Source organism: Capricornis sumatraensis, chromosome 2 (genome assembly GCF_032405125.1).
Source record: "Capricornis sumatraensis isolate serow.1 chromosome 2, serow.2, whole genome shotgun sequence".
NCBI classification, from domain to species: domain Eukaryota; kingdom Metazoa; phylum Chordata; class Mammalia; order Artiodactyla; family Bovidae; genus Capricornis; species Capricornis sumatraensis.
Window position 1 is genome coordinate 155,457,959 of NC_091070.1, and position 144,179 is coordinate 155,602,137.

At 36.0% G+C, this 144,179-nt stretch overlaps 1 protein-coding gene and 1 pseudogene across 3 annotated transcripts; both read right to left on the minus strand.

The window, feature by feature from the left end:
- Positions 1–6,204: 6,204 nt before the first annotated feature.
- On the minus strand, positions 6,205–99,230 carry PKN2 (protein kinase N2). 3 transcript variants are annotated; one of them, XM_068965054.1, is made up of 21 exons: positions 99,000–99,230; positions 79,021–79,175; positions 70,701–70,818; positions 70,216–70,361; positions 69,917–70,130; positions 50,332–50,469; positions 49,202–49,311; positions 38,263–38,406; positions 37,863–37,938; positions 37,105–37,279; positions 36,759–36,879; positions 34,572–34,702; positions 34,415–34,490; positions 34,245–34,336; positions 23,927–24,103; positions 18,151–18,213; positions 16,826–16,902; positions 13,860–14,002; positions 9,817–9,924; positions 9,267–9,347; positions 6,205–9,180 (listed from the first exon to the last, which is right to left on the minus strand). In XM_068965054.1, exons 2-21 carry the CDS (start codon positions 79,108–79,110, stop codon positions 8,977–8,979), a joined length of 2,484 nt encoding a protein of 827 aa, XP_068821155.1. In that variant the 5' UTR covers positions 79,111–79,175; positions 99,000–99,230; the 3' UTR covers positions 6,205–8,976. The 3 variants fall into 3 exon arrangements, with proteins under 3 accessions (XP_068821155.1, XP_068821154.1, XP_068821156.1); XM_068965053.1 differs by having other exon boundaries at positions 50,284–50,469; positions 99,000–99,229; XM_068965055.1 differs by lacking the exon at positions 38,263–38,406 and having other exon boundaries at positions 50,284–50,469.
- LOC138073564 (cardiolipin synthase (CMP-forming) pseudogene) lies at positions 54,945–55,464 on the minus strand (annotated as a pseudogene).
- Positions 99,231–144,179: the final 44,949 nt, after the last annotated feature.

Genomic DNA, 144,179 nt, shown 5'->3' on the forward strand with positions numbered 1-144,179 from the left:
TGGGGAGTATATAATTTATTATTACTGAACCGATCAAATCACCATCCTAACTGAAGATCCACACTTCTACCTATCAGTACTATTGTTGTTCGGTTGCTAAGTGATGTCTGACTCTTTGTGACCCCATGGACTGCAGCAGGCCAGGCGTCCCTGTCCTTCACAATCTCCCAGACTTTGCTCAAATATCGACAGCAGATAAGACGGCTGGATGGCATCACCGATTCGATGGGCAAGAGTTTGAGCAAGCTCCGGGAGTTGGTGATGGACAGGGAAGCCTGGTGTACTGCAGTCCATGGGGTCGCAGAGTCGGACACGACTGAGCGGCTGAAGAGTCAGTGATGCTACCCAACTCTCATTCTCTGCTGCCCTTTTCCTTTTGTCTTCAATCTTTCCCAGCATCCGGGTCTTTTCCAATGAGTCAGTTCTTCGCATCATCATGTGTATTCCACCCCTATCATATTCTTTCATTTCATCAGATAATCCTATCTTTATTTTTGTTCAACAATTACTTGCTTAAAAAAGAAAAGAAAAGCAATGTTTGTTTTTTTAAATCACATTTATGTTTTGTTTGGCTTAATTTTTAACTTTTAAAAACTTATATGACACTGTACATAATCTTTATTAGGTTCTTTCACAGATTTTGCTCTTTTGTACTGTTCACTATAGGAGCAGTTGATCATCATTGCTCTATATTTCACGGTTTAACTATAGTTTATTAAACCATTTTCTTCCATTGATAACTATTTGGGCTGTTTCCAGTTTTGCTTACACAGAGTGCTGGGAACAGTGCTGTGTGTGTGTAAAAGTTTCCTTAGGGTACAGTGCACTGAGCGCTCGGTCATGTCCAACTCTTTGCAATCCCACTGACTAGAGCCAACCAGGCTCCTCTGTCTATGGAATTTCTCCAGCAAAGAATACCAGAGAGGGTAGCCATTTCCTACTTCAGGGCATCTTCCCAACACAGGGATTGAACCCGTCTCTTACATCTCCTGCACTGACAGGCAGATTCTTTACCACTCGCTCCACTTGGGAAGGCTATAGTACTCAAGTGGAATTGCTGGGTACCAAAGTATGTAAATGTTCAACTTTACAAGATAATACCAAATTGTGTTCCCAGAGAGGCTATTTCATTATACTCCTCACCACAATTTACACAAGATTTCACTGTTCCACTCCATCTCTACCACTTGATATGAGCTGAACGTAAAATTTTTGCCACTTGAATGTGTGCAGTTGCTCAGTGGTACAGAGTCAGCCTGCCAGTGCAGGAACCACAGGAGATGTGGGTTCAACTCCTGAGTTGGGAAGATCTTCTGGAGGAGGAAATGGCAACTCCGGTATTCTTGCCTGCATAATCCCATGGACAGAGGAGTCTGGTGGGCTACAGTCCACAGGGTCACAAGAGTTGAAAATGACTGAGCAACTCAGCACAGCACACAATTTTATCTCAGTATGGTCTTGATTTTATAGTTTCCAAGAACAGTTGAGATTGCACACATATACTGTTCACGTGAAATATCTGTTCATATCTTTTGAACTTTGTCATTGTCTTCCTTATTGAATTTCAGGAACTTTTAATGTAAATTAGCTATCATTCTGTTACATGATGGAAATAATCTTCGTTTGTGACTTGCCTTTTTTCTTTATGATGTCTTCTCATAAGCAGTACTTTTGAGTTTTACAGTGGTTGAATTATGAATTTTCCTTACATTTTAGTGCTTTCTTCTCCTATGTATAGTAAAAAGACACTGATTCATGTCTTACTTTCAACATTTTTGTAATTCATTTGAAATTTTAGGATGGTGTAACACAGAAAATCGGTTTCCTTTAAACCCTTTCCATATGGATAAGCAATTTTCCTGGCTCTACCTATGGAACATTATTTTTCTCCACTGAATTGTCACATTGCTCTTTTTAAAGATGTTGACTGGTTGGCTTTGTCTTCGTTGCTCTGCGGGCTTCCTCGGCTGTGGCGGGTAGGGGTGCTCTAGTTGTGGTGTGCAGGCCTCTCCCTGTGGTGGCTTCTCCTGTTGCGGTGCACGCGCTTGGTTTTCTCTGGGATCTTCCTAGACCAGGGACTGAACCTGTGTCCCCGGCACTGGCAGGCGGATTCTTATCTACTCTGCCACCAGGGAAGTCCCCAGGTTGCTTCTTTTGTATATCAAGTTTTACATATATGTGTGGGTCTGTTCCTTGGCCTTATTGTTTAATTTGTAATATGTACCAATTCTACAAATAATCGCTATACTTTGTAAATTCTTCATATGTGGTAGGGTAAATTCCTTCTCTTGTTCTTCAGAAATTTTTTAAACTATTCTTTACTATTATTGACTTTTTATTCTATATAAATTTCCATGGACTATACAGTCCATGGAATTCTCCTGGCCAGAATATTGGAGTGGGTAGCCTTTCCCTTCTCCAGGGCATCTTCCCAACCCAGGAATCGAACTGGGGTCTCCTGCATTGCAGGCGGATTCTTTAAGAGCTGAGCTACCAGGGAAGCCCCATGTAAATTTTAGAATGAACCTGTAAAGTTCTACCAAAAAAAATGTTGAAACTCTGATGGGAGTTGCATTAAACCTACAGAGCAATTTGAGGAAGACTTGGCAGCACATGATAAGATGAGATAGTTTTACATTTACTTAGGTCTTCTTTAATGTCTTCCCATGAAGAATTTAAAAAAAACAAGAACAACTGATTTTGCACATCTTTTGTTAAATTTATTTTTAGGTAACTTAAATTTCGTTGCTATTGTAAGGTTGGTTTTTAAAAATATTTTGTATTCTAATTACTTGATAATGATCCAAAGACATGCCACCGGCTTTCTGTATCTTCATCTTATAACCAGAATCTTAGATCAACTATGATTGTTAGCTAATTGTAGTCTTTGAGTTTTCTAGGTTGATAATCATATCACCTGCAAATAATAACCATTTTACATCCTCCTTTGAATGCTTATATTATTGAGAATAGCAGAGTTCAATGTTGAAAAGTAGTAATGACAGGCATCCTAGCCCTAGTCCCTAATTTTAAAGAGAATGTTTCCTCATATGGGATGATGCCACTGAGTTTTCTTACTTGCGTTTTTTGTCTTGCTATATATATCACTTATCAGTTTAACCAACTCTGCCAAGCCCTATTAAAGCATGAATGTGATCAGCTGTTTCTAAATCTGTTACCTTTTCTTCTATAACCTGTTACTATGGTAAATGACAATTATAGATTTTCTAATACTAAGTCATCCTTAATTTGCTAATGGAATAGTGTGTTTTGTATATATCACTGAATCTGATTTGGTAATATTTTTTAGTATTTTTATAACATTATTTATGAGATAAAATTTATATATATTTAATCTTTTTGTTCTCACTAGTTAGAAAATATAATTGGTATAATTTTATAATTTTCTGCAATTTTTGTAAATGCTCCATTCTATAAATGTAAATGTATTTGAAAAGAATGTAGATTCTCTTAATTGTTGGATGCAAAAATCTATGTATGTCCACTGGACCAAGCTTATTGTTTTCAACATTTTATATCTTTGCTAATTAAAAAGTCTGTTGTCCAAGAATGTGAGTTGAACTCTTCCACCCTAATGAATATTTGTTATTTTTAAGTAGCTATTAAAGTTTGTATTTAGAGACTACTTTATTAGATACATATGTGCTTTGAATTACTGTACCTTTTTGGTGAATTTAATCTTTTATCATTGTGTGGAAACTCTCTACTCTTGGTGACAAAAACGTCTTTTTTTCAAGATGCATCGAAAATCAGTTTTGTTCGATCTTAAGTAAAGTCAGCACAGCTTCAGTTTGACTAGTTTTTGCATTATATATATTTCCTCCTCCTTTTACACTCAACTTCTCTATGTATGTATATTTTAGATTGAGCTTTTTGTAAACATTATAAAGTCAATTTCCTTTTTTACTTTAACTAGTCAGTCAGCTTTCTCTATTTACATTGCTATACATTTAGACTTCCACCATCTTATCTTTGATTTGGAATTTATATATACTATATTCTTTCAGTGAATATCCTTGACATTTGATGATTACACATTTAACTAAAGTTAATACCTCGACACCCCAACAACACAACAGAATACTTTAGCTCTGACCTTCTCTCCATTTTTTTACATTTGCTATCCAGGTTTCTGTTGACTTAACCTAGGGAAAAAAAGGCTTCTATGTGTGGACTTGGTTTATTTAGATTTCCTTGTTTACCATTTTATTTGCTTACAAGCCTTTTTTTGTATCTTAGATCATCATTTTGGGATCATTTTCTTTCTTCTTGAAGCACTTCCTTTTGAGTATGACTCTCGATCCAAACCCTCTTTTAAAAAATATTTATAATTGCTCTGATTCTTAAAAAAATAATTTTACTTTCTACACAATTCCAGGTTGACATTTCATTTTTCAATGCTCTGAAAATAATATTCCACTCCTTTTACTGTTGCTATTGAAAAGTTAACTCTTTGTCTTTCCTTCATAGATAATTAGTCCTTTCTCCCTATTTTCAAAATGTTGTCTTTGCGGTCTGCAGTTTCACTACAATGATGGAATTGTCCAGGCAAGAGTACTGGAGTGGGCAGCCATTTCCTTCTCCAGAGGATCTTCCTGACCCAGGGATGGAACCCGGGTCTCCTGTTACCGCAGGCAGACTCTTTACTGTCTGAGCCATCAGGGAAGCCCTTATTCTATTAGTCCTTTCCCCTGCCTATTTTCAAGATGTTGTCTTTGTGGTTTGCAGCTTCACAACAGTGATTCTATGTATAAATTTGTGTTTCTGCATGGAGAATATGGTACTTCTTAAATATTGTTCATCTCTGGGAAATTCACAGCCATTATCTCTTTACATACTGCCTCTCTTCCATTCCTTCTGATTGAGTCTCCCTTTCATCTTCCATACCTCTTAAAACTCCTTTCATATTTTTCATTTTCTCATTGCTTTATTTGACTTACTAAGTTCTTTTCTCACCTTTCTCATCTGCTGTAATGCTTCCACTGAGTTTCAAACTTGGTAAATTATATATATATATATTTTAAAAATTTCCAAAATGTTAATTTCTTTCAAATATCATTTTACATATTTATGCTGGTAAATTTTAGGCATATAACATTTTTATATAGTTATATTCTGTATCTAAGGATCCTAATATTTGCAATCTTTTGAAGGGGATATCTGTATTTGGTTTTTTTATTGGCTTCATTAAAGATAACTTCCTGTCACTCATCTATTTGGTGATCTGTGATAGTGTACTGCTTGATTTTAATTTGTGAAAATCCTATATATTTCCATCCCAGAGAAGTTTTCTTTCAGAAAATATTTGATTCTACTAGTAGACAGACAGTGATACGTAAAATAGAACTTGAGCTCCTCTAGAGAATTTTAGCACAGAATGTAAGTTCTATTGCAATTCCAAAGTTTGTTATCCCCATAACAGTGGTGCTACAGAAATCCGTCCTTGACAACTCTATTTCTTCTCGGTGCCTGCATTTCCAAAGTCAGCTACCCTCCCCATCCTGGCTCTTATCCTCTCCAACTTCCAACTTCTCTGGACTAATCTCCCCATCTCTGAGTATTCTCACTCTTGTGCTTGGCTACTCCCTAACTCTTAGATGCTGAAGCCCTCATGTGTCCAGATTCATGCTCAAAAGTTTGTTTGACTATTTTGGAGTGAGGAATTGCCAGAGACCACTTTTATCTTTAATGAGACTAGCAATGACTCAAATGTGTCCTTTTGGATGTCTGAGAGCTTCTACTTAGTCATGATACTAGAAGTAGAAATCATGCAAGATCTTTGACACTTAAAAGATACTTTAAAAACTTACCTCTATTTATATATGTATATATTTATATACATGTTTATAAATACACATAGTTATATTTGTATATACATATGAAGCTTATATCAGAGAAACACTAGATATCAAAAAATAGCTAGAAGGTAAATAAGAATTCTGAATTAAAAATATGATCCATGGGTTGGCATTTGTTCTTTTGGGTTTCTCATACTCACCCCTCAGTGCTTTGGAAAGATTAGCAGCACTTGTGAAACTTCTGTTAGACTTCAATCTATAATGCAGCTTTCACTTAGTCAACATATAATGGTGGTTTACATTATGACCTTAATTTGTGTCACAGAGATAGCATGGATCTTTTTTACATTTCTAAAATATTCCATTCATAATTTTTAATAAGATGACTACAAAATGGCTAGTAATGTTTTTGTTTACCTATTTTCAAAAAGTCATGTCCTAAAATTAAATAAATTAATCTCAAACAAAAGTACATATAATACATTTTAGCATTAATGTATACCATTCTTCATTTATGAAGACTTTGGTGCTTTCTTTTTTGTACTTTTCTATCCTTAGTGTCTAGCACACAGAAGGCACTGCATAAGTAACCACTGAATGAAAGATGCTACTAAACTTACAGGAAAAAAATGCAAAATTTTCCCAGTATTACCAGTGAAGTAGAAAATTGAGTTTGATTCTTAATGATTTTGCCCTTCCCCAGGACTAAAAGAACCTGCAAGAAGATTAACTAAAGCTAACTTGTCTTCAAGATCTTGAATATAGTAAAGCGAATACATATTTTGACCAATAGTAAGTTTCCAAAAGGAAATAATACTTAAAAACAAAGTTACAAATTACAATCTATTTAAACTTTAATTTGTGCATTTGTGGTAATTTACGACTGCAAAACACTTTTTCTTAAAATGACATAAAGGCACATTTCATTTGAATGCATAGTGTACCATTCTAAAATATCCTAATTTCCTTACAAAGTGCTTGAGCAGTCACTTACACATACAGTAATAACAAAATATATTTACACTCTATAGAGTTTAAAAATTTTAAATCTGACTAAAATATATATATTTTTAAAACTACAGAAAAAAATTAGTGCTTTCTTCAGCTTAATTGTGTGAATATACCCTGCCCTCTAATTTTTTTAGTGATTGACGTTAATTAAAAAAAAAATTCTGTACACTGTGTAGTTACAAAATGCTATGTCAGTTTTTAATGCTAAAAACCTATTTTAGACATTGCTTTCTATGCATATTTGAGAACCAGAAAAGGTGAGCAGACTGTACCTCAAAAGTATTTAGTGTTTTTTTAATGTTGTATTAACACTGTTTAAATTAAAAGCAGACAGTTTAACTAAGATCCTCTATTGTCCTTTACCGAGGAAGTGAACTGGCATTTTAAAATAATTTTAAAACAACATATTGCTCCCTTTTCCTATAAGATTTTCCCCCAAGGGATCATGGTTTATAATCAATTTATAAGGAAATAGAAATTATCTCTGAACAATCAAGGTGGAATATTCATATATGTTTTAAGCTCAAAAAACCTCTATAAATCAACAGGATTTCATTTTCTCATAGGATTTAAACTTCAGCATTTTTTAAGACATAAGACAATAGTGATTAAATGGTTAACTCATTATTGGTTAGTTAACAACTTGCTATTCCTGAGGTATGACGACCCTAACATGCTAAGCATGGAATCAAAGATGTTACTATTGAACTAAGGAAAAACAATAAAGTCATGGACCAGGAGGGAAAATAACTGAAACAAAAACAAACAAAAAAAAAACCCAAAACTCCAGGCAAGTAGAAAAGTCATGGCTTGCAAAAAGACTTTCCTATAAGGGCATTAAAAAGCCACAAATGGATCCTTGTACAAAGTATTTGATCAAATTATTTTTGAGACTTTTGAGGTACAGCTTTAGTGTTATAATAATTTTTATAAAATATAGACTGTTTTATCAAAAATATTTATACATTCTGTTATAATATATTGCTTCTGCCCTCAGTAACTGCCAATATAAAATCTGGATCCAGTGGCCTAAAATGTACAAATGCACTTAATGTAAATGCTGGAGTCTGAGGTGTCTGCTTGGCCACTGTACAAAAGTGATGAAGTGGTGGAATTAAATAATAAACCTACAACATAGAATACATTACAACTTGCACATATACATGTTCACAGCATGTATACAAGGATAATCCATATGTTTTAACAAAGATATAGTTCCCTTCTACAGTAGACACAAGAACAAGATGAACTAGGTTGATAAATGTACAATGCGTATCAAAAAAAAGGAGCCATCAGTTCACTGATTCTGGAAGAAAGCACGACTGAATGTACTAAGCATCTAGACTTTGGGAATGCATACAGGTAAAAGCAGTATCTTGGTTCAGGATGATCATTAAGTCCTCATTCTTAAAATTCTAAGTAAATGCAGATGTTTACTTGTTCCTGTTTGTTTCAGCATGGTTGATTTAATAAGATCGTTTGGCAAGTAGCTCAGTCAGAAAGCTATGAGGATCTGTTACATGGTTGGTAAAGATAAGGCAATAAAAATTTTCTAATAAATATAGAAAATGTATAATACAAGACATCAATTCATTTCATTTTAAAAAGCCCCAAAATGTGCACAAACTATTACTACATTTTTTTGGATATTACAGTAATTTCTTTAAAAAAATAAGAGCATTTGCCTTATTCAAACAGAATCATACTACGTGTGAATAGTAATAACATCCTAAGCCCTCTTTTCCTGTTTTTGTAAAACACACCTAAGGAAAATTAACTAATTAACTTTCCTTCCATTTAAGGCAGGCATACGGCAAAGCTAGGGACTGTAGAAGAGTGTTTTTTTTCCCCTCTGATTTAAAAAAATAAGACTATTTATCCAAAAGTATTCATTTGTGATAGATTTTCATGGCCAATGTTCATTCAGCTTAAACTCCATGAAACTGTTTCCAGTGTTCAGAATTTTGTTTAAAATACACTGAAAAGCCACTTTTCAAGAAGGTATTAGAATAGTACTTTTAAACACATCTTCATATGTTTAAAAAAACTCAGAAGCTTTTGTTGGCACAGAGAGCAAATGAAGGGCTGCTATTTTTCAGAGGTCTTCTTGTGAGTCAGTCTGCTTGGTTTCACAGTGTGTAGGAACTTAACACCAATCAGCAATATAGTCAAAATCTCTGAACATTTCTTGCTCCTCTTCTGAAAGTATCCTTGGTTCTCGAGGTGGAGTCAGAATAGGTGCTTCTGAGGTAAATTCATCATCAAAATTACTAACATCTTCTCGTCCTCTAATTGTAGGTACAAATGGTGGCTTAACTTTTTTGTCCATCAGAGCGCTCCAATCAATTAGCTGGATTACAAAATATAAAATGACCAGTTTAGTTTCCTACTTCTAACTGCTCGAGTATCAGAAAATTTGTAAACTTTCACACTTACTCGGAAAAATGGGTGTTTTTTCACATCCTCTGCATCTTTTTCACCAGCTCCAAGGCGTCGCTCAGGATTTCTTCTTAATAACTAACACAATACAAAGGAAGAAAGTAAAAATAAAACCAGAGAGTCACTGAGAAGGATTCTTGTAACTTGCAACCTTTTAGAGTTTCTTTTGGTATGTGTTTGTCTAAACCACGAACATCTATGACTGAAAAACAATTTCTAAAATGCTACTGGGACATATTCTTAGTATCAGTCAGTTCAGTCGCTCAGTCGTGTCTGACTCTTTGAAACCCCGTGGACTTCCCTGTCCATTATCACCAGGCTTCGCTGTCTATTACCAACTCTCTGAACTTGCTCAAACTCATGTCCATTGAGTTGGTGATGCCATCCAACCTCTTATCCTCTGTTGTCCCCTTCTCCTCCTGCCTTCAACCTTTCCCAGGATTAGGGTCTTTTCCAATGAGCCAGTTCTTTGCATCAGGTGGCCAAAGTATTTGAGTATCATATTTATTTTATAAATAAAACATATATGTTAAAACAAAATTCTTACCCTTCTCATTATTGAAATGGCTTCTGTAGATAAGAACCTTGGATACCTTACTTCATCATTTACAATACTGTCAAAGACCTCCTCTTCATCATCACCAGGAAAGGGAGACTAGAAGAAATATCTCTGAGTTAGTCAAAATGAGTTTCAATACAGTAAAATCTTACCTATTCAAAGTTCTGAAACACAACAAAGAACACTGTAGTGAGGAAACTAAGAAAAAGAAAAAGGAAAAACAAAATCAAACAAAAACCTTCCACCAAAACAAATAAGGACTACAAGAAGCTACAACAGACACACAATAGATATGCATCTATTATCCAGAGGACACACCATATATGCTTACTGAAATCTTGTGGAAAGACAGAAGGAAATGCACAAGGTGAAGTGTTACTACAGAGGGAAGCACAGTTTGTGGAGATATATCAGACATGAATGTGTTCTGAATTCCACAGTCAATAGCAAATTAATAATGGTAAAACACAGTCAGAGACAATTTGATTGTACTAAGAAGCAACTGTAAACAAAATTAAACTGAAAGCCAAAAAACACATTATTTCCGGGCATACTCAATGCTCTATACACAACAGGTCTCGAGGCAGTTCAGCAGAAGAATGGTAAGATGGTTGCGCACAGTGACAGTAATTATGCTGAGTAATAAAAAAAGTAGTTAAATGAACATTCAGTGTAACAATTTGATGTACATGGGGATAAACTCTCAACTACACTGAAAATATGGCTATGAAATATGACTTATTACCTCAGAATTTCAGACACCTTAGATTTGGCTGCTTACTTCCTGTTGGTTGTTAAAGAACAAGAGCCAAGCAGAAAGCAGTATCAACAAGAGAGGGACCTCTGACCTGAGGAACCTATGAAAATCATTTCAGAACCGAATATACTAAAGCTGAACTGCTAATATTATTGTTTGTATCTAAGAAAATTTCAAACTTTTCAGTTACCAAAATTTCAGTTTTGGCCTGATAAAACTCAGGCTTGTTGTATCAAAATCAGGCTTGATCATTTATTCACTCAAAATACATACACTGAATACCTGTTATATGGGACAATATAATTTCAGGGATTGAGACAATAAGTCAGGGGAAAATCCTATTTCACAAGGATTTTCAATGAGAATTTCATATGGTAATACGAAGCAATTTTGACTCCTATCTGATAAGTCAATTTTGTATTTGAAAACTCACTCCACAGGTCTTTGAATAGTGAAAATATATTTACATACTTGTTAAGCTGTTAAAAGTTTTTTTTCTGCAAATCGATTATAAGCTAACAGTACTAACAGTGGAAGGTTAACAAATCTATTTTAAGCACATATTAAAAGAATTCAATAGTCTGTTCAGATGTCAAGGATCTAAGTCTAGTATCTAAGGTTATTTTAAACTTCTCTGATACCTTCACTCTTTGCACACAGAAAGGGGACCTGATGTTAGCTTATTCCTAGGGTTGATTCAAGTCCTAACAACTCATACAAATTTGAAAATATGATATATCCAGTAAGTTTTCAATCATTTGTATTAATAGAGGAATTAGATATAAACTTTAGCCAAACCTCACTTTTATAAATTTAAGAAAAGGTAATGATAAGATTTCACCAGTGCTATAAAATTACAAAATATATGTACCAGTGAGTTTTAAGTTTCTTTTCCCAATTCTCCTTTTATGGAGGTGCTAAAAAGAAATTAAATTGCAAAAGGCAATTGTGAAGAAATAGCCAGATTCACTGTCTTTTATCTCTTGGTAAGAGCTTAACCAATGAGAAGTTCCTTTAAACAATATGAAACAGGAACTTCCTCACTGTTCACTGCCAAATCTCCCAGATACTTTAGAATCGAGGGGAGTAAAATAACTGGCTCTTAATTCTATAGTATTTGATAATAGACTCTCGTTTTTTGCATGTCATCGCCAATATGAAGAGTAAATTTTAAGCAAGCATCTAATTTTTGGTAACAAATCTCATACATAATTGAACACTAAATTTTAAAAAAAAAGCAACAAAAATGTTACTTAAAAAAATGTTTAAGTATATCAGAGCTTATAGAAACAACTATTATGGTACTTCTGGCACTTGTAGAAAGTAAAGAAAACTGCAATTAAAGTGTAAAATATATTTTTCTGTCTTAAAGCACTGTATGCTTTTCTCTTTTCTAAACAGAGGTGAAATAAATTTGTGTGGATACCCTATCTTGGAGGCAGCAAAGTACAATGGTTTAGAGATTAAGTTAAAATCCAAGCTTCACTATATGAGAGCTGTAAAACTTCAAAGTTACTAACTTCTTTGTGTCTCTAATTATGCATCTGGAAATAAACATAAGACTACTATTGAGCTCATTAAAAGCTGATGAAAAATTAAGTGAGCTAATACTTATAAAGCACATAGAACAGTGCCGGCACATAGTATATATTTTAATTCACTATTTCTTTTCAATCTTTTCCAAGTTTCCATTCCAATTTACATATCAAAGGGCACTGTCAGTGGATGAACTAAAATCATTTATTTACTTGTTTGGGATAAGTGCCACTAAATGACAATCACAGAGCAAAACTAGAAATTTCTGACATTCAACAATTTAGCCTGGAGAAGGCAATAGCAACCCACTCCAGTACTCTTGCCTGGAAAATCCCATGTTCAGAGGAGCCTGGTAGGCTGCAGCCCAAGGGGTCACGAAGAGTCAGACACGACTGACTTTTCACTTTTCACTTTCACGCACTGGAGAAGGAAATGGCAACCCACTCCAGTGTTCTCGCCTGGAGAATCCCAGGGATGGGGGAGCCTGATGGGCTGCCATCTGTGGGGTGACACAGAGTCGGACCCGACTGAAGTGACTTAGCAGCACCAGCAGCAGCAAGAAGTCTGACTAATACAGATTTATTCTATCCATCCACTTCTGTATCAATGAGATATAGTTGAAGGTCAAGTGCAAATGTTGTATACTCAGAATTTTGTTTTCTTTTTCTTTAGAATATATTCTGTGCCTAGTATGTCTGACCTGATTTTCCCAGTAAAGTATTATTTTTGGTTTATCAAAAAAAAAAATTTAGCTATTCATTCATTCAGCTACTAGTTTTTTCATGCCTAGAATGTACAAGGTTGGTCACTGGCATTGGAAAAACTGTATAACAAGGAACCAATTCCCTATGAAAATTTTTCTTTCATCTCAAGACCATCAAGCCCATCTAAGTAGTTTTCAATTACTTGTCTAAATATTTACTCTTTCTTAACTCCACCCTAATTAATAATTTTCAACAATTTATGACAAAATAGATTAATCTCTTCTTACTGTTTTATTAATTAGCTATAATTCACTGTTTTCTAAGTGGTAACAATTTCTGTGTAAAACTAAGTTATCCCCAGAAATTTATTTTAAATTAATATAAAGAAAATAGGAGGAAAAAAAATGTTAATCTTTTTAATTCTGCTATATTGCTTCTGAAGATAGCATTTACTTCTGACCAATGTACAGCTGACTTTTCCTATAGATAAAGAGCACATTCCTCTTATCAGTCTTCCTGCTTTCTATCTCCCATACAAAGATCAGCTATGTATGACTGCGTTTAAAAGTCATAAAATATAACCACGCCAGTGTGCTAGATCACTTCAGTTGCGTCCTATGCTCTGTGACCCCATGGACTGGAGCCCACCAGGCTCCTTTGTCCATGGAATTCTCCAGGCAAGAATACTGGAGTAGGTTACTTTGCCCTCCTCCAGGGGATCTTCCCGATCCAGGGAATGAACCTGATTTCTTACGTCTACCTGCACAAGCAGGCAGGTTCTTTACCACTAGCGCCACCTGGGAAGCCCATAGCAACACTAAAATAAACTATTTTCAGAACACTGGTATACATTCCACAAATATAAAAACCTAAAAAGACAGTGAAGGTAATATAGGATCGTAAGCATTACTAATGCATGTAAGTAATTATAAAGCGTAAGCTCTATTTATGCAGGAAACATACTAAGTGGTTTTATAAATGACATGCTTTGTTCTCTCAATCATCTTTCCCTTTATCTATCTTATACTACATACCTCACCAACGAGCATTTCATATATAAGGACACCAAGGCCCCACCAATCTACAGCCCTTGTATAGGATGTTTCTGTTAAAACTTCTGGGGCAAGAAATTCAGGAGTGCCACAAAATGTGCTTGTTCTGTCTCCATATCCCATTCCTGAAAAAGATAAAATGCAAATATTTGTTAGCAAAGAAAAAATCTAGCGTAAGAGTCAGAAGATATCATTAGGAAGCAAAATTAAAGGTGTACATTTGTGCATGGTGATCAAACTCAAAATACATCAGAGATTCTTTTTTTTATATTTATTTATTTATTTATTTTTTACTTCACCAGATCCTAGCTGAAGCACACAGAATCTTTAGTTGCAGCATGCAGGATCTTTAGGCTGTGGAACGTGGGCTCTAGTTCCCTGATCCGGAATCAAATCCAGATCCTCAGAGTCCTGATCACTGGACCACCAGGGTAGCCCATGAAAAAGACTTTAAAGAAAATGCTAAGAATTAATATGGAGTAAACTGCAACTCTATTATTTAATTAATGGATACAAATAAATAAAATTTCCATGTTTCATTTTACTACTTATTTTTTCTTTCTTGTCATTACTTTATAAGTGCTAACAAGTTAAAAAGAAAATAAAAAACTTATTCTAAACTTTAATTTCTACCCTGTCAATTAAAATTTTAAAATATGCTTACTTGCTTTATTATAAAAATAGCATTAAGTATAGTCTGAAAATTACCAAAGCAAACCCTTGGATAATTAAGAGTTGAATGAGTGTATCATATTATATAGAGATACAATATTAACATTTTAGCTAACTGGTTTTCTAAATACATTCTTCATATTTAGTCGCTAAATCGTGTCTGGTTCTTGCAGCCCCGTGGACTGTAGCCTGCCAGGCTCTTCTGTCCATGGGACTCTCCAGGCAAGAATACTAGAGTGGGATGCCATTTCCGTCTCCAGGGTATCTTCCTGACCCAGGAATCGAACCCAGGTCTCCTGCGTTGCAAGCAGATTCTTTACTGACTGAGCTACAAGGGAAGCCCAAATATGTTCCTCAAAATATAGTAATAAATTAGTCAAATAAAATTCTACTTATTGAAGAAAATGTCTGAACATATTCTAAAGTGTTAAAAGCTCATTCATCTTATGATGATCACATCATCTTAGAAAGCTTACTTGGTACTTGGGATAGGAGGAGATGAGTCTCAGGTAACTTATATGTGCAAGTGATACTTGAGAAGCATAAAGGGTGAGCAGATGTTAGTCAGCAAATAGAGTTGAGATAAGTGACAGTGGGGGAGAGACAAAGACTATAAGCAGTTTGGTTTTGCTGGAACAGAAGGTACTAAGAAGCAAGCTGAGAGAGATCCGGCTGGAGGAGGAGGCAGGCAGATCAGGTGAGGCAACATATATCACGTCTTTGCCACTGAAGGTTTTCAGTAGGGACGTACCATGCTCAGCTTTAAATTTATATGGGCCTCTTTTGTATTTTAGCAATTATATGGCAAGTTGAGATTTGAGGAAGAAAAAGAACAGAGACAGAAAAGTTAAGAGGCTATTAAAGTAGCTTTGTTAAAACAAGATGATTGGAAATAAGAGGGGAGATGAAAAACTTAAATATTGTTTGAAAAAAAAACAAACATTAAGGAGGTAGATGTCAATGCAATTTGGTAATTAACTGGATGTGGAAAGTAATGAAGAGGAGACAGTCCAGAACAATTTCACGTTTTCAGACTGGGAGACTGACAGGATTATGGTGCCATCAACTGCCAATGAGGCTGAGGACAAGAAACTATTTTTGTTTAGATAGTGATTCAGGTACCTACTGACTGTTCAAGTAAAACTGTCTAGTAAATAGTTGACTAGATATGTTTGGAAAGGAAATGATAGATTTGGGAATCATTAGTATATAATTGCTAGCTAAAAACTACCCTAAGAATAGCAATGGGCTAAGGCCAGACTCCAAGGAACAAAACCATTTCAGTCAACAGTATCCGATACATGTCCAATACAGAGAGAGCCAATAAAAGAAAAAAACTCACTGGATTCAATAATTAGGAGGTCAGTGGGTAAATAATGGACAAAGCTTTACAAAATTCATTCATTCTTTTATTTATCCAACTATTTATTAATTAAATACTCACTGAATAATTAAGATGTGTCAAGCACTACAGCACTATGGTGGAAAGAAAGCTGAATAAGAAACAAGAAGTACCAGGGTAGAGAGGGAGACAATGTTTCCTACAATACAATGTATTAAATGTACCTATTTACTATATTAGGCACGGTGCCACAAACTGTGGCACTATCTCTAGTTGCCATAATGCTCCTAAACAAGAAGAATTACATTTATTTTATAGCTGAGAAAACAGACTCCATGAGGTTAGAAGTAACTTGTCCAAAGACACAGAGCAAATAAGTGGCAGAATCAGGATCCAAGGGTGGTGCCTAAGCCCATGCTTTTTACACTTTCTTATGCTACATATGATTCAAATTTTTCCAGTTTAGATGTTTATTTACTTCTGTGTACACACACACACATATATATACAAAAAAGATTCTTGAGGCATATGCATTTTTTTCCTATTTAAAATGTTAAAAGATTTAAGAGGCAGGAGAGGTTTTTAGGCATATGTAATTTAAATTTACTCTGCACAATAATAGCAAAGCAAAAAATCTGGTGATTAACCAATGCTTTCTTAGAGTAGTGACAAAATTATTAACCATACAAAGAGACTCTTATTTTCCATACCGTGATTTCTGAAAACCTAATCTTATTTATGTTCACAGAATAAATTCTTAATAATTGTTATAGATTAGGTTATATGAACAATCTGTAATATCTCAATAAAGCATAAAGTTTAATTTTTAATAAATTAAAAAATACATTTTGCTTTCCATAGACAAACTTGAAAACTTCCAAAGCACAAAGCAATAGTAATTTATTAGAAAAGGCACTTTAAAATATCCAATTACCTTCTTTGCAAAGACCAAAATCAGCAATTTTCACAAAGCCCTCTGTATCTAGCAATAAGTTATCCAATTTCAAATCTCTGTTCAGGATAAAAAAAAAAAAGCAAAATAAAAAAAATCAATAAAATTGGTAGATAATAAAGTAGAAACATCATTTTAATATGAGTTATACTTTCTCTTTACTAAAAAATGAGTTTTTTCATATTATGGTTTGAGATTTACTATAAATACTATATTTTTTTGGCAAGATTGTTACTTTATAAAATATAATTTCTGAATATTCCCCCACTATGTAGAAAAGTAAGAATGTATCTAAGAGAAATGTTTTATCTATTTAAACATATATTTTAAAGCTTAGGAAGAGTTCATGTATCTTTCATGATACCTATACTTTCATATTATTCAAGCTTAATAAATAAATAAGTTAATGGCCATGCCATGTGGCATGAAAGATCTCAGTTCCTGTACGAGGGACTGAACTTGGTCTACAGTAGTTAAAGCACTGAATCCAAACCACTAGATCACCAGGGAACTCTCGGACTTGTTTGAATTCCCTACATACCATCCATAAGAAAGAATTGTCAAATGAATAGCATAAAATAAGGTATAAGCAAGCAGGTTTAACATTCCAAGAGAATAATTCAAAATAAAGAGGAAGGTATTAAATCATACTAAATGATTAAAAATTAACTTGAAAATATTTTATTCTTTGAGTAAAATAAGGTCATGAGGAAACCATTACCTTGAAAACATTGTTAGAAGTTTGAATAAACTCACCTTTATAGTCTTTTAATTCTGACTGGCCTTCCTACAATTTTTCTGATCTAGAGCAATGCTATTCAAAGTGTTACCCACAGACGAGCTGCTGGACTATGAAGTATTTCTAACTGGTCTACAATTTGGTAAGGAGTTTGTGCCAGTACATACATCAGCTAATCAGCTGTGTCCTCAAGTACACAGCAAAATGGCACAAGCTATTTATCATGAACAAATTTTCAGTAGTAGTAGTCTACATAAATTTTCTATAGATGATCAACTGAATATAAATATTCACCAGGATGAATATTGTTGGTAAATTGTGTTATCATAGGCCAGCTTACAATTTGACTGTTCTAATTAGGTAATGGTCAGAACACCAGTAACAAAGAAGTTCATTATATAATTACTGTGTTAACTATGTCTTTCAAAATTGGGTTTTAACTTTTTTAGTGGTCACTTACCATATTAAAGAGAAAATTATGAAGATGGTTAAACACAAACTATTCTTAATCATCTTTAATTCTACTTCATATCAATAAGCAATTAGAAGGTATCAAAATTTTACTTACCTATAAACAATTTTGTGTTCATGTAAATACTGCAACCCAAGAACTACACATGCAGCATAAAATCTGTTTCAAGAATTAAATCAAAGAATTTAAATAAATTACACTGTTTTTGAATCCCAGAGTTTACACTTTTATGCTTCAAAGCAGAACTCTAGTTAATTCATTTCACAAATATTTATTTAGTCCTTACTATGTGCCAGACATGTAAGATATGTGCTAAGTGTTTTAAAAATAAGAAAAAAAAAGACAGTCTCTAAAATGGAAGCCATTAACTTCGTCTGAGTGGGAGTCACTTAAGTCCTCACAGCAGATATCTGATCTGGTTCTCTGGAAACAATTACAATATGCATTATAAAGGCAAAAGGATGTTATAAAAGGTAGAACTTTTGTGGGAGAAATACAGGGCATTTCCCTAAGAGGGAAAGGAATAGCGGTGTACAAGGCATAGCATGTTTGACAACCAGTAACAAGTTTGTGGCTGAAGTAAATGCTGAGGGAAGAAGCAGTGGAAGATGAGGCTGGGAAGACAGCCTGAGATTTAGTTGCAAAAGACCCTGATTGTCATATTGTGCACAAAGGCATACCTTGTTTCACTGTATTTTCACTTTTATTGTTTGACAGATAACTCTGGTTTTTTTTTAAACAAATTGAAGGTTTGTGGCAACCCTGAATGGAAACACAATGGGTGCCATTTTTCCAACAGCATTTGCTCATGGCAAGTCTCTGTGTCACACTTTAGTAATTCTCTCAATATTTCAAACTTTTTCATCACCATTATGTTTGTTACAGTGATCTGTGATCTCTGACATTACTATCACAAAAGCTCAGATGATAGTTATCATTTTTTAGCAAAGTACTTCTTAATTGAAGTATGTACATTTTTTAAAAGACAATGCCATCATACACTTAATAGACTACAGTATAGTGTAAATGCAACTTTTAAATGCACTGGGAAACCAGAAAATTCACATGACTCACTTTATTATGATATTTGTTTTATTGCAATGGTCTGGAATTGAACTTGCAATATCTCGGAGGTATGCCTGTACTGAAAATTCCTCTTTTAGCAATACTGAATCAAACCATTTTAAAGAGAGCGGAATGATCAGATTTATGTTAGAGAGAAATTTCCTGATAGTAGTGTGAAGGCTGGAGTGCAAGTAGGTAGATATTCAGAGGGATAAGGAACAGAAGGCAATGGCACCCCACTCCAGTACTCTTGCCTGGAAAATCCCATGGATGGAGGAGCCTGGTAGGCTACAGTCCATGGGGTCGCTAAGAGTCGGACACGACTGAGCGACTTCACTTTCACGTTTCACTTTAATGCATTGGAGAAGGAAATGGCAACCCACTCCAGTGTTCTTGCCTGGAGAATCCCAGGGACAGAGGAGCCTGGTGGGCTGCTGTCTATGGGGTGGCAGAGTCGGACACGACTGAAGCGACTTAGCAGCAGCAGCAGCAAGGCTAAAATGATTGTACCGATGAAAGACCATTAGAACCTCTAATGTAGTGACCACAAAGAGAATAAGAGATGGATTTAAGAGAAACTTTAAAATGAGCACAACAGGACTTGGTGTCTCATTAGCTATTAATATAAAGGATGAGGGAGAAGGAAAAGCTGAAAATGATTCTCAAGGTTTCCTTTTTATTATAATGAAGAGGTGAAGAAATACAGAAGTAGCCCAAGTTTTGTGGGGAAAGTGAGTTTGTGTTTGGATATTGACCTCAAATTGCCTTGGGACAGGGGAAGACGTCTGGAAATTGGCTAAATAGGTTTCGATCTTAGGAAAACTTCATCCAAGCTAGAATACCAACTTTTGAGAGACTGGACCATCTTTGTCTTTTTCAGAGTTCAGCCTAAATGCTGAGCAAATGCTTGATACACAAGCAAATGCTTGATACACAATAGCCTTAACGAATGAGGAGGTAGGTCAATAACAAATGAATGAATTAAAAACTGCAGGGCTGTCTTCAGTGTAGAATGGCCTACAAGGAGACACTTAAGAGAATTTTAATTTTACAAGTAATACAAGGATATTTCTTCGATAAAAAACACGTAACTCCCGTACCCCAAAGCACAATTTTTCTTTCATACATCTCCATCTCATCCTAACACCACTACTATCCACTGCTCTTATTAGTTTGGTGATTGTTCTTCAAACTTTTAGAATGCATTTGTATGTACATATAGATAATACAGATATCTTTTGTGTTTACTTATTTTTATAAAGATGGAGCCATAATTTTGAGAATTTTAAAATTCAACTATTAATAAATATTTTATTATATATTAGACCTTAAATAATTATCAGAAGTAAAGTCCATTAAAAAAAATCTGATTCTAAACTTGTTTAAGGTGTTTTTTTTTTTTTAAAAAGCAAATTTATTTTGGTGGCAAAACAAAATTGTGAAAATTATAAAAATACCTTGATTTCTCTTTTATTTGTAAAAAGATCGTCCCAACAGTTAGAAATGGACATGGAACAACAGACTGGTTCCAAACAGGAAAAGGAGTACGTCAAAGTTGTATATTGTCACCCTGCTTATTTAACTTCTATGCAGAGTACATCATGAGAAACGCTGGGCTGGAAGAAGCAGAAGCTGGAATCAAGATTGCCGGGAGAAATATCAATAACCTCAGATATGCAGATGACACCACCCTTATGGCAGAAAGTGAAGAGGAATTAAAAAGCCTCTTGATGAAAGTGAAAGAGGAGAGTGAAAATGATGGCTTAAAGCTCAACATTCAGAAAACGAAGATCATGGCATCTGGTCCCATCGCTTCATGGGAAACAGATGGGAAAACAGTGTCAGACTTTATTTTTTGGGGCTCCAAAATGACTGCAGATGGTGACTGCAGCCATGAAATTAAAAGACACTTACTCCTTGGAAGAAAAGTTATGACCAACCTAGATAGCATATTCAAAAGCAGAGACATTACTTTGCTGACTAAGGTCCGTCTAGTCAAGGCTATGGTTTTCCCAGTGGTCATGTATGGATGTGAGAGTTGGACTGTGAAGAAGACTGAGCACCGAAGAATTGATGCTTTTGAACTGTGGTGTTGGAGAAGACTCTTGAGAGTCCCTTGGACTGCAAGGAGATCCAACCAGTCCATTCTGAAGGAGATCAGCCCTAGGATTTCTTTGGAAGGAATGATGCTAAAGCTGAAACTCCAGTACTTTAGCCACCTCATGCAAAGAGTTGACTCACTGGAAAAGACTCTGATGCTGGGAGGGATTGGGGGCAGGAGGAGAAGGGGATGACAGAGGATGAGATGGCTGGATGGCATCACTGACTCGATGGACCTGAGTCTGAGTGAACTCCGGGAGTTGGTGATGGACAGGGGGGCCTGGTGTGCTGCGATTCATGGGGTCGCAAAGATTTGGACACGACTGAGCAACTAAACTGAACTGAACTGAATGATACTTAGTAAATAACTAAGTACAGGGAGTATTTTCAAATTAAACCTTTAAGATAAATATTTCACAGAAACAGAAAATGAAGCTCTCATAGAGTAACTTATTTAAAATCACATTCTAGAACACAGCAAGGCTAGGACTAATTTTGATTCCATTGCCTCAAGCAATAAGAATATGTTTGCCTAACATATGTGAGCCACCCCTCCCCTCGAGGTGTTCCACTAGTACACAGAATAGACATAAGTCATCATTGTGCCCCTTTAGTGAGGGGAAACAGACAATAAAAATGTAAAAAAAAAATAAGACAATTTTAGATATAAATAAAGTGGTATGGAGAACATAAAATATAAAACAGAATAGAATGGCCTGATTTAGATATTAGTGATACAGTGATATTTTAGATAACGTACTCAAGAAAGGACCTTCAAAGAAATGACATTGCAGGTGAGATCTGAATGATTAGAGGGAGGTATTGCAGATATAAAGTATTGCAATGTAGCATTTTATTCTTGTATTTCACTGGGGTTAATTATTTCATTGGTACTATGTAATTTGTACTCTCAGAAAGAATAAAAAGTACGTTAATGCAGAATAGGAATTTATATTTATCTCAAAAAAAAGCATAACAAAACAAAAACAAAATTTCCACAGCAGTTAGTACAGGGCTAGGCATAGTAGAGATGGCCTGCTTTTAATTTTTAAATATGCAGGTAACAAATTTTTAATAGCTATCTATTATATTGTGGCTTTTGCCTCCTTTATTGAAAGTTTCACCATCCACCAGAACTAATGCCCTATTTCTTTATTTGAAATTTGAAAATATGACAGTACTATCTGTTCTGTTATACCTCTAATGGTTATGGTAAGAATCAAATAAAGGGAGGAAAGTAAAAATGTCACACTAATGTCAGTTGTCAGAATACAGACAAGAGATAAAAATTTTATAATAAACCCAATAAAGGTTTACTGAGCTTCCCTGTGGTAAAGAATCCTCCTGCCAACTCAGGAGATGCAGGTTCAATCCCTGGGTCAGGAAAATACCTTGGAGAAGGAAACAACAACCCACTCCAGTATTCTTGCCTGGGAAATCACATGGACAGAGGAGCTTGGCAGGTTACAGTCCATTTGGTCACAAAAGAGTCGGTCTCAACTTAGCGATTAAACAACAACAACAAAGATTTACTAATCACTGGTTTATGATTTTTATATTTTGGAGGCAGAATTTACATGTTGCAGGTAAGGAAAAAAGAGAATCAAGAATGACTCCTTGTACTTTGGTCTGAACAACTGGTGCATGGTACTACCATTTAGTAAGAGAAAAGACTAGAAGAGCAACAGGCTGGGGAGTGGTGGGTGAAGTGTGGGGAAATGGGGAACACCAGAAGTTCATTTTGAGATACCTGAAATACTTGTCAGCTACATAAAGGGAAAAGTCAAGTTGGCTGCTGAATGCTATTAGAGTTGTAAGTTTAGGAACGATATAAGGGCTGGAGACATAAATTTGGTAAACACCTGCACATAGAGTGTAGCTATTAAGAGTAAATTTTCCTAGGGTCAAATCCCTAGTTCCACACTTAAGAGCTATAAAACTGAGATAACAACAGGGGGAGAATATATACACATTATGTTTAGTCACAAGTGTTTGTTATTATTTATTCTTTTGCATCTGAATAAGCAAAACTTCCATATAATATCACACTCAAAAACTACAAAAAGGATTATGATGATAAATTAAAATAATTAACACAGTACCTGACATCCAGTAAGTATTCAGTGAAATATAAATTTTAAGCAGTACACTCAGTTATTTATTATCATAAATCTGGATTCTATGCCCTTCATTGGAGGTGCCATGCATATCAATTTCTTTTATATTTTTTCAGAGATATTTTAAGCATATGCATTAAGTATTTTAATACTTAAGGCATACTATTTTAAACTACCCCTTAAAATGCAAATATAAATATTTCATACAAATATATGAGAAGAACTCTTCTACATTTTTTTTTTACTTAATAATATACTTTGAGTATAGTTAATATTTGAAGCCATGGTCCCAGATGGCATTAATTAGGGTAAAATATACTAGAAAAAAAAGAAATTCTACTAAAACAAACCTAAATGGTATATCTAACTTATCAAGTGTGACTTAGGGTAATACATGAAATTTTCAACATGAACAACAGAGAAAAATAGATACATTTATATATGACAAAAAGGCAAGTAAAGAGTTCTAAGACTCCTTCCTCTATTTTCCATTTGAGGGAAAAAAATAAATCTAAAATTCAGAGAGTTTTCTTCCTTCCCAGAAAGCAATAAGTCATGAAGAAACTCAGAGAAATGTCTAAAATACTCACACAGCTCTTGGTTCAGAAAAGACATCAGTGTGAATGTGCATCATTAGGTCCCCACCGGCAGCATATTCCATTACAAAGCAAACATGCTCTTTGGTTTGGAAACATGCAAAAAGGTTCACCAAAAAGGGATGCCTTACACTGTTCACAGTTTCAAAAATTCTTTTTTCACACATCAGGCTGTAAGAGAAAACATTAAAATATCACTGGTATTTTTTTTTAAGTTCTAGTTGCAAATAACATTATTTAAAAATTACTAAACTCTTAAAATAAGCAAAGCTCTTAATCATTATGACTTTAAAACCATAAACTATGTCATTTTGCTATAAATGCTTTGAAAATTTGGGCTATGTGATATATAAATAACTTTAATAGAAATATATTAATGAAAACCAAATATGATTACCATGAGATAAATTTCACTATTGATAGTATCAGAAAGCAATGGCACCCCACTCCAGTACTCTTGCCTGGAAAATCCCATGGACGGAGGAGCCCGGTGGGCTGCAGCCCATGGGGTCGCTAGGAGTCGGACACAACTGAGCGACTTCACTTTCATTTTTCACTCTCATGCACTGGAGAAGGAAATGGCAACCCACCCCAGTGTTCTTGCCTGGAGAATCCCAGGGATGGAGGAGCCTGGTGGGCTGCCATCTATGGGGTCGCACAGAGTCGGACACGACTGAAGCGACTTAGCAGCAGCAGTAGTACCAGAGTAGCGCACATAAGACTAATGGTAATCATAAAAAAGTCTTAATTGGAAGTGAATTGTGAAAAATTTTCAGGAATTGATCAGAGTAAGATTTAGCAACCTAAAGCATTATATTAAAATATAAACTCTGTGATCAAGGTGATTTCAAGGACAGTGTATATTTATAATTCATAAGCTATGGTATCCAAATATTCTATCATATAAAGCTGAGAGGTAAAAATACATTGCATAATATTTTAATTTAGAAGGCTACCTGGAAAATAAAGGAATTTCATGGAGAATTCTATAACATGCTTCAGGGAAGCTCTTGGAGAATGATACAATTTGTCTATAAAATCTATATAGCTATCACAGGTTTTCCCTGTAAGAATTCTTATAAGCTGTTTAAAAGAACAGCGGTCAAACTTACTGACTCTGAAACATTAATTTTGCCTAAATGGCAAGAAATACCAACCTTCTGTCCCCTGAAACTATTTAGTAAATCAGCCAAACTTAAAACTCAAAGCAGACATATCAACACTGCTACATTTAAAGTGGATAACTTCTTTGATTTCTCTCATTAGTGTTTTATAATTTTCTATATATAGGTCTTTAGTTTCTTTAGGTAGATATATTCCTAAGTATTTTATTCTTTTTGTTGCAATGGTGAATGGAATTGTTTCCTTAATTTCTTTGTCTACTTTCTCATTATTAGTGTATAGGAATGCAAGGGATTTTTGTGTGTTAATTTTATATCCTGCAAATTTACTATATTCATTGATTAGCTCTAGTAATTTTCTGGTAGAGTCTTTAGGGTGTTCTATGTAGAGGATCATGTCATCTGCAAACAGTGAGAGTTTTACTTCTTTTCCAATTTGGATTCCATTTCTTTTTCTGCTCTGACTGCTGTGGCCGAAACTTCCAGAACTATGTTGAATAGTAGCGGTGAAAGTGGGCACCCTTGTCTTGTTCCTGACTTTAGGGGAAATGCTTTCAATTTTTCACCACTGAGGATAATGTTTGCTGTGGGTTTGTCATATATAGCTCTTATTATGTTGAGGTATGTTCCTTCTCTTCCTGCTTTCTGGAGAGTTTTTATCATAAATGGACGTTGAATTATAAAACACTGATGAAAGAAATCAAAGAGGACACTAATAGATGGAGAAATATACCATGTTTATGGACTGGAAGAATCAATATAGTGAAAATGAGTATACTACCCAAAGCAATCTACAGATTCAATGCAATCCCTATCAAGCTACCAGCGGTATTCTTCACAGAGCTAGAACAAATAATTTCACAATTTGTGTGGAAATACAAAAAACCTCGAATAGCCAAAGCAATCTTGAGAAAGAAGAATGGAACTGGAGGAATCAACCTGCCTGACTTCAGGCTCTACTACAAAGCCACAGTCATCAAGACAGTATGGTACTGGCACAAAGACAGAAATATAGATCAATGGAACAAAATAGAAAGCCCAGAGATAAATCCACACACCTATGGACCCCTTATCTTTGACAAAGGAGGCAAGAATATACAATGGATTAAAGACAATCTCTTTAACAAGTGGTGCTGGGAAAACTGGTCAACCACTTGTAAAAGAATGAAACTAGATCACTTTCTAACACCGCACACAAAAATAAACTCAAAATGGATTAAAGATCTAAACGTAAGACCAGAAACTATAACCTAAAGGAGAACATAGGCAAAACACTCTCCGACATAAATCACAGCAGGATCCTCTATGATCCACCTCCCAGAATACTGGAAATAAAAGCAAAAATAAACAAATGGGATCTAATTAAAATTAAAAGCTTCTGTACAACAAAGGAAACTATAAGCAAGGTGAAAAGACAGCCTTCGGAATGGGAAAAAATAATAGCAAACTAAGCAACTGACAAACAACTAATCTCAAAAATATACAAGCAACTCCTGCAGCTCAATTCCAGAAAAATAAACGACCCAATCAAAAAATGGGCCAAAGAATTAAATAGACATTTCTCCAAAGAAGACATACAGATGGCTAACAAACACATGAAAAGATGCTCAACATCACTCATTATCAGAGAAATGCAAATCAAAACCGCAATGAGGTACCATTTCACCCCAGTCAGAATGGCTGCGATCCAAAGTCTACAAGCAATAAGTGCTGTAGAGGGTGTGGAAAAAAGGGAACCCTCTTACACTGTTGGTGGGAATGCAAACTAGTACAGCCACTATGGAGAGCAGTGTGGAGATTCCTTAAAAACCTGGAAATAGAACTGCCTTATGACCCAGCAATCCCACTGCTGGGATTTTTTGAAAGAGACACATGTACCCCAATGTTCATCGCAGCACTGTTTATAATAGCCAGGACATGGAAACAACCTAGATATCCATCAGCAGATGAATGGATAAGAAAACTGTGGTACATATACACAATGGAGTATTAATTAGCCATTAAAAAGAATACATTTGAATCAGTTCTAATGAGGTGGATGAAACTGGAGCCGATTATACAGAGTGAAGTAAGCCAGAAAGAAAAACACCAATACAGTATACTAACACATACATATGGAATTTAGAAAGATGGTAATGATAACCCTGTATGCGAGACAGCCAAAGAAACACAGATGTATAGAACGGACTTTTGGACTGTTGGAGAGGGCGAGGGTGGGATGATTTGGGAGAATGGCATTGAAACATGCATACTATCATGTAAGGAATGAATCGTCAGTCTATGTTTGATACAGGATACAGGATGCTTGGGGCTGGTGCACAGGGATGATCCAGGGAGATGATATGGGGTGGGAGGTCGGAGGGGGGTTCAGGATTGGGAACTCAAGTACACCCGTGGCTGATTCATGTCAATGTATGGCAAAACCAATACAGTATTGTAAAGCAAAATAAAGTAAAAATAAAAATAAAATAAAAGGAAAAAACAAAAGAAAACAAAACAAATAGTTAATTGAAGAATTGAAAAAAAATAAATAAAGTGGATAACCAACAAGGAACTCTATTCAATACTATGTAACAGCCTAAATGGGAAAAGAATTTGAAAAACAGACACATGTATACATACAACAAAGAAAAAAAAACTCAAAGCAGAAGAAAACCAGGTCAAATATTATTCAAATATAATTTTGAATTAACGTTTCAAGGACTGATCAAAATAAATATACAAATTTAATTTTACATTTATGTTTCTAACACAAAATAGGCATTTTTTTGGTTTGCTTTTGAGACCAGAATAAAAAACTGCTATTAAAGTTTGTTTAAAAGCATTAATAATGCTTTTATTTTTAAAATTAAAGAATTGTTTAGATTTTGTGTTGTTGTGTGTATGTGGTTGTTGATTTCAAAATACCAAACCAAAATTCTAATGTTAGAAGGAGGTAGACTCATTCTCCTTTCTTTGGGATCTCTTAAGAATTAATTTTAAAAAGGTTAATTTAAAAATTAAAGCATTTGTCTGGATATCCAGATATATTGCTATGATTCAAGAAAATTAAAGAGAATTTTAAAACATTTAAAAGTATAACTGTTGTGTAGAAGGAACATGGAATTTTCACTGCTGTTAATATAGTTGTATTCTGAATGATGAACTAAAACACCTCTTCAGTTTTAAATACAGTAAATATAGCTCCTATGAAATAGTGTTTATAGCACATCTAATATGGTCACATTCTAGATGAGCTCTTACCCTCTATTTCATACAGTTTGTTTATAATTTTATATATACTCAGAAAACCCCATTGTAATTGCTTCTAGAGTGTTCAGCTCATGTCTACATACATTTGCAAGGTTTCTAAATGCTACTACAAATTAAGTCACTATTAGAAATAAATTCACAGATGATTAAAAAAAATTAATAGCTTTGACTTTATCACCATTTAAATGTATTGGGTAATAATGTACAATTGGGTAAGATCTGCAAATTAGATTCTAAGACAAGTGATTTACTAGGTCTATCTAAATTGTGGCTAATGAGGATAAAATACACACATGAAATAACAAACTGACAAGATGTTTTGCTGTCAAGCAGATGACAAACATGGCCTCTTCACTGTGTATCACTCATGCATGAATTACTAATTCACCATCGGCGAATTACTGATTCTCAACTGGATGGGTAACTAAAGGTTAGACCTGTGTTCAACATATAAATGGTCTAAAGAACTGATGAGAGTGCTCCTTAAAATGGTTTTAATCCCATTCATAGAATTCTTTGATGAGGACTGACAGTATTGATTAGGATTGGATATATATCTTAGGTAAAAGAGGAAAGCTTTTACAGACCCAAACAAGAATAATAATTTTAAGCATATTACAGCACACCAAAAAGCTGCTCCATAAGTCTTAAACTTTCCCCAATTTAATCTAAATTGTATGTTCTCCTTAAAAGTCCATGAAAACCTTGAAACTTTATTCATTTTGTCCAAAACATTTTCCGCTAAATTGTCCTTTCTCCTTTCCATGTTCCCAAATATCTTCCATCTGCCAAAGACCAGCACAATCCAATCTTCTTTACAAGGCCTTACCTTAATCCACCAGTGCACTGTCACTTTGATATTTCCCCTTTTATGAGCTGTGACTGTGTATGTTATCTTTAACTCAAACATATCTAATTTCTTTTATTTGCATAACTAATATATTTATGGTTTATCTCCCATTTTTTGGCATACTTCCTTTAGTACATTATTAGATATGTTAGAAAGTTAAAAACTGTATAATAGTTATTTTGGTCAGTGGAAAATTACATCACTAATAAGGCTAATCTTAGGATTAAAGCATATATATGATATATATAAAAAGTCTGGCTAGCTATGTTTTTGTTCTGCAACTGCAAAAATGGACTTCCAAGTCTATTCTGTTGCTTGGAAATTTGAACTGGTACAGAAACTAAGCTGAATGAGGAGGCATAATTGTAACATACATTTAACATTCTTACTTAGGTGTAGGGAAGATGGCACTCAGAAAGTTCAACTATTGGTAGGTGGAAAACGTGATCTTCGTACATGAATTGCATTACTTTGAAGTTAGTGCATAATTTGTGTACAGGCAGTAAAAAATGTTCAAACTTCCAGTTATAAGATAAGTACTAGAGATATAATGTACAATAAATAAAATTAACATTGCTATATGTTATATATGAAAGTTAAGAGAATAATTCATAAGAGTTCTCATAACAAGGAAAAATATATATTTTTCTATTTTTTGAATTTTGTATATATATGATGCTCACTTAACTTACTGTGATAATCATTTCATGATGTACGTAAATCAAATGTTACTGTACACCTTAAACTTATACAGTACTGCAGGTTAATTCTGTCTCAATAAAAGTAGCAAAAAACAAAAACAAACTAAAAAACAAAAAATAAGTTGGTTTGGAATTTTCTATAAGGAAAATAATAAGATTCATACTAGAAAAATAAAATTTAGAAAATAAAACTGATATTAAGAACCATCAAGTACTCCAGAATATCTATTAAAAAACTGCACTCATATGCAATAACATTGAATTCTATGGATCTATTAAAAGAATGAACTGAAAAGTGGATATAGTGGATTTCTGCTTAGTTATTTACTATTCAGATTTTCAAGTTACATTATTTTTAAAAACATGCTGCTCTATTTTCTTATTTTCTAAATTAAGATTTTTCTTGCCTTCCTATAATTGTTTTCTTTTTGTTGCTTTCCTCAAATTCCTCTAAGAGTGAGTTTTACTTCTCATTCTAAATTTTACATTTCCCTGTTTCTACTGGAGATTATTTTACTTCCATGTTACCAAATAAGTGAATTTATAACTGAAGTAAAATGAAGATCACTCATCAAACTTTCACTAAGGCTAGATTAATTCTGAATAAGGTCCGGGAGTAGGTGATGGACGGGAAAGGCTTGTATGCTGCAGTCCATGGGGTTGCAAAGAGACAGACACGCCTGAGGGACTGAACTGAGATTAATTTTGTTGTTCAATCGCTCAGGTGCGTCAGACTATTTGTGACCCCATGGAACAGCAGCACACCAGGCTTCCCTGTCCTTCACCATCTCCCAGAGCTTGCTCAAACTCATGTCCATTAAGTCGGTGATGTCATCCAACCATCTCATTCTCTGTTGTCCCCTTCTCCTACCTTCAATCTTTCCCAGCATCACAGCCTTTCCTAACGAGTTGGTTCTTCACTTCAGGTGATGAAAGTATTGGAGTGTCAGCATCAGTCCTTCCAAGGAATATTCAGGATTGATTTCCTTTAGGATTGACTGGTTTGATCGCCTTGCAGTCCAAGGGACTCTCAAGAGTCTTCTCCAACACAACAGTTAAGCATCAATTCTCTGGCACTCAGCCTTCTGAGTGGTCCAATTCTCACATCTGTACATGACTATTGGAAAAACCGTATCTTTGACTACACAGACCTTTGTTGGCAAAGGGATATCTCTGCTTTTTAATACACTGTCGAGGTTTGTCATAGCTTTTCTTCCAAGGGGCAAGTGTCTTTTAATTTCATGGCTGCAGTCACCATCTGCAGTAATAGGAGCCCAAGAAAATAAAGTCTCTCTCTGTTTCCACTGTTTCCCCATCTATCTGCCATGACGTGACAAATGCCATTTGGGACCAGATGCCATGACCTTCATTTTTTCAAAGTTGAGTTTTAAGCCAGTTTTTTCACTCTCCTCTTTCACATTTACCAAGAGGCTCTTTAGTTCCTCTTATCTGAGGTTATTACTATTTCTTTCAGCAATCCTGACTCCAGCTTGTGCTTCATCCAGCCCAGCATTTCACATGATGCATTCAACATATAAGTTAAATAAGCAGGGTGACAATATACAGCCTCAACATACTCCTTTCCCAATGTGGAACCAGTCCGTTGTTCCATGTCCAGATCTAACTGTTGCTTCTTGATCTGCATACAGGTTTCTCAGCAGGCAGGTAGGTGGTCTGGTATTCCCATCTCTTGAAGAATTCCCCACAGTTTGTTGGGATCCACACAGTCAAAGGCTTTAGCGTAGTCAATGAAACAGGAGTACATTTTTATCTGGAATTCCCTTGCTTTTTTCTATAATCCAATGAAAAGTAAAGTGAAAGTTGCTCAGTCATGTCCAACTCTGCGACCCCATGGACCATCGAATTCTCCAGGCCAGAAACCTGTAGTGTGTAGCGTTTCCCTTCTCCAGGGGATCTTCCCAACCCAGAGATCGAACCCAGGTCTCCTGCACTGCAGGCGGATTCTTTGCCAGCTGAGCCACAAGGGAAGCCAAAGAACGCTGGAGTGGGTAGCCTACCCCTTCTCCAGAGGCTCTTCCTGACCCAGGAATCAAACCAGGGTCTCCTGCATTGCAGGTGGATTCTTTATATGAGGGAAGCCCTAGCTTGCTATGATCCGAAGGATGTTGGTAATTTGATCTCTGTTCCTCTGCCATTCCTAAATCCAGCTTGATGATCTGCCAGTTCTCGGTTTCAATACTGTTGAAGCCTAGCTTGGAGAATTCTGTGCATTACTTTGCTAGCATGTGACATGAGTGCAATTGTGTACTAATATGAACATTCTTTGGCACTGTCCTTCTTTGGGACTGGAATGAAAACTGACCTATTCCAGTCCTGTGGCCACTGTTGAGTATTTTAAATTTGATGGCATATTAAGTATAGCACTTTAACAGCATCATCTTTTAGGATTTGAAATAGCTCAACTGGAACTCCATCACCTCCACTGGTTTTGTTCATAGTGATGTTTCCTAGGGTACACTTGACTTCACACTCCAGGATGTCTGGCTCTAGGTGAGTGAGCCTACTACTGTGGTTATCTGGGTCATTATGATATTTTTTGTATAGTTCTTCTGTGTATTCTTGCCACCTCTTAAAGTAGGGGTAATGTCCTCAGTTCAGTTCAGTTGCTCAGTCGTGTCCGACTCTTTGTGACCCCATGAATCGCAGCATGCCAGGCCTCCCTGTCCATCACCAACTCCTGGAGTCCACCCAAACCCATGTCCATTGAATCTGGCTAAAGCTTCATCCTCTGATCCAGACATTCTTCTTTAATAGTAATATTAATATTATTCTATCTATATTTAATTGGAAAGTTTTTTTTCCTACAGAGATGTGGCTCGAAGCAGTAACAATGTGACAGAAAGTTATATAAACCACTGAGTAATTACCACTTTTATATTACTAACTATTATTTTAGGCTATAAATGAATTTACCATTATGGATCTGGAATAAAGCAAATATTCTTCCAGAAAAGAAAAACACCTGACTGTACTATTATTGTAATTTAAAACAGACTGACAGTGTAATTAAAGGTTTGCTTTAACTACTGATGTAACTGCTAGTATATACTATGGTGTTCAGAATATTTTATAAATATTATGCAAAATCCTGAGTTGTTTTAGATCAAGGAAGAGTTTATTTTGATATAATTGAGGAGTATGATAAACAGATAAAAAATAAATAGGCAAATCCAAAAGGAAAAGATTTACATAAAGGAAATGCTCATCTTTTAAGATTGATCCTAATTCTAAGAACTTCCTATACAATGGAAATATATTAAAAATAGCAATTTGATATATTATACGGCAATAATCCAATTCAGTAAGGCAAGTATTACCAAAAAATGTATTTTAAAAATATGTGGGTTAACTGAGGCTCAAAGATGTTCAGTGAACTGCCCTGGGATTAAATCATTAATTAAGAAGGAACAATCAGGACTAGAGAATCTTCTCACTCGTAATCCCAGGCTGTTTTCATTATTTAGGGCTGTCTTTTATCAACTGATGCTTCCTAGTTCTTCTAAATATCAAATAAATGTCTCTTTCTGTAATAAAATGCATTTTATTATACAACAATTTCCATGTTGAACCACTCCATTAATTTGAGATAGTCTTTATATTCTCTAACCTAATTACAATATTGTCCCCAAAGTCCTTACATTTTAATAATCGTATATAAAGATGAATCCATACCAATTTACACACAGAAAGGAAAGATGCTGTGGTCAAAAGCTACCATTTTAAGAGAAATAGAGCAAAAAATAGATATAGGTGTATTTTAAAAAGCAGAAGGAATTAACCACTTAACTGAAAATTACTTGTAAATGACATCTTATTACTTCTGTAGTATGAAATGCAAAATAGCCTCACGCAACCACAGATGTGTAATAGTTCCTAATTCATACAAACATTTTAACATTTCCAAGTATAAAAACTTAATATTAGAATTAGTTTAAAGATTTCATCAACTTTTTTTGGTATTCACCAAGCAGTAAAATGTCATAAGAATGGGAAGAGGGAATTAGCTAGAAAGAAAAACAATATTTAATCAATACCCACCTCATGCATTAATTTAGTTTCTTTACTTATTACAGCTGACCCCTGAACAACATGGGGGTTAATCGTGCATAATTTACATTCAGCCCTCTGTATCTGTAGTTCTTCCATATCTATGAATTCACCAACAACAAACTATGTAATATTATAGCATTTACTAAATGAAAAATATCCATATTAAGTGAACCCAAGTAGTTGAAGACCATGTTATTCAACAATCAACTGTATTATTAAAAGAGATAATTTTATCATTTCCATATATACTGAATACATCAATTTTCTTAAGTTATAACTTTAGAAAAGTGTAACAGTTTCATTTTTAAAAAACTAACCTGTCTACTTCATCTCGTGCCACAATGTCTCCTTTCTTTAAGGCTTTTATTGCAAACATTTCATTGGTGTGTTTATATTCAGCCAAAAGCACCTAAAATTAGATTAAAATAATTATTTCTCATTTGAATGATTACTCATGCCTACAAAGAAAGAAAATTTAAAAGATTACCTTTCCAAAATGTCCTCTACCCAAGACAGCACAACACCTGAAGTCTTGTAGATTGAATTGAAACATCTGTTGAGATCTGAAAACAGTAATGCCAATTAAAAATAAGGCAAAAGTATGGGACCAAACATGTAAGTAAAGCTGTGGATATATTCTTTACCTTCTGTCCTCAAGTTCATGAATACCACTATACTCTAGGCCTGACTGAGGGATTTCAGGCTCATATTCAGATTGAGATTTTGGAAGTATTCTATTTCTGTCATTCTCAGTATCAAAAACAGTTTCTGAATCCTGTAAAATATTAAACGCTCATTAAATCAGAAACATTCAGAAAACAACTTATTAGGTAAGAATAGAGAAAAAATGTTGTCAATATAAATATGAATGAGAAAATAAAATTCAGATATTATTAGATATTCATTTTTATGATCATTAATTATATATTACTCTCATCTTAAAAATGTAAAAAAAGAATAATAAAAACACTAATTTGAAAAGATACAGGAGCTCCAAATGTACACAGTAGCACTATCTACAATAGCTAGTTTCATGGAAGCAACCAACCAAAGTGTCCACCAACGGACCATTGGTTTAAGAAGATGCGGTACAGACAGATGGCCAATGGGCACATGAAAGGGTATCCTCTTACACTGTTGGTAGGAATGTAAATTGGTGCAGCCACTATAGAAAACAGTACAGAGGTTCCTCAAAAAACTAAAAATACAGTTGCCCTATAATCCAGCAATCCCACTCCTGGGCATATACTGAGACAAATTTCTAATTCAAAAAGATACACACACCCCTATGTTCTTGCAGCACTATTTACAGTAGCGAAGGCATGGAAACAACCTAAATGTCCACTGATAGATGAATGGATAAAGAACATTTGGGGTGTGTGTGTGTGTGTGTGTGTGTATACATACACAGGCACACAATGGAATTCCTCAGCCATTAAAAAAGAATGAAATAATGCCGTCTGCACTAACACAGATGGACCTAGAGATTATCATGCCAAAGGAATTAAGTCAGAAAGAGAAAGACAAGTACCACATGATATCATTTATATGTGGAATCTACAATATGACACAAATGAACACATCTACAAAACAAAGCACTCAAGAAATATAGAGAACAGATTTCTGGTTGTCAAGGGTGACGGGGTTTGGGGGAGGAAAGGATTGGGAATGTGGGATTAGCAGACACAAACTACTATATACAGGATGGATAAACAGCAAGGTCCTACTATAAAGCATAAGAAATTATATTCAATATCCTGTGATAACTGTAATGGAAAAAAATATATGTATAACTGAGTCACTCTGCTCTACAGAAGAAATTAACCACAACACTGTATATCAACTATACTTCAATAAAATTGTTTTAAAATGTGGTATATGGATATACAATGGAAAATTAATCTCTGCCCACAAAAAGAATGAAATAATGCCCTCTACAGCAATATGGATAGACCTAGAGAATATTACCCTTAGGGAAGTAAGTTAGACAGAGGAAGAAATGGTATATACCACATATGTGAAATCTAAAAAATCATATAAATGAACATATTTACAAAACAGAAATAGACTCATAGATTTAGAAAACAAAGTTGTGGTTACCAGGGGGAGAAGGAATAGGAGAGGGACAAACTAAGGGTATAGGACTACTAGATACAAACATCTATAAATAAAATAGATAATAGGATATATTATATGGCACAGGGAATTATAATCATTATCTTCTAAAGAGCTATAATGAAATAGAATCTGAAAAAAATTCTGAATCACTATGCTGTATACTTGAAACAGTGTTGTAAATCAATCATATTTCAATTAAAAAATGAATACATTACTTTAATTTTATATGCATTTTCAGGTATCATGTTAACCTAGTTAGAAGATGCACAGTGTCAGGAAATACTTCATCTAATACCAGCCATACTCCCAGGCTCCTAGAATAAGCAACCTATTCCATCTCTAGTGGCTCATGGGCATCCAGAGGTTTTTATGTTTCACTCACAAGAAACAACTTAAAAGTGCATCTCATTCATTATGATGCTATAGTGTTAGTTGCTCAGTTGTGTCTGACTCTGCAACCCCATGTAGTCCGGCAGGCTCCTCTGTTCATGAGGATTCTCCAGGCAAGAATACTGCAGTGGGTTGCCATGTCCTCCTCCAGGGGATCTTCCTTACCCAGGGATCCAATCCCAGTCTCCGACATTGCAGGCAGATTCTTTTCCATCTGAGCCACAAGGGAAGCCCAATGATGCTACAGCTGATAAATTACCATGATGCTGTAACTGGTAATTTATTTGGTGGAAAGGAATTATACAAGGTTTAAAATGCCTTACCTGTCCTGGTGTATCCAAATCTCTTGCAGATTCATCTATTTCACCAAGGGAAGAATCACGTGGTGGGGCTCGAGGAGGCTCAGGTTCAAGATCAAAGTCCAACTTGGTTACTGTGGAATCACTTATAAAAGATAAAGCAATTCACCAAAAGCAGTAATTAAAAGTATACATTTTAAATAGCTTTAAAATTAAAGCAAACAATTTTTTTGTTTTTAAAAGTAAGTAGAGCACTAACTTCAAAATACTATTTGGAAAAAATGAGACTTCTAATAGATTCACTGTAATCAATATGTATGAGTGTCACAATAATTATTTTATAAAAGCTTAAAAATGTTAAAACACATACCTAGCTGGAGATGCTAATTCAGGGTTGCGTACATCAACCACTGGCACCGTAGCAGGCACAGGGGCTTGAGGGCTGAAGGTGCCAGAATGATTTACTGTAGGAATAGCTCTTCTCACAAGTCTTCCCCAAGTGGCGATATTAATATTCATTTGAGGAGCTCTGAGAAAGGTTTTGCCTGTGGATATTGTAAATAAAGAAAACCGAACAAGTAATTTTTAAATATATTACCAAAAGCCATAACTGAAAAATTCATATTCATTGGTTTATAATTTATGAAGAACAAACAGTATTTGTCATTTAAAAAAACAGTTCTTAACTATTTGTTATTAAAGGCTAGTGCAAAAAAGCAAAATCAGTTTAAAAATAGATAGGTAGGAATTGCTCATTTAAGTCTAGTAATGATAAGCAGTTAAGGTTGAAAAAAAAAGAATTCTTATCTTTTAGAGATACTAACTATAATATTTATGGATGAATCAATATGATGTCTGGGTTCACTTCAAATAAGCTGAGGAAGTTGTGAGTGATGGAACATGGATGAAACAAAATTGGACATGAGTTGACTGTTGTTGAAGCTGAGTGATGTTACATTGAACTAGTCTCTATACATATGTATATGTTTAAAATTTTCCCTAATAAAATTAAGTAAATAATTGAACAAATAAGCAAACCAAAGATGGGTATCACTTTTTAAATAGTATGTACATTTTAAAATATTTAAGATAACACCGAAACTCTTTGTACCTGACTTGAGTAATTACCTTGTTGTTTGGAAAAAATTTTCTTTTGTCTTTGGAGTTTTGGTCTTCTTTCAATAACTGGATTAAAAAAGGTAACCTGCAGTGAAGAAAATTTAAGTTGACATGAATACAGCATTAGATTCATGGTTCACGAGATTCAGTCAACTTCTAAAGTTTTAAAAACTTAAGAGAATCTGAGATATAATTTGGTTCCATCCCCTCATTTTCTAGATGAGATAACAGACCTAGAAAAGAAAAATGATTTGTCTTAGAGTAATATACTATTTAGTGGCAGAGTTGAGCCAAGAATTCAAGTTATCTGTCATTCAGCCTAAATACTCTTCTCACTTCTACATCATGTTGCTTACATATTTAATTTCAATTGCAGTTATGCATATTTAAAATAAAATACATTTATTACCTCTGCAAATAAAGTACCCTGTGGTTCCAAATAGAGACACATGCCATGCCGTTGGTTGTCTAAAAAATCTTCTAACCTCAGAAATTTTACAGCACACAGAGATCGCCAATCACGCCAATAAACTGAAATTTCCAGTTCACGTGACTAGAATAATTAAATAAAAAATAAAGAAAACAGGGAAGACATCATTGGACACACATGTGAATAAAATATTACAAAAAGTACAAAATACAAACACAATAAACAAAGATAACATATACAACAGTCACACTATTTTAAAGAGTGCTTTTATAAATGTTTCTCTCTTATGTATTACTTTAACAAACATATATTTTACTAAAAGGAAGAAATTCATATTCTGACACTCCTCAGTTAAGGTATTCCTTTGAGATAAAGAATACATAACTGGGAACTAACAATACAGATGAATGACCACAGAAACTCTTCCCCATCTCACAGCTTCAGTTATCTTTTGGATTTTCCTCTTCCAACTGGCATCATTTGTTGTGCTACTGTATGACCTCAGTGTTCATCTCAAAGAACCCATTTCAAACCTTTTTATTTCTTTCTTATTTATTTGGCTATGCGGCATGTAGGACTTTCCCCGGCCAGGGACTGAACCTGTGGCCCCTGCGTTGGGAGTGTGGAGTCTTAACCATTAGACTACCAGGGAAGTCCAAACCTTATTATCTGAATGCTAAATCAGGAAAACATCTGTAAACAGCATTTATTCTCTATTTTCAGTGTGCCACACACTATGCCAAACACTTTTAAGAATGTTAGGTCATTTAATCTTCTAAAGAATAATACTGAGTAACAGGACCAGTGATTACAGGGGTCTGCATAGGTCAGCAGAAAGATGTTCATTTATTACAATATCAGACAAAGCAAAACAAAAAAGCCGCACAAAACCAGGGACAAGTATATTATATCTACATGAGGGAAAACTCTATAGTCATTAAAAATAATGCTTATGTGGAGAAATATATTTAAGGTTTTAACAATCAATTATTAAATATACTTGTAGAACACAGTTCATAATTTGGAGGCGAAAGCCATAAATAGACCTATACATACAAGTCATAATCTACATAGATTTAAATTATAAAGCATGACTTCTCCATTATTTTGTTTTTCAGAATTTTGTGGATCATCCATAGAAAGAGATAAATATTTTTTTCCTTTAGGCTCAACAAAGTAATACACTATTTCTTTCATATAAAAACTTGCAATTTTTGAACTTATGCATCTTATTATCTAAACTCCTAGTATGCATAATAAAATCATTTGACTTACAGAAAATACTTACAGAAAACAACACATGAAAAAAATTAGTCAAGACACAATGTGCTGGAAGGTCTCACAGACAACCAGGAAAAATGACGAGGAAAAGACACCTTGGTGCTAAGCACATGAGCGGAGGACCTCCTACCTCACTGCTTCTTTCTGATATTACTAATGGAGAGAATATTTGTCATGAAAGGGGAAGTATAATTATTTCAAGATCAACAATGGCATTTAGAAGTGGTAAGTATTAATGCTATAATATTCTACTCAAGTTAGAATTTTAAGTATTTTGAAAGCAGTTATCTTTGGAACTATAAACTGCATAACTGAACCAAAGGTTGGTAATTTAGACTACGCTATTTTAGACTAGAAATGGAGAAGTCTACTTTCTGTATTCTCCAACAGTGTCAGGGAGGAAAACTTGTTTTGAATCAGGCAAATGAAAGTAGTATTGATGCTGGGAATGGAATTAGTAATACTTAAAAGTTGTTATACTTTTCACACTGTGACTAACACTTTCACTTTCATAATAACATAAACCCTAAGTTACTGATTTAATTTAATTATTTGGAAGAATGAGGACAGGAGCATGGATAGTTTAATAGTATGTATTGGCAATTTCTGATAATGCAAAAACAATAAATAGGAATCCCTTGAAAAGTTCTCTACTAATCTTGTCCTCATTCCTACATCTCAGCCTCTCACTCCCACCAGTATCTATAATCTTTCCACAGCCTCAGCTGTTTGCATCCTTCTCTCTGACCATCACCTCCTAACATTCTAGTAGCTCAGTCTTTCTAGCCCCTCAACATCCACTGATCCTTCAACCTGTTACTTCTAATCCACTATTTCTACCATCTTTCTACTGGCCCCCACTCCATCAACGTTCTCCTCTTCTTTTTCCATTGATCAGTGAACATTCTCTAGTACTCTGCTCTTAACAACTGCTGCTGCTGCTGCTGCCGCTGCTATGTTACTTCAGTCATGCCCGACTCTGTGCGACCCCATAGATGGCAGCCCACCAGGCTCCCCCGTCCCTGGGATTCTCCAGGCAAGAACACTGGAGTGGGTTGCCACTGCCTTCTCCAGAACTGGTTCCTGTTAAAATTTTTCCAAGCTTCAATTCATCCTGTTTCTAATATTGATATAGATGGTTCCCCATTACATTAGCAAAGTTAATCAAAAGGAAATGTGAATGGAAGAGTTTACATATAAGGATTCTTGCTTTTTATTTCAATCTCTCATGGAAGGATTAAACTTTTTACTAGAGGAAGGCTGAGGGGATTCAGAAAAAGTGTGAAATTAGACAGCTATTGTGTTTCTAATAAACATTAATAAAGACAAAATTTTATAAGAAAATATAAAAAGGGTAACCTGATAAGAACAGAAAGAACTCAGAACTGATAGTACACTTTAGAATCCTAGTTTATACCTTGGGCTAGTTATTTAACCTCTAGGACACAAAATATCCTTATTAATCTGCAAAATGAGGAGGCTGGCTTACATCAGTAATTTTCAAAACTTTTTTTAAAACTGTCAAATTTCAAATGACATCTTACCCCGAATCTCAAAACAAAATCAAAACACACACAGAAAAATAGTTTGTGTTGCATCTGAAATGATTCTGCAAGAGCCCCGAGCTCCCAGGAACATAATTTTAACTTTTCTAGATCATTCTAAATCTAGATAATTTCTAGAGTATCTCAAAACTCTAAAAAGACCTATCTGGGAGTTCTCTGTGGCCTAGAAGTTTAAATTCTGGGCTTTCACTGCCATGGCCTGGATTCAGTTCCTTGTTGGGAAACAGATTTCACAAGTTACATGGCATGACCAAAAATACAACATAAATTAAAAAATAAATGAAAAGACCTATGAATTTTTGTATTTTGGAAAAGAAAGAAACAGTACAGACAACTTAGTTCTAGAATATCATAGCAAAGAAGCTTCTTCACATTAGGCAAAATGCTGAGCATGAACATGTCAGTTTAAAATAATATCTTCTATAAATGTTTCTATAAACATTTTCTATAACTATTCTAAAAATATAAGGGATAAAATAAAAACTTAAAAAGCACATGAAAGGTAAAATATACTACATAAACAGAAGTATTTATCATGATTGGCAATGTGGCCTTCCCAAAGAGGAGCTTCTAATCCAGTCAGGGATAGACATGCACAGAGGAACCCAGAAGGTCAAACTGGCCTAAGGGATGAATAGCTTTACTCAGCTATGTAGTGTCTTCAAAGTTTCAAGGGAGAATCACTCCAAAGTGGGAGGAAAGTCTCATGTCATGAAGAAGAAAAACAATTTCAGATGAAGATTACAGTGCAAGTAAAACATTACCAAACAACAGTTATCAAACTTTGTAGTTTTCTAAGTGGATAGGTTGGGTAATAGTAAATTATTCACTCTTTACCAGGTTTTCATCATCTTCTGCTGTTTCTTCATTTTTGCCACTGTTAACTTTCTATCTCATACAAATTATCAAGGAAGAAAGAGCATTCTGAAGGACACTCATGGTCTACTATCAGCTCTGAAATTTATCGATATATAATCACTCTGGAAGATCAAACCAGTCAATCCTAAAGGAAAACAGCCCTGAAAAGTAATGTCTCTGCTTTTCAATATGCTATCTAGGTTGGTCATAACTTTTCTTCCAAGGAGTAAGTGTCTTTTAATTTCATGGCTGCAGTCACCATCTGCAGGGATTACTAAGCAGCTAATTTAGAGCATGTAACAATGCTAGTTCTATAAAATATCAGAGTTGGAAAAAGAGAAAATACAGAATTTTAAAAAAACTTGGAAGTGGGATCTTTTTCTGATAAATGTTCCCTTAAGTCTGTCTTATAACTTACTAATTCAACATTATTGTGAGAGTCTTGCAAAACTAAAAATAGAGCTACCATATGATCTTGCAATATCATTCCTGGGCATAGACCACAAAAAAAAACATGGTCCAAAAGAATACATGCATCCCAGTGTTTATCACAATTCTGTTTACAACTGTCAAGATATGGAAACAACCTAAATATCCATCAACAGAATAATGGACAAGGAAGAGGTGATACATATATACAACAGAATATTACTCAGCCATTAAAAAGAATGAAATGATACCATTTGCATAATATGGATGGACCTAGAGATTATCATACTGAGTGAAGTAAGTCAGGCAGAGAAAGAGAAATATTATATGATATTGCTTATATGCAGTATCAGAAAAAAAGAGATACAAATGAACTTATGTACAAAACAGAAACAGACTCACATAGAGAACAAACTTATGGTTACCCAGGAGGATGGGTGGTTGGGGAAAGATAAGGAGTTTGGGATTGACATCTAACACTGCTATATTTAAAATGGGTAACCAACAAAGGTCTACTGTATAGCACAGGAAATTCTGCTAAATATTTTATGACAATCTAATTGGGAAAAGGATTTGAAAAAGAATAGATACATGTACATATACAACTTAACCACTTTGTTGTACGCTTGAAATAGTCCTAGGTGTTCACTGGTAGGACTGATGCTAAAGCTGAAACTCCAATACTTTGGCCACCTGATGCAAAGAGCTGACTCATTTGAAAAGACCTTGATGCTGGGAAAGATTGAGGGCAGGAGGAGAAGGGGAAGACAGAGGATGAGATGGTTGGATGGCATCACCAACTCAATGGATTTGAGGTCCTGAACTGCCAGAGTTGGTGATGGACAGGGAGGCCTGGCATGCTGTGGTTCATGGGGTCACAAGGAGTCGGACACAACTGAGCGACTGAACTGAACTGAAACTACTAAAACATTGTTAATCAATTACACTCTGATATAAAATGAGAAGTTAAAAAACCTCACTGAGAGAGAACTTACTGTAGCAGCTTAGTTTATTTTTTAACAGTACTATTCTTCATACTGAAATAAGATCTACTATCACTGATTTTGCTTTATCTTTTACACTCACAAAGCATACAGTCAAGGATGTTCAAGGATGAAAAGAACACGTACTACAACCTACCACTTGCCCCTCTTAAAGCACTTGGCAAACACTGCTACTTGATCAGCATAAACAACAACTCATCCAATAAACCTTAACAGTGAGCTTGAGGAAGTTACTACCAATCCATTTAGTCAATACACACAAAGGGAAATCTCACTGCTATCCCTACTTTAATTTTTGTTTTATGTGTTCCTCCTTATAATTTAAGAATAATAATAACAATAATTTTATTTATTTTTGGCTGTGCTGGGTTTTCGTTGCTCCATAGGCTTTTCTGTTTAGGTTGGTGCAAAAGTAACTGCAGTTTCACATTGTTGAACTTTGCCATTTGATACTGGAATACATTCTTAAATAAATGTGGTGACTCCTGCTCTTTTAATTTCATGATGTATAAATTTAATTTCATGATGTATAAATTTCATGTAGCCATGAAATTAAAAGACACTTGCTCCTGAAAGGTTGTTGTTCAATCATGACGCTGGGATTCTTGGCCCCCGGAGGAGAAGAATTCAATCCGGGGCCAGAGACGAGGCTTGATCACTCAGAGCTTTTGTGTAATAAAGTTTTATTAAAGTATAAAGGAGATAGAGAAAGCTTCTGACATAGGCATCAGAAGGGGGCAGAAAGAATAACCCCTTGTTAGTGGTAGCAATGAAGTTATATACTCTCCAATGAATCCAAAGAATGTCTGGAGGTTGTAAAGACCTCTTCAGACCTACTCCCATAATTTACATTTTAAGATAACAGAATTAGCCAGAAGGTTTAATCCAGAGACCGTCCTCAGGGAGAATACATTGTTGTTATATAATCCTTGTAAAGAGCAGGTCTACTCCCATAATTTACAGAATTAGCCAGAAGGTTTAATCCAGAGACTGTCCTCAGGCAGAATACATTGTTGTTATATAATCCTAAGAAATGTATCGAAGGAAAAAAGTTTGTCCTTTCTTCCTCCTTGAGAATTCCAGACCCTTCTCTCCTTGGGGACCCCTAGACTTCTTATTAACCTGCCTAGGAAGTGACTCTCTCATTCCTTGGAAGAAAAGCAATCACAAACATAGACAAAGATTAAAAAACAGAGACATTACTTTGCCTACAAAGGTCCATATAGTCAGAGCTATGGTTTTTCCAGTAGCCATGTACAGATGTTAAGCGTTGGACCATAAAGAAAGCTGAGCATCAAAGAACTGATGCCTTCAACCTGTGGTGTAGGGGGAGACTCTTGATAGTCTCTCGGACAGCAAGGACACCAAACCAGTCAGTCCTAAAGGAAATCAACCCTGAATATTCATTGCAAGCAATGATGCTGAAGCTAAAGCTCCAATACTTTGGCCACCTGATGTGAAGAACTGACTCATTGGAAAAGACCTGGATGTTGGGAAAGATTGAAGGCAGGAGGAGAAGAGGACAACAGATGATGAGATGGTTGGATGGCATCACTGACTCATGGACATGAGTTTGAGCAAACTACAGGAGATGGTGAGGTCACGGAAGCCTGGTGTGCTGCAGTCCATGGGGTAGCAAAGAGTTGGACATGACAACCTCAGTGAATGAACAACGTTATACATCACTTTAATGTGCATTTCTTACTTTATGTTTTTTGCTGATGACTTAATAACAGGTTTATTTTATATTTATTTTAGACTATAGAAATGATGATAGACAAAAAGCAAATTCAAGTGACATTTTTTATTTGAATGACTTTTTTTATTTGAGTTCATTAAGCAGCAGAGATAACTTGGAACATCAACAATGCATTTGGCCAAGGAATTGCTAATAAACAGACAGTGCAGTGGTGGTGGAAGTTTTGCAAAGGAGACGAGAACAGAGTGGCTGGCAATTGGAGGTTGACAACGACCAACTGAGAGCTATCATCAAAGCCAGTCCCCTCGCAACTATGTGAGAAGTTGCCAAAGAACTCAACGTCAACCATCCTATAGTCATTTGGCATTTGAAGCAAATCAGAAAGGAGAAAAAGCTCGATAAGTGGGTGCCTCATGAGCTGACTGCAAATCAAAAAAGCCTGTTGTTTTAAGCATGTCTTCTCTTACTGTACACAAGAACAACAAACCATTTATCAATTAGATTGTGACATTCGGCAAAAAATGGATTGTATGACAACCAGCAATGACCAGTTTAGCAGATGGACTGAGAAAAAGCTCCAAAACACTTTCAAAAGCCACACTTGCACCAAAAAAAGGTCATGGTTTCTGGTGGTCTGCTTCCAGTTTGAGCCACTACAGCTTTTGGAATCTCAGAAACCATTACATCTGAGAAGTATGCTCAGCAAATCGATTAGATGTACCAAAACTGCAATGCCTGCAGTCAGCACTGGTCAACAAAAAGGGCCCAATTCTTCACAGCAATGCCTGACTGCATAGTCGCATAACCAACGCTTCAAAAGTTGAACAAATTGGGCTACGAAGTTTTGCCTCATCCACTATATTCATCTGACCTCTCACCAACCAACTACCATTTCTTCAAGCATCTCAACAACTTTATGCAGGACAAACACACAACCAGCAGGAGGCAGAAAATGCTTTCAAAGTTTATTGAATCCTGAAGCATGGATTTTTATGGTACAAGAATAAACAATCTTATTTCTCATTGGCAAAAATGTGCTGATTGCAATGGTTCCTATTTTGATAACTAAAAATGGGTTTGAACCTGATCGTAGTGATTTAAAATTCATGGTCTGAAACTGCAATTACTTTTGTACCAACCTAATAGTTGCAGCAAGTGGGGGCTACTCTCCAATTGCAGTGCATTGGATTCTCATTGTTGTGGCTTCTTGTTGCAGGCATGGGCTCTAGGGCACATGGGCTTTCAGTAGTTGTAACACATGGGCTCAGTAGTTGTGGCTCCCAGAGCACAGGCTGAATAGGCTTAGTTGCTCTGAGGCATGTGGGATCTTCCCGGATCAGGGATTGAACCTATGTCTCCTGCATTGGCAGGTGGATTCTTTACCACTGAGTCACAAGGAAAGCCCCTCCTTTTCACTTGAAAGTCAGTTACCAAATCTTAAATTGATTTTAAATCCCATTTTCTTTGAAGTGTTTCATTTGTAACAGGAATTTCATCATCTCACCAACCTAGCAACTCTTCACTAGATACTGGATAAGCTTTCATAAGGTTATGATCTGATTCTACCAAGAGTTTTCTACTTCTCCTTGGCAAATCTTCCTGCTTTTCCTATGCTAGGGATACTGCTTAAGATTTGATTGTTAGAGCTTTTTTTTTCTTCCTTTATAAACTTTTTCCCATTATGGGCTAGTAACTTTTTTATTAGCTTCTATATTTATATTGGGAAAGGAGTACATCAAAGTTGTCTACTGTCACCCTGTCAGGTTCCTTGGTCCATGGGCAAGAATACTGGAGTGGTTTGCTATTTCCTTCTCCAGAAGATCTTCTTGACTCAGGGATCGAACCCAGGTCTCCTACACTGCAGGCAGATTCTTTACCAACTGAGCTACCAGGGAAGCTCCAAAAAATACTGGAGTGGGTTGCTGTGCCCTCCTCTAGGGGATCTTCCCAATCCAGGGACTGAACCCAGGTCTCCCTCACTGCAGGTTGATTCTTTACAGTCTGAGCCACCAGGGAAGCCCCTGCTTATTTAACTTACATACAAGGAACATCATGTGAAATCCTGGGCTAGATGAATCACAAGCTGGAATCAAGATTGCCAGGAGACACACCAACAATCTCATTTATGCAGATGATACCACCTTAATGGCAAAAAGCGAAGAGGAACTAAAGAGCCTCTTGATAAAGGTGAAAAAGGAGAGTGAAAATGCTGGCTTAAAACTCAACATTTAAAAAACGAAGATCATGGCCTCTGATCCCATCACTTATGGCAAACAGATGGGGAAACAATGGAAATAGTGACAGACTTTATTTTCTTGAGCTCCAAAATCACTGCAGATGGTGACTATAAGCCATGAAATTAAAAGACACTTGCTCCTTGGAAGAAAAGCAATGACAAACAGACAGCGTATTAAAAAGAAAAGACACCACTTTGCCAACAAAGCTCCATATAGTCAAGGATATGGTTTTTCCAATAGTCATGCAGATGTGAGAGTTGGACCATAAAGAAGGCTGAGTGCCAAAAAACTGATGCATTTAACTGTGATGCTAGAGAAGACTCTTGAGAGGCCCTTGGACTGCAAGGAGATCAAACCACTCAATCCTAAATGAAATCAGTCCTGAATATTCACTGGAAGGACTGATGCTGAAGCTGAAGCTCTAACACTTTGGCCACCTGATGCAAAGAGCTGACTCTGTCCAGAGCATCAGAAGAGACCCTGATGCTGGGAAAGATTGAGGGAAAGAGGAGAAAGGAATGACAGGATGAGATGGTTGGATGACATCACTGACTCAATGGATGTAAGTCTGAACAAACTCCAGGAGACAGTGAAGGACAGAGAAATCCAGCATGCTGCAGCCCATGGGATTGCAGAGTCGGACACTATCTAGCGACTGAACAACAATGATATTTGTATTATTTATATCTGATCATCCAAATCCGATGTCAATTTTCCTATCAAAAGCTCTTTAGTGGTGGTAGTTTACTCACTAAGTCACATCCCACCCTTGCAACCCCATGGACTGTAGCCTGCCAGGCTTCTCTGTCCATGGGCTTTCTCAGGCAAAAATACTGGAGTGGGTTACCATTTCCCTGTCCAGGGGAATCTCCCCGACACAGAGATCAAACCTGTGTCTCCTGCACTGCAGGCAGATTCTCTGACTGCTAGCCACCAGGAAAGCCCTTCAGTGAGGTGAATAGTATTAAAGACAAGGAAACCGATATATAGAAAAAGTTAAGCATTTTGTCCAAATACATTTAAAAAGTGGGTGACATAGTATTTGAACCAAGAAAAGCAATGGTGAGGGCCTGATTAAGATGCTGCCTCTGAGATAGAAAAGAAATAAACTGGAAAAAATATTTAAAAAGTAGGGGCCAGAGCAGTAAGTGCCACCTCATATCATCCTTAAGCACTATAAATCTGCTTTCACTAATGCATGTAATTTTTTAAAGACGTATGTACCATTAACCTGAATACTAAATGATAAAAACATCTTTCTTATCTTTTGGATAAAATTATGATTAAATTTTAATATTTTCTTCCCACACACCAATGGATAAATCAAAATGTAAGTAAAATTATCACCATGGATTTAACTCTACTCTGGTCCAAGTTTACTTCTGCTGGGTTCTGCAGCTACAGATTACCTTCTAGCCACTCACAGTATCTATGAAATCCACTGAGATACATAGAGGAATGTCTGTCTGAGCACAACAGTTCACTTCAAATCCAGCTTTGATAATATAACCCACAAGTGGTGAGTCAGAAAATTCTCCTTAGTGGTTAGAGAGCACATTATTAAAATTCAAAAAATTGTTTAATATTAGATCTCACCTGGTTGTTGATCTTTCAGGTTAGTACAAAGTATATATTTTCAAATCACTGCACAAATGAAAGCTCCTGCAGCAATCTGATAAGGTAGATTTATATATACCTCATCAGATGAGAAATGTCAAAAATACCTAGGTTCTTCTTGGATTCTGTTAAGAATAAAATTTATCAAACTCTTCTAAAACATAAAATATGCATGAAAAATGAATTATAAATATAATGAAAATTCAGGTAAAAAGTTTCTCATCTTACCCTGTCTAGTTCCAGTGTAAACTTCTGGTCCCACGACTGATTGGAAATGGGTTTCCAGCTAGTCTGACCAACCACAGTATTGTCCAGCTTCAAAACGGCACAGACATCATCTGTAATTACAATTTAAAATTTGATTAAGAATTTTAAAACTTTTAAATAGAAATAACACTGTTTAATGTCAACAAAAGTCTTATGATACTTTGAAAATAAGTTCTTCTTACTCACTACTGAAGTTTTTAAATCTTAAACAGCTAGCTGTATATAAACACACACACACACACCTACTAGACCCTTCCAAGTTATCTTTTGTGTTTTATAAAAATATAAATAGTAATTGCTATTTCGTTTACATCAGAAAATTACTGAAAGGACTGACAGGTGGCCAGTAGTCGTTTGCCACATGTACGTGTGGGTGTATTTTTATATATCATTATCAATCACCCAGTTTTTCTCCCTCTACATTTGCTATTTATTAAGGTTGTTACCCTAAACGATTTTTATTTTTACATTTTCCCTAAAGTCTCTCTCCATATACAGGAAAGCAGATATACTGTACTAGGCTGAATTGTTACATGCCTTTCCCACCAGTTATATATTTATATCATAGTTATGACTACTTTAGAGTATCTCCAAAGTACTTCATAAACCTCTTGTATTTTATTCTTACCACCTTTGCCCACTCCCCCATTTCAGTTTACTTCTCAGACACTAGGCTATAATTCTAATTTAACATGGTTATTTATCAAAATTTCTTCATTACTTTAGACGTGTCACTATTCCATTTAAAGAATTAAGATGTGACACAAGGAGTTTGTCATAAAGAGTGGTGTTCAGTATTTCATTATTCCAAAGAAATTAATGCTCTATGTCATTCAGTTTCCCAACATTTTTAGTATGGTAAATTTTGTAGCCTTTTAAGTTCTCCTGTCATTACAGTTTTTGATCTTTTAAATTATGGAAATCTTAACTTTAAAGTTTGTGGTCCAACTTTCACTCTTCTCACTCTTCTGTCCCCACCACTCAGCCCTCTGTATTGGACTTTGTTATTTGATTGTTGAAAGAAAAAAATCTGATTACTGAACTGGATAAGTCATCAGTTTTTAGGAGATTTCGACTACTTCCGCTTTTACTTTTACTTGTTCTGCTCATGAAGGATGATCTGGTCTCACTTGGACTCCAACCAGGTAGTGCAACGGATGCTGCTTTCGACCGTCCGGGGACGTTCTCCAGGATATCTTGGCAGCCCATAAGACGAACTTCCAAAGTACCTACAGCATATGTAAGTATCAAGTAAGAAAACATCAATTCTCCACACACAGAATTATGTCCTTGTTAACTATTAAGAAATAGGGAGGGAAATGTTTGCTAAAATAACAAAATCTCTTCTCCCAGAGATCCTTTGAGGTAACTATCCCCTTTCTTGCTTTATTTAGAAAACTTATTTAAAACTCTCACTTAAGACAACTATAAAAAAAATTTATAAAAAGAAAAGCGCTTCCCAAAAGCTGTCTACGGGGCACAGAACAAAACTAGTTACATCATCTTCTAGTGTATATGAATAGTCACTTCCGTAATTACATGGAAGAATTACAGAATTATGTGGATAAAACAAGTGGGAGGGAAATATAAAGCTAAATAATATGCCTATTAAAACAGACATACAGAAATTAGAAACAAGGAAATCTGACTATGTGAATAACAGTTGTTTTTAATAGTTGCACAGTTAATATAGAAAATGACTATAGGTTTTTTTTCAGGAGGTTGAATAGATGGATTTCTGTTCTATTTGAGATGTAAAATAACATTATCTTTTCACTTTAACAGTTTAGTCAAATAATAATGGGCTATAATTATCCAAGCATAAAATAATTGTAGTTTCTGTAGGCAAATACATATGAAAGGTATTCAAATGAAACTGAGGACCTCTGAGCTTAGCCATCTGGAGATATGGCTTTGTCATCATTTGGGCTACAGTTAGTGTACTAAAATTTTTAAATGGTTCTTCAGTATTAAAATTTTAGATACCGCATATAGTAAGCACTTTAGGAAGAGTATTTCCTGGGAAAAGCTGTCCCATTAAACTTAAATAATTAAAACTTAATTTTATTTAAAGTTTTTAATTATTTAAAAGTAACCAAAGGACTTTCAGCAAAGTAAAGAAAGTCTGTATTTACTCTCAACTCAAACAACTAAAAAAAAAAAAAAAAAGAGTACAAAAAAAAAGTGTTAAAGGCTAATGGACATCAGTACAGAAAGGAGGAACTCAGGTGGAGCCAAAGTGGACTACCTGAATTAAGGAGACAGAAACGAGTATTGAGACTGCACTGAGAGGGCTAGACTTCATAGCCAGCATAAAGGAAAAAATACAGCTATCCAGAGACAGAAATCCTGAGATGTACAGAAGGTTCCTCAGACTACGTGTTCAGTCTTGATTCAGGAACAGAGAATAATTACCCTTAGACTAGACAATGCTGCGGTCCCAAATTACCCAGGGACTTCCCTGGCGGTCCAGTCATTAAGAGTCCAGCTGCCAAAGCAAGGGACAGGAGTTTCATCACTGGCCTGGGAAGATTCTGCATGCCGCAGGGTAACTAAGTCCTCGAGCCACAACTACTGAAGTCCGTGGGCTCTAGAACCTGTGCTCTGTAACAAGCGAAGCCACATAAACAGAAGCCTAGGCACCACAACAAAGAGTAGCTCCCGCTCGCCATGACTAGAGAAGGCCTGTGTGCAGCAACGAAGACCCAGCACCACCAGAAATAATTCAAAAAAATAAAAATTTAAAAAAGCATTACCCAAAAGATCAAACTGTTTCCAAGTAATTTAATTGTGACCTGGAATAAAGCTCAAAAATATATGTAATATTTGTAGGAATACAAAAATACCCAGCACCTAACAAGCTAAAATTCAAAATGTCTGGCATTCATTCAGAGATTACCAGGTATATTTGTTTTCTATTGTTGTATTACCAATTATCACAAACACAGTACCTTAAAACAACACCCATTTATTACCCAACAGTTCTACAGGCCTGAGTTTGAGTGGGAGGGTCTGCATTCTTTGCTAAAGATTTCATAAGGCTGAAATCATTGTGTCTGCCAGGCTGGGCTCATAACCTGGAAGTTCTGAAGAACCTGCTTCTAAACTCATTCAGGTTATTGGTAGAATTTAGTTTCCTGAAGCCATAAGAATAGGGATCCTATTTCCTTGCTACTGACAGCCAGGGTCTATTTTCAAGTTCTAGAGGTGACCTGCATCCCTTGTCATGTGACCCCACCCCATCTCTAAGTCAGCAAGGGCACATAAAATCCTTTTTATGATTCATATCTCTCTCATTTTCCCTCCTTCCAATGGCCAGGGAGGGCTTCCCTCATAGCTCAGTTGGTAAAGAATCCTCCTGCAATGCAAGAGACTCTGGTTCAATTCCTGGGTGGGGAAGGTCCACTGGAGAAGGGATATACTACCCACTCCAGTATTCATGGGCTTCCCTTGTAGCTCAGCTGGTAAAGAATCTGCCCACAATGTGGGAGACCTGGGTTCAATCCCTGCATTTGGAAGATCCCCTGGAGAAGGGAAAGGCTACCTACTCCAGTATTCTGGCCTGGAGAATTCCATGGACTATACAGTCCATGGGGTCACAAAGAATCAGACACAACTGAGCAGCTTTTTCTTATTCTTTCTTATTTTTACTTTATTTTACTTTACAATACTGTATTGGTTTTGCCATACATTGACTTGAATCCACCACAGGTGTATACAAGCTCCCAATCCTGAATCCCCCTCCCACCTCCCACCCCATATCATCTCTCTGGATCATCCCCATGCACCAGCCCCAAGCATCCTGCATCCTGTATCGAACATAGACTGGCACTTCGTTTCTTACATGATAGTATACATGTTTCAATGCCATTCTCCCAAATCATCCCACCCTCTCCTTCTCCCTCAGAGTCCAAAAGTCCGTTCTATACATCTGTGTCTCTTTTGCTGTCTCGCATACAGGGTCATCATTACCATCTTTCTAAATTCCGTATATGTGTATCAGTATACTGTATTGGTGTTTTTCTTTCTGGCTTACTTCAATCTGTATAATCAGCTCCAGTTTCATCCATCTCATCAGAACTGATTCAAATGTATTCTTTTTAATGGCTGAGTAATACTCCATTGTGTATACGTACCACAGCTTTCTTATCCATTCATCTGCTGATGGACATCTAGGTTGTTTCCATGTCCTGGCTATTATAAACAGTGCTGCAATGAACATTGGGGTACATGTGTCTCTTTCAATTCTGGTTTCCTTGGTGTATATGCCCAGCAGTGGGATTGCTGGGTCATAAAGCAGCTCTATTTGCAAATTTTTAAGGAATCTCCACAGTTTTCCATAGTGGCTGTACTAGTTTGCATTCCCACCAACAGTGTAAGAGGGTTCCCTTTTCTCCACATCCTCTCCTGCATTTATTGCTTGTAGACTTTTGGATCGCAGCCATTCTGACTGGTGTGAAATGGTACCTCATTGTGGTCTTGATTTGCATCTCTCTGATAATGAGTGATGTTGAGCATCTTTTCATGTGTTTGTTAGCCATCCATATGTCTTCTTTGGAGAAATGCCTATTTAGTTCTTTGGCCCATTTTTTGATTGGGTCGTTTATTTTTCTGGAATTGAGCTGCATAACTTGCTTGTATATTTTTGAGATTAATTGTTTGTCAGTTGCTTCATTTGCTATTGTTTTCTCCCATTCAGAAGGCTGTCTTTTCACCTTACCTATAGTTTCCTTTGTTGTGCAGAAGCTTTTAATTTTATTTAGATGCCATCTGCTTATTTTTGCTTTTATTTCCAGTATTCTGGGAGGTGGATCATAGAGGATCCTGCTGTGATTTATGTCAGAGAGTGTTTTGCCTATGTTCTCCTCTAGGTGTTTTATAGTTTCTGGTCTTACGTTTAGATCTTTAATCCATTTTGAGTTTATTTTTGTGTGCGGTGTTAGAAAGTGATCTTGTTTCATTCTTTTACAAGTGGTTGACCAGTTTTCCCAGCACCACTTGTTAAAGAGATTGTCTTTAATCCATTGTATATTCTTGCCTCCTTTGTCAAAGATAAGGGGTCCATAGGTGTGTGGATTTATCTCTGGGCTTTCTATTTTGTTCCAGTGATCTGTATTTCTGTCTTTGTGCCAGTACCATACTGTCTTGATGACTGTGGCTTTGTAGTAGAGCCGGAAGTCAGGCAGGTTGATTCCTCCAGTTCCATTCTTCTTTCTCAAGATTGCTTTGGCTATTCGAGGTTTTTTGTATTTCCATACAAACTGTGAAATTATTTGTTCTAGTTCTGTGAAAAATACCACGAATAGCTTGATAGGGATTGCATTGAATCTGTAGATTGCTTTGGGTAGTATACTCATTTTCACTATATTGATTCTTCCAATCCATGAACACGGTAATTTTTCCATCTATTAGTGTCCTCTTTGATTTCTTTCATCAGTGTTTTATAGTTTTTGATATATAGGTCTTTAGTTTCTTTCGGTAGGTAAATTCCTAAGTATTTTATTCTTTTCATTGCAATGGTGAATGGAATTGTTTCCTTAATTTCTTTTTCTACTTTCTCGTTATTAGTGTATAGGAATGCAAGGGATTTCTGTGTGTTGATTTTATATCCTGCAACTTTCATTGATTAGCTCTAGTAATTTTCTGGTGGAGTCTTAAGGATTTTCTATGTAGAGGATCATGTCATCTGCAAACAGTGAGAGTTTTACTTCTTCTGTGGATCAAGAGCACTTCCCAAAGCTGATTTCTGACTGGCCCAGTTTCGAGCAATAAATCCATCCAACAAATCAGTTAGCCCAGCTAAAGCAAAAACTCCTAATGCAATATTAAAATCTTCTTCAATAATCAAATAGCCCAAAACTGGGGCCAAGCCAATCCTCGTCACTGACAACATATTTGGGATTGTCCATGGGTTTTCATACAGGTTGGAGGCGCTCATCAGGCCCCACTGGCCACGTCGGGCCTCAACAGCAGCCTCCTCTGGTCGTGGGCCCGGGGGCTGCCTTCTCCATGCCTGAGCAGTGGGCTCGTGGGCTAGCCCCAGGCAGCTGCAAGCGAAGCGCAGCTGGGCACAGCCACCAGCGCTCAGCCAGGAAACCCAGGCAGCCAGACTTGGGCGGCAGCAGAGCCCCGCGGGTGCGCCCCTTTCCAGGCCGCGCTCCCGGTGCCCAGGCGGCGATGCGCAGGGCCCCCCAAGAAGCGCGCGCCATCCGCGAAGCCAGCATGACCCTGCTGGCGCTCGAGGGGGGACGCAATCTACGAGAGCTCAGCAATCTAGGGCACTGGCGAACCGCTTCCTCATCAACTCCCCGCAATATTGGAGAAGATCGACGGCCTCCATCCTGGTTCTCAAACCCCAACACACTATCTTATTGAGCAGCTTTAATAATAATAATTGGCCAGCGAAATTCTTCTGCTTTTTGGGGGGCTCATGTGACTGTATTAAGCTGATCCAGATAACTGTCCTTTACATTAACTCAAATGAGTAGTAACCTTAATCACATATGTAAAACTCTCCTTTGCCATATCACAGAAGTGATGCCCCATCATATTCACATGGGAGAGATTCTGGAAGTCATTCTTAATATTCTGCCTATCATACCAGGAAAGCAAATAAACAGAAAAGTAGGACTCATTTAAAAAATAAAAATGATATAAATATTATGATTAGCAGACATTATCTATAAATATATTGTTTAAAATGTTGAAGAGAGACATCAAAGAAATAAAAAAAAAATTGTAGAGATGAAAACTACACTGTCTGAGATTAAGAAAAAAAAAACTGGATGGGATTGGTGGCACATTCACATCACAAAAGAAAAGGCTAGTGAAGTTGAAGCTAGAGCAATATAAATGATCAAGAATAGAAGATAGAAAGGAAAGACTTGCAGGACAAAAAACAAATTAAAACTCCCAAAACAACACATATGTGAGCTGTGAGTTTAACTTCTAGTGTCCTAATACATGAGTACTTAAAGACCTTCATGAAAAGTAGAGAGGATAGAGAACAGAAAATACATTTGAAAAAATAATGACTAAAAATTTTCCAAATATGGTTAAAACTATGTGCTTGAAACTTTCCAAGAAGTTCAAAAGAAGTTCAAAAGAAGTAAGCAAAAGAAAAATAAGTAAATTACACCAAAGCATAACATAATTAAATTTCTCAAAACAAATGATAAAAAAGAAAGTTTTAAAAGCCACCAGAGAAAAAAGACATGTACATACAAAGATCAGGACAGAAGCAGATGTCTCATTAGAAACAATGAGAGCAAGACAGAGAAGCAATAGTACCGAGGAAACAAACCATGAACCTAGAATTCTAAATTTACTGAAAGTATCTTTCAAAAATGAAGCTTTTTCAAATATAAAAGTGGATAAAGAACCCAGTATCAGAAGACGACCATGTGATCCAGCTACACCATTCCTAGGTATTATCCAAGTGAAGTGAAATGCACGTTTACACAAAAATTATACAAGGATGTTATTAGCAGTTATATTTGAAAAAAGTACAAAATGGAAACAACCCAAATATCAACTACAGGTGAATGGATAAAAAAGTTATGGTATAGTCACACAATTAAATACTACCAACAATAAACAGAAAGGAACTACTGATACATGCAATTCTTCTGAATTATTCAGAGTGAAAATGGCCAGATTTCCCCCCCGAAAGTATACACTGTATGATTCAATTAATATAGAATTCTACAAAATGCAAACTAATATCTAGTGACAGAAACAGGCCAGTGATTTGCCTGGGGACAGGTATGGGGAAAGAAAGCATGAAAAGAGCAAGAAGGAGGGGTTTCACAGAGGCACATGAGGATACTTTTGGAGATATGTATATAATTTTCTTAACTGTGGTAATGGTTTCATAACTTTAAATATATAACAAAACTTCTCAAATTATACACTTCAAATATATGTAATAAAACTGTTCTATAGACTGGATATTGATAATGGCAGCTCAGGTATATTTATTTACTAAAAATTGTAAAATTATATTTAAAACCAGAAAATTTTGTGTATTACTTCAAATACATCCCAATAAAGATGGCTAAGCATGAGGGAAAACTTCAAACTTATTTTTGGTTTGGCTATGGAAATCTTATCTCACTGTAAAGTATGAAGGCTCACTGTAAGTTTAATGAATATCATTTCAATTCTGCTTCAAAAGAAACAACTTGTGTCTGTGTGTTTTATTTGCTTTTTTTGTTATTGTTAAGGTGGTAAACTTAGTTCACTTCCACTGTAAATGTTTGGATATAAAAGTCATCCTGGGAAAACTGAAAACATCTGGTTACTACTTCAAATCCTGGTAAATAATTAAATATTTTAGTAATCTTATTGTATTAGGAGATGACAATGTTCAACACCTGCTTTCATTTAGGGAAAAACCTGGAGACATTTAAGATCTTTATTAAGTATATAGAAGTTTCTCTCTTTCATGAGGTGACACAATTGCATCTGCATATAACCATATAAGAAATAGCTTGAAATTAAATTTTTTACTTTTATAACCCATAATATGAAATTTTAAAAACAAGCAAAGCCAAGAAGTAAATGTTCATAAGCAATAGCTATGAATTTCATTAAAATAAGTAAATATTTTTTAATTTCTCTTAGTTTCTGGAAAAATTATTTTATGTCAATTTTACTAATTCAATATTTCAACTTGGTACAATTGAGTAACTTTTTTCAAATTCTGAGGAAATCTTTTATAAAAACTTGAAACTAGTCTTGAAATTTTGGACTAAAAAATTCAATCATACTTTGTATCAAAGTAATTTGTAAAGTTCAGTACTATTAAGCATAGCACTGCAAAAGAAACAACTGTAAATGAGACAAACCATGAATAACAGCATGCAGTAAAAAGTCAGGGCAAAAAATACTCCAACTACTTATCTAGACTAATCCATTATCATGTCTAATCCTTTATTAATACCACTACTATTTCTCTTTCTAGTTAATTCCAAATTTAAAGTCCAGTAGAAAATTAAAGGAATTTTTTTAAAAAAGAACAAAATATCTTAAGATACTTCCTTTTAGGCTCAATTTACATCACTAAAAGTAAAGTAAGTGAATGAAGAACATGGAGAGACCTAAAAAAAGGTTAAAGAGTGAGGAAGAGGTGCCATCTAGACTAGAAAAGGAAAATAATTTCCAGTCACATCAGCTGATTTTCTAAAATGTAGCTTTATTACTTTTCTAAAAAGACTTTAGCAACTATATTTTAATCAGTGAATCTTTCTTAAGTTTTGAATATTATGTTCAGTCCTGAGCCATTAGGTGGGGAAACTTAGATAAGTACAGTCCCTGCCTTATTATCAAATAATATTTACCAAGTATCTACTGAATGTATTACTTTGCCAACTAAGGTCCGTCTAGTCAAGGCTATGGTTTTTCCAGTAGTCATGTATGGATGTGAGAGTTGGACTGTGAAGAAAGCTGAGCACTGAAGAATTGATGCTTTTGAACTGTGGTGTTGGAGAAGACTCTTGAGAGTCCCTTGGACTGCAAGGAGATCCAACCAGTCCATTCTGAGGGAGATCAGCTCTGGGGTTTCTTTGGAAGGAATGATGCTAAAGCTGAAACTCCAGTACTTTGGCCACCTCATGAGAACAGTTGACTCACTGGAAAAGACTGATCTTGGGAGGGATTGGGGGCAGGAGGAGAAGGGGACGACAGAGGATGAGATGGCTGGATGGCATCACCGACTGGATGGACATGAGTTTGCATGAACTCCAGGAGTTGGTGATGGACAGGGAGGCCTGGCATGCTGCAATTCACAGGGTCGCAAAGAGTCGGACACACTGAGCGAGTGAACTGAACTGAACTGAATGTATAAAGTACTCTGTGATGGGGATTAAGAGTATATGTAGGTAGATGACAAAGTCTTTGTTCTTCACAGGTCTATATTCCAGTTTTGATTTTTTAAAAAGAAGACATATATAAGTCAAAGACATTTAATAGGCACCGTGCACAAATCAGATTGTGACAGAAGATGCGTGATATGAGTTATAGAGGATGTGGTTGGAAAGATAAATGCTTTATTTACTTATAAAATTTTTTATTGGAGTATAGTCGATTTACAATGTTCTGCTAGCTTCAGGTGTTCAGCAAAGTCAATCATTGTACATATACAAATATTCACTCTTTTGTAGATTCTTTTCCAATATAGGCCATTACAGAGTATTGAGTAGAGTTCCCTGTGTTATATACAATAGGGCCTTATTAGTTACCTACTTTATATATAGTAGTGTATATATGTCAATCTCAATCTCCCAATATCCCTAGCCCCACCTTACTCCCTGGTAACCATAAGTTTGTTTTCTACACCAGTAACTCTATTTCTGTTTTGGGTAAGTTCATTTCCACATATGCAATGTCATATATTTGCTTTTCTCACTCAGTATGATAGTCTATGGCCTTCCCAGGTGGCGCAGTAGTAAAGAATCTTTCTGCGAATGCAGGAGACCCTAGAGATGCAGGTTCAATCCCTGGGTTGGAAGATTCCCTGGAGTGGGAAATGGCAACCCACTCCAGCATTCTTGCCTGGAAAATTCCATGGACAGAGGAGCCTGGCAGGCTACAGCTGCTGGACATAACTGAGCACATATGCATGCACATGACAATCTCTAGGTCAATCCATGTCACTGCAGATGGGATTATTTTGTTCTTTTATATGGCTGACTAACATTGAATTGTTTATATGTAACACTTTTTTTTTTTACTTTTTTCAAACTTAAATTATTTAATTGGAGGCTAACTACTTTATGGTATTGTAATGGTTTTTGCCATACTTTGACATGAATCAGCCATGGGTGTACATGTGTTCCCCATCCTGAACCCCCATCCCACCTCCCTCCCCATTCCGTCCCTCAGAGTCATCCCAGTGCACCAGCCCTGAACACCCTGTCTCATGCATTGAACCTGAACTGGTGATCTATTTCACATATGGTAATATATATGTTTCAATGCTATTCTCTCAAATCATTCTACCCTCACCTTCTCCCAGAGTCCAAAAGTCTGTTCTTTTGTTTATATGTAACACATCTTTATTCATTCCTCTGTTGATGGATATTTAGCTTGTTTCCATGTCTTCGTTATTGTAAGCTGTGCTGCAATAAACACTGGGGTGCATGAATCTTTTCAAATTATGTTTTTTTTCCAGATATATGCCCAGGAGTAGGATTGCTGGATCATATGGTATCTACAGTAAAGTTTTTTAAGGAACCTCCATACTGTTCTCCACAGTGGCTATACCAGTTTACATTCCCAAGACAGTGTAGAGGGTTCCCTTTCTCCACACTCTCTCCAGCATTTACTGTTTGCAGATTTTTTGATGATGGGCATTCTTACCAGTGCAAAGTGATACCTTGTAAGATAAATGCTTTAAACAATAAATACTTTAAACATTTAAAATACAATAGAAAGTTTGGGCCAGAGGCTTCCAAGCTTTTCTGTTTCATAGTGGCCTAGTATCTCAACTTTTTCATTGTGCTAGTAGTCTAAATGATACACCGAACAGTTCTGTTTCATAGGATATTATAACAAATTAATAACTATTAACAAAACAATATACTGAAAAGTAATCATATTTCATTCTTAAATAACCATGATCACTTCCTAATGAGATGTGTGTACCTACTGGGCACTGTACAATTTATCAAACTTTGGAATTAGATTGAAAAGTGCCACCATTATTTTCTATTCCATATTGATTTTCCTATAGTATTTATTAATATAGCAGTGAAGGAAAATTCACTTGGCATCCCAGGGTACCTTGTGAATTCACTTGATATCCCAGGGTACCACAAATTTAGGAACTCAATTTGGTAACTGACGTTTCAGAGTGATCTTAATAGTAGTAACAGCACTGTCCAACTATAAATTTGTCCTTCAAGATTTAATGTAGAAGTCTGCCATAATATAAAACTGATTTTGATACCCAAAGCTACTAGAATGTGACAGTATGCTGCACAATTCTGAAGAACACTTTCATATCCTCAAAATATTTAATGACATTATTTTTAAGGTAAAGTCCCTGCTGACATTCATATTGATAGATTAAGGATTCTTGGGGATGGGGAAGGCCTGTGTATCAAAAATGTCACATTCACATGGGCCATAAAAATCTTTGTAGGTAACGGTAAGAAAATGGTAGGGTAGCAAACTTTAAAGGTAATTTCTTTACAGAAACACAGGAAAACAAACAAAATCAGGAAAACTGGTTAGAATAAACATTACCAGAAATCTGGGAAACAGTCAACGGTTTACTGCAACCAAGCAAATGCTTGATCAAAAAATGCAATGAACACTTGGTAGGAAAGCTTTGGGGCATTTTAATTTATCTCTGCTTCATCTCTCCTCTCCCCAACCCCAATGGCTTGGTGATAGCCCTGATGATGGTGTCTGTGCTCAGTAACTTCAAATCATGTCCAATTCTTTGCTACCCTATGGATTGTAGCCTGTCAGGCTTCTCTGTCCATGTGATTTTCCAGGTAAGAATGCTGGAGTTGGTTGCCTTGCCCTCCCTCCTCCAGGGGATCTTCCTGACCCAGGGATCAAAACCATGGCTCCAGTGTCTTCTGCCCTACTGGCAGATTCTTTACAACTGAGCCACCAGGGAAGCCCAGTAGTCCTGAATATAGCAGGCTCTATTTCTGATATAGGTTCTTGGTGCCAGAGGGAGCAGAGAAGACTTCATTCTCAAAGAACTCTGGATGCCTGCTTTGACCTCTCTGAAGGCTCCCTGGAGGACTAACGGAAAAGGTTTACCTTTGTCTTTCACCTAACTAAGAAATCTTTCAAGACAGAGAAACAGCTAAGTACAAGGCATTGAAAGGCAAATGAAGCCTGGAGCAAAGGATATCAGTTGTCTATATTACTTAAGAGACATCCTATAGTCTTAGTGGGGCGGGAGATATGAAGTAAGCTGTTTTAGGGAATAAAAGCTCTGCAATGCTTCTATCTTACTGGAAAACCAGAAGACTAGCTGCAAAAGCAGACATCCTCAGAAGAGATCTAAGAAGGCACTAAGCTTTCACATCCGGCTGATATTCAAGCTCTGTACAAGAAAAGGCAGAATTATAAAATGTCTGGGTGAATGCTAAAATAATGCCTTGGCACACAAACAAAGAATTCAGGTGCAAACATAAGGCAAATTTTTCTTTCTACCTGCAGGCATTAAAAAAAAAATGTCTGTCAAAACTATAGTTGACTAGTAACTTAATGGAGACTTCAGTGACCACACAGAAGTCACTAAACAACTACATCCTGTGTCAAACAGCAAAAATAAGAAATTACAGAAAATGTGACTATATTCCAGTTACAAATAATAATATTCACCATATCCAGCTTTCAATAAAAAATTATGAAGCAAGCACATAAAAAAGAGAGTATGGCCAATTCAAAAGAAAAGTAGAAATTCACAGAAACTATCCTTGCTGCTGCTGCTGCTAAGTCGCTTGAGTCATGTCCCAATCTGTGTGACCGATAGACTACAGCCCACCAGGCTCCCGTGTCCCTGGGATTCTCCAGGCAAGAACACTGGAGTGGGTTGCCATTTCCTTCTCCTTCTCTAAGGAAGTCAAAACACTGGATTTACTACACAAAGCCTATACCAACTGTCTTACAAATGGTCAAAGTTTACATGTGGTCAAAGACCTAAAAGAAACCAAAAGGGAAAAAGGAGAATGGTATTTCAACAAATAGGGAATATTAATAAAGACATAGAATTTATAAATAACCAAATAGAAATCTTGGAGCTGAAAAGTACACTAACTGAAATCTTTAAAGTTTCCTAGAGTTGTTCAACACCATATTTGAGCAGGCTGAAAAATCAGAAAACTTAAAGATATCTGAATTGAAAGTGCAGTCTTAGGAAAAGAAAGGGAAAAACAAAAATGAAGGAAATTCAGTGTTGGGGAATGAAGGATGTTATTGTGAAGAGAAAAACTGGAAAAATTAGACTCTAGCACATGTTTACTACAATAAATGCTAAAGAAAGGACTACAGGCTAAAGGAAAATTTTAACAGAAAATTTCAAATATAACAAGAGCAGAAAGAATAATGAGTCACTAGATACAAAGGACAATTTTTTTTTTTTTCCAAAAAAAAAAAAAACTTTGTTGACCCTTGAACAATGTGGGAGTTAGGGGCACTGACCATTTGCACAGTCAAAAATGTGCATGTAACTTCATAGTAGGTTTTCCATATCTCTAATCCCATATGCACTAATTCAATCAAACATGGATCACCTATACCTTTAAAGTTTTTTGCTCTTTAAAAACAAAACTAGAAGATATACACTGGAAATGAACAACATGGCTTTGAACTGAGCAAGTCCACTTACATGTGAATTTTTTTCACTAAATACTCTGATCTACAGTTGGTTGAGTCTGAAGACATGTGGGGGTTGACTGAAGTTATACACAGATTTGTGACTGCAGAGGCCTGGCATCCCTAGCCTGTGTTATTCAAGGGTCAGCAACTAATTTGGAAGAGAGTATATACTATGATCACAGATGTATTAAGTTCAATATGCATATGTGAATCTCTAAAGTAAGCAATAAACACGAACACATGCACAGGCATCCCAAATTTGATGAATGACATGAATTTACACATCAAGGAGCTCAAAGAATCCAAGTAGAATAAACTCAAAAGAAATCACCATTTTGAGATGCATTATAATCAAACTGTGAAAAACCAGAGACAAAAAGGGGAATCTTGAAGGCAGCAGAGAGAAGCAAATCATTAGTTACCAAAAATCCTCAGTAAGATTAAAAGTCGATTCTTTATCAGACAGCATAAAAGCCAGGAGGGGCTGGGATGATATTTTTAGAATGCTGAAAGAAAAAGCCTGTCAACCAAGAATGCTATATATGCAAAACTAACCTTCAAAAAATGAAGAAAATAAAAGATTCTAGAATAAGCAACAGTTTGGGAGCTTATCACTAGCAGATATAGAAGCAATACTAAAAGGAATCATCCAGATTGAAATGAAAGAGAACACTAGACAGTAACTTGAAATCATAGGAAAAAAAAAGCAGCATCAGTAAAACTAACTACATAGGTAAATTAAAAAGCCAGTATCACTATTAATATATTTTCAGTTTGTAACTCCGTGTTTACTTTATGACTTAAAAGACATGGATAAAACAATAATTGTAGTACAATATATAATACAATCTAATCAAATGGGCACACAGTGCATAAAGACATAATCTATGTTAACAAAAATATAATGATGAGGATGCACAGACGTATAGCAGCAGAGTTTTTGTGATCTACTGTTATAAATTTAGGATGTTAACTGTAATCATTAGAGTAACCAGTAACAATAATTTTAAAATATACAGAAAAGAAGTCAAGGAAAGAATAAAATAAAGGTAAACTGGAAAAATTCAATCAAACATAAAAGAAAAGAATTCAGAAAAAAAGATTAAGACTTACAGAAAACAGATAGCAAAATGGTAGAAGTAAGCCTTTTTGTTCCATAATAATGAATCTGGCTGGTTTATTTTCCTGGTTCTGAAGAGGGAGCTTCTAAACCCTTGTCAGTTCCCTAGTAACAGCAGTATCTTTGTTATTCATGCTGGACTCCTCAGACCACATGTGAGTTTATGCTCACAAAATGACTCACAGTAGGCCTGTACACAGTTCCAGAATAGGGGCTGGCTATAACACAAAGACCAACCATACAGTTAGAGGGCTCATGTTTTGACCCACCTATCAGTCAGAACTATGGTCTTTCGGAAAAGGTCAGGGCCTAGAGACTTATTTCAATCAAGTGGTCAATGATTCAATCATTCGCTCCTATGTATTAAGTTGGTCAAGAAGTTCCTTTGGTTTTTTATAAGTAAAAATAAAAGACACATTTTTCATTTTGACCAAGAACTTCACTCAACAATATATTCACTATTTTGTTTTACCACCTTGTGCCAATTTTCAGTCAACTTCACAATTCCATCTTTCCAAAATTTTTTTATCTTTTTGAGCAAAGAACTGTTCCAGATGTCTTTTACAGTCTTCTAGAGAATCGAAATTTTTTTCCATTAAGAGAATTTTGTAAAGACTGAAATAAATGGACATGTGAAGGTACAATGTCTGGGGAATAAGGCAGATGAATCAGAACTTCCCAGTCAAGCTGTAACAGTTTTTGCCTGGTCATCAAAGACACATGTGGTCTCAGGCTATCCTGATTGAAGATAATGCATTTTCTGTTGACTAATTCTGGATGCTCGTCATTGAGTGCCACCTTCAGTTGGTCTAACTGAGAGCAGTACTTGATGGAATTAAACGTTTGGTTTTCTGGAAAGAGTTCAGTCCTACCATTTATACAATATTATCTTCTTATAAGGAAGACTGGCCTCTGGTGTGGTTAGTGGTGGTTCATTTCACTTGTTCCAAGATATCTTCTATTCATATTATTGTACAGTATCCACTTTTCATTGCCCATCACAATTTGTTTTAAAAACAAAACATTTTTGTTACATTTAAGTAGAGAATCGCATGCAGAAATATAGTCCAGAAAGCTTAATTTACGTGGAACCCAAACATCAAAGTGATTAACATAACTAAACTGGTGGAAATTATTTTCAATGCTTGATTTGGATATTTTGAGTATGTCGGCTGCCTCCTGCATAGTATACTATTGACTGATCTCAAACAATGTCTTGATTTGATTGCTATTAACTTCAACTGGTCTATCCCACCATGAAGCATCATCCAGTGAGAAATCTCCAGCACAAAATTTATCAAACCACTTCTGACACATTCGATCAGTCACAGCACCTTCTTCACACACTGCACATATTTTTTTCTTTTTTTGGTTTCAGTTGTTATTTTTACCTTTCTTGAAATAATAAAGCATAACATGCTGAAATGCTACTTCTTTCCTGCCCCCTTCAATATTAAAATGGCTACACAAAAATTCATTAATTTTGACAAGTTTTTAAAAAATGCATGCTGATATTACAGCTGTCACAATACAATCCAACAAAATTTTTTCCAATGAAGTTAAAGACAATTAAGTGCTACCAGAGCCATGCCCTGGGATTTCTTTGGAAGGAATGATGCTGAAGCTGAAACTCCAGTACTTTGGCCACCTCATGCGAAGAGTTGACTCATTGGAAAAGACTCTGATGCTGGGAGGGATTGGGGGCAGGAGGAGAAGGGGACGACCGAGGATGAGATGGCTGGATGGCATCACGGACTCGATGGACGTGAGTCTGAGTGAACTCCGGGAGTTGGTGATGGACAGGGAGGCCTGGCGTGCTGCAATTCATGGCACTGCAAAGAGTCAGACACGACTGAGCGACTGAACTGAACTGAACTGAACTGAACTGAACTGAACTGAACTGAACTGAGAGCCATCTTCGGAGAAGGCAATGGCACCTCACTCCAGTACTCTTGCCTGTAAAATCCCATGGACAGAAGAGCCTGGTGGGCTGCAGTCCATGGGGTTGTGAAGTGTCGAACACGACTGAGTGACTTCACTTTCACTTTTCTGCACTGGAGAAGGAAATCGCAACCCATTCCAGTTTTCTTGCCTGGAGAATCCCAGGGACGGGGAAGCCTGGTAGGCTGCCCTCTATGAGGTCACAGAGCCAGACACGACTGAAGCGACTTAGCAGTAGCAGCAGCAGCAGAGCCATCTTATGGAAAAAAACGAACAAACCTTTTGGCCAAGCCACTAATAAAGCCACAATAAAAATTCTGAATACTCATAGCTAGAGTGAGATTACTGGCTAAAAACAGAAATTGATGTTCTGAGAAGGTGATGCATGCTGACAACAGGCAAACAGCTAGATCTCTCCTTAAGTGTCCCTTCTTTGGTTTTAATTTGTAGCCTTTATAATAAAACTTTACTTATAAATACAGAGCTTTCCTAAGTTCTGTGACTTGTTCTGAGGTGGTGGTAGGAACCCCTGAATTTGTAGCCAGCTGGTCAGAAGTGTGAGTGGTTGGGGAAACCCCAAGCTTACAGCTTGTGTCTGAAATGAAGGCAGTCTTGTGGGGGACTGTGCCATAAACCTATGAAATCTGACCTTACTCTGCGTAGTCAGCATCAGAATTGCACTGCACCTTATCAGTAATTATCTTAAACATATATGGATTGAACTGTTCAAAATAAAGGCAGAGACTGACAGAATGGATTAAAAGAAACTCAAACCGTGACCCAATTATATGCTGTCTAAAAAAGACTCATTTTAGAGTCAAAGACATATATCAATTGAAAGAGAAAGAACAGAAAAAGATACTCAGTGTAAATAGTAACCAAAAGAGAGTCAGAATGGCTACAGTAACATCAGAGAGACTACTTTAAATCCAAAATTGTTGCAGTAGAAAAAGGTTATTATATTTTGATAAAATAGTCAATCCATTTAGAAGATATAAAAATTATAAACATACATGCACTGAACAACAGAGCCTGAAAACATATGAAGCAAAAATTTATATAACTGAAAGGAAATACAAGCAAATCTACAAAAATAGTTGGAGACTTTGCTACCACTACCACACTGTCAAAAATGAAGCTAAGATGGCAGTAACTTAAATTAAAAAAAAAAAGGAAAAATCCAGTAAATTCCCCCCAAAGGAACCTTCAAGTTGAGAACTTTCAGAGATGTGACATGCGTTCATGTCCAATCATGCTCATATACGTTAGTTCATGCGTTTGGGGTATACTGTCACGTGTATGCATCCTCTACAAGTGACTGTGACTTTTCTGTATCTGTACTGTACAGAGTGGCTTCCCAGGTGGCACTAGTGGTAAAGAATCGGCCTGCCAATGTAGGAAACATACGAGATGTGGGTTCGATCCCTGGGTTGGGAAGATTCCCTGGAGGAGGGAATGGCAAACCACTGCAGTATTCTTGCCTGGAGAATCTCATGGACAGAGGAGCCTGGTGGGCTACAGTCCACAGGGTCACAACGAGTTGGCCATGACTGAAGTGACTTAGCATGCACACACTATACAGAGTACAGTAGCACAGTATCATTATTTTAAGCTACATCTGCAAGAGGATGACTTCACTGAACTTGTTGTTCCATATGAGGAGCTAACTAATGAAGACCTACTGGAATTGGAGGCCCAGAGAAAGGACAAACAGAGACAAGAGGAAGAAGAAGTAACTGAAGAACTGAAGAGGCTCATGCTGCAGGAAATGGCAAGGGGATTTTCTTTATGTGAGGAAGCACTATTAGTTTTTGAGGCCAGGACGTGAACACCGAACAGTACACAAAAGGTTCCAACAACCATTCAGAAAGCAATCCCGTGCTATGGTGTCATCTATGATGAGAAAAGAAAAGAGCTACTAACCAGACACTGGCATGGCCAGAGGAGCCTGACAGGCTACAGCTGATGGGGCCGCAAAGATCTGGACATGACTGAGAGGCTGAGCATAAACAAACATCACTGAATCATTTTTTCAAGGAGCTAAATAGAACTGAATCCAGCAAAGAACGAGAACCTGTGCCATCAACATGAGGCGTGAGTGAAACAGCAGCTTGCCTTCCATCTCCTATTGCTGACAATCCTTCAACTCTACCATCCCCCACCTTCTTTCCCTCCTCCACTCAGTAACTTCTCTTGCCTGTTCACTTGATTCCAGTCCCTGTATGCCAGCTATTGTACTGTACGGCCATACTTCTCAAGGTACTAATAAGATTAAAAGTGTTTTGTTTTTTATGTATTATTTGTGTGAAAAACATTATAAACCTATTACAGTACAGCATTATACAACTGACTGTGTTTGGTAACCTAGGCTAACTTTGTTAGACTTATGAACAACTGGACTTAGGAACATGTTTGTATCTAGACTTACTGTAACAAGTGTTGTTGAAGAGAATGCAGAGAAATGGGAACCCTCATGCTTTGCTGTTGGAAATGTAAAATGATGAAGCCCCTATGGAAAATAGTTTGATGGTCCCTCAAAAATATAAACAGAAGATTACCATATGACCTGGTAATTATACATCTAGGTATATTCTAAAAATAACTGAAAATAGGTGTTCAAACAAAAATTCACAGAAACACTATTCACAGTAGTCAAAAGGTGGAAATAACCCAAATGTCCATCAATTAATGAACAGATAAATAAAACCAGACATTTACCTGTACAACAGAATACTTAGCTATAAAAAGGAATGTAGTATTGATACATGTTATAACAAGAATGAACCTTGAAAACAGTACAGAAAAATGAAAGAAATCAGACAAAGAAAGCCACAAATTATAAAATTCTATTTATAGGAAACATTTATAATAGACAAGTTTATAGAAACAGAAAGTCAACTTTGACTGCTAGAGGTTGAGGGGAAAGGGGGAATTGGGCATGACTACTTAATGGGTCCTGGGTTTCCCTTCAGAGTGATGAAAATATCCCAGAACTAGAAACCAGTTAGAGTTGTACAATTAGTGTGGATATACTAAATGCCTATGAATTCTGATTATTTTAAAATATAATTAAATATTATTAACCATTATCTGGTTATTATTAAAATGTTATTAACCATTATTTAAAAATGGTTAAAATAATAAATTCTGTTCTATCTTACCACAATACTTAAAAACTGTATAAACACATTTTTATTCATTATTATTAAATCAGAACCAAATATAGATTAAAAATCCATGAAAAAATCAGGAAGATATACGCTACATACCTGTTAGTGCTGCTGGTTTGGACAGGGTACTATATTGGTTTTGGGTAGAAATCATACTTTGACGTGGACTTAGTGTTGGTGATGCAACAAGTGAAAGCTCCTCAATAATAATACTGCTTTTGGGATGATTCTTGGGAAGTTCATTTAATCTTTGCTCTAATGAATACTTCAAAAGGTCCAACTTCTGACTTGATTCATTAAATCTTGCTTGAGCCTTACATAGGGAAAAGATAACATTATCATTTAAATAATTATATTCTTTGAATATTTATTAAGCTAAAATTTTTATTTAAAATTACCTCTGAAAGTGCTTTTCTGTCTGTCACTTTTCCTGAGCCAAGTAATTTCATTACATTCTTTGCACCTTCTGCTACTGCAAACTCTATCCTAAAATGATGCCTTAATTCTTCCATTCGAAGTTCAAGAGGACTTATGACAGGTTTGGCTAGAGGAGGGAAAAAAAAAACTTAATTGAACCATTTATTTGATTTTCTAATACATAGTGACTAAAACTCAAGAAAAAGTAAGTAATTCTTATGTTAAAAGAAAAGTTAGTACTTAAAAATCAATAACAATGAAGTAAATAAACACTTAACAGACACAGTGTTAAAATACAGAATCTTTCATTTTAGCCACCCAAACTCAAAGATAAAAACTCAAGATAAAAAACAGTATGCCTCTTTCCTCCTTAATTCTGAACCACCACTTCTTTCCTACATAAAATTAATTTAGTACTATATATGCCCATAATAGTAAGAAATGACAATTTTATCTGTTCCATCACCATTATCAAAAGCCAATTCATTGGTCTGGACTGCTTGAAGAATCTGCATTCGTATCACTTCTATTTTTGTCTTGCTGTCTTGGAGCAGTTGCTGAGCTGTGCCATGAAGTTTTCGATCCTATGAAAAGTAAGTTTGAAAAGGTAAGCAGATACACAGACAAATAAAACATTTTTATAACTTCTAAGTAACATCAAATGATATCAGCAAGTGAAAAACAAAGGTCAAAAGAATATATTTCTGAGCACTATAAAATATATACGTGTAGATACATTTAATTTCAAAACCTATCAAACTGATCAGATGGAAAATAAGAAAAACAATTCCATTAGTTAAAAGCTAGGGAGTTAGTTTTACTGAATAAACTTCTGTTATATGTTTTAAGTCTTCAAGAAAGGGCCTGAATTAAGTGAAATAATGTCCCTTCTTCTCATTCTAGTTCTGGTAACACTGAAACACAAAAAAATTACCATTTTAGGAATTGTGGTATGCAAAATAACAATCCACATAAAGATGTCCATGGGGCAATCTGCCAAACACTGTGAATTTGTTACCTTACATGTCAAAGGGGAATTAAGATAGCAGATGGAACTGAGGCTGTCAATCACCCAATCTTAAAATACAGAGTCATGTGGGTCCAATGTAATCATAAGGGTCCTTAAATGTAGAAAAGAAGGCAGAAGAGGAGGTCATGTGAGAAGAACGGGAGCCACTGTTTTTGGCTTCAAAGACAGAGGAATAGGGCCATGAGCCAAGGAACATGGCAGCCTCCAGAAGCTAAAAAGGGCAAGGAAACAAATTTTCTCCTACATACTCCAGAATGTGAAATTCATTTCCAATTTCTCAATTATAAAACTGTAATATAATAAACTTGAGTTGTTTTAAGCCAATGAATTTGTTAACTGATTACAGCAGCCACAGTAACCAATATACTGCTACTGCTGCTGCTAAGTCGCTTCAGTTGTGTCCGACTCTGTGCGACTCCATAAGCCCACCAGGCTCCCCCGTCCCTGGGATTCTCCAGGCAAGAAAACTGGAGTGGGTTGCTATTTCCTTCTCCAAGGCATAAAAGTGAAAAGTGAAAGGGAAGTCACTTAGTCGTGTCCGACTCTTAGCGACCCCATGGACTACAGCCTACCAGGCTCCTCCATCCATGGGATTTTCCAGGCAAGAGTACTGGAGTGGGGTGCCATTGCCTTCTTTGGTAACCAATATAGGGTTCTGTTTTTTTTTTAAAAAAGTCATGAGACAAGTAACAGAAGTTAATGCCATCTCCTAGTTAATTATATTAGCTGTCAAAGTCTAATGCACTTCAATCTACAAAAAAAAAAAGGGAATGATAAATACAATTAAGAATCAAGTTAGAAAGCACTTAATCATAGGAAAGACCAATTTTTTCATACTGTTTACACATCTCTACTTTTAACACTAAGGCAGTCTGTTACTAATTTGAAAATACTAGAAGCTAAGAGACAGGCATCAGATGTGCAGCATCATTTCAATAAATCAAACACATACAATATATCACGACACTGAAGAAAGGGGAGGATGGAGATATTTATGATGGGAGAGACAATATATAAAAGGAAAAAAAAGTGAAGTGAAAAATATAACACGTTAAACACCAAACTAGGTTAACATGCATTGAAGGCAAAAGCAATCAGCAAATATATGAATTTTTCTTTCATTTCTCTCCTATTCCTACAGTTAATAATTTAGGAACGAGCATCTGGTCAGATTTTGTTGTTTATTAAATAAAATATTCAGATTTCACGTTAAGGAGTTGGGCTTAAATAGTTTATTAAGTCCTTTAAATATTCATTTACATGAAGTGTATGTGTATATCTGTGCATGCAGGCACATGCACACACACTATATTTTTTTAAAACTATGCTTTACCATTAAGGACACTAGTTTGAATCTAACTGCTTGTCTATGACTCATTATATATGCTTTTATGAATATACATATTAATCTTCCAAGTTTAAAATGAAAAAAACTTTAAAATTTCCTCCTGTTATCCAGCATTAGGAAAATCAGACTAAAGATTTGAAATAACTTTTCTATTTGAGACGAGATTAAAATAATAGAAATATTAATACTTCTCTTCTAATTTAATGGGATATATAGGTTTCCTAAAGAAATCACATAAATAGGAATACCATTCTCTATAATAGAGAGCTTCTGTAAGCATTAGATAAAACTAAAATTATATTGCCTAGCATGATTGCCATTAAAAAGTTCCCTTTTAGAGGAATAAAAACAATGATTAATTATTTTAATGAAGTTCTAATGTAAAAGTATAAATATTAAGTAAAATGTTTTTAAAATACTATGCTTTTCAAATAAGCTATTCCTCTTATTACTTTTATCACTGTGTAGACAGTACTTCTGTCATTTACTTCTTTAGAAATACCTTTAACTATTTTAATTTAACATGCAAAGACAAATATTTATATTTCATTTTAAAAGGTAAATGATGTTTCCACATGGACTTCTGAAAGATCTGCACAGATGCTAAAGTGTGAAAAAAGTTTTTAAAACTAACATTGGATGCTGCCTATCACAGGCAATTGACAGTTACTGAATGTCAGTCTAATGCTTTCCAGCATTCAATGAATTTTTACTATCAGTTTTATTTTCTCAGGCATTCAATGGGCTTTTTTATTGAGCACCTAATACATTCAAGGCAAGAGAAAAGCTAGATCCGAAGTATAAGACTTGGCTTATACATTACAAAAATATTGATTTTTATCCTAAGATTATGAGAAAAGTTTTACATAAATAGGTTGAACCATAAAAACATGCCAATATTTGACTGATTTTAACTAAACAAACAGCAATTTCATTTGGTTCAACCTAACAGACCAGGTGGTGCTAGTTGTAAGAATCTGCCTGCCAATGCAGAAAATGCAAGAGATGTGAGTTTGATTCCTGGGTCAGGAAGATCCCCTTGAGGAAGAAATGAAATGGCAACCCATTCCAGTATTCTTGCCTGGAAAATCTCATGAAGAGAGGAGCCTGGTGGGCTACAGTCCATGGGGCTGGGAAGAATCAGACGTGACTGAGAACACAGCCTAACAGACTAGATAAAATAGTTGACTACAAGTAATTAGCATTCTATACTCTACAAAGGACTCTCAAGAGTCTTCTCCAACACCACAGTTCAAAAGCATCAATTCTTTGGCGCTCAGCTTTCTTTATAGTCCAACTCTCATTGGACCCCTGGAAAAACCACAGCCTTGAACAGACGAACCTTTGTTGACAAAAGTAATGTCTCTGCTTTTTAATATGCTGTCTAGGTTGGTCATAACTTTCCTTCCAAGGAGTAAGCATCTTTTTACTTCACCATCTGCAATCACCATCTGCAGCAATTTTGGAGCCCCCCAAAATAAGGTCTGTCACTGTTTCCACTGTTTCCCCATCTATTTGCCATGAAGTGATGGGACCAGATGCCATGATCTTAGTTTTCTGAATGTTCAGCTTTAAGCCAACTTTTCACTCTCCTCTTTCACTTTCATCAAGAGGCTCTTTACTTCTTCTATGGGCTTCCCTGGTAGCTCAGATGGTAAAGCGTCTGCCTACAATGTGGGAGACCCAGGTTTGATCCCTGGGTCGGGAAGATCCCCTGGAGAATGAAATGACAACCCACTCCAACACTCTTGCCTGGAAAATCCCATGGACTGAGGAGCCTGGTAGCCTACAGTCCATGGGGTCACAAAAAGTTGGACACGACTAAGCGACTTCACGTCACTTCACTTTGCTTTCTGCCGTAAGGGTGGGGTCATCTGCATATCTGAGGTTATTGATACTTCTCCCGGCAATCTTGATTCCAGCTTGTGCTTCATCCAGCACAGCATCTCTCATGATGTACTCTGCATATAAGTTAAATAAGCAGGGTGACAATATACAGCCTCGACGTACTCCTTTTTCTATTTGGAACCAGTCTGTTGCTCCATGTCCAGTTCTAACTAAGGCCTCCTGACCTGCATACAGACTGCTCAAGAGGCAGGTTAGGTGGTCTTATTCCCATCTCTATAAGAATTTCCCCCAGTTTGTGGTGATCCACAGAGTCAAAGGCTTTGGCATAGTCAATAAAGCAGAAATAGATGTTTTTCTGGAACTCTCTTGCTTTTTCGATGATCCAGTGGATGTTGGCAATTTGATCTCTGATTTCTCTGCCTTTTCTAAACCCAGCTTGAACATCTGTAATTCATGGTTCACGTACTGTTGAAGCCTGGCTTAGAGAATTTTGAGCATTACTTTACTAGCGTGTGAGATGAGTGGAATTGTGTGGTTGTTTGAACCTTCTTTGGCATTGCCCTTCTTTGGGACTGGAATGAAAACTGACCTTTTCCAGTCCTGTGGCCACTGCTGAGTGTTCCAAATTTGCTGGCATATTGAGTGCAGCACTTTCACAGCATCATCTTTCAGGATTTGAAACAGCTCAAATGGAATTCCATCACCTCCACTAGCTTTGTTTGTAGTGATGCTTCCTAAGGCCCATTTGACTTTGCATTCCAGGATGTCTGGCTCTAGGTGAGTGATCATACCATCATGATTATCTGGGTCATGAAGATCTTTTCTGTACAGTTCTTCTGTGTATTCTTGCCACTTCTTCTTAATATCTTCTGCTTCTGTTAGGTCCATACGATTTTGGTCCTTATTGAGCCCATCTTTGCATGAAATGTTCCCTTGGTATATATAAGATTGGAATATGTGAACTTTAAATTTATTTTTTACTGAAAGATAATTGCTTTACAGAATTTTGTTGGTTTCTGCCAAGCAACATGAATCTGCCATAGGTATACACATGTCCCCTCCCTCTTGACCCTCTCTCCCCATCCCTCCCCTCTAGGTTATTACAGAGCCCCTGTTTGAGTTCCCTGAGTCATACAAATTCCCACTGGCTATCTGTTTTAAAAGACTGGGAAAGGAAGGCCTTTAGATAGATGGTCAGGTACTTTCAATGATGAAAGGGAATGAAAAAACATGGAAGCATTTTTTTTCAAAAGTGGTAGACGCTAGAAATAATCCAATATATTAATGAACACCTTGGTCTGTCATCTGAATATAAGAACAGGGAACATTTCTTCAACATGTCTTATCAAGCCCTCAGAAATCATTCTGAAAATCAATGTACTACTTAAGAGCCATGAATTTGCATTCTAATGTTGAAAACAGATAAAGAAATTGTGTAAACTATCACTTCAGGTAGAGGTGATGCAGTGAAAAGGGATAAAGAGAGGCAGGGCGTGCTATTTTACATAGGATAGTAATGAAGAACTTTTTGAAGTGGTACATATGAACAGAGATTGTAATGAAGTGAGAAACCCATGAAAGTATTTAGGAGAAGAGCTATCTAGGCAGAGACAGTAAATGCAAAGGCTCTGAGCTAAGTGTGCTTGGTATGTCCAAAAGATAGTAAAGAAGGCAATATGGCTAGAGTGTAATGAGAGAGAATGAGAGAGTTTTAGAAGCTAAGGTAGGAAGGTAGCCAGGGGTAAATCATGTATGAACTTGCAGAATCACAGTAAGGACTCTTTTCAAAGATTTTGTTCTAAAATTACTAGAAAGTCCCTGCAGGGTTTTTAATAAGCATGTGAAAATATCTGACTTATCTTTCAAAAGGACAACTCAGGCTCTAACATGTACAGGGGTAAAAACTGTATCACAGAATCAAAGAACCAAAACTCTGAAGAGGACTATCTACTGGCTAATTGAATTAATCATACCTATCCCCAAATCTGCTCCTCATTGGAAACACCTATCCTTGTGAAGGATACTACCATTCATCAGTCTATTCACACAACCAATCTAAGAATTATCTTTGATTCTTCCTTCTTCCTCATATCCAGACAGCACGTATTTATCATACCACAACTGCTTGACTCTGTCTTCTTTTTTTTTTTACTGGTGCTATAAGAGGCTTTAAGCCATGTTTAACCTGAACTACTACAAAAGCTTCCTTAAACTTGCTGTCTGTAGACTTGAGCCTCTCATTAATTTTTCAAATCTGAGGAAGATGGATGTGAACTATCTAAATTTTAAATCTGAACATGTATTTTTCTTTGCTTAAAGTCTTTCAACAGCTCCACACATCTTTAAGATAGAATTTCCACTGCTTAATTTTGTACAAAGTTTTTATAATCTGGTTTGTCTTTAGGCTAGCTACACCTTTCACTATACCTCATTGCTTAAAGTTCTTTCAGTAGGGGAAAAGGAAAAAAGAAAAAATCTTATTGTGCCTTTCTGGAGATTCAGATATTTCTCCATTAGGTCATGGCTTTTCATTGAAAATAAGTTCTTGAACTGATGAATATTACTATTAGAACCAAATCTAGACAAGAATAACTCACAGACCTATCTCAGATAGGCTGTTGATATGCTCTGGATATTGAACTAGACCCCTTCTCAAATTAATGAATCTAATTAAAAATAAAAGGCTACTGGAAATTATCCATTTGTTTTATCAGGCTACTCACAGGCCTGTTTATTTTTCAACCTGTGGTTATTATAAGTTATGTTTTCCTTTCAATACATCCATAAATCTATTAAATTTGGGGAAGGGAGAGTGTTGCTTACAGACCACTTTGAGAATACGGCGAAATCTCTGGCACTCTTACTCATCCTACGTATCAGAATATTGGGGATTCTCCGGTGGCTCAGTGGTAAAGAATCTGCCTGCCAATGCAGGAGGTGCAGATTCAATCCCTGGGTCAGGATGATCCCCTGAAGAAGGCAATGGAAACCCACTGCAGTATCTTTGCCTGGAAAATCCCATGGAGAGAGGAGCCTGGCAGGCTACAGTTTTCTTTTAACTTCAAGGATTCATCAATCTCTCAATCTAATCCATCAACCCTTTACTCCAGAATGTTTTCATTTCAAAACTCTCAGCATAATATGGTACATCACAGTTTCAAGAACACCATATTTGCCTTTTAAAAAAGAAGCCCAAAATAACATTTGATAAAAGTGGGAAAAAAACAAAAACTCAAACTGATGATCAATACTAAAAATAATAACAGAGAAAAACCAACTCTACTACCCCATAATAAAAGTTCAAAGTTAGTGAAGTAGTATACTATTAAGTATTAGATCATGTAAATAATACATCAAGTAGGAACAATACATTTCTCTAAAAATAATTTTAAAATTAGTTTTAAATATGGCATATAATGAAACTAATTTTCACAATAAGCTTAAAAAAATCTTATTTATAACATAAGCACATACAAGTAGGTAGGGTACATATCTCCAAGCAAAGACTCCCACTATCCCCTTCTCTTCCCCCAATTTTAAATTCCTGCTAAACTTAAAAGCAAAAAATTCCTACTCACTTTTATTCTGAAATTATGAAATCTCTATTAAAATATGGAAGAAACTAATTCACAGAGACAAAAACCTTTAAAATAAATAAATTGAAAGTAAAAGGGTGGATTTTATAATAAATCCACCTTTCTAAAACTTTCTGAAAATGATAAAACTATAGAATCTGAGACTGGAAAGGACCTTCATGTTAAACTGGTTTGGTTGTTCCTAACATTTTCTCTTTCACATTATATCTCAGAAAAAGGACACATTCCCATTAGTAACAAGTGCTCCCTATACACTGGTTTTCAATTAGGAGTAACATGCCCATACCAGATGCCCTAAGCACCCAAAGATGAGTCCAATCATTAACAATTCAATGTCTTCTCTTTTCATTTGTTCTTTCTTAAAGCTCTGTATGTAGTGATGGAAAACTCATTATAGCTTAAATCTTTTTAAATAAATTTTTTGTTTCATTAACAGAACAACTATAAATTTACAGAAAAGTTGCAGTTTTCTATGGACAGTTCCTCTGCACCCTCTACTCAGATAATTCCACTTAAAAAAATTGTACTAATTGATTTTGGTAGAAATAAGCAATTAAGAAAGTATTACTTTAGAAATCTTTAGTTTCCAACTTGTTTTATGTCAATACTTATAAATTTGGAGGTTAAAGAGATTTCAGAAATCCTAATACAGTGTTTAAGCAGTAAAATCACGAAAAGCATAAAAATGCAAAAAATGTAGTACTAAAAACCATGAAGAGGATACTTGTTTACAGTATAAGAGCTTAAACAAGAAGAGTATCATCTTGCTCACATCGACTGTGAACATTCACATCAGATAAATTTTTTATACCTCTGTACCCTGTCCACAAATGACTGTGAAAGTGCCACAAATTCTGATTCTGGGTTTCAAATAAATTTTATCAGGTAGGCTAATTCACACATGGGGAAATCTGTGAATAACGAGAATCAACAGTATACACCTACATTTCTTTACTGTACTTACCTTTGAGGATCCATTCGAATACATCTGTATCATGTTCTCTGCACCTTGTTTTACTTTAAGTTCTATATCCAATTGTTTCTGTAAGGCCATCAACCTATTATTGCTGGTGGAACAACGAGAGTCACTACTGGGAGTATCTGGAGTCCGTGGGCAATCTGTAAGTCAAACAGCATGTTAAAAATTATTTACTAGGATGAATTGCTGCTTAAAATTGCAAGTTAATATTTTCAAAGAATAAAGAATTATAAAGTTTGAGATAAGCTTAGAGTCATTTAAATAGAATCTCCTTATGCTTACAGATAATATGAGAATTTATTATATAGTCTTCCCTGGTGGCTCAGAGGGTAAAGCGTCTGCCTGCAACGCAGGAGACCTGGGTTCCATCCCTCGGTCAGGAAGATCCCCTGGAGAAGGAAATGGCAACCCACTCCAGTACTCTTGCCTGGAAAATCCCATGGACAGAGAAGCCTGGTAGACTACAGTCCATGGGATCGCAAAGATTCAGACAGACTGAGCGACTTCACTTTCACTTTCATGCTAACAGATAATATGAGAATTTAAGTCAGGAAAATATTCAAGTGGAGTTGTAGGACCACCTGCCAAGGATACTATAGAAGTGACTATCCGGAGTCTGAGTTTAATCACTGTTCAAAGTTTTACTAGCACAATTACTTTATAATTAAATCAAATCATTTTGACTAATCTGTTGGTTAGAAAATAAAGCATTCTCAAACAAACTCTAAAATAATTACTTATAAACAGGACTAAGGGTACTTCAAATATCATACTAGCATTAATTAAGTAATAATCTAAGTGTATGCATAAAGCCTTCACATTTTATTTTCTACTAGGATGGCAGGGGGTGTAGGAAGACCAAAAATTCAAGTCCACTGCTTTTCATAAAGCATACCATGGTACTTTTATTTGGAAACAAAAACTTCAAATACAACATTCTAATTATTCTTGGTTATCCATTATTGCTGAAACACACCTAATAATTTGACCACATATCTAAAATTCCTCATATTGAAGTTCACGATTTTGTGTTTTATCCACACAAAGTTAATGAACTTACAAAAATACAGATATGTTATATACTGATAAAAATAATACCATTTTATAATTTATATAGCTACTTTACAAGGTGTAACGATCTAAAGACTTTCTGGACTCTCTAGGCTTCATAACAGCCCTGTAACAAGTATTATACCTATATTACAGAAAAAAAACTATAGCACAGGGAAGTTAAGAAACTTGCCCAAGGTCATACAGCTAGTAAGTCAGTTCTGTTCCAAAGTCTAGCTTAGTAACTGCTGTGCTATGCTACCTTTTAGCCATTTATAAGTCTTGTAAACAGGTATCCTAAACCCTGTGTGTATACTTACACATTTAACAGTATAATTTATACACACAAATATGTGTATATATGCACACTAATTCTTTAAGAAAAACAACCATTTGCGACAGATATTAGGCACACTTTACACGTCAGGAAACAGGTAAAGTTAGAGTTATTAGAAAGTGAAAGTTAGAAAGTTAAGTCGCTCAGTCGTGTCCAACTCTTTGCGATCCCGGGGACTGTAGCCCACCAGGCTCCTCCATCCATGGGATTCTCCAGGCAAGAATACTGGAGTGGGTTGCCATTTCCTTCTCCAGGGGATCTTCCCGACCCAGGGATTAAACCCCTTCCACATTAGAGGCAGACGCTTTAACCTCTGAGCCACAAGGATGAAATTCATGAATGGTTTTTATTGTTACTCAACTCTCATATTACAAATGAGCTGCTCCAAAAGTTGATTTTTTTAATAAGTGACATACACTTAAAACTACTATAAAAGGTAGATAATTTTTCAGGCACACAAAAGAACTATTAAACATATTTCTATGGACAGAATGTTTGTTCACCCCCAAAATTCAAATGTTGAATCTCTAGTGTGAGAAAACTTGGAGGTGAACCTTTCAGGAGTAATGAGGTCATAATGGCAGTCTTCCTTAGTTATGTGAGGATATGGTGAAAAGATGTCTACAAATGAGGAAGAGGGCCATCATTATAACTCTACGTTGGCACCTTAATCTTGGAATTCTCAGCCTCCAGAACTATGAGAAACAAATTTCTAGTTTATGGTATTCTGTTTTAATACCACAGTCTACGGTATTTGTTTTAAATTCTTTAAACAAAAAGAATTTAAAACAAAATTTTGTTTAAATTCTTTTTTTTATTGCTAAGAAGTAATTCCTTTAATTATTATTACATTTTTATTTACTATGTATCTTGGCTTCATTGGGTGTTTGTTGCTGCACAAGGGCTTCTCTAGCTGCAGTGTGTGGGCTCAGGAGTTGCAGCACACAGGCTTGGCTGCGATATGTGTAATCTTAGTTCCCTGGCCAGGGATCAAACCCAGGCCCCCTTCATTTGTAGTGTGGAGTGTTATCCACTAGACCACTGGGGAAGTCCCTACGGTATTACATACCCACACACACACACTTCAGGGGTTGTGCCTAGGTCTGAATCTGTTTTGGCCCTGAGATTTAGTACAAACCATGAGATATGGGATAAAGTCCCTAATAGCTCTGTGCCTCGTATTTCTCATCTGCTAAATAGTGAAAATGACCTCTACCCCACAGAATTATTGTGACTAAATGTTATGTGTAAAGAGCTTAGAAAAGGGCAGGGTGCATAATAAATCCAATAAACATTAACTAGAACTAGTCAGTGTACAAGTGTTTGCTGAATACATAAATCAAATGAAGGTTACAGTAATGACTAAAAAGTATATTCAGATTTGTGAACAATTATGTTTTTTCCTCTATTTCCCCTGTTTTTAAAACATAAATGATATAAGACTCTTGGAAAAAACTTAAAATTATACAAAATCTGGTACATAAAGTTAATTTCTAGTAAGCACATTTTTTAAAAGAACTGGAATGCAATCAGAGTTAAAAGGTCCTCTAGAGACACGTATGGAAATGTATTGCTTATAAAATATTTGATGGTGTTTAGTCTACAGTGAGAAAGAGAAATGATTCTTGCCTGAACATTTAAAAAACTATGAAAGAAGCTGTCCTTTCACAATCTTTTCAAAGGGTAGAGAATTAGAAACAATGGGTAAAGGTAGTGGTAGGAAAACTTTTAACACAGGAAAAGAGAAATTCCTTAAAAATTTGAGTTATCTAAAAATTAAATGGTTTACCTTTAAAATGTAATAAAATCCCTTGTCTCCATAAGCATTTATATAGAAACTAGATTATAAACTATTAAAGATACTAAATAAGAAATTCTTGCACATTAAAGCACGTTGTCCAGGACACTGAAATACCCATTCACTCAGTCGGTGAATTTGTAGTAATACTATAAAGTCTAATACTGTTTCCACGGAAAACTACATCTTGAGTTTTAAAAGAATTTTAAGAACATAAGAAATAACACACTGGTGGAGTTCCCTGACAGTTCAGTGGTTAAGAATCCGCTTATCAATCAATGCAAAGGACATAGGTTCAATCCCTGATCCGGGAAGATTCTACATGCCACAGGGAAAATAAGCCCTGTGTGCCGCAACTACCTGAACCTGTGCTCCACAAGAAGACCATACACCAAGTCAAAGAGTGGCTAGCCCTCACTTGCTGCAGCTACAGAAAGCCCGCACCCAACAACAAAGACCCGGCACAGCCAATCAATAAATAAAATTTAAAAAAAGAAAGAAAGAACACAATGGTTAAGAGTCTGGGCTCTTGAGGTCAGAATGTCTGAGTTAAAATCCTGTGACTGTTACTTATTGGTGTGATCTTAATCAGATACTTAATATCTGTTATAATTACCTAACCACAAATTGGGTGTTATTGTGAAGATAAATCCTGAATAGTGCTTAGGCTAAACTGTAGGGCTCAATAAAATTACATGTCAGGGCTCAGTTAAGCAGCCGAAATTTCTGCCATCTAATCTCCAAAGGAACTCACAAATTTTGTAATATAACCTCATTTTACAAATAAAAAAGCATACTCAGAGAGGCTAAGTAATTTTGAAAAGTCACAAGTATATGCCAAGTCAGAAATTCAACTTTAGAAATGTCTTGTCTTATAAAGCCCACTTTTTACTCATTTAGAGGTTAGGAAAACACTGTGCTATATTCTTTAGATCTCAGCTGTTTTCTCTTTCAACCTGCTACTTTCTCTAGTTTATTTCCAATTTTTTTTAAACTTTTATACAATCTTTAAAGGTTACTTTCCATTTATAGTTATTACAAAATATACAATACTAGCGTTGTATTGTACATCCTTGAGTTTAGCTTACCCTCAACAGTTTGTACCTCACTCTCCCACACCTATACTGCCCTCCCCCTACTTTTCTCTCCTCACTGGTAACCACTAGGCTGTTCTCTGTTATCAACAACTTTGCTTATTTTATGTTATATTCATTTGTCTTACTTTTTAAATTCCACAGATAAGCAGTATCATATAGTATTTATCTTTCTGATTTATTTCACTTAGCACAATGTCCTCCAAATCCATCCATGTGACTACAATGGCAAAACTCTGTTCTTTTTTATGGCTGAGTAGTATTCCATTATATATATACACACACATATACACACCACAGCTTCTTTATCCATTCATCAGTGAATGGACACTTAGGTCGTTTCCATACTTTGGCTGTTATAAACAATGCTGCTATGAACATTGGGGTGCATGCAGTTTTTTGAATTGGTGGTTTGGGTTTTTTTTTTTGGATATATACCCAGGAGTGGAATTACTGAGTCATATTATTTCTGAGAAATCTCCATACTTTTTCCACAGTGGTTCCACCAATTTACACTCCCATCAACAGTGTACAAGGATTCCCTTTTCTCCGTCTCCTTGCAGACATTTGTTTTTTTATATGCTTTTTGATGATAGCCATTCTGAGAGATGTGAGGTGATACCTCTTTGTGGTTCTGATTTGCATCCCCCTAATGATTAGCAATAATGAGGATCTTTTCATGTGCCTGTTGGCCATCTGCATTTCTTCTTTGGCAAAGTGTCTATTCATTTCTTAGGGCTATTTTAAAAATTTAAAAAAGCATTGAGTTGTATGAGCTGTTTACATATGTTGGATATTAATCCTTTATTAGTTGTATCATTTGAAAACATTTTCTCCCATTCAATACATTGTCTTTTTGTTTTGTCAATGGTTTCCTCTGCTATGCAAAAGCTTTTTAGTTAGATCTCATCGTTTATTTTTGCTGTTATTTCCTTTACTTTAGAAGAGGGTTCCAAAAAAGAATCACCGTGATTTATGTCAGAGTGTTCTGCCTGTTTTCTTGTTGGAAGTTTAACATTTTTGGGTTTAAATAGGCCTTTAATCCATTCGGAATTTATTTTTGTACATGATGACAGACAATGTTCTAATTTCGTTCTTTTATATGCAGCTGTCCAGTTTCTCCAGCACCACTTGCTGAAAAGAATGTCTTTTCTCCATTGTATATTCTTGCCTCCTTTGTCATAGATTAATTGACCATAAGAATATGGGTTTATTTCTGGGCTTTCTATCCTATTCCCTTGATTTTGTGCCAGTACCATACTGCTTTGATAACTGTAGCTTTGCAGTATAGTCTGAAGTCAAGGAGCTTGATTCCTACAGCTCTGTTCTTTGTCAGATTGTTGTGGCTATTCAGGGACTTTTGTGTTTCTATGTAAATTCTAAAATTGTTTTAGTTCTGTGAGAAATGTTATTGGTTATTTTCATAGAGATTGCACTGCATCTGTAGATTACCTTGGGTAATATGGTCATTTTAATAATAGTGACTCTTCCAATTCAAGAACAGGGTGTATCTTTCCATCTGTGTCATCTTCAATTTCTTTCATCAGAATCTTATAGTTTTTGGAATACAGGTCTTTTGCGTCCTTAGTTATTTTATTCTTTTTGACACAATGGTAAATGGGATTGTTTCCTTATCTTTCTGATTGTTCACTGTGAATGTATAGAAATGCAATAGATCTCTGTATATTAACTGTGTATCCTGCAAATTTGCAGAATTCATCAAAGAGCATCTTTAGGTGGCATCTTTAGGATTTCCTATGTATAGCACAATGTCATCTGGAAACCGTGAGTTTTACTTCTTCCTTTCCAATTTGTACTTTTTTTTTTTTCTCCCTCTGATTGCTCTGGCTGCTGCTACTGCTGCTGGTAAGTCGCTTCAGTCGTGTCCAACTCTGTACTAAATGATGTTAAATAAAAGCAGTGAGAATCTTATTTCTGATCTTGGAGGAAATGCTTTCTACTTTTCACCACTGAGTATGAGGTTAGCTCTGGGACTGCCATATATAGCCTTTGCTATGTTTAAGTATGTTCTCTCTATCCTCATTTTCTTGAGAATTTTTATCATAAAAGGATGTTGAATTTTAATAAAAGTTTTTTCTGTATCCATTGAGATGATCAGTTTTTTCCTCAATTTGTTAATGTTGTGCATCACACTGATTGACTTGTGTATAGTGAAAAACCCTTGCATCCCTGGGCTAAATCCCACTTAATCATTGTGTATGATTCTTTCAATGTACTGCTGGATATGGTTTGCTAGTATTTTATCGAGGATTTTAGTGTCTATGTTCATCAGTGATATTGGCCTGTAATTGTCTTTTTGTGTGTGTGATATCTTTGGAGAACATTCTAGGAAATTATAATTCCAAAAAAATAACTCTAGAAGAGATAACAATTAGTTATAAAAAGTCACAGTGCTACAAAACACCTCAAATAAATTAGCAAGGAGATATTTGAAGTCTTTAAGTACCTGACAAGGTAGGTTGACTAACTTAATACTCCACGTGTAATCTCCTTCTTTCATGCTTATACTAAGAGGAAGCTTAAGGGGAAAATAAAAACAAAACAGCAAGATTTCTCAGACTTACTTGCACTTGGGGCCTAGGGAGGGAGGCAGTGGATTCACGGTGCATGTGACAGAAATCCAGGACAGATATAAGTGGACATTTGTACCTCTGTGCTTCTGAGAATGGTCTTGCTTTTCTGAACAAAAGGACCTATTGGGTGCTCATCATCCTAGTGAAGTAAAGCTTGGATTTTAATAAGAGTTCAAGAAAAGGCCTAAGGACTCTTACAAAGTAGTCAGTTAGATCAGGGAAAACATGATTAAAGACAGGAACCTCAAAAGTTGTCATCCATAACAGCTGAATTTGTTGATTTGCCTTTGGCATGGGGTGACTGGGGGGAAGGGAAATGGATATTCTTTAAAAAAAAAAAAAATTCCTATTGCTCTCATACAGGTTTGACGCAGGAAACCATACTATCTATGTGATCCTGCCAAAACTAAGCATGAATTTTAATTGGCCTCAGATTAACAATGCTTTCAGGCACGTTATAGAAACAAATCCAAATCCTTCTTGAAAGAAGGCATTTTAAATCCAGGCACTAAAATAATTCCCATAGATAAAGTTCCAGTGAAAACGTACAATAATTAGAAATCACAAAGTACAGGCAGAAAAAGAAACTCACCATAAGTGAGAAAAAAAACTAGGAGTAGCATAGCAAAGATTTCATTTGTTGTCATTATGTTGCACAAAATGTGAAAAAGTATATTTTATAGGTAAAGTTAAACTAAAAAGGTATCAAAAGAATGACTAAAGCAAGAGACTGTCAAAGATTAACAAAACTAAGCATGAATTGTAGTAGTAAAGAAATATACATATATAGATAGGTAGACAGACAGCAGAATTAGAAATATAATATACATGGTCAAGAGCAAACTGGACACGCAGAAAGAAATTATTGGAGAAATGGACAAAGACTCGAAGAAATTACTATTTGTCTAATTGGAGCACCAAAATGAAACAGAAGAGAGAATACAGGAGGAGCAATATTGAAGACAGGGGCTAAGCACTTCTCATAATCAATGAAACACACAAATCTCAGATTCAGGAACCCAACAAATCCCAAGCAGATCAAATGAAAAGAAACCTATACCATTATACAGAACACTGTAGACAAATAGCTTGTTAAAAACAGCTAGGGAGAAAGGGAAGAATATCAGCAAAGTTTAAGTATTAGACTGGCAGCTGCCTATTCAACAACAGGGCAATCCAGAAGACATAAAATAACAGTTTACAGCTATTGATAGAAATTAAATGCCAACCTAAAATGATATACCAGAGAAAATATCTTTCTAAAGTCTATACCTTTAAGAAGAAAAAGAAATGAAGGAAGGTCTGAGAAGCATGAAGAAATGATGTACAAGGAAAATAAATGTAAACCAACAATGACTATATAAAATAAAAATCTGATTTATGGAATTGAAGATACAATGATAGAACTAGAATATGAACAATGATAGCACATAAGTGGAGTTAAGTAGACTGAAATTATTCTAAATTTCTTACATGGTATGGAAAGAAGGTATACCATTAACAGTCTAGTTGACAAACAGAAACCACACTAGATATTTCAAACAAAGGGAATTTAACACAGGGAAATGGTTACAGCATAAACATTCAGGTACTGTGCAAAGGATTTGAGAAAAAAATTCCTTTTCTCAAATAGCTTAGAAGATACAGTCTATATACTTACATAAAGGGGTATGTGTGTCCATTTCTAAATAGTATATGTGTGAATACATTAACATTTTCAAGTATACTGAAGAATTCAAAGAATTGTGTAGTGAGCACCCATATTCCCACCACCTAGACTCTGCCAATACACACACACATACAAACACACAAACACCCCACACACATGTGAAGATTTTTTTAAAAGAGAGAGAGAAAGCAAATATAAATAGTAGGAAAGATGGGAAAATTAGATTTGGGAGGAACAGCATCAGATTTGAAGTAAGAGACAGAGCCCAGATTATATGAAGGGTATCTGTAATGCTACAAATTTGTACTCTATTCTATAAAGAATGGAAAGTCATTGAGAGGTTTAAAGCAAGAAAGCAACAGGATCAAAACTGAATACTACGTAAAAATTATTGGTAGAACTGTTTAGGTTGGATTAAACCTGAACTTGGAGGCTTTAGCAGTGAGGATTGAGAATACAAATTCGAGACCTATGTCAGAGGTAGAATCTACGGGCTTGGTGAACTGACTTACACTGAAGACTGGAAGTAAAAAAGAGAGAAAGAAATCTATAGTAAACGTCAGATTTCATTTATAGATTTGTAATTATCCAAATGGTAATAAGGTTATAAATTCTCAGATGAAGCCCAGAAAAATCCATCTTGGTTTGAAATACTACTCTAGAAGTTAGTAGAAAATACGACATGGTTAAAACCTCCTTGTTGCTGTTCAGCTGACAAATTGAGTCCAATCTTTGCGACCCCATGGATAGCAGCACACCAAGCCACTCTGTCCACCACTATCTCCCTGAGTGTGCTCAAACTCATGTCCATTGAGTCAGTGATGCCATCCAACATTATCAATTTAAGTAATTTATAACTAGTACAACCTTTAATTGAACTTTCTTAGTATTTTACAAAAACAGCATGGATAGGATTGTGGGTTACAGGTCAGACCCTATAAAACTCTTAAGAGAAAAACAAAGGTACAACACACTTTGACATAAGTTGCAGCAACATCTTTTTAAATATACCTTTTAGAGTAACAAAAATAAAAATAGACAAATGGGACCTAACTAAACTTAAAATCTTTTGCACAGCAAGTTCAGTTCAGTTCAGTTGCTCAGTCATGTCTCATTCTTTGCAACCCCATGGACTGCAGCATGCCAGGCCTCCCTGTCCATCACCAACTCAGTTTAATAAAACTCATGTCCGTTGAGTCAGTGATGCCATCCAACCATCTCATCCTTCATCATCCCCTTCTCCTCCCACCTTCAATCTTTGCCAGCATCATGGTCTTTTCAAATGAGTCAGTTCTTTGCATCAGGTGGCCAAAGTATTGGAGTTTTAGCTTCAACATCGGTCCTTCCAACAAATATTCAGGACTGATTTCCTTTAGAATGGACTGGCTGGATCTCCTTGCAATCCAAAGGATTCTCAAGAGTCTACTCCAACACTGCAGTTCAAAAGCATCAATTCTTCAGCACTCAGCTTTCTTTACAGTCCAACACTCATATCCATACATGACCACTGGAAAAACCATAGCCTTGACTAGACAGACCTTTGTCAGCAAAGTAATGTCTCTGCTTTTTAATATCCTGTCTAGGTTGCTCATAACTTTTCTTCCAAGGAGTAAGCGTCTTTTAATTTCATGGCTGCAATCACCATCTACAGTAATTTTGGAGCACAGAAAAATAAAGTCTGACACTATTTCCACTGTTTCCCCATCTACTTCCCATGAAGTGGATGGGACCAGATGCCATGATCTTAGTTTTCTGAATGTTGACCTTTAAGCCAACTTTTCACTCTCCTCTTTCACTTTCATCAAGAGACTCTTTAGTTCTTTCTTCTGCCATAAGGGTGGTGTCATCTGCATATCTGAGGTTATTGATATTTCTGCCGGCAATCTTGATTCCAGATTGTGCTTCTTCCAGCACAGCATTTCTCATGATGTACTCTGCATAGAAGTTAAATAAGCAGGGTGACAATATACAGCCTTGACACACTCATTTTCCTATTTGGAAGCAGTCTGTTGTTCCATGTCCAGTTCTAACTGTTGCTTCCTGAACTGCATTCAGATTTCTCAAGAGGCAGGTCAGGTGGTCTGGTATTCCCATATCTTTCAGAATTTTCCAGTTTGTGGTGATCCACACAGTCAAAGGCTTTGGCATAGTCAAGAAAGCAGAAATAGATGTTTTTCTGGAACTCTCTTGCTTTTTCAATGATCCAACGGATGTTGGCAATTTTATCTCTGGTTCCTCTGCCTTTTCTAAAACCAGCTTGAACATCTGGAAGTTCACGGTTCATGTACTGTTGTTGCCTGGCTTGGAGAATTTTGAGCACAGCAAAGGAAGCCATAAATAAGAAGAAAAGATAACCCTCAGAATGGAAGAAAATAGATGCAAACAAACCAACTGACAAAGGACTGATCTCCAAAATATAGAAGCAGCTCATGCAGGTCAATTTCCAAAAAACAAACAACCCAATCAAAAAATGGGCGGAAGACCTAGACATTTCTCCAAAGAAGACAAAGATACAGATGGCTAACACATGAAAAGATGCTCAACATCATTCATTATTAGAGAAATGGAAATCAAAACTACAATGAGGTATATCACCTGACACTGGTCAGAATGGCCATCATTAAAAAAATCTACAAACAATAAATGCTGGAGAGAGTATGGAGAGAAGGAACCCTCTTACACTATTGGTGAGAATGTAAACTGATACAGCCACTATGGAGAACAGTATGGAAAGTCCTCAAAAACTAAAAACAAGAGGAACCACATGATCTAGCAATCCCACTCCTGGGCATATACCCAGAGAAAACTATAATTCCAAAAGATACATTAACCCCAGCGCTCACTGAAGTACTATTTACAATAGCCAGGACATGGAAGTAACCTAAATGTCCATCAACAGAGGAACGGATAAAGAAGATATGGTACATACATACAATAGAATATTACTCGGCCATTTAAAGAGAAAAGACTGTGTCATTTGCAGAGATGTACATGGAACCTCAGACTGTCATACAGAGTGAAGTAAGTCAGAAAGAAAACTAATGTTAACACGTATGTGTGGAATCTTATTTGCAAAGCAGAAAAAAGACACAGATGTATAAAAAAATTAACGTATAAGAAGGGGAAGTGGGGGAGTGTTATGCATTGGGAAATTGGGATTGACAGGTACACATTACTATGTATAAAATATATAAGTAATGAGAACCTACTGTATAGCACAGGGAACTCTACTTGGTGTTCTGTGATGACCTAACTAGAAGGGAAATCCAAAAAAAGGAGTATATATGTATGGCTGATTTAGTTTGCTGTATAGCAGAAAATGACACAGCAGTGTAAAGCAACAATACTCCAATTAAAAAAAAAAAACCTGTCTTCCCAAGTGACTGTACTGTTTTTGCATTCCTACCAGCAAAGGGTATAAGATTATCTGACCCAAAGCATTCGACCATAACATCTAACCCATCACTGTCTGTGACTATGCTATGCTGTCACAGGGAAAAACCCCAACAAACATGCCTGACTCTTTGCAACCCGATGAATCGCAGCACACCAGGCCTCCCTGTCCATCACTAACTACTCCCGGAGTTCACTCAAACTCATGTCCACGGAGTCAGTGATGCCTTACCAGCCATCTCATCCTCTGTCATCCCGTTCTCCTCCTGCCCTCAATCCCTCCCAGCATCAGAGTCTTTTTCTAATGAGTCAACTCTTCACAAGAGATAGCCAAAGTATTGGAGTTTCAGCTTTAGCATCAGTCCTTCCAATGAACACCCAGGACTGAGCTCCTTTAAAATGGACTGATTGGATCTCCTTGCAGTCCAAGGGACTCTCAAGAGTCTTCTCCAACACCACAGTTCAAAAGCATCAATTCTTTGGTGCTCAGCTTTCTTTATAGTCCAACTCTCACATCCACACATGACCACAGGAAAAACCACAGCCTTGACTAGACGAACCTTTGTTGGCAAAGTAATGTCTCTGCTTTTGAATATGCTATCTAGGTTGGTCATAAATTTCCTTCCAAGGAGTAAGCGTCTTTTAATTTTATGGCTGCAATCACCATCTGCAGTGATTTTGGAGCCCAAAAAATAAAGTCTGACACTGTTTCCACTGTTTCCCCATCTATTTCCCATGAAGTGATGGGACCAGATGCCATGATCTTTGTTTTCTGAATGTTGAGCTTTCAGCCAACTTTTTCACTCTCCTCTTTTACTTTCATCAAGAGGCTTTTTAGCTCCTCTTCACTTTCTGCCATAAGGGTGGTGTCATCTGCATATCTGAGGTGATTGATATTTCACTTGACAGTCTTGATTCCAGCTTGTGCTTCTTCCAGCCCAGCATTTCTCATGATGTATTCTGCATGTAAGTTAAATAAGCAGGGTGACAATATACAGCCTTGATGTACTCCTTTTCCTATTTGGAGCCAGTCTGTTGTTCCATGTCCAGTTCTAACTGTTGCTTCCTGACCTGCACATAGGTTTCTCAAGAAGCAGGTCAGGTGGTCTGGTATGCCCCATCTCTTTCAGAATTTTCCACAGTTTATTGTGATCCACACAGTCAAAGGCTTTGGCATAGTCAAGAAAGCAGAAATAGATGTTTTTCTGGAACTCTCTTGCTTTTTCCATGATCCAGCAGACATTGGCAATTTGATCTCTCGTTCCTCTGCCTTTTCTAAAACCAGCTTGAACATCTGGAAGTTCACGGTTCACATATTGCTGAAGCCTGGCTTGAAGAATTTTGACCATTACATTACTAGCGTGTGAGATGAGTGCAATTGTGTGGTAGTTTGAGCATTCTTTGGCATTTCCCTTCTTTGGGATTGGAATGAAAACTGACATTTTCCAGTCCTGAAGCCACTGCTGAGTTTTCCAAATTTGCTGGCATATTGAGTGCAGCACTTTTGCAGCATCATCTTTCAGGATTTGAAATAGCTCAACTGGAATTCCATCACCTCCACTAGCTTTGTTTGTAGTGATGCTTTTTAATTAAGCAGAAATACCAGAAACAGAAAAAGGAGAAGAAAATGTATGAAAGCCAGAAAGTTTCATAATTTGATGAAAACCATTAATCCACACACCTAAGAAGCCCCAGATAAATACAAAGAAATTCACACCTAAGCTCATTGTAGTCAAAGCATTAAAAACTGAAAACAAAGAGGAAAATCTTGAAAGCAGCAAGAGGAAAAAGACTCACTACATACAGAGCAATAACTATGAACATCAGACTCCTCATATGAAAGGATACAGGACCACCAGAAGTGGGATGACACAGCCAACGTCCTAGATGGAAAAACCGGTAACCAACAATTCTATAGCCAGCAAAACTATCCTTCAAAAAGGAAGGTGAAATAATTCCCACTTAAACAAAGATAGCGGGAATTTATTGCTATCTGATCTTTCTTACAAGAAATATTAAAAGTTTTTCAGATTGAGAAGAAATGGCACCAGCCAGTAACTTAAATCCACATGAAGAAATAAAATGCTCTAGAAAAGTTAAATACCTACATAAAGATGTTTATATAAAAGTTTTATGTGAATGTTCGTATCAGCAGTATCATAATAATAATAATAATAAAAGGTCAACTATGGAAACAACCCAGATGTCTCATCAACTGGTGAATAACTAAGGAAAACATAGTATATTCATATAATGGAATACTATTCAGCACTAAAAAGGAATGAAGTACTGAGAAGGCCCAGAGCTAATCTATAAAAGCCAGAAACTGAGCTCCAACTGTGAAAACAAAACTGACGACTGAAGCTTGGAGTCAAAACATAGGGAAAAAATCTCTAAGAAATGACAGAACCACTGTGCTGTGCTGTGTTTAGTCATGTCGGACTCTTTGCTATCACATGGATTGTAGCCTGCCAGGCTCCTCTGTCCATGGGGATTCTCCAGTCAAGAATATTGGAGCTGGTTGCTATGCCCTTCTCCAGGGAATCTTCCCAGCCCAGGGATCAAACCCAGATGTCCCGCATTGCAGGTGGATTCTTTACTGGCTGAACCACCAGGGAAGCTGGATAGAATCACTCAGTAGCTATAAATCCTTCTGAGCTCTGAGGGTGATCTGACATGTGGCAGAAACATCTAGACTACACCCTGGCCAACTCACATAGCAGATGGGAAAATGGGGCTTTTTTAGCAACAAATCCAATGCAACTTAAGATTCAGGGAGAAGCACAAAGCTGAGTTTGACAGTCTTTGATCAATCTGCAGCTCAAAGACTGCTTTTTAATATACAGACTTAAAAGATAACTCATTTTGATTATTCAACAAACAGGTAATGAGGACCTGCTTACTCTCAGGCATGATGTTAGGTGATACAGATATGAAATAAGCAAAACTTAGTTGATGATATTGAGATTAAGAAAAAAAGAAACAAGATTGTGGGCTGTAATTTTTCTTGTTTAAAATAAGCAACTTAGGCATTAAAATTTCATAACTGCATTCATCTGTTACATGACACCTTAATGTTCAAAAACTGCTTATTGCCTAACTCTTGGTAGAAAAGGCCTACATTCTGTACCTACAGCATGCACAATTCTTTCATAAATTCTGCTTAAGATGGTGCCATTTTTTCTTCTTTCCTCTTCCTAATTACAATAATATATATGGTCAATGACTACATACCAGTTAGACGGCTTAAAATAATACATTAACAATACCAAGTGCTGGAGAGGATGTGGAACAATTGTAACTCTCATATATTGCTGGTGAGAATGAAAAATAATATAGACACTCTGGAAAAATAATACAACCACTTTGGCAGTTTCTTATATTATCAAACATATTAATATATGATTTAGCAGTCACACACCTAAGTTTTTACCAAGGTGGACTGAAAACATGTTCAAACAAAAACCTGTTAATGGTCAGTTATAGCAGCTTTACTGATAACTGCCAAAAAATTTAAAAGAACGCTAAAGTTCCTGGTAGAAGAATGGATAAATAAACTGTGGTGCATCTATATGATAGACTACTACTCAGCAGTAAAAAAGAATAAACTGTTGCTAAACACAGTAACCTAGATGAATCTCACACAGAAATATGCTGAGTGAAAGAAGTCAGACTTAAAAGGTTATAAACTTTATGGCTGCATTTATATGATATTCTTGAAAAGCAAACTGTAAGTGACAGAGGACAGATCAGTGGTTGCCAGGGGATATGGAGTAGGAAGAGGGTGTGACTACAAAGGGATACTACTGCCCTTTTTCCTGATTGTGGAGGTATTTAGATGAACCTATCTGTGTATTAAAATTCACTGAATGAGGCACTCAGGAAGAATCCGTTTTACTGTGTATTAACTTTAAAAAATATATCATCAAGAATTCACATATTAGATGTCTATGAGTCAACTAATTTCATGATTTTAAGACAAGAAAATAAATCCAGAGGCATTAAAAGTGACTTGTTAATTAATGATTATAGTTACCAACCTAATGGCAATCCTTTCCTTAGGAGTTCACAACTTAATTCAACATATGCTTACCTCAAAATGAGAAATTCAATCAGAAATAAGGATTATGTAGAAATAGCATAATAAATCAAGCTACACATTTTAATAAACATAAAAGTCAACTATAATTTCTATGCCACATTTAGGTGGATAGGCCAATAATAAAAAAGAAATTTAAATTCTCACCTGTACTCATTTGAGAAAGACTTCATAAACTACATTCTAGTTACTAAGTTGGCTCCCTCGATACAGATACAGCTCAGAAACTGAGAAGTTTCCAAAGTTAATTCCAAAAAATTCCAGAGAATTTCCTGGCAGTCCGATAGTTAGGACTCTGTGCTTCCACTGCAGAGGCCATGGGTTCAATCCCTGCTTGGGGAACTAAGATAATGTATGCTATGCGCTTTGGCCAAAACAAACAAAACCACACACAAAATTCCAACACTATTAGTTCTATACTAAATCAATACTTCCTTTCTGAATATTCTACATATTAAAGAAAATATTCCCCACCTCAAATGGCAAAAAATCAATCTAAGCTTGTTGGGGTAGGAGAAAATGGAAATGGGAAGAGGGCAAGAGAAGGAAATAAGGTAAAAAAGAGGGATTTAAACTATACAAATTATTAGTTATACCTAATAAAATATGAGAAATATTCTTGTCCTCTTCTTTAGGGATAACATATAAGATTCGAAAGATTCAGAAAATCAGTTCTTTCTTAAATATTTAGAATTATAGTTATCAACTATGACCTAGATTACAAATCCACTTTACAGAGATCCAAAACTTTTTTCACAAAGTACAGTCAGCCTCATTTTACAATACATTTCTAATTTCCAAGTGGGAATAATAACAATACTCCATGAGACTATCCTGTAAGTATTATGGAAGGTGAACAGGAAGTCTATAGTACCATAAACATGAAGAGAACATAAAAAAATGCACTTTTGGCTACTCAAGAATAAACGAACACATATATTTCAGACATTAACAGTTTCAAATGATCATCTTCACATTATAATAAGCAATATTTCAGAGACTTTTATGGCTAACGTCTTAAACTTTATCTGATAAATGTCTTTATTTTACAAATTAGAAACTAATGGCTAAAGGAGTTAATTGTTGCAGAAGTGAGTTAAAAGCAGGTCTCCTAACTGCTTACATGGCAATCATATATACAATGCAAATTTATATTCTATCCTTCTTTCCTTGAATCATTCATTCTGCTCACATACCCTCAAGTCAACAGGAATTAGCCAAATACTTCTGCACATATTTATTAATCCACATACTTTAGAGAACTGAAAGCAAACACCAGGTCCTTCACTCTTTATGGCAGATCTAATCAAGTTAAATGATTTTGTCCACTTTAGTATATGATGTAAAACATAAAATTTCATGGCAATCTGACGTAAAATTAATGATCAACTACCTTAATCCTCTGTGCTTTTGTTGATTTTAATGCAGTCAAGTAAGTTATAAGAGAAAATGAAAACAAAGCAAAAAAAAAACAAAACTTATCACCAAGATGTGTGCATATGGCATTTGCAAAGAGAACTATTTTTTTAATACATTCAAATTTTAACCAACTTGTCAAGTTCACTGCAACAAACTTAAGCATTAAGAAGTAACAGTAGAAATGTTTCATAGAACATCTGCCCTATAATTATCTGATAAGTCAAATGAACAGCAAAGAAAGTTTCTGGAAATATTTATCCTAAAACTTTATTTATGGTTTTATTCCCCAAGTTATTAAATAAAATACCATGATAAATTATGGTTTGGTATCATTGTAACTATAAAAACTAATATAAGATTGTTATTTACTGGGATTTTTTTTGAGATATAATATTCACAACTAAACACCTACTATATTCCACTCTTTTATGATAAACCTTGAAAATACCTGAATAAAAACAATGGTCCTGTCCTCAAGGATCATACAGTTTAGTAAGTACTATTAAAATGTGCAGAAATAAATTGTAATACAACATAATACAACAATGAGTGGACAAAGCAGAGTAGAGAATAAAGAATCAGAGAAAGTCAAGGAAGGGTTCAGCAATATCCAAATTGAGTGTTGAGGTAGAATAGAAATCTGACAGAAGGTCTATAAGGTCATTTCTTCATATGAAACTCTAGGAAAGACAAGTCTAATCTAAAGTGATAGTAGGCAAACCAGTGGTTACCTAAACCCAGGGATGGGAATCAGAGACCGACGGGGACTATTATGTATACTATATGAGAACCACTGAAGTGATGGTCAGGATCCCTAGCTGTAGTGATGGTTACCTGGATATAGACATTTGTTAAAACACATCAAATCATATTCTTAAAATATGTGCGTTTTATCAGAAGTAATTTATATACTTCAGTAAAGTTGTTTTAAAAATGACTTGGGAAACCAAATGGGCTATCTCTGTGTAACAAAAACACTTTTATATTTCAATTAGAAGGGAGTTATTGGTATTCTGTGATTAGCAAAATGTTTTCTCTAAATGGAGTTTAAAGCTCCAGCACAGTTTCTTATTTTAGAACTCTCCTAAAGAAGTAATGGGCAAAGAATGTAGAGCTCGGCAGAGTTCCAGCAGAACAGGCTATTTCCAAGTTTATATGATATTGCTAAAAAAAGCATTTCATAATACAAATTTCCATTTATAATGTGATTATTGAACATGTGGATAAAAAAATACTAGACTGAAGAGTTCTTTAGCTAGTTTTGTAATTCTGGGCAAATTAATTTACATCTTTGGGATTATTTCAGCTCTTAAAAGAAGAAGACTGGTTTCTTTATGATTTCTTTTACTTTTAATATTTAATTATTCTTACATGATTAAAATCTCTACATTGAATCTCCAAATGAAACCCCTAAGGTAAGTCCCAGATGTTGAAAGGAATGTATTAAAACAAGTTCTATCAAGTACATGGAATATCAGAAATACAACATTTAAGACTGGCAATTTATGGATCTTAATCAAATTTATCTACTTTCTTCACTTTAATTTTACTTATATCATTTTTTCTTAGCTAATCACACAGGTTCTTCTAAAATTTCTATGGTGCTAGATACATCATTCTACATATACCACTCTGTCTTTGCAAATAAATAAACTAAGGATTATAGACATTAAATTACTAGTTTACAATATTTTCTTTGCAAAGATAAAACTATTAGATCAAATGTGTCTTATATGATTTATTAAGTAAAAAGGTTTAGGAAGAATGTATAAATATAAATGGATGAACAGTGATACAGACTTTTTTTCTGTAAGGATATACAACAAAAAAGCAATACTACCTTTAGGGAGAGGGCCTAGACTGGATAGAGGTCATTTTTCTATTTTTACTTTCTGTACCATTTGAAAAATTTCCAACATGAACATCTGTTAATTCTATTGTTTAGAAATTATGATCTTAAGCTGGACTTATAGGTTGTATTTTCCTTTCATTTTCTATACTGAAGGAAAAAAAATAATGTTTGGCTTTTTTAATGTTTTTCTTCTTTTTTAAACAAAATGCCTGGTAGTGTAAGCTGTTAATTCAGTCACTTAGAGCACAAAGAACAGAGGTCACAGGTTTGAACAACGACATTTGCAAAAAAATAAAAATATCCCTTGGTCATACAGTGCATTTCATCTGGCAAACTCGTGCTGCTGATCACAAGAATGAATCAGGTAAGAGCATGTGGCTGATCCAATACAAAACACAAATATGGAAAATAAGTAATGTCTTAGTGACAGAGAGTAAGAGAATAGACAGCAGAATTACTCATCTCTAAGTAAATATTTTAATCTTCACATCCATCAACTCAATGCACTTCTGAATAAAATATAAATAAGACCTTAACTGTAGGAGAAAATATAGCCCCTGTACTTTCGTTAAGGCTAAAGACTATATATGGCAAAAATCTTACTATTTGTAAAATAACACATTCTTGTTAGTACACTATATAAACATCAAATAAAATACCTGTAACATCTTCTGGATCTGATACAACAATATGTGCATTTAGTTCCTGTAGCTTGTGATGTAATTCTTCTAATTTTTTATTTGATTTTTTCAAAATGTTGTCCACATAAGCCAAACTTTTTTTATCTGTTGTGACTTTTCTCAGATTTTCCGCTCCTTCTTTGATTTTCAGTTCTTTCCTTATTTCTCTCTTAATTCGATCCTTGATATCATCCAATTTCTGTTGCACCACTGTATCTGAAAAGTCTAATTTTTGAACAGCACTCACATTCTCAGAAAAAGGAAGACTTCGGGAATCGCTCTACAAAAAAAAACAAACACACAAATGTGGGAGTTTAGAAAAAGTTATTTGCTCAGTAAAATATTCAGTATAAGAATAAAACTGTACTAAAGGCAATACTTCAAAATCTCTGCCCACTCACTAAATAGCATTACCTGACAAATTTACATTAAAATAAACACATTTGCACATAAAGCCATCTTTGGGCTTTAAAAACAGTGGATGTTTGATATTCCACAAGCCCAAATTAGATTCCAGCAGCACCTACCCAGTGAATGTTGAGCAAGTTATTTAACCTTTCAAATACTCAGTTTAATTGCCTGCAACATCTAAATATTAGGCAGTTTTCAGAGGTAACATGGTAATTTAAAATATCATATGTGAAATTTCAAATAAAATTCCTGGCCCAGTATATAGTCACTTAATAAGTAAAGATTATTATTAAATTCCATAGGTAAGATAAAATTCTATTTTTTCTTCTATAAGAAATCTCTTAAAAATAAAATAATATTTGCAAAAATAAAATTATATCCTTATGACCACTTTTTAGTTAAGCAATTAAAAGCATTAGGGCTTGGGAAAACTATTTCAGAACTCTATATATTTCACGGCTAACTATCCCAATTGATAATTTGGTTGACATCACATAAAAATAACTACTGAAAAAAAATGTCTAAACCATATCCTACTGATAGAAGCTAAGAGAATACAAAGTATCAATTATTCATCTTAAAATGAAAATCAAATCAGGTAAGCACATCTAATCCATATTTAAAACAAGAAAACATGTTCTGGCTATTTGTACTGATACATCATTCACTATTTTAAATTCGAATACTATAACACTACTGGTTTTTAAGTTAACTTTTACCTTTGGGACGAGGAATTAAGTTTGTGAAGGATACAGAAGAGATGTTCACCCTTTATGCATCTTTTGAACCACAGATCTAAGCAATTAAAAGATTTTCTTTTATTTTTTTGAGAATTCATCACACCCATAAAATTATTTCTATTTAAATTCTTGGTGCAAGAATTATGTCTAATTCTTAACCTCCGAAAAACATGTATTTTGCAAAATAGTGAGTTAACAGATGCAAAGACCAGGACTTTGTCTTGGCTTTGGTACGAATTTACCTGGTGCCAACAGGCATACTATGCAAAAAATGAAGTATGTGTGTGCCAAGTCGCTTCAGTTGTGCCCAACTCTCTGAGACCCTATGGACCATAGCCCACCAGTTAGTTTCCTTGGCCCATGAGATTCTCCAGGCAAGAATACTGGAGTGAGTTTCCATGCCTTCTTTCAGGGGATCTTTCCAACCCAGGGACTGAACCTGAGTCTCTTGTCTCCTGCATCGATAGGCAGGGTTCTTTAACAAGCGCCACCTGGGAAGCCCAAAAATGAAGTATATAGTTGATGTATAAACTTGTTCTTAAACTTTTAGGGCCAAGAACTCCTTTGAAACTCTGACCAAAAAAAAAAAAAAAAAAAAGAGGAGAACAAATAAGATTTCATATCTGTAAGTACAATTTCTAGGTACCATAGCTCTTACAAATTCTTGAAATAGGTGATCTACACCAACTGGCCTTAAATACAAACAGAGTGATCTCCTATCTGGACTAAAATGTCTATTAGGTTTGTCACTATTTATAATGGAATGTAAGTCCTATCATCTATTTCTTCAGTTCCCAAACTTTATAAATCCACCTTTGACTGGTCATCAAATACGAAGGACTATTATAAAAACAGAAAATCCCAAATTTCTGTTGTCTAGCTTCAGGTAAAGTAGTCTAGCTTCAGGTAAAGTAAACTGAGGCAAACAATTCTTAAATGAAGAAGTTTAAGCTAACTGATATTTTTGCTTCTATCTTTATAGACTTAGAAAATACCACATGAATTGCTTTCACAAATCTATACTTTAATACTAGGTACTAATCCAGAACTTAAGTGTCTTAGGAAATTTTTTCTTTATGCCCCATAGACTAGGGGTATAAAGAAATACCTAACAATTCCATTTATTAAGTAGTAAGTCTAAATAACTTAATCAATATTTGTAATAATTTAGTATCTGTTTAAAATAATACACATTGAAAGAAAAATTAATTTTTATTTCATTCTTTAATAACTACTTATTAACAGGATCTGCCCACCGGGTAACTTGCAATTTCTCAAAACTTGAAATCAGATTGGACATTCCCACCTTGATCTCCTATTCTGCCAGTACATGTGGGTTGTAGAATAACCTTCATATTGAAGTTTTACAGACTCTGGTTAGCTCACATGGTATGCAACAAATGGTATCACTGTGTTTCCTTGAAATTTTTAAAGTATACTGCAGCTTCCTGAGAGTTTGCTGAGGCACCCCACAGAGTTCTATGGCAGGGTTTGGAAGTCGTGGTACTAATATTTAAAGGCTAATAAAAACAAAAGGGGGTTCCTGGATAGCTCAAATGGTAAAGAATCTGCCTGCAACTTCGGAAACCTGGGTTGGATCCCTGGGTTGGGAAGATCCCTTGGGGAAGGGCATGGCAATCCACTCCAGTATTTCTGTCTGGATAAATCCATGGATGAAGGAGCTTGGAGGGCTACAGTCCATGAAGTCAGGAAGAGTCAGACAAGGACTATCACTTTCAAAAACAAAAGAAAAACAAACAAACAAGCCAAAACCCAAAAACAACCACACACGCGCGCGCACACACACAGTTACCCAGTTACCCTTGGGCAACTTCAACTCCTACTTCTTTTCAATTTGCTCCCTAAACTCCAATCATATCAAATTACAGGTATTAACTGCCAAAGACAATCTCTTCTGGCTTAGCTACTACACATGCTGCATCTTTAGGGTGTAATGGTTTCCTTCTTCCTTCAATTATCTCTTCCTAGTCCCTTCTTTTCTTAGTCAACTTTAATTTTGTCTCAAAGTTAACGATAATTTTTCCCTGGAAAAGAATTTCCTGCCTATGCCCTCTCTTAGAATTTAGATTAAATGCCTCTCTCCTGTGTACTCTGATAATGTGGATTTTATTTAAACAAGTATTCCTTTTCTTATCTGACAACTTCAAAGACTGTGAACAATTTGACAGCAGAGTTTACGCCTGGCAGAGTGGTTCTGTTTTGTTTTCTTAATGATTTGTTGATTAGGATATAATTATTTAATATTCTTCTTTCAGAATTCAGGAAAATCTATCACTGCTACGGAAGTCATGCTTTCCTTTTTCTGATAAAGAGAACTCATAGTCCAGGAAGCTCAAAGGCAAAATTAATATTCAATCACAGCAACTATACTGGTTAGAATTAGATATTAGATGTAAATCATATGTAGTTACCATGTTTGATTCCTTTGCTAAAAGGATTTTTAGTAACCATATTTTACTCCCATCTTCTGTTGTGACATGGCTCAAATACCTTTTGGACAGGAACAGGAGATAAATACAACATAATCAATAATTTAAGATAAATTATAGCAGATGGTGACTGCAGCCATGAAATTAAAAGATGCTTACTCCTCGGAAGGAAAGTTATGACCAACCTAAGATAGCATACTGAAAAGCAGAGACATTACTTTGCCAACAAAGGTCCGTCTAGTCAAGGCTATGGTTTTTCCAGTGGTCATGTATGGGTGTGAAAGTTGGACTGTGACAAAAGCTGAGTGGCGAAGAATTGATGCTTTTGAACTGTGGTGTTGGAGAAGAGTCTTGAGAGTCCCTTGGGCTGCAAGGAGATCCAACCAGTCCATCCTAAAGGAGATCAGTCCTGGTTGTTCACTGGAAGGACTGATGTTGAAGCTGAAACTCCAATACTTTGGCCACCTGATGCAAAGAGCTGACTCATTTGAAAAGACCCTGATGTTGGGAAAGATTGAGGGCAGAAGGGCATGACAGAGGATAAGATGGTTGGATGGCATCACCAACTCGATGGACATGGGTTTGGGTGGACTCTGGGGGTTGGTGACGGACAGGAGGCCTGGCATGCTGCAGTTCATGGAGTCGCAAAGAGTCGGACATGACTGAGCAACTGAACTGAACTGAATAACAGAATTTTACCAAGAGACTGCGCTGGTCATAGCAAACACCCTCTTCCAAAAACACAAGAGAAGACTCTATACATGGACATCACCAGATTGTCAACACCAAAATCAGACTGATTATATTTTTTGCAGTCAAAGATGGAAAAGCTCTATACAGTCAGCAAAACAAGACCAGGAGTTGACTGTGGCTCAGATCATCAACTCCTTATTGCCAAATTGAGACTTAAATTGAAAAAAGTAGGGAAAACCACTAGATCATTCAGGCATGACCTAAATCAAATCCCTTACAATTATACAGTGGAAGTGACAAATAGATTCAATGGATTAGATCTGATAGACAGAGTGCCTGAAGAACTATGGACGGAGGTCCGTGACATTATACAGGAGGCAGTGATCAAGACCATCCCCAAGAAAAAGAAATGCAAAAAGGCAAAATGGTTGTCTGAGGAGGCCTTACAAATAGCTGTGAAAAGAAGAGATGCTAAAAGCAAAGGAGAAAAGAAAAGATATACACATTTGAATGCAGAGTTCCAAAGAATAGCATGGAGAGATAAGAAAGCCTTCCTCAGTGATCAATGCAAAAAAATAAGAGGAAAAATATAGAATGAGAAAGACTAGAGATCTCTTCAAGAAAATCAGAGATACCAAGGGAACATTTCATGCAAAGATGGGCTCGATAAAGGACAGAAATGGTATGGACCTAACAGAAACAGAAGATATTAAGAGGTGGCAAGAATACACAGAAGAACTATACAAAAAAGATCTGTCTTCACGACCTGGATAATCATGATGGTGTGATCACTCATCTAGAGCCAGATATCCTGGAATGTGAAGTCAAGTGGGCCTTAGGAAGCATCACTACGAACAAAGCTAGTGGAGGCGATGGAATTCCAGTTGAGCTATTTCAAATCCTAAAAGATGATGCTGTGAAAGTGCTGCACTCAGTGCCAGGCTGGATGAAGCACAAGCTGGAATCGAGATTGCCAGGAGAAATATCAATAACCTCAGATACAGAGATGACACTGCCCTTATGGCAGAAAGTGAAGATGAACTAAAGAGCCTCTTGATGAAAGTGAAAGGGAAGAGTGAAAAAGTTGGCTTAAAACTCAACATTCTAAAAATTAAAATTATGGCATCTGACCTCATCACTCCATGGCAAATAGATGGGGAAACAGTGGAAACAGTGACAGACTTTATTTTCGGGGCTGGGGGAGGGGCTTCAAAATCACTGCAGATGGTGACTGCAGCCATGAAATTAAAAGATGCTTGCTCCTTGGAAGAAAAGCCATGACCACCCTAGACAGCATATTAAAAAGCAGATACCAATAAAGTTCTTTACCAACAAAGTTCTGTGTAGTCAAAGCTATGGGTTTTCCAGTAGTCATGCATGGATGTGAGAGTTTGGACTATAAAGAAAGCTGAGAGCCAAAGAATTGATGCCTATGAACTGCTGTGTTAGAGAAGACTTAAGAGTCCCTTGGACTGCAAGGAGATCCAACCAGTCTATACTAAAGGAAATCAGTCCTGAATATTCACTGGAAGGACTGATGGTGAAACTGAAACTCCAATACTTGGGCCACCTGATGTGAAGAACCAACTCATTTGAAAAGACCCTGTTGCTGGGAAAGATTGTAGGGGGAGGAGAAGTTGGCGACAGAGTATAAGACGGTTGGATGGCATCACCGACACAATGAATATAAGTTTGAGTAGGCTCCGGGAGTTGGTGATCTACAGGGAGGCCTGGCGTGCTGCAGTCCATGGGGTTGCAAAGAGTTGGATACCACTGAGCTACTGAACTGAACTGAAGATAAACTATGCCCCCTAACAGCTGATAGGAAAGGTTACAGTACTATTACTCCTTTCCTGAAAATTTTAGTTGCAATAAATTGTGAAAGTTATTGGAAAATAAAATTTTCTTCCATTTGGAACACCGAAATGAGATATTTCATCTATTAAATTATGTCTCTACCCTAAAAAATGATAAGAGCAATTACATCATGAATGGAATCAGTACTAGGCAACGTAATAATAATCTTAACACAGTGAAATAAATCAGCCTCAGGAAAATAAACAGCTATTTAACCAGTGAAAATCTTCAGTGATAATCTCTGTCACAGTAGGTTCTCTGAAAGGCTGTAGGAACATTATATTAATTTACGTTTACAAGTGTTTCACTTTCATCCACTAGTCAAGTCTTTGTGCTCCTATTATAATGAACTTCAGGTCTCCTCCAAAATAAATGGTAGGTAACCTTTTCTCACGTTTTCAAAAGGAAGCAAAGTTTGATCCATCTTCTAATCACAAGCACCCTTTTAAATTCATTAATATGTTCAGAAAGTAAAGAGATAAAAGGAAGGAAAAGGAAAAACCAAACTTAATCCTAAAAATAAAACTAAACTCCTAATAGTATTCATGACTCTCCAGGCATCTATACAAAAAATAAATACCATTAATTACCACTGAAATCAACAAGCTTAGTTAGCCACTCCATTCTACATAAATTAATCTAACATTTTTGCTGCTATATTTTTTTACATGTCTTTTTTTCTTATACCCTATTCGTTTCACTATCAATCCAAATCCCATCACAAAATACTGTTCAAAAAATATTTCAACTCTTTCATGACTCATCCTACCTATTTTTAATGTACTTTAAATTTTATATCATTCATATCCTTAATGCAGTCATTCAAATTAGATGGATCAAATCCAAAATCAAGGAAACCATTAGTAAAATTAACACTTGGGATTTATAGCAGTACAATCAAATGATTTTTAGGTTAAGTAGATTTCATGTAGGGAAACAGATATAAGGAGGAATAGAGACTTTAATGAGTAAAAAACAAAGAACAAAAATTAGATTGTGTTCCAAAGAACCAAAGTTAAAAATTCAGTGGCTAGGTTAAATAGCAGATTAGACTAAGCTAATAAATTAGTATACTGGCAGAGAGATAACTTGAAGGAATTACTCTGAATTCATCATAAAGTGATAAGAGAAATTAAAAGGCCTGGAAGACAGAATGAGAGGATCCAAATCCACCTAGTAAGAGCTCCAGAATAAGAAAATAGAGACAATGAGGGAGAAGCACTACATGAAGAAATAAATGCATGAGAATATTCCAGAATTGAAGCATGATATACCCTTAGACTGGAAGGTCATCCCGAGTTGCAAATAAAACAAATGAATATAACAGCAAAAACAACAAAGAAAACAGAAGTATTTTCATCTGCAAATGAAAGATAATTAGATCAACAGAAGACTATTCTTTAATAACAACAGAGGCTCCAAACTATCAAACAGGATTTTCAGTCTTTATCTTAAGGTCTTCATATACTGCTAAGGCTTTCTCTAAAATTAAAAAAATCTAAAACCCAGCTGCTTCAAAATATTAACATTCTTGGGAAAATGACAGATGAACTAAGCCAGTGCCCATGTTATACTTTTAACATCATTCCCTTGTTCAATTTCATGTATTTGTTAATTTCTATTGAAGAAAAAAAACCTGTGCTATCGCAGACTGTACCATTTTTACCTTTTAAATTGACAAAGACTTTTCTAATCATACTGTTGGCAATAATCCAGCTGTAAGCTGTAAGACTTTATAAAAGTTGGAAATATGTAAGAAATTTTAAAATAGAGATTCCCTTTGACCCAGTAATTCTACTTTGACAAATGTAAACTAATAAGATAATTACTATATAGAATGGTAAAGGCAGTAATTTTTAAAATAATAATATATGCTGGGCACAGACAGACTCCCATACAAAACTTACAAGTAGCAGGGCTTTAAACCAACATATAGAAAAGAGAAAGTTCAAAATGCCAAGTGTCATAACAAAAGAATTTCAAACAGACTGGGGAATAAAGAGAAGTTTCTTTTACTTTTACTGTTTATTATTTCTCAGCAGTATGTCCACCTCAGTGTATTGCTGCTATGTACACACAGTTTTATTTAAAAAATATGTTTAAAATAAGAATGAAAAAAAAAAAAAAGACTGGAAGGGGAGAGATTAAAATATTACGTCTCAGCTAAAAAAAAAAAAAAAGACTAAGAAGGATTTTGTTTTCATTCTTCAAAGTTTCCCATATTTTCTCAATTTTTAGAGCAATTAATATATGCTGCCTGTCTAATAAGGAGGGGATTACATTTTTTAAAGACATCAAAAGTAACTTTCCCTTTATTTCACTTTTGGCAAGTATAAAAACTTATAATGATATCTTATACTCTACAGTACATTTGCTATTATTTAACTAGGCTATTTCAAGTCAATAAAATTCTACTGCAAAAGATGAGACTACACATCCCACTCATTATAACTAGACCACATCATGTGCCAGACAAGTATTTTCAAATACACAAATGTGTTAATATGTATTTGATAAACACAAATATTTTTATTTTACAAAATACTGAAATTCTGAACTGTAGGTTAAAACATAAACTTGACATTTTCAATTTACTATATTTCAACAAACAGTGAAGTTAAGAAAAACATTAAAATAAGAACAGGATCACATTCAATGAACAAAATGAAGAAAAAAGTCTGTCACTTATGACCAAGTACTTCATTTAGGGAGAAACAGGAAAGGATGTTTACTTTTCACTGGCCAAGTTCCCAGAGAAGAAGTGAAAAAGCTGTTACTTTCTCTATATTATAGAAATATGAAACAGCCTGACCTGATAGATGCCAAGAAATGTTAAAGAACCCATAAAAACTCAGTGGGTACAATGATTCATACACTATTTAGCTAGAAGGGATTTCAAAGATCATGTAGTGTAACTCCCTTGATTTTAGTTTTGAGGAAAGCAGGGTCAAAGCACGGAAGGTCACAAACAGAAGTCAGTGACCTGGCTATGTTTAGCATATTATTCTCTTAACTCCTAGTTTGGGCACTTTTACTCCATACCATCTTCTGAGAGGAGTATCCATTTCCCTTTATTTTACTGATTTGCATTAAGTAAGGACTATTATGTGCCTTAATTCAGAGATACTAGCAGGACATACGGAGAAGGCAATGGCAGCCCACTCCAGTACTCTTGCCTGGAAAATCCCATGGATGGAGGAGCCTGGTAGGCTGCAGACCATGGGGTCGCTAAAAGTTGGAAACGACTGCGCGACTTCACTTTCACTTTTCATTTTCATGCATTGGAGAAGGAAATGGCAACCCACTCCAGTGTTCTTGCCTGGAGAATCCCAGGGACAGGGGAGCCTGGTGGGCTGCCATCTATGGGGTCACACAGAGTCGGACACGACTGAAGCAACTGAGCAGCAGCAGCCACAGCAGCCGCAGCAGCAGGACGTATTTCTTCTTATTCTCTCATATCATCCTAATCCAACCTTCCATATCTAAGAAGAGAATGCTCTCACCAGAAACCAAGAAGCCACTTCTAACACCAACTATCTGTGTCTAGTTATACAACCCAAGCATGTTATCCTATCCCTCTTTACCTGTTTGCCCATCTGCCAAATTATGTTTGGTTCTCCCATCTTTTCATTTAAAAGAAACAAAACAAAACAAAACTTCATTTATTCAAATATTCACTGAGTACTAGATAATGGAAATGACACAATCCTACTTTCTTTCAAGTATTCAGTTTATTAAGGAAGACAGACACAAAAACCAAACAAAATCTGAAGAAGCAGCAAATGTTAGCTATATTGTGTATATGCGTGTGCACGTGTGCACACATGTGTGTTTTAACAAAAAGTTCAGTCTGAATACAGTGTGACGGAAAGGACTGAGCATTTATATGCAGACTGGCCATGCATATATTCTGATACTGTAACCATGCTAAAGCTTCAATTTCTTTCTCAGTATAATGTAATTGTTATAACTACCTTGACTGTATTATTTCTAAGTCTCATAACAATTATGCCTAGGACTAGCTTTTATAGCAACAGTATAGATCCTGGCTCACAGCACTGAGAGATAATATCCAGCCTCTGTTTTCTTACTAAGAAAATTTCCATTTTGTTAGATGCAACAAAGTGCAGAGAAAATTCTTACTTTACCAGACTCCCTTGCAGCTAGAAGTAGTCATATGAAAACCCTTGTCAAAGAGACATCCAGGATTTTGGAAAAAACTTCCACTTTTCCATTTCTTTTTGCCTAGAACGCAGACCCAAAGCCTAGGCAAAGGTGCAGGAGCCACCCTACGACAGTAATAGGTCAATAGGACAAAAACAACAAGGATGACAAAGCAGAGAGGAAGAGCCCAGAACGCTGAAAGCTTTCTTGCACTGCTACACAAGTCCAAGACTGCCTACTTTGTACTTCGTGTTTCAGATGAACTATAAATCCCAATCTGACTAAGGATTATACAGGGCCTCATAAGCCAATAAAAAGACCTTGGCTTTTATTCAAAATGAAATGATATAGGGCTTAGGCAGAGAAGTAATAGTGTATGACCTCCTGTGTTAACAGTAGATTTGAGGGGGGCAAGGAAAGGCAGGGAAACCTGCTATGAAGTTATGGCAGATTGTTACTAAATGGCCTCAAATGAATCCTGCTTCTCTATATTCATATTGTCATGTAGCCTCCTTCCACACTGACTCAAAGTGTGCCTTTTGACTTACTCTAACAGTATAGTGGAAGTAACATTCTGAGGATGGGCAGGATGTTTCAAGAAGAGGCCTCAAGAGGCCTAATAGCTTGTACTGCTTCTTGAAAACTCATACACTATTTAAAGAAGACCTGATTATTCCACTAGAGGCAGGAACCTGGAGAATGAGAGAGATCATGTGGAGAGAGGCCATGCGGAAGAGAACCAAAGCTTTCCAGCTGTGCCAGCCATTCCAGCTGAGGCACCAGGCTTGTGAAAGGCCACAGCGGACATTCCAGTCCAGCTTAGCCACCAGACGAATGCAGCTCCATAACTGAGCACAGCCAAGACTGGCAGAAGAAACACCTCTTATACCCAAAGAATTCTGAGGTGAGATTATTACACTACAATATCTGGAGAAGGAAATGGCAACCCATTCCAGTACTCTTGCCCGGAAAATCCCATGGACGGAGAAGCCTGGTAGGCTACAGTCCGTGGGGTCACAAAGAGTCGGACATGACTGAGTGACTTCACACTCTCACAGACATGATACAGAGGCTACTACAGCAATCCAGGTGACAGACAATAAGATCTTTAAGCAGTCTCTTCAATTCTGATTATAAATTGCTTTTTGTTGATTCTCAATAGACAAAAAGTGGGAATGGGGATGGTTTAACATTATCATTACGTTAGAAAAAACAATTTTCCTTTTCTTTCCCACTTTCTACCTCACCATCCTAACGCTTTGAGTAGATGCAGGCACAGACAACAATCCTCTTAAAAAACAAAACAAAAAGTCATTTACTAAAAAACAGACTTGCTTAAAAAATTTGCCTGGCTTCTCCACCATTCCTGTCACAAAACTAAGCATAAGCTGCATGTGGGTGAGAGTATTCAATCCTTAGATTTAGTGACTGGTTTAGGAGTAGTCATGTGCTTGAAATAAGTCATTTCCAGCACCGAAGAATTGATGCTTTTGAACTGTGGTGTTGGAGAAGACTCTTGAGAGTCCCTTGGACTGCAAGGAGATCCAACCAGTCCATCCTAAAGGAGATCAGTCCTGGGTGTTCACTGGAAGGACTGATGTTGAAGCTGAAACTCCAATACTTTGGCCAACTGATGCGAAGAGCCGACTCATTTGAAAAGACCCTGATGCTGGGAAAGATTGAGGGCAGGAGAAGAATGGGACGACAGAGGATGAGATGGTTGGATGGCATCACCAACTCAACGGACATGGGTTTGGGTGGACTCCAGCAGTTGGTCATGGACAGGGAGGCCTGGTGTGCTGCGGCTCATGGGGTCGCAAAGAGTCAGACACGACTGAGCGACTGAACTGAACTGAATGCCCTTTTCATGGCTGATTAGGAAATCCCACTCCAGAGAACACAGCATCCAAAGACAACAAAAGTCTGAAGCTACTGATGAAAGAAGTGCTTTTCTTACCATAGACAGCCAAAAAACAAAACTAACTCAGAGAAAAGCCAACTATGAGAATTAAAGAGAAAAAGACCACTAAGGACACAGATTGAGCATCTAAATCCGTAAATCTTTAAACATGCTTAAAGCAAACATACCCTCATGCCCCTACTTCTTAGTGACAGTGCCAACCAATTCCTTTTTTGCTTGAATTAGTGTGACTTCAAGATTTCTCTTACCACAAATCAGAGTTCCAAATAATAGTGACAGATGTAGCTCCCTGCTTTGAAACATGAAATTTTCTCTAATTTATTAATGACAACTGCAATTCAAATTTCTATATATCATTTTTCTCCAGTATCAAGAAAAATATTCCCCAATAAGTATTTGTGTTCTCTATCACACTAAATAATCTCATTTTACACCACAAAATTGAACTCAGGGTCATATTTCCACCCTTGTTCTAAAGGATGCCACTAGTAATTTTTTGTCTCATTTTGCATGCTCTCCTCCCCTGAGCTTCTGGGAAATATTTATCTCACTCAAACCATATGATTTTAGTGAGGTCTTTGATGCTCTTGTGCTGTGCTATGCTTAGTTGCTCAGTTGTTTCCGACTCTCTGTGACCCCACAGACTGTAGCCTGCCAGACTCCTCTGTCCATGGGGATTCTCCAGGCATGAATACTGGAGTGGGTAACCACTCCCTCCTCCAGGGGATCTTCCCAACACAGGGATCAAACCCAGGTCTCCAGCACTGTAGGTGGATTCTTTATCATCTGAGCCACCAGGGAAGCCCCTTGACGCTCTTACATGATCCTATAGATCTCTGATTAAATCTGACTGTCCCATATCCTGACCAAACATGACTGATCCATTTATCCCACAAATATTTACCAAATACCTATTACCTGTGCTAGATGCTGTACTTGACACTGGACATATGGTTTAAAAAAGACATTCATATCTACTTTAAGCTGAACAAGAGTTCATAACAGTGCAGAAAAAAAGCATTTGACAAAATTCAATATGCATTCACACTCAGAATCTCAGTAAACTACAATAGAGAACTTCCCCATTTTGATGAAGAGCACGAACAGAAAGCTTACAACTAACATTATATGTAGTTGTGAAAGGCTAAATACTTTCCCGTAAGAACAGGACCGGAACAAGGATGTCTACTTTCAGCACTCTTATCCAACACAGTAGTGGACAATCTAGTTACTGCAAAAGGCATGTGGATTGAAAAGGAAGTAAAACTGTCACTGTTACATGATAACATGGTCATCTACATAGGAAATCCCAAGAAATTTACCAGAAACTTCTAGGATAAAAGAGTTCAATAATATCACAGGATCCAAGAAGACTCAAAAATCAATCATACTACTAGGTGTCACCTCACATCAGTCAGAATGACCATCATCAAAAAACTTACAAAAAGTGCTGCAGAGGGGGTAGAGAAAAGGAAACCCTCTTACACTGTTGGTGGGAATGTAAACTGATAGAGCCACTAAGAACAGTATGGAGACGTCTCAAAAAACTAGGAATAAACTGTCACACGGCCCAGCAGGACCAGTGCCAGGTATGTACTTTGAGAAAGCTACAATTTCAAAAGAAACACGCACCCCAATGTTCACTGCAGCACTATTTACAACAGCCAAGACACGGAATCAAAACAGACGTCCCTCAACAGATGAACAGGTAAAGAAGTCGTGGTACATATATACAATGGAATATTACTCAGTCATAAAAAGGAACAAATTTGAGTCAGTTGAAGTGAGGTGGATGACTCTAGAGCCTGTTATATGCAGTGAAGTAACTCACAAAGAGAAAAACTTACCATACAGTAATGCATATACATGGAATCTAGAAAAATGGTACTGATGAACCTATCTGCAGGGCAGGAACAGAGACACAGACACAGAGAATGGACTTATGGACACAGTGAGGGAAGGAGAAGGTGCAGCAAATTTAAAGAGTAACACTGACATATATACACTAGCATGCATGAAATAGCTAGCTAGTGGGAAGGTGGTATATAGCACAAGAAGCTCAGCTTATGCTCTGTGATGACCTAGAGGGGTGGGAAGGGAAAGTGGGAGGGAGGTTCAAGAGGGAGGGGATATATGAATACTTATGGGTGATTCACTTTGCTGCATGGCAGAAACCAACACAATATTGTAAAGCATTCCTCCAATTTAAAAAAAAAATCATACTTCTATGTACAAACTGAGCATATGGACACCAACATTAAAAACATAATACCATCTACAATTTTTGCTTAGATGCTGCTGTGAGCTGATCCACAGTAAGCATGCACATTCCCTATCATATTTCTTATAAAATTTATTTTCTTTGTCTTCCCTGATTGACAGTAAGACAAGACCTAAGTACAGAGGCATTATCTGTCTTGTTCATTACTATGTAACATAGTAATATGTTACAACATAGTCCCAACATAGTGTCTGGAACATCATACCTAATTAATAAATATTTTTTTTAAATATATTTATTTATTTCCTTGGCTGCTCTGGGCCTTTGTTGAAGCATGTGGGATCTTTAGCACAAAGGATCTTTAGTTGTAGCATACAAACTCTTAGTTGTGGCATGTGGGATCTACTTCCCTGACCAGGGATCAAACCCAAGCACCCTGCACTGGAAGCACAGAGCCTTAGCCACTGGACCACCAGAAAGTTTCCAATAAATATTCTTAAGGGAATTTTAAAGAAAGTGATATGCTTTAAGTTTTCTAAGTAGAACAGCAATCCCCAAAATCCAAATCCAAAACTCTCCCTCCCCCACCAAAAGCTCTAGTTATAGGAAAAGTTTCAGGCAAAAAATGATATTGAAACACACAAATGGCTAGAGTCAAAAATCAGGAAAATCCTCACATTTATAACATAGAAAGTACTTTCAGACACAGTGGCTCAGATTCTGTAGGTTCAAAATCTGCTTGCAATGCAGGAGACCAGGGTTCAATCCCTGGGTTGGGAAGACCCTCTGGAGAAGGGAATGGCAACCCACTCCAGTATTTTTGCCTGGAGAATTCCATGGACAGAGGAGCCTGGCAGGCTACAGTTCATGGGGTTGCAAAGAGTCAGACATGATTGAGCAACTAACACTTTCACTTTCAGACACAAGTCTTATTCTTTTCAATTAAGTCACATATATATTCAAGCACAAAATAAATTATACAGTGAGTAAAATCCAAATTTTGTTAATAACTGTTCTTTTAGTGACTGGATTAATTTTCCCTGTACTTTTTTTCTTTATTTATTCAAATTCTTAGAATCTTTTAGGTTTCATTATCAAGTGACAGATAATACAGCTACCAATAACTCTAATCACCATTTCACTGATCAATTTTACCAATTTTCCAGCAGTGGTTCTCAAACTTTTTTTGTGTACATGGAATTGGAGTAAAGGTGGGTGGGGGCAGGGCACAGATTACAGATCTACTCTGGGATCCAGATGAAAGTAATGGACTCTCAGAAAATTGCATGTATGTAACACACACACATAGAGTGGCAAGAGGTTAAGAGGTTCAAAGATCCCTAAGCCCCTTCAAGTGTTCCAAGTTCAGAACCTAAGTAGGTCTACCCTTCTGTCAACCAGTTCTAGCTATTACCTATTTCTTAGGAGCTTAATACGCAAAAAGGATTTTTAAGGAAAATACACCATATTCACAAAAAGGCATACAACAAGGCCTTGACTAATTAACTTCCCAGAATACCTCCTTTATACAAAATTAATCATGTTAAAAATTTAAACAACTTCAAAAATTATATTAAGCAGTGCTCTAGGTGATCAGAGAAACAAATCCTTCTTAGTGTCTAGATTTTATTTGTCCTCACAGGACTGAAGGTAAAACTGGTGATCTTCATTCTGAACCTCCCCCATTCCTGTGCTTCCCAGGAGATAAAACATACAAACCTTGTTTTGTGTCTATAGTCCTAGTCCTAATACCAAAAGAAATAATGATAACAGTTTCAAACACCTATTACTATTATACTTTAACTGAAACTTTTTAAAAAGATTTATTTATTTTTAATAGGAGGACAACTGCTTTACAATACTGTATTGGTTTCTGCCATACATCAACATGAATCAGCCACAGGTATACATATATCCCCTCCTTCTTGAACCTCAACTGAAACTTTTAAAAACAAAGGGTAAACAAAATTTTTAAAGGTCTACTTACACACTGTATTTTTGTTTCATCTATACTTGTGAACCACAAGTCATTTCTTCTAGCCAGAGTTTCTACTAGGGGCTTTATCACCTCCTAAGATAATTCTGGAAATACTCAGAAATTTTGGTTATAAAGATGACAATAAGATAGAGACAGTCAGATAGGTAGGGAAGTGACCAGGCAGAGTCAAATACTATGACAAAGAAAGCCAAAAGCCTCTAATAAAATAGTAACAACTACAAGTATACCAGAAGAGTCAAGATCAATCAAAGTTTTATCTTGAGAGAATATAGACTGATTAAATTAGTAAAATACAAAAATCTTTGTCAGTTCAATCATTACCATTATTACTAAAACCAGTCAAAAGTGCTTTGGCAAAGATCATAGGATATCAAAGTGAAGAAAATATGGAACTAAAATTAATTTTTATTTGTCAGGCTTAATTTAGAGCAGACCTATCACACAAAAACTCCAATGTGCTAGCTAAGTGAAGTGAAGTGAAATCGCTCAGTCGCGTCCGACTCTTTGCGACCCCATGGACTGTAGCCTACCAGGCAAATATTTTTTAAAACATAGGCATAAACAAAATATATGTAGCATATTTCCTTCAAGCATAATGTAAGAATTTGGGAGCATAAGAATAAAGAGATACTAAGAGAAAAGAAACTGCAAAGGAAAAGCCCAGAGATGCCCATGTTGTTTGAAAGTATACAATAAAAGGCAACCAAACTAAGATCATAAACAGATTATAGACAGACAGACAGGAGAGAAGAAGGGAGGGAGGAAGGACAGTAAAAGGAGGTGAGAAGGGGAGAGGTCAGAAGGGGGGAACAGACCTGGGGTTCTCATTTAATGTTTTATTTTACTGATTAGGGTGAAGAAATAGAAAGCAAGTTGTCAGTTACTCAGAGCTGGGCCTGAGAACACAACAATGAAACTATATAGAACACAAAAGAAGATCCCTGAAGGAGTAAAACTTATTAGTTAATGCTAGATAAGTAACAGCTGTTTACAAATAGAAACAAAAAAAGAGCCCAGTGACTTGGTTGAAACAAGTTAAAACTTAGTGAATGACAAGATACAGTGTTGTACTGGCAAGTTGATAGAAATGTGGTATATGTAAGAAAACAAGAGCAACCACTACACTGTCCATATTGGTCTTCAGGTCTGCTGATTACACAAGGAAAAACAGTTTCAGAGTTAGAGATTTTATCAAGAAATAACTTCTGGTGTGGAAATGATTTCTAAATATACCAGATTTACTAAGGTAGTTGGGGATAAAGTAAAGTAGTTGGATGGGAAGGCAAAAAATGCTAGAAAGAGGTATCCAGAAGGCTTCATTCGATTGCACTTGTAATGTTTACTTCTTTAGATGGGTCATTAATACTCCCTCTGCACATTTGAAAGAAAGATACAAAAAACAAAGGAGGAGCTATCTAACAGTAAAAGATACTAGATTTCATTACTGAGAAAGTAGTTTCGAAGACTACAGAATTCGGGGATGGTCATCTAATGTAGAATAGTCCCCTGTCTGAAATTTTGAAGGTAATGGCCCCTCAACCTCTTAAAATTGTTCTACTCAGAGAACATATTTGCTTGAAAACATGATAAGAATTAAGTTTAAATGGCATGTTACAGAGTATACTGAATGTAAGTATTAAATACATATTTAAATTTGTGTCCAATGTAACACATAAGCCTTTATAATTACTAAAAATGAAGCTTCCTAGCTATTACTTAATTACGTTTTTAATTACAGTGGTATCTCACTGATTTTTTCTCATACTGTAAAGATGATGTTCACAAATATTAATATATCAAACAAAATGACACCAATATATAAGGAGTCAAGTTGGTGTCTTAAACGGATTCTGAATTATAGCTTTAATTTAAAATATTTTATATTTTATGGTACATTAATACAGTACATTAATATACTGTTTTTAATAACTCATAAAACCCCTGATTATTACCCATCTGAAGGAATCATACATTCTTAACAATTTAGAATGTGGAGTGTTTAGTTCTCTTGACAAATTATATAGTAGTATACAATAATCATAATTGCAAGCATGTTCCTCCTATAAAAGTCATATTCCACAAGGTACTACAAAAACATTCATGGAAAGAAGTGGGAGTAGTCTGTTCAGATATAAACCATAATTTGGGTCTTGGCACAGGAACTCTCATATATCTTCTGTCCTATAACACAGCATACAAGTTTGCATTTTCAAAACTGTTTCATTCAGCAACAATTTATTAAATGTAAAGTTCTAGACACTGATGATACAAAGATGATCATGCCATTCTTCCTATAAAGCAGTGGCTCAGACTGAAATTCACAGAAGCATATCTACTTTATCTGAAAATTGCAGTCATGTTATCTTAAAGTTTCCATTTCTCTTAGCAGGCTTACACATATATAATTTTATAAACCAACCAAATCATAAATATGTTTATATTAGAACTGTAGCGGGCAATGAAAGAAAAGTACATAAAATACAATTCCTTCCTCCTCAAATTTTGATTACTATTCCTCAAACCTCATTTTAATCCTGTTTTTATGGAGATTTCATCTCTATACCTCCTATATTAGTAAATGATCATATTTCTATCTACAGTTGTAGGGTCTTTTAAGCATTCTTCCCTTCATGGATCACAGCCTTATCATGGAGAAGGGGCTTGTGTAACTCGCTAACACTATGAGCTATGCTGTGCAGGGCCACTCAAGACAGAGAGGTCATAGTGTAGCGTTCTGACAAAATGTGGTCCATTGGAGAGGAAACGGCAAACCACTGCAGTATTCTTGCCACAAGAACCCCATGAAAAAGCAAAAAGATACGGCACTGGAAGATGAGCCCCCCAGGTCAGAAGGTGTCCAATATGCTAGTGAGGAAAAACAGAGGTCAATTACTAACAGCTCCAGAAAGAAGGAACCTGAAATGTTGGGTCCATGAATCAAGATAAGTTAGACGTAGTCAAGCAGGAGATGGCAAGAGTGAACATCGACATATTAGGAATCAGCGAATTAAAATGGATGGGAACAGGCAAATTTAATTCAGATGACCATTATATCTACTACTATGGGCATGACTCCCTGAGAAGAAATGGCTTAGCCCTCACAGTCAATAAGAGTCGGAAAGGCAGTACTTGGATGCAGTCTCAAAAACGACAGAGTGATACTGGTTTGCTTCCAAGGAAAACCATTCAACATCACAGTAATCCAAGTCTAGGCCCCAACCACTAATGCTGAAAAAGCTGAAGTTGACCAGTTCAACGAAGATCTATAACACCTTCGAGGACTAACACAAGAAGAAGATATTCTTTTCATCACAGATGACTCAAGTGTTTAAGTAGGAAGTCAAGAGATACCAGAATAACAGGCAAGTTTGGCCTTGGAGTATAAAATGAAACAGGGCAAAGGCTAACAGAGGTGTGTCAAGAGAACATGCTGATCATAGCAAATACCATTTCCCAACAACCCAAGAGATGATTCTACACGTGGACATCAACAGATGGTCAATATGAAAATCAGCTTGACTATGTTCTTTGCAGTTGGAGATGAAGAAGCCCTGTATAGTCAGCAAAAAGAAAGACTTGGAGCTGACTGTGGCTCAGATCATGAGCTCCTTGTTGCAAAATTAAGGCTTAAATTGAAGAAAGTAGGGAAAATGACTAGGTCATTCAAATAAGACTTAAATCAAATCCTTTAGGGTTATACAGTAGAGGTGAAGAACAGATTCAAAGGATTAGATCTGGTAGACAGAGTGCCTGAAGAACCATGGATGGAAATTTGGAACATTGTACAGGAGGCAGTGACCAAAACAATCCCAAAGAAAAAGAAATGCAAGAAGGCAAAGTGTTGTCTGAGGAGGCTTTACAAATATTATAGCTGAGAAAGGGAAGGGAGAAAGGGAAAGATACACCCAAATGAAGGCACAGTACGAAGAACAACAAGGAGGGATAAGAAGACCTTCTTAAATGAGAAATGCAAAGAAATAGGGGAAAACAATAGGACTGGAAAGACTAGAGATCTCTTCAAGAAAACTGGAGATACCAAGGGAACATTTCATGCCAAGATGGGCACAATAAAGGACAGAAACAGCAAAGACCTAACAGAAGCAGAAGAGATTAAGAATTGGTAATAAGAATAAACAGAAGAACTATACAACAAAGGTCTAAATTATTCAGATAACCACGATGGTGTGGTCACTCACCTAGAGCCAGACATCCTGGAGCATGAGGTCAAGTGGGCCTTACGTAGCATTACTACAAACAAAGCTAGTGGAGGTGATGGAATCCAAGCTGAGCTATTTAAAACTCTAAAAGGTGATGCTATTAAAGTGTTGCACTCAATATGTCAGAAAATTTGGAAAACTCAGCAGTGGCCACAGGACTGGAAAAGGTTAGCTTTCAATCCAATCCCAAGGAAAGGCAATGCCAAAGAATGTCCAAACTACTATACAATTACTCTCATTTCACATTCTAGTAAGGTTATGCTCAAAATCCTTCAACCTAAGCTTCAGCAGTACATGAAATAAGAACATCCCAGATGTACAAGCTGGGCTTAGAAAAGGCAGAGGAATCAGAGATCAAAATGCCAGCATTCACTGGATCATGGAGAAAGCAAGGGAATTCCAGAAAAGCATCTACTTCTGTTTCATTGAATACACTAAAGCCTCTGACTATGTGGATCACAACAAAATGAGGAAAATTCTTAAAGAAATGGAGTACTAGCCACCTCATTTGTCTCCAGAGAAACCTGTATACGGGTCAAGAAGCAATAGTTAGAACCTTGAATGGAACAACTGACCGGTTCAAAATAGGGAAAGGAGTACAACAAGGCTGTATATTCTCACATTGCTTATTTAACTTCTATACAGAATACATCATGTGAAATGCTGGGCTGGATGAATCACAAGTTGAAATCAAGAATGCCAGGAAAAATATCAACAATTTCAGATATGCAGATGATACCACTCTAATGGCAGAAAGTGAAGAGGAACTAAAGAGCTTCTTGAAGGTAAAAGAGCAGAATGAAAAAGCTGGCCTGAAACTCAATATCAAAAAAAGTAGATCATGGCATCTAGTCCCATCACTTTACCGCAAATAGGAGGAAGAAAAGTAGAAGCAGTGACAGATTTTATTTTCTTGGGCTCCAAAATCTCTGTGCATGGTGACTACAGCCAGGAAACTAAAAGATATTTGCCCCTTGGAAGGAAAACTATGACAAACCTGGACAGCATATTAAAAAGCAGAGACATCACTTTACCAACAGAGATCCATATACTCAAAGCTATGATTTTTCTAGCAGTCATGGACATGACAGTTGGACCACTGAGAAGGCTGAGGGCCAAAGAATTTCTGCTTTCCAAATGTGGTGCTGTTCTCGGACTGCAAGGAGATCAAGCCAGTCAATTCTAAAGGAAATCAACCCTGAATATTCACTGTTAGGACTGATGCGGAAGCTGAAGTTCCCATACTCTGGCCACATGACATGAAGTGTCAACTCACTGGAAAAGACCCTGACGCTGGGAAAGATTAAAGGCAACAGGAGAAGGGGGTGGCAGAGGATGAGATGGTTAAAATGCATCAACTACCCAATGGACATGAATCTGAGCAAACTTTGAGAGACAATCGAGGAAAGAGGGCCTGGCCTGCTGCATTCTAAGGGATTGCAAAGAGTCAGGCATGACTTAGGAGATGAACAACAAGAACAGTAAACATTCCTGAAGTATTTTCATTTTATTAAAATGCTTTGTATACCCAAAGTAATAACTTAAATATCTATGATTTAATCACTTCATTAATATGGAAATCATTTTTTTCAGCTCAGTCATATCTCTCATCAGTTCAGTCGCTCAGTCGTATCCGACTCTTTGTGACCCCATGGATTGCAGCATGCCAGGCTTCCCTGTCCATCACCAACTCCTGGAGCTTACTCAAACTCATGGCCATTCTGTCAGTGATGCTATCCAACCATCTCATCCTCTGTCGTCCCCTTCTCCTCTCGCCTTCAATCTTTCCCAGCATCAGGGTCTTTTCAAATGAGTCAGTTCTTCCCATCAGGTGGCCAAAGTATTGGAGTTTCTGCTTCAGCATCAGTCCTTCCAGTGAATATTCAGGACTGGTTTCCTTTAAGATTGACTGGTTTGATCTCCCTGCAGTCCAAGGCACTCTCAAGAGTCTTCTCCAACACCACAGTTCAAAAGCATCAATTCTTCAGTGCTCAGTTTTCTTTATAGTCCAACTCTCACACCCATACATGCCTACAGGGAAAACCATAGCCTTGACTAGACGGACCTTAGTCAGCAAAGTAATGTCTCTGCTTTTTAATATGCTGTCTAGGTTGGTCATAACTTTTCTTCCAAGGAGTAAGCGTCTTTTAATTTCATGGCAACAGTCACCATCTGCAGTGATTTTAGAGCTCCCCCAAAATAAAGTCTCTCACTGTTTCCACTGTTTCCCCATCTGTTTGCCATGAGATGGGACCGGATGCCATGACTTAGTTTTCTGAATGTTGAATTTTAAGCCAACTTTTTCACGGTCCTCTTTCACTTTCATCAAGAGGCTCTTCACTTTCTGCCGTAAGTGTGGTGTCATCTGCATATCTCCTACTCAATATTACTAAAATTATTACTGGTAAAATGACATCTCAATAAAAAAATGTAGTTGAAAATCATGTCTATTTTAATAGAGAGCATGTGCAAATCTCAGGCTCTCACATGCTTCCAACACACAGAAACTCTCACAACCAAAACTATCGACAATGATAAAGCAAAGGTAGGATATTAAAGGCAGTAGACAGAGATATTAGGAATAAGAAAACTGAAATTCTAGTCATGGATCTGTCACTGGTTTGCTATAAAACCAATGATAAATTCTTAAATTGTTTAAACTTTTCTAACCAACAGATTGGTCATTAGTTCTAATTTTAATTCCAACTTTACATTGTATCCATTATGAATCCTACAAACAAGTTTTGCTTTAGCCATGATTTGGGATTATATGCTTCCTTTGTGGTGTTGGAGAAGACTCTTAAGAGTCCCTTGGACTGCAAGGAGATCCAACCAGTCCGTTCTAAAGGAGATCAGTCCTGGGTGTTCACTGGAAGGACTGACACTAAAGCTGAAACTCCAATACTTTGGCCACCTCATGCGAAGAGTTGATTCATTGGAAAAGATCTTGATGCTGGGAGGGATTAGGGGCAGGAGGAGGAAGGGGACAACAGAAGATGAGATGGCTGGATGGCATCACCGACTCGATGGACATGAGTTTGAGTTGGTGATGGACAGGGAGGCCTAGTGTGCTGTGATTCATGGGGTCGCAAAGAGTCAGACACGACTGAGCAACTGAATTGAACTGAACCCCTCATTCATTATCTCAGTTTAGAAGGAGGTCCCAATATCCCTGTATAATTTCTTAACATTTATCTGCCCTTTCACAATTTAAATTCCCTGAAAGAAGGAAGTATTTTTGATCATTATTAAATATTTTGACCAGGCCCCAAAATGCTTTGAATACAGAAGGTGCTCAGTAAATATTTATTGAATAGAGAAATGGCTTTGAGGGGAGAAAAGCTGACATACTTCAGTGAGAAATAATACCTGAGTGGAAAAGAAGAAAAAAGAATTACCACTGAAGTCATCTGGTACAGAAATAAGAAGTACTACATATTTCAAGAACGAGTCAAATTTTCTATGTATGTTATGTAAATTAGGCAGCAAAAGGTGACATATACTGCATAAATGTAATTTCTAAAAACAATGTTAAAAAATCAATGCTTCATATGTTTAAAGGATTTAGACTACTTTATTTGGAAAATATATACTTTATTCCCATCGATGAATTATGTCTGAATACTTAAACTACATTTTAATTACAATTTAAAATTGGTAATTTTGAAGTATGACTATCATATCACAACACATCCAATTTCACATTCTCCAAAATGAAAAACCAACTTTTCCACTGATATAAGCAGTACCCCAAAGTAAGATAATAGTTACAATAAGACTTTGAACTATCTTATTCTTTATTACTTAAATAGAACACAGTTTATAAAATGACATACTCCATTACGGGTGGGGTTAGATAACAAAAACCTCCAGAGAGCCAGTCAACAGCCATCACTAGTTTCCTTATGTCTATTCACATTAACACAAGAACTACAAGTTGGACAGGTTAAACCATGAACACTGCAGTTAGAGGATAACAGGTAGGCTATTACTGTAAAGCTACAGAATGGCATTAAGGCATTATGTATCAAGGAACCAATAACAATAATAATAATGTGAGATGCCCCTCCCCACTCCAGGTTGTCAATCAGCATTAGTGCTAGCCATGCTACTGAATGTAACCAAATGGCAAGTAATTTTCTTCCCACATACTGTCGGATAAGCTGGATTTTCTTCAAATACACAAAATAAGGTAAAATGATTCAAAAGAAAAATGTAAAAACAATTATTGATCTAAGCGCTGCAGCAATTCAAATGTAAATTATCTGTGGATTACTTTTGTCATTATCTAAAGCATCCTGAGAAGAACAAATGTGAAATGTTAAGAGTTGCTTTCCTTCAATATTTTGGTTAATAAAACAAACAAACAAAAAAAACCCACAACCAGGGAGAATTCAGAATGAACAATAAGGAAGTGAAAACCCACCAAACCTCTGTTAGGAGATGTCATTAAAATAATGAGATATTTTTCATACCCAAACAAATTATTTCTCTCATAAGCATTTACCCAAGAATAATAAAAGCATAAATACACTAAAATACCTGCACACAGATGTTCCCAGCAGCTTTGCTTTTTGTGTGTGTTTTCTGTGTGTGTGGCCACACAGCATGCCAGATCCTAGTTCCCTAACCAGGGATCAAGCCCATGCCCCCCCTTAAGTAAAGGCATGGTGTCCTACTCACTGAACCACTAAGGAAGTCCAACTTAATAAGTAGCTTTATTTGTAATCAAAAGTTGGCAACAATCCAAATATCCATGAACAGGCAGATAAATAAATTGTGGTACATCCACACAATGGAATATTACTCAGCAATAAAAAGGAACAAACTATGGCTATATACAATAACATGGTAAAATTACAGAAATCACTACAGTGTAAAAAATTATGTTTTTAAAAAAGTACACACTGTAAGATCCTTTAATGTAAAACTCTAGAAAATGCAAATAAATATATAGTATAGAAAGGGACTTCCCTAGTGGTCCATTGGTTAAGACCCTGCCTTCGAGTGCAGGGTGTGTGGGTTTGATCCCTGGTCAGGGTGCTAAGATCCCATCTATCTTGCAGCAAAAAGCAAAAAACATAACATAGAAACACTACTGAAATAAATTCAATAAAGAGGCTTTAAAAATGGTCAACATTAAAAAAAAAAAATCTTAAAAAAAAAAGAGAACAGTTTTCTGGGCCTGGGAACTGAGGAAAGAGTGTGTAATGGCAAGATCACAAAGGGTCAAAAAGAAATTTTGGGGGATATTTTCATTATGATGATTGCTTTCATGAGTAATAGTTTCATGAGTGTAGAGGTGTGCCAAAACTTATATCAAATTGTACAGTTTACTGTATGTCAATTCGATCTCAACAAAGAAAGGTTTTTGTTTTTTTTTAAGAGAAAGCCTTTTCATTATCTTATTGCCTTATTGTAGACGTGGTTATATTTTCCTTTTATTATATTCAAGGTTGTTTATTAAAAACCATACTCTCCTCGAGTTAGTATACCTTAGTTCTAGTCTCAATTCTCTTACTTAGTGATGGCAGACAAATCACTTAATCTCTCTAGGTCTCATTTTTCTTATCTGCAAAATTAGATTAGGCTACTGACTATGCCAAAGCCTTTGACTGTGTGGATCACAATAAACTGTGGAAAATTCTGACAGAGATGGGAATGCCAGACCACCTGACCTGCCTCTTGAGAAACCTGTATGCAGGTCAGGAAGCAACAGTTAGAACTGGACATGGAACAACAGACTGGTTCCAAATAGGAAAAGGAGCACATCAAGGCTGTATATTGTCACCCTGCGTATTTAACTTATATGCAAAGTACATCATGAGAAACCCTGGACTGGAAGAAACACAAGCTGGAATCAAGATTGCCGGGATAAATATCAATAACCTCAGATATGCAGATGACACCACCCTTATGGCAGAAAGTGTAGAGAGCTAAAAAGCGTCTTGATGAAAGTGAAAGAGGAGAGTGAAAAAGTTGGCTTAAAGCTCAATATTCAGAAAATGAAGATTATGGCATCTGGTCCCATCACTTCATGGGAAATAGATGGGGAAACAGTGGAAACAGTATCAGACTTTATTTTTGGGGGCTCCAAAATCACTGCAGATGGTGACTGCAGCCATGAAATTAAAAGACGCTTACTCCTTGGAAGAAAAGTTATGACCAACCTAGACAGCATATTGAAAAGCAGAGACATTATTTTGCCAAATAGGGTCCGTCTAGTCAAGGCTATGGTTTTCCCAGTGGTCATGTATGGATATGAGAGTTGGACTGTGAAGAAAGCTGAGCGCCGAAGAATTGATGCTTTTGAACTGTGGTGTTGGAGAAGACTCTTGAGAGTCCCTTGGACTGCAAGGAGATCCAACCAGTCCATTCTGAAGGAGATCAGCCCTAGGATTTCTTTGGAAGGAATGATGCTAAAGCTGAAACTCCAATACTTTGGCCACCTCATGCGAAGAATTGACTCATTGGAAAAGACTCTGATGCTGGGAGGGATTGGGGGCAGAAGGAGAAGGGGACGACCGAGGATGAGATGGCTGGATGGCATCACTGACTCGATGCACGTGAGTCTGAGTGAACTCCAGGAGTTGGTGATAGACAGGGAGGCCTGGCGTGCTGCGATTCATGGGGTCGTAAAGAGTCGGACATGACTGAGCGACTGAACTGAACTGAACTGAAGTTGATATACTGCAGGCTAAATTGATATACTGCCATCTCATTAATACTTTATAGATCTATAGACTAGACAAGATGCCTCAGCTTTTTATCACACTATGTTGTTCCAAAAATTCTATAGTAAATCAAATCACATCTGTGACGGGGAAAATAATACAAAATTCAACAGTACACCTCTTTAATTGTTTAAAATGTTAAAATATGAACTATACACTGAAAAGAGCATAAATTTAGATTTAGATAGACCTACTGTCAAATTCCAGTTGGGCTAACTTGCTATGTAACATGAACAAGTAATTTTATTTCTCTGTGCCTGTACAATATACAACAGCCAACATATGGAAGCAACTCAAGCATCCATCAATAGATGAATGCATAAAGAAGGTATGGTGTATATATAAATATATCATGGAATATAGACTGAGGTTTGATGCCTGGGTGAAATGGAGGAGGAAAAAAATAGGTGAGCGAAATTAAGAAATATAAACTTCAATTGCAAAATAAATGAGTAATTGGTATAAAATGTACAATTTGGGAAATTAAGTCAATAACTATGTAATATCTTTGTATGGTAACATATTCTAACCAGACTTATTGTGGTGATTATTTGAAATGTACAGAAATACCAAATCACTATGTTGTGTAACAAGAACTACCATATTGCTGTAGGTCAATTATACTTCAAAAACAAGCAAACAAACAAACTTATAGAAAAAGAGATCAGATTTGTGGTTACCACAGGTAAGGGATGGAGGGAGAAGGAAATGGATTATAACATAAATGAGGACAAGGATATAATAAACAACATGATAAATATGATTAACACTGCTCTGTGTTATATATACATATACTGGTATTATAGTAAATTCCTAAGCGTTCTCACCAAAAAGAAAAAAAAAATATTTTTCCTGTTTCTTTATATGAGATGAGATATATTCACCAAATTTACTGTGATAATCATTTTATGGTACATGTTAAGTCAAATAATTATGCTAGATACCTTTTAAGTTATACAGTATGATATATCAACTATAGCTCAATAAAACTGGAAGAAAAAACTAAAATATAAAATATACAGAAAAAAGCACTGGCTTAGACAGACCTAGTTTCATATGCCTGTTGAGCTAACTTGCTGTGTAATATCAGCAAGTAATTTTATTTCCCTATGCCTCAGTTTGTCATATGTAAATAAAGAAAACAAATTAATACTTCATAGTTATTGTGAGGATCAGTGAAATAAAAAGGGTAAGATGTCCAGCAGATGACTGTCACATAACAAGTATTTAATAAATGGTAATAACAATGATAAAACAGTGGTTTAAGTTATAAAACTATTTGCATGCTTCAGGTTTTATTGTATTACATGAAAACAATTACCATTTATTAGCATAAATTAAAATAACTACTACCACTTTAAAAAGTATCTCTCACTATAAATTTTAAAAGGCAAGAGTTTGCTTACTCATCATGAATGAGGAAGGTTAGAGAAGACTACTTACTGAGTGCCCATCTACGTATGGGGCACATAAAGGAGGAATACATGCTCTATTTCATGTAATCTACATAAATAAACCACAGAAGCAGAAGGCGGAAAGGAGTGCTTGAAGGTAGAGTGGAAAGTACCGCTACTTTTACATAAGATAATCAAGGAAATGCTCTCTCATAAGGTATTATTTCAGAGGGTTTTAGAGTATCTTAATTCACAAAACATTTTTCTACACAAAATATCAGTGCATTAGCCAAAGATTTCCCTGGCTAAACTATTTAAGAAGTCCCTTTAAAGTGATATATGAATGAACAGACACATAATACCTCAAACACTATGCTGCAAGTTAAATTCCCCCCCAAAAAAGATTCACCAACTATTAAACAGAGAAAATTTTCAACTGAAACTAGGATATCTCATGAAAACTAAGCATTTGAGAGCTTTCATTTGCTTTCCCCTTAGCTCTCTGAGTTAAAAAATCTTTCATCATCAGAGAAAGAAAATACCTAACTGATGAAAAAACTTTAAAAGTGGTGAAATCTGCATACTTCAAGGAAAAGGAGTAAATATGATATAAAGTAGAAAGCATTATTTCTTACAGTAGTGTTAGATTCACAGTGAAACTGAGTGAAAGTTACTAAAGTTATTTTTTAGAAGTTTACATTCTTTACATCTTTTTGGCTGTTCCCCTCAAAGAATAAAAACAGTACAATGCCTTATTTCTTGAGCTATTGACCCAAGTTTAGAACCAGCAAATATATTAAGGCCAACTTCAAATATTAAAGTATCTGCCTGTCAAAATAGAAAAAAACAAGAAACATAATTTGAGGCAGCCTTCTGAATGAAAAGTTTTCTTTAACTTTCCCTGCCTGCATGCATTTGGTTCCCATTATCCCACTCTCCAAGAACATCTTTTCCTCTTAATAAAATTCCACCTATCCCTGGAGCCAGTTTAGATTTCACCTCCTCTCTAAAGTTTATCTTTAAGTGACCACTCCCCTCTCTGAAGTCCTATAGCAACTGCCCGGACAACACCCTTAGAAATTGTGTGACCTCCAGCCATCTCTTCCACTGCTGTTCTGAAACAGAATTTAAATCTTGGACTGGTAACTATTCGTGATGCTCTTAGCAACTGAATTTAGTTTTGAGAGACCACTGTCAGTGAGAAGACCCTAACCACATGCAGATGTGTATATTTAAATTTAAATTAAACCGAAAAGCAAGTTTCTCAGTTGTACTAGTCATCATTTACATGTGGCTAGTGGCTACCATATGGAACAATTATCATAAGGATATATGACATTTCTACCATCCCAAGAAGTACTACTGAATAATGCTGTTCTAAAGGGTAGTAGCCAGGTCCAATGTTTACTTGTATACCCTATAGTTCTTAACACAGTACCTGAATATAGTGGGCACTTCAATATTTAATTTAATAAAGACAAATTACTGTACTGGAAGAGAGGGTCGTACAAATGTCTTGTTGAAGTCTTTTAAAAATTTAAACAAATATTTTAAAATTTAGAGCATCTCTCCTCCCAAAAAAGCAATGAGAGAATGGAAAAAAAAAAAGCATGGAAACGAACGACCACAGTCAAGAAATGATTGCTGCCAGTTGCTTTTATACTTGTCAATTCCACGTTGTATGTTTCTTACACTCACCTGTTTCACCATCTTGTTACTTGCCTAGACAGTGAAGGCATATTACTTGCGACCTCTGCTCTAAACTCTATGGACTTTTAAAAATTATTTTTTATTGAGTAATATAAGAAATAATTTTGATCAGTTTTCTAAAGTTATAGCGTACTTAAAATTGCATGGCCAGTTTGACACATAATCCTCTCAACATTACAAGTCCTTAAAATAAACTGTTCCTTTTTTATACAAATGAAAAGTTCTGAATAAAAAATTTTCGTATGCTGTCTAGTTGGCAGTGCCTAATGACTGCCTTTCAGGGAGAGTCTCTCAAATACACATCTTAATAATGCAACTTTTGAAACTAATTTTTTTTAAAGTTTCCTTTGAGGACTACTGAAACTAAGAGGTGCTTATTTTAACTTCACAATAATACCAAAATTCATTTGCTTATACTGATAACAATAGCAGACACACAACAGGCGTTCCTATTGCCTGGAGAATCCCAGGGACGGGGGAGCCTGGTGGGCTGCCATCTATGGGGTCGCAGAGTCAACACGACTGAAGCGACTTAGCAGCAGCAGCAGCAGCAATGACTGAATTAATGAATTCTATCGTTGTCTAGATATGAAAAAAAAATGCTTTAAGCATCATCAGATAAAAATAAAATATTAATGTTCAAATAGTGAATTGTGCAATTCTGGTTTTATTAACTCCTGAACTCAATGTATATTATTTGTAGGTGTTTTATGGTATCTACATACACAAGATTTAAAAAATTACCTACTTTCCTCAGCTTCAGCCACTTCTCATTATCATACCAGCTCATTAACTGTAACTATAGGAAGCCAAGTTATTAACAGAAAAACAAAAAGTTTCTGTTTTACAAAGAGCTGGAATGTGAAATGGTATCCTTTCTTAGTCCAACTTCAATAATTAAGCCTAAAAAGATACCTATTCCAAAGTTGCTTATTGTCAATATCACTTCATTCTCTTTCCACAAGATAGAACAAACAACTGCCTAATTTTTGCTCCTTAATATTAGTTCAAACTAAAAACTGTTTCCAAATTAGTGCAATAACAGTTAAAAGTTTTGACACAAAAAAAGTCATTTGATAGACTTTTAAAAATGAAATTAGATCAATTTCCCATTTACTTCTGAAAAGAAATATATGAACCATTATTCATAAGAAATGAGGAATTTTATTTTTGACTTACAGTCTTTCAAATAATATACTCAGAATTAATAAAATTTTTTAAATTACTATAAAAATGCTAGATTTAAATAAGTTCTCAAGTTCAAGTAATTATTCAGCAATCAAAATAATTTCTAAACATAACCAGCAGGTTAAAAAACTGTTTCATGCATTTTAAAATATCCTTTGATATATTTTTAAAAAGTAATCTAAAAAGGCAGGTCAACAAACTGGTATTAACAAACACACACGACACAGAATAACAGAAGGAATGCTAAACACACACACATCCCACTTGCCCCTCTAGTTTTCTAAAGATGGCATTTGAGATTGTCAGCGAAAAAAGAGAACAGCTTCAACTAATTTCAATGACAGTAAAAATGCTTAGAATACAGTACAGAATTTCTAGTTAACAATATTGTACAGCATATTAGAAAGTAGTTAAGAGCAGATCTTATGAAAGTTCTTATTAGAAAAACGTGTAACTATGTGTGATAGTGATGTTAATTTATTATGATAATCATTTAGCAACATACACTGTATCAAATCATCAACGCTGTATACCTAAAACTATTACACCGTTATACAGCAATTATATCTTGATAAAAAACACAACTAAAATGTTTAAACATAAAATTTCTAGGATAAAGCTGTTTTAAGATTTCAACATGAAGAAAAACTGGAAAAATTACTACTAATCATCATATGCTGTCTTGTACACCTGAGATCAACTAAACTCCAACTCTTAAAAGAGAACACAACACATACTGTCCTAAGAGAATGATGGACACAAAACAGCATTTCAAATGCAATCTATTTTTCTGAAAATCTCTGATATATATAAATATATATGACACTTTATACATTTTTAATGTATTAAACTTCTAAGACATTAATTATTTACTTCCCTTGAAAACCAATTTACTTAACATTCATTCAGTACAAAGTACTTTAACACTGTCCCATCAGTGTGAACCAAAACCTCGACTCACTGTAAAAAAAAAACACAAAAGAATACTACCTTTAAACAGACGTAATTATTTTCTAAGCAAAACTAAAACATTTCTTTATTTAAATACAAACAAAAATATTTTCATAATCCACAAGAGACTTTTCTGTTTTCCTTAAATTAAAAACATTAAAATAGGCCTGTGCATTCATTATATAGTACTATTCCACAGAATTTTCTGTGATGATCAAAATGTTCTTTATACCAATGCTGCCCCTATGGCCGTCACTAGCCACATATGGCTACTGAGTACTTAAAATGTAGCTAATGCAATTGAAGAATTAAATTTTAATTTTAATTAATCTAAGTTTTAATAGCTACATATATATGACTAGTGGCTACTGTACTGAACAACAGTTACAGCCTATCAAATGATCACAACTAGGTATAATACCTCAGTGTAATACATATTAAAAGAAAAGCATTAAAGTAAGCAACCCAAGTGTCCATCAATGGATGAATAAACAAAATATGGTATATACATACAAGAGAATACTATTCACGCTTAAAAAGGAAGGAAATTCACGCTACAACAAAGATGAACCTTGAGGACACTGTGTGAAGTGAAATAAGCCAAGCACAGAAAGATATACACTGCATACTTCCACTGATACGTCAAATTCAGAAAGACAGAAAGTAGAACTGTTTTTGCCAGAACTTGAAGAAAGATGGTAATGAGAAGTCAGTGCTGAATGGATGCACAATGTCAGCTTTCTAAGGTGAGAAGAGCTCCACAGATGGATGGTGGTGACAGCTGCCCAACACAGTGGATATACTTAATGCCACTGAACTTAAGGCACACTTAAGAATTATTAAGATGGCAAATGTCATGTACATTTTACCACGATCAAAAAACTTTTTAAAAGCATCATAATCTGACCAAATAAGTACTTCTGATAAAATAGCTAACTGGAAATCTATAGGGGATACCGTGCTTCCTACACATGAAAATATCAGATCTGCTGAGAAAAAGCTATAGTAAGCCCGTAAGGAATAAAGGTGTATTACATTAACCCACTAGAGCCAAGAGCTGAGCATTCTGCTTCTTCAGGATCTAGCTGGACGGAGAATATTGTCTCTTTTAAGAAGGCACAAGGCTAGACAAAGTAAAGTCAAAGCTGAGTGGTAAAGTACTGTCTGTTTTGCTGTTTGGTTTAATTTGGTTTTAGGCACTGGCAATAGAGCTGGCCTTGGGCGAGGCTCATAATGAGCAACAAGAAAAACAAAACAGAAATACATTCAGTTAACTGTACAGTTATTTTTAACTTTCTTAGAAGATAACATGAATTCTATTTTAGTAAAAGGGCATAATAAAAGTACAGCTCTCAGGTTGTAAAGAGCCTAGCAGGGAAAAACTAGGGTAGGGATGACAATACTACCACTAATGAGAAATTACTTAGGCGCAAGATAGGAGGATAAAATTAATGTAGATAACAAAAACAAACAGATCATCCTTTTTCTCACACACCTATCTGAATGTATTTAGGCCCAAATGCTCCTATCACTAAAAATATTAACACATCACAACAAAATATTTTAGGAAAGTTATTAGATGCTCAAGTGGAAAAGGGTGTATAAAATGAAGGGTGTATAAAAATTTTAAAAACTTATATATTTAAAAGAGTTTGTTACTATATTTGACCCCACAGTCATAAACTAGAAATAAGTGCAGACTAAACTTTAACATCATTTATAGGAATAAATATATTATTCCTATAAATGATATAAAACAAACAAGTATTTTTTCAGTGCACTAATGCATTTCACGCACAATGAAACACTTTGCAGGCTGATACTGTGGGTAACATCACTGGCCCATTTTAACATAATTTACATAAATATAGAAAATATGATTCAACTTCATTAGTAATAGCTTCTTTAAATTATTTTTAAATTTTGTATAAATTTTAAATCATGACAAACTCTTCAGAAGTTACATACTACTGCTGCCGGCATCACTAAACCTCTACAATATTTTTATATTACAAAAATTCTACAGAGGACTTTGATACTACCATGAATACTGATAGCTAGTTGGAAACTAAATATTACCTTTTCAGTTCTGTTCTCTTGAAAAAAAAATGACAAGCATTTTTAAAATAGCTCTAATAATGTTAACCACTTTTAGGTATACTAAAGAAAAAAATTACAACTTTAAAAGGTAATAAACTAGAATTGTATACAGGACTAAAATGAACGGTAGGAATCAGAAGACAACAGTTCATATTAAAGCAAGCATTGGCTGAGTAAATGTGAACACCTGTAACTGGGTATAATAATCCCTTTCCATGCCTAACTAAAAGGATTATTTTAAGAATCAACTGAAATAATATGTATAAAAGTGCTTTATAACTCAAAAATGCTTTACAAACATAGAGTGGTATTGCTATTAGTAATATTACTCATATTTTTTCAGTGTTTTTCTCTTTATTTTATATGAGATAACGTTATAACTAATACTAGTGCCATTTCTATAATTACCATTACAGTATAGTCAAATATAGACTATTCACCATCTGGCCAACTTCAAAGAAAAGGAAAGGAAAGGTCCATTTTTTAAAAATTTAGTTAAGTGCTTTTCCTTTCAGTTCAGTTCAGTTCAGTTGCTCAGTCGTGTCTGACTCTTTGCGATCCCATGAACTGCAGCAAGCCAGGCCTCCCTGTCCATCACCAACTCCTGGAGTTCACTCAGACTCACGTCCATCGAGTCAGTGATGCCATCTAACCATCTCATCCTCTGTTGTCCCCTTCTCCTTCTGCCCCTAATGCCTCCCAGCATTAGAGTCTTTTCCAATGAGTCAACTCTTGGCATGAGGTGGCCAAAGTACTGGAGTTTCAGCTTTAGCATCATTCCTTCCAAAGAAATCCCAGGGTTGATCTCCTTCAGAATGGACTGGTTGGATCTCCTTGCACTCCAAGGGACTCTCAAGAGTCTTCTCCAACACCACAGTTCAAAAGCATCAATTCTTCGGCGCTCAGCTTTCTTCACAGTCCCACTCTCACATCCATACATGACCACTGGAAAAACCATAGCCTTGACTAGACAGACCTTAGCGGGCAAAGTAATGTCTCTGCTTTTCAATATGCTATCTAGGTTGCTCATAACTTTTCTTCCAAGGAGTAAGTGTCTTTTAATTTCATGGCTGCAGTCACCATCTGCAGTGATTTTGGAGCCCAAAAAAATAGTCTGACTCTGTTTCCACTGTTTCCCCATCTATTTCCCATGAAGTGATGGGACCAGATGCCATGATCTTCGTTTTCTGAATGATGAGCTTTAAGCCAACTTTTTCCCTCTCCTCTTTCACTTTCATCAAGAGGCTTTTTAGCTCCTCTTCACTTTCTGCCATAAGGGTGGTGTCATCTGCATATCTGAGGTTATTGATATTTCTCCCGGCTTTTCTTTTAGGGATTTGGTAAGTAATAATTTTACCTTAGATCTGATACATAAGATTTCTAGTCCTTAAAAGGACAAGCCAAAACTAACTGTAGAATTTTGTACAGAGTTTTATGAGGTTTTAACACAATGAAAACACACACCAGAAAAAAAATTATAGTAAAAAGAACTTTCTTGATGCTGGAGTGCAAAGACAAGGTCTCCAAAGCAATAAAAATGAAAAGTCAAGTATGCTAACAAATAAGCAACAGACAACTGGACATTTACTATAACTTACACATCAAAGCTCAAGTATATTCAATTAGAGTTGGCATTACTTATTAAAATTCAGAAGTCTATTACCACAAGTCTGGTTTTTCGATGCTGAAATGTCCAAGACCATTTTGGAATTTGAACTATATAATCTTAGTTCAAATTTATAAAAAGTCCTCTGGGAAAGGACAAGATAAGAATCTGAACTCTCTGAACATAAGAATCTGAAATCTCTGAACTGTTTTACTGCTCAATATTTACAATGCATATTTTTTGCATGACAAGGAAATAAGAGTCTCAAATGAAAGCTTAATCCTGGAAGTTCATCATTTATCTATGATTTCTTTTATTATCCTTACACACCATACTTCAGCATACAGATACTCTAAATTAAGACAATCATGGAAACACATACACCTTTTAGACAGCTATCCACATTATATTCTACATGAAGCAAAAGAGGGAAGAAAAGGGAAAACAACCTATGAAGTATGATCAGTTCTCTAGAGCTCTTATGCCCAACTTCAGTCAGCCTGTCAACCACAAAACTTAAATATTTAAAGAAAAATGAAGTAATCCTAAAATATAAACTTCCAAGGGAAAGATTACTGTTTACTATATACCAGGAACTTTATATAAACCATTCAAAAAAACACATCAGGGAAATTGCACATCAAAACCACAATGAGATATTAATTAACATCTGTCAGAATGGCTAGCAACAAAAACAACACAAATAACAAAAAGAAAAATACTATTTAATATCCCCTATTGCAGAATCTAAAAAAAAAGAAAAAAGATACAAATGAACTTATTTACGAAACAGAAGCAGACTCACAGAGAAGGAAATTACAGTTACCAGAGGTGAAGGGTGGGGTTAGGGGAAGCATAGTTTGGGAGTTTCAGATTGACATATATATACACTGCTGTATTTAAAATGGATAACCAGCAAGGACCTGCTGTACAGTACAGGAACTCCCCTCAGTATTATGTAACAACCTAACTGGGCAAACAGTGTGAAAAGAATAAATACATGTATTATATAACTGAATCACTTTGCTGTACACCTGAAACTAACACAACATTGTTAATCAACTATGCTTCCACATGAAATAAAAAGTTAAAATAAACAAACACTGGTGAGGATACGGAGAAAAGAAGACGCTCTTAAACTGTTGGTTAGAGTGTAAATTGGCGCAGCCACTGCAGAAAAGTTTTCTCAAAAAAACTAAAACTAGAACTACACAGGACCCAGTAATTCTACTCCTGGGTATATATCCAAAAAAACCGCAAAAGATTCAAAAAGATATATGAATCACAATGTTCATAGCAGCATTATTTATAGTCGCCAGGTTATGGAAGCTGCTGCTGCTGCTAAGTCGCTTTAGTCGTGTCCGACTCTGTGCGACCCCATAGACGGCAGCCCACCAGGCTCCGCCATCCCTGGGATTCTCCAAGCAAGAATACTGGAGTGGGTTGCCATTTCCTTCTCCAATGCATGAAAGTGAAAAGTGAAAGTTAAGTCGCTCAGTCGTGTCCAACTCTTGGCGACTCCATGGACTGCAGCCCACCAGGCTCCTCCGTCCATGGGATTTTCCAGGCAAGAGTACTGGAGTGGGGTTTATGGAAGCTATCTAAGTGTCTAAGTGTCCACCCACAGATGAATGGATAAAGAAATTGTGGTACATGCACACGCACGCACACACACGCACGCACACACACACACACATACACACACACACTCACACACAGAGGAATACCACTCAGCCATAAAAAAGAATGAAATTTTACCATCTGCAGCAACATGGATGGACTTGAAGGGTGTTATGCTAAGTGAAATAAGCCAGACACTGTATGGTGTCATTAATGTGTAGAATCTAAAAAATATAACAAACTAGTGAATATAACAAAAAAGAAGCAGACTCACTGATAGAACAAACTAGTGCTTACCAGTAGGAAGAGGGGTGGAGGTAGGGGCAATACAGAAGGAGGGGATTAAGAGGTACAAACAGGGATATAGTGTACAACACAGGGAATACAATCAATATTTTATAATAAAAAGCTATGGTTTTTCCAGTAGTCATGTATGGACGTGAGAGTTGGACTATAAAGAAAGCTGAGTGCCAAAGAATTGATGCTTTTGAACTGTAGTGCTGAAGAAGACTCTTGAGAGTCCCTTGGACTGCAAAGAGATCCAACCAGTCCATTCTAAATGAGATCAGTCCTCAATATTCATTGGAAGGACTGATGCTGAAGCTGCAACTCCAATACTTTGGCCACCTGATTCGAAGAACTGACTCCTTGGAAAAAGATCCTGATGCTAGGAAATACTGAAGGCAGAAGGGGATGACAGAGGATGAGCTGGTTAGATGGCATCACCGAGACTCGATTGACATGAGTTTGAACAAGCTTCAGGAGTTGGTGATGGACAGGGAATCCTGGCGTGCTGCAGTCCATGGGGTTGCAAAGAGTTGGACACACCTGAGCAACTGAACTGAACTGATAAATGGAGTATAACCTTTAAAAATTGTGAATCACTATACTGTACACTGTAACTTACATAATGGGTTCCCCAGGTGGCTCACTGGTAAAGAACTCGTCTGCCAAGCAGGAGACATGGGTTCCATCCCCAGGTCGGGAAGATCCCCTAGAGAAGGACATGGCAACACACTCCAGTATTCTTGCCTGGGAAATCCCACGGACAGAGGAGCCTGCTTCCTCTGTCCTATGGAAATCCTGAATTCCTCAAGAATTTAGGATTACTACATAATCCCATAATAATTTAGGGTCCCTAAATTACTGTGTACATGCTCAGTGGCTCAGTCATGTCCAACTCTTTTGTGACCCCAAGGACTATAGCCTGCCAGCCTCCTCTGTCAATGAGATTTCCCAGGCAAGAATACTAGAACTTCTCCAGTATCCCTCCTCCAGAGGATCTTCCCGACCCTCCAGCCACTCCCTCCTCCAGAGGATGTTCCCGACCCAGGGATTGAACCTGTGGCTCCTGTGACTCCTACTTTGGCAGGTGAATTGTTTACTACTGAGCCACTTGGGAAGACCAAATTACTACTACTGAAGGTAATGAACTTAAAAATCATATACTGGTCAAGTGGCTCCACCTAAAAAAAAAAAAAAAAAAAAACCCAACAACATAATGCAGTTCTATTCTCTCATAAATACCACAGCAAAAATAGAAGAAAAAAAAAGTTTAATACACTTAAAATTGGGGGACTTTTAGGCAAAAGACTGATATTTATTCAACAAACTTTAATAAATAGCTACTATTTACAAGTTGCTCTGCTCAGGACAAAAGGGTAAATATGAAGACAGGATATATAGTTCTTTTCATCAAAGATGTTAAGCATTCAACACAGGAGAGAAGATGAGGTAGGATACAAACAACCATAGTGGAATACAATGTATGGTAAAAGTCATGAGATAGAAAATAGCCTACTTAAGTTTTGAGGAGACATTATACATGACTAGGGGAATACAAGGGAAAAAATTAAAAACCTGATTTAAACCAGGTCCTCTTTGGAGAAATGTCTATTTAGTTCTTTGGCCCATTTTTTGATTGGGTCGTTTATTTTTCTGGAATTGAGTTGCATAAGTTGCTTGCATATTTTTGAGATTAGTTGTTTGTCAGTTGTTTCATTTGCTATTATTTTCTCCCATTCAGAAGGCTGTCTTTTCACCTTGCTTATATTTTCCTTTGTTGTGCAGAAGCTTTTAATTTTTATTAGATCCCATTTGTTTATTTTTGCTTTTATTTCCAGAATTCTGGGAGGTGGATCATAGAGGAACATACGGACGGCTAACAAACACATGAAAAGATGCTCAACATCACTCATTATTAGAGAAATGCAAATCAAAACCACAATGAGGTACCACTTCACACCAGTCAGAATGTCTGCGATCCAAAAATCTGCAAGCAATAAATGCTGGAGAGGGTATGGAGAAAAGGGAATCCTCCTACACTGTTGGTGGGAATGGAAACTAGTACAACCACTATGGAAAACAGTGTGGAGATTCCTTAAAAAATTGCAAATAGAACTGCCATATGACCCAGCAATCCCACTGTGGGCATACACACCAAGGAAACCAGAATTGAAAGAGACACACGTACCCCAATGTTCATCGCAGCACTGTTTATAATAGCCAGGACATGGAAACAACCTAGATGTCCATCAGCAGATGAATGGATAAGAAAGCTGTGGTACATATACACAATGGAGTATTACTCAGCCATTAAAAAGAATACATTTGAATCAGTTCTGATGAGATGGATGAAACTGGAGCCGATTATACAGAGTGAAGTAAGCCAGAAAGAAAAACACCAATACAGTATACTAACACATATATATGGAATTTAGAAAGATGGCAATGACGACCCTGTATGCAAGACAGCAAAAAAGACACAGATGTGTATAGCGGACTTTTGGACTCAGAGGGAGAGGGAGAGGGTGGGATGATTTGGGAGAATGGCATTGATACATGCATACTATCATGTAAGAATCGAATCGCCAATCTATGTCCGATGCAGGATACAGCATGCTTGGGGCTGGTGCACGGGGATGACCCAGAGGGATGTTGTGGGGAGGGAGGTGGGAGGGGGGTTCACGTTTGGGATCGCATGTACACCCGTGGTGGATTCATGTCAATGTATGGCAAAACCAATACAGTATTGTAAAGTAAAATAAAGTAAAAATTAAAAAAAAAAAAACAAAAAAAAAACAGGTCCTAAAGAAGCATTCCAGTTGATAAAATGTAACAATATAGACAGAATATAGGTGAGAAAAAAATCGCTAATCACAGTATGCCTAAAAAATAGGTTGTCTGCATGAAAAGAGTTAAGAATTAAAAGGTATTTTGAGGCCACAACAATGACAGCTTTCAGTGCTGAGCTAAGGAATTAGGACTACATCTCACAAGCAGTCAGGAGTCCCTGAATGCTGCGGACAACTTCTCAATCTAGCAGTTGTACGCAGTCTAAACAAAAACAGAATGAGACTGAAGAGGTAGAGGTGGAATATCGAGACACTGTAATCCAATCCAAATGATAATGAGAGTCCAAACTTAGATAGTGGCAAAGTGATGAATGAATTCACTTTACGTAAGTAGAAGAATCAACTGAATAGGCTGAGACAGCAGTCAAGTAAAAGTGACCAGTAGACTTTTTTAGTTTGGTCAACCAGGGAAAGAAGGATCACCTTTAGGGATACAGAGAAATCAGATGTAGTAACTGGTCACAGAAGCAGTCATAGACATCATTTATTTATCATGCATTTGTTTATGCAAGCATATATTAACTATAAGCCATATGTCAGGTGCTAGGGACAGAAAATTGAGTAAGATTTAATTCTTATCCTGAAACTGAGAGATACACATATAATTTAACAATTGGATACACATCCAATTGCCATATTGGATAATATATTCAATTACAAGAGTTGCAAAATAGGAAGCAGGCTAATTTGCCAATGGATCAAAATGCTACATGATTAATCAGTAAATTTACTTATTTATCAAAAATGTTCCTTAAGTTATAAAGTTTTCTTGATTATATGATATAAATATATTTATATATTCAACAAATGCATTTTTCTTAGTGGAATTTTAAGGAGTGCTCAGTTTGTCAAAAAGTTTTTCAGGCAGACCATCAATAAATTTAACTAAAATGAAAATTTATTTTTTCATCAAAAGATACTATAGAAATGACAAGAATTGTATTTAGTATTCTAGATCTGTAAATACCAATAAATCCTGCAAGAGAAGACTATTTTCTATTTATATTCAATATTAAATCTGATCAACTACAGCACTTTATTGCCAAGCTATGCATATAACTGAATAACCAATTCAGGAAAATGTAAATCAAGACCTGAATCAAGACCATGATAAGATTGCATTTTTCACTTTCCTCATCTGCAAAACATTAAGACAATACCAAATGTCAGAGAAGATGGATAAGCAAAGGATCTTTTATCTATTATATGCGGACATGAATATAAATTGGCACAACCACACTGGAAGTTGGGCATTACCATGTGAAGTAACAATTCTACATGTTGGTGTATAATTAATAGAAATTCATATATATGCAAGAAGAAAATATGCACAGAACATCCATCATTGTTCACAATTACAAAAACCATAAAATAAACACCCAATAAGGAAGAATCAGTGGATAAATATCCAAATATCCCATAAGGGAAGAGCTGAATGTTTTACTTATTGAAATGTTACACAGCAAATACAATATGGTTAAATCAGCAATGTAAGTGAAAAATCAAGTTTGGAGAGACTATAAACAACTCAATAAGAGATACAACTTTTAGAATTATATATCGCAGAAAACTGAATTCAAAGAGAATGAACACAGAACTCAACATGACGGTTACTCTGGATGACAAGAAAGTGGAGGTAGGGGAATGGAATAAAGAGAAACCACGTATAGGTTAAGGTCCTAGCTTTGTGGGGGAGTTAGGGAGTGTGTAGTGATTCCTGGGTGTTTATTACAATATATATAGGTGGATGATTAATCCAAACCAGTGTACCTAAGGTTTAATAAAAAGAAAAATAAAATCTGAAAATTTAATGAAATTTATTCAATGAAAATTCTGAAACAGACAAAAGGAGCACCTCCTTAGAGAATTAATACACAAACAACTATAGCAAAGGGAAAACAATATGATTAATTGTAAAATACATAATTTCAGCACACACATTGGGTTATATTTTCTGTAATCTAAAATAAATTCTCAATTCTATAATCACAACATTCCAATAAATTAAGATGTTTGTAAGCCAGAGCAGTAAAGCTTCAACCAATTATAAAAACTAAACATTGCCAAGTTCCTAAAATAGACAAATTCTTATAATAATGGTATATATTATATAATTCTTATCTATCAGTTCATCTCTATAACATGACATCAACATTATGTTGATGTCTAAACGATGTTACCTTCGGATCTAAGGTATTTATTATCATCACCAAATACACTCCTCAGGCTTTCCTGTTCTTCATTTTTAACAGATAATAGTTATGTATATACTGCTAGAAAATATTAATGTTTCTGAGATTGTGAAAAACTAAATGTGACAAGAGAGATAGCTTCAAATAAGATTTCACTAGGTAAAATTAAGGGAATCTAGACATGTATCAAAATAAATGTTCCCTATTTCCGCTTTTCTAAGACATTAGAAGCTTACTTTTCCATGAGTTTATTTTTTTCCAGTCAAAATTTTACCTATCTTTTTAAAGCTTTTAACTAGTTTTAATTTTCTTTGTTGCCAAGTTTGAACTCTGCTGTATTAAATGTCACATGATTTTGTCATACTCTAGAGTAAAATGGGTTTCTGAAAAACAGTAGACACTTGACAATTGTTTAACATAGAACACAATACTAGAAAATGATGCAAAATTAACTACTCTATTCACATATCATATATGCATCTGGAAGTAACATTATTTTAAGTGATATTCATCTCTACAAACTATCACTCCACTCTTTCCATTTGTTTAAAAGTAGACAGAGAGGAACGACCTGATAAAAGGCATGAAAATTTACTGTTGCCAAATTTAAAAAGCAGAGAGGAGAGCCCAAGGAATCAGATGCAAAGCCCTGGGGCCAACAGAAAACACCTGGAAAGCGCCCTTCAGTTCAATTCAGTTCAGTCGCTCAGTCGTGTCCAACTCTTTGCAACCCCATGAATTGCAGCACGCCAGGCCTCCCTGTCCATACCTTTCCCTCTTCAACACTGATAACAGGACTTCCCTGGTGACTCTGTGGATAAGAATCCATCTGTCAATGAAGGGGATGTGGGTTGGATCCCTAGTCTGTGAAGATCCCACATGGTGTGGAGCGACTTAGCCCATGCACCACAACCACTGAGCCCACGTGCTACAACTACTGAAGTCCGTGCACCTGGAGTCTGTGCTCCACACACCACAACGCCTCCACTCGCAGCAACTAGAGAAAGCTCTCGCAGAGCAATGAAGACCCAGCGCAGCCAAAAATAAATACATAAAACCTTAAAAAAATTTAGAAGTATATTGATCATTTGTGAATAGTAGGAGCTGTAAGGAGACTAGAACTAATCTCTACTGTACTAATTAGAAACAATAAGAAAACATGACCATTTTAGAGCTATCATTTTATAATACTAGTTTCAGCACAAAGACTTACTCAAAATCAAAATATTTTGAGACAAAAACAGTCAATAAAACTAATTAGATCCATTTATCGAGAACTAGTGGCAATTTTTAACTTATAGTTATTTCTGTCTTAAAACTCTATGAACCTCATTTCTCTGTAAATTTCTTAGTAAGTAATATAGGATATAGAAGGAAGAAAAAATAACAAATCAGTATGTTGGATACCTTAAAATTACACATTGTGTGTCAAATATCTCTCCCTCTCTTTTTTTAATAAAAGGGAGGAAAAAGAGGAAATGAACTCAAAATGCCCTGGGACTCATACGTTGGAAAAGTCTGTCAGTTAACTGACTGATAGAACTAGGAGACTGTGGGCACATTTTATTTTCTTTGTGCTTTTCTGCATTTTCCTGATTTTTTAGAATAAACCTGTATTACATTGATAACTTGGAAAGAGCTGTGAAACTTGTCTTCCCCATGTGCCTACATTCTCATACTACATTCCTCCAACTCACACTAAAGTCTTAATCCTCACAACACAGACACTGTCTACTTTTCAGTATCACCGCAAAATAGATGTCACCTCCTAATTTCCCATCAAATGAGTAAAATAAGGGGGTGCTTTATGTAGATTTAACATAACTACTGCAGAAATCCTTTTGAACTTTTTAAGGG

Bases quoted from the DNA above. Each gene is read 5' to 3' on its own strand.
- PKN2 (XM_068965053.1), bottom strand. From the start codon at position 79,110: ATGGCCTTACAGAAACAATTGGATATAGAACTTAAAGTAAAACAAGGT. The intron at 70,362-70,700 runs GTGATGGAACAG...TCCCTCCTCTAG, and splicing joins TGAATTGGCTTTTGATAATG to CCAAACCTGTCATAAGTCCT. The intron at 49,312-50,283 runs GTTCAGTAATCA...TTGTAATTACAG, and splicing joins AAAAACTGATGACTTATCCA to ATGATGTCTGTGCCGTTTTG.